Here is a 144,179-nt window from a genome sequence, read left to right as displayed (position 1 = left end):
GGGCAGAGTCAAACAGGAAGTACAGAGGTTCAGACAGGAGGAGAGAGAGCACGGGGAAAACACAGACATAACGGGCAGGGGAAACGTGGAATAAAACATAAGGAGAGACGAGGGCTCACAGATACACAGAGGGGCACACAGGGGGTAAAAGCCACGAAGGGAAAACACACAGGGAACAACATAACAGGGCAACTCAGGAAACAGAACCTAAACAGGGAACTAAATACAAAAATACAAGAGAACTAAGAATACTGGGCCAACACGGCCCAGGACCATGACATCAATAATGTTTTTAATGCTGGTTGTAAAGAAAAATGTTTTAAAAAGTAAGGTTTTCACTTTTTCCCAGTGTGATTACATTAAATTTAAAGGATAAAAAATTAAATCTAGCAAATGTTCATTCTATACTTCATATTATTTGATGCTAAATTTGTCGGTTAATGTTGTTGTAGAGTAAGACGGTTCAGTTAATGTGCTGTGAAATCCTGTCAAATCCAGAGGATAACCAGAATCTGGTTTTGGTGTCCTGTGAGAAAGATTTGCTGACAGATTATTGGCTGTAATTACGTGCATGTCAGCTTGGATGCAAAATGACATCGCTCTGTTTAAGAACAATTAAGAAGAAAGTAAACAACCAGCGAGGACGAGCACTCGAGTTCCAGAGAGGAGATCAGTGTGCTGTTTGAGGTCAGGACGTGTTTTTGTTGACTCTCCGTGCGGATAAACTACGAGCTCTGAGTGCGTTCTTTGGTATGAGAGGCCTTTGTGATGTGGGGGTTTGGTGAGTTTGGGTAAAACCGACAACAAAGCCTCTCGATTTGTGCCAAACCACGTTTTGGAGCATGCTATGATGAAAGACCGCTGGCAGTGGCCACAGTTTCTTTCCCCCCCTCAGAGAAACTGATATGGGATTAATCCGTAGAGCCCAAAGCATTTAAAACCGAGCGGGCTCCAGAAAGCTTCAGTAATGTGCATCGGCGCTTGAACACAGTCGCACACGCAGATATACTCTTACAGTTTCCATGGAGAAACATTTTACACACTACGGTCACGAGAGAATTAAGAGCACTAGATTTCCAACAAGTATTTAAGAGCAGTGATGACACTGAGAAACAATCTCTATAGTCAACAGGGACTTCATTAGTTTTCAAGAATGCGACGACTGTCGCAGCTCTGCTTTGTGAGCCGAGTCGGAAATGCCAAAAAGCTAACAAGCAAAGTGTGACATTATTCTTTTGTCATTTCATTTTAAGCTCTGCAGCAATTGTGATTTGTTCATCGTTCACTTCAGTGATTATTGTAACGTGACAAAGGTCTGAGTGACCAAATTAAAAAGAGAGCGAGACGCCATCGGGAGACTAATTACACTTTTCAGGAAAATACAGAAATTCAATCCTGTGACAGATACGGAAGACAGAAACTGCCAAAAAGAAATAAATACATAATGAAAATAACAATGTGTTCTGTATTTGTTTACCTTTGTTTATCTTTCCTCATTTCATTTTTCTTTTTTACTCATGATTAGACATGCACTAGCGGGTCACTTTGTTATGTTTAAGGCCACGTCCACACTAGTATGTTTTCGTTTGAAAACACATCTTTTTCTCTCTGTTCTTCCGTCTTCACTGAGACGGCGTTTTTGGACAGCGTAACCACAGGCTTTTTTGAAACGATGACACATTTTAAGGGGCGATCGTGGCTCAAGAGTTGGGAGTTCGCCTTGTAATCGGAAGGTTGCCAGTTCGAGCACCGGCTTGGTCGTTGTGTCCTTGGGCAACACACTTCACCCGTTGCCTACTGGTGGTGGTCAGAGGGCCCGGTGGCGTCAGTGTCCGGCAGCCTCGCCTCTGTCAGTGCGCCCCAGGGTGGCTGTGGCTACAATGTAGCTGCCATCACCAGTGTGTGAATGGGTGGATAACTAGATGCATAAAGCGCTATACAAATACAGGCCATATACCATGTGATGCAGTCATGACCAATTAACCTAAGCTAGCAGAGGGCATTATAGTTTTGTTTGCTCTCAGTTTTGACAGCCCTATCAAAGATTAATATCAGTCTGCACGTGCTCCAGAGAACTTTTCTTCCAATTCTTTAATTCTCACTCGCTTTTGCAACTTTGTACTTTTGCGTTACTTGCAGCAACAACTCCACCTCATTGTCAGTCCATTTAAAAAACTTTTCCTCAACATTTTGCGTCGATGTTTCAAAGAGCCGCGAAGTAAATAAATAGCAAACAGAAATAACGCGGGCCAAGTCGTCTTACGTTTCACGCACGCGCAACACAGGAATGTAAGCGTATCGGTCATTTCAGTGTGGATGAGCAACTGTTCTGAAACGACTGAAAACAATAGTGTGGACGTGGAGCGTTTTTAGACGAAACGCCGTTTTAGAATTTGTCCGGATTAGTGTAGACGTAGCCTAACTGCTTGTTAATGCACACATCTAAGCAGCCAGTCACGTGGTAGCAGCTCATTGCACTGAGGATTTAGAAACTCCAGATCTGCTGGGACTTCCCCGCACAACCAGGTCAGAGGAGAGTGGCAAGAAGATACGGTAACTTTAATAACCACTTGTAGCAACCAAGGTATGCAGAAGAGCATCTTTGAACTCACAGCCTGTGGACCTTTGAAGCAGATGGCCAACAGCAGCAGAAGACCACACCAGGTGTTACTGCTCCCTGCAAAGAACAGGAAACTGAGGCTACAGTCGACTCTGGAAATCTGTTTCCTGCTCTGATGAGTCACCTGCAACGTTCAGATGTTAGAGTCAGAATTTGGTGTAAATTACAAGAAAGCGTAATTTCGACCTGCTTTGCATAAGTGGTCCCGACTGTTGCTGTCGTGGTGTGGTTGATGGTTTTCATGGGACACTTTGTCCATTCTTAAAGCTCAAATCATCTCAAACCAGATTCTTGAACATGGCAATGAGTTCACTGCACACGAACAGCTTCCACGTGAATCCATGTGAATGGGGGATTCCCATCACGAATGCACAACTGGCACAATATGCAGCAGCTGTGTGATGCTGTGATGTCAGCATGGACCAGAATCTGAGGGGAATGCTTCCAGCATCTCTGCCACGAAGGATTAAATCATCTCCGGAGGAAAACACCAGTAACAAGGTGTACCTATTATTCCCTCTTTACTCTTTCTCGGTCTTTTTTATTTCTTTTTCTCAGTTCTTAATTATGCAAATAAACTGAAATTGTTTAATGGGCCAGGTTTCGCCTGTAGTTTGATCGATGACAGGCTCACAACAGAAGAGGCTGCTTCCAGTCAGGAGGTTGCTGGAGAACACTTGCTCATCTAATTGAAAATGATGCTGTCAGTCCAGATGGTTTAAGGTATAATTACATTTTTAGAATGTCTTTAAAAACATATTGGCTCTATTTGATTTCCACACAGTTTTATATTTCATATCTATAATCATGTGTGGACTGATGTTGCTGCTGGTGACCTTTGACCTTCTCCGTGCAGAAGCTTCTGGTCCGATCGAAGAGTCGTGCATTTACTTGAGAACAGATGCAGAGCTGCAGGAGTGTGTGCAAATATGCTGCTGTACATGCACGTTAACGAGGATTCTCAGACGCTGTCATAACAAACACTTGACGGGCATTTACCAAACTGCACAGACGGAGTCCAGAGAGCAGGAGAGGGCAGGGGAACGTAAACAGCCCTGACAGGTATGCTAACACCGACTCCTCCAGTTAAAACTGTCCTTTCCTTCCTTACACGTGTCCCTCCGCAGTCACTCTTTAAACACTTGAAATGTTTTATTGATAACAGCTCGTGAAATGCTTATTTTCCACTTTTGGCTGACTTGTGCAAACATTGTTGGTTTGCGGCTGAAAAATGGAAACATTCACAGTTGTTGGAATAAACACAGCAAACAGTGATTATGTGATGGAAAATACTGACGCTCTGAAAGGGGAAAGGCATTTTGATTGATAAAAGCCCCTCCAATCAATTTGCTGTAATTGCTGAATCACGCGTTGAGAGTTGGGAGGTGATACGTTTTTCTTTCTTTTTATTTCAAATTAATATATCTGTTAAACAAGCAAAATAATGGATTTTTGTGGATGGAGTAGAGAAATTTTGCTATTTCTAAGCAGGAAAAACCAAAAACTATCACTTTAAAGTAGAAGCCATGTAAAAGAAGCTTCTAACCACAGTTATTTATGCAAAAGTGTCACGAGTGGACGACTGAGCCAGCTCAAAACTCTCTCGCACTAACATTTGTGTCCAGTATGAAGGCCAGCCACACATGTAGCCTCTGTGTCCTCTTACAGAAGCTTCTCGTAGCCTTTTTTCAGCGGCTCTTCTCTGTGTTAAAACGCCACGCGTGCTCATATTTACATACAGGCCCAAAGTCACGCGTGGACTGATACACACAGAAGAATATGTGTTTGCTCACATCGAAATACCAAAGCGTGAGAAATGGTTTTCACCTGGTGTGGATAGGATTTCATCCGCTCTGCCATGAGAGTTTATTTGCTGCTTAAAACATAACACTGAGACTGAGGGAGTTTCCCCGTGCTCCGAAATACTGCATTCCTGCACACACACAGGAGAAACCGAACCTTTATTTTCCACTCTGTTTCTTTCACCGGGATCCACACCCCACCTTCTTATCTCTCCCCCACTCTCTCTTTTTTATCCTCTTTCCCTTCTTCGCTCTCTTAAACTTGCCGACACCCACACACTCCTGTAGGTGTAATGTTACGGCGCAGCCCGTTAACATTCCCGAGCCGGGCTGCTGAAGATTTCCAGATTGTTCTGTTTAGACAAACGGTGCCGCAGAGGAGCGGGGACGAGCCAGAGGAGTGGAAGGACGGAGCACCGGTGAGAAAGTAGTGCCTCCTGATCTGCACAGGGAGTCACATGTACAACTTTTCTGTACTCCGACACACACACACACACTTAGCCGTGGTTGGAGAACATCCTGCAGAAGGACCCTCAGCTCTCCGTGTCTCATTACACTGTTGAAATGTCAGACTCGTTAAAGTGCCCTATTTGACTTAATTGAGACGCAGAGTGTAAATAAATGCTTCAGTCCAGTTTGTTTTCACTGGTCTCTGCGGCACTCTGCTCTCATTCCAAACCAATTCATCAAAGAACCCTTCACTCGCTTTATTTCTTTCCTTTTTCTTCCTCTGCTTTTCCTTCCTCTCATTTTCACCTTTTCAGTCACTCCCAATTTGTCTTCTTTCTCCCTCGACTTTCTTAGAGGACGAAATCATTCAGAACGTCTCTTTAGACAAAAACGGTTAACTGCAGTAAGTTTTTGGAACGAGTCGGTGCACCAGCACAAATTTTAAAGGCTATTTTCCCCCAAAGTGCGAAGCTAAAAAACACTTGTAATAGCCAAAAAAGCACCCACTTATACCTCCTTATAGCAGGTTGAAGATTTGTCTCTGGCACTCACACTTTCTCATCATTTCACAGTGCTATTCAGAGCAGGAAAATGTTGCACAATCCCCACTTTGTGTCCCTCACAAAAACATTTTTCTAGTTATTTTGTAACTTCTTGTGCTCATAAACCACAAACATAAGCCACGACCACGCAGCCTCTTTCACAACACTCACTGAAGACATTTCCAGAGAGAAATAAATCAAGCAAAGAGATGTTCTGCTTCCCAGCGCCGTCCTCCTTTTGCCCCTTTCATCCACGCTTTCTACTTCTGCTCGGTTTATTGCTCCTGCTAGAGTCGCTCGCTGCGACACACGCTGAACCTTCTCGGTCTTGCAGTGAAGCAGAGAGACGAGTGAACGCTTGATCGCTGTATACAGACCGTCTCATTGACCCGTATGAGAAAATACGGCTTCAAGCGCACAGCCGTGCAGTCTCTTAAATGCAGGCGCAAATGTTCCCTCATTTCCTCTTTCCTGTAGCTGGTCAGTCAGGCGTGTGCGACACGACCAGGGTATTGGTAGCAGGGGCAGGTTTGGCTGACCCTGCACACACACACTCACACACAGACACTGAAGGCACACACTCCCAGCCTCACTTGCAAATATATGCACACACCTACACTCCTGTGAGCTCCAGAACTGTGGTTCAAATCTTATTCAGTAACCCTTAACGCCTGGTCCAAGTGTGTGTGTGTCTGTGTGTGTCTGTGTGTGTGTGTGTGTTGTTCCAGGATGGTCAGCGGTGCATTTCAGAGCCAGGTGATGATGAGGTCCTAGTTGACCGTGCTATCATGTCACTGCAGGGTTTTCTTTGCGTGTGCATGTTTGTCCAGACAGGTCATGGACTGTTGCTCTTTACCGAGCACGGTGCCAGACAGTCGCATCACCTGTGGAGGATCCGGCTCCCTCTCAGTTTGTTCTCACACAGCTTAGTGTGTCCATGACTGAAAGTGTGTTTGTTCTAGTTTACAGTGTCCTTAAAACTCAAGTTAATGCAAACTTTTATATTCCCATCTGCTTTCACCCGTGTGGATCTCCTCTATTTAGTACATCAGGGCTTAGTAGGGAAGCTCAAGTAAGTCAAAAAACAAATGTCCATTACAGAGTTCATAAATGAGCAGGCTGGGTCTCAGGAGGATATATATATTCTTAAAATTTGGCCAATTTCCTTTTTAAGGCGACCTTCTTGTGCGCCACTCTCAGGAGTCTCAGTCTCACCACGTAGACTCTTGAGGTGTCTCTCAAGTATGATGGATCACCTCCACTTGTTGAAGGGAACAAAGGACAAAGTTGCAGGTTGAGGTCAATTACAGGGCAGGTGATGAGTGATGATACTGTTAGCGTAGCCAAAATGCTGGTGCTTTACTCGCTGCTCTGTGCGCTGACACACAATAGCAAGTATCACAGGCTGTATGGTTTCCATTAAATGTCCTCTCAGCATGTTACAGGAGAACTCGGCACGCTCCTGACGGCGCTGGGATGTGATGCTGTGGACGATTAATAGTTTGTAGCAAGAGTCTCACCTCTGATCATCTCCACCTGTGTGACAAGGAAAGCTTGTTGGGGAGATTTGATGTCGACTGGGAAACTAAGGATCTGCATGTACTAGTGGTAAAAACAGGAGCACTGGAAGTGGGTCCAGAGGGGCATGAGGACATGACCTGTAAGGGAAGATCAGATCTAAAATCTAAAACATGCATACTGCACTATTCAATAGCACCAAATCCCAACTCTCCAATAATCATCACTGTTGTCCACAGATTCAAGCACTGATGGATACGTTTGCCTGTTATTTGCAAAACTGTATCTTAAAGTTTTGATTGAGTCTGTCCTCACTTCAACCTCTTTAAACAACCGACGTTTACTTTTCCCTCACACATTAATGTGCTCATCCAAACGGTGACAGTCGTCTGAGCGACTCCAACACCAGACTTTTTTACAACAGAACAAACTATTCTCATTCACGTCCCATTTTTTTACCTCCTACAAAGAAAATGCTCCCCAGACTTTAACCGAGCGGTTTCACTTTACTTATCCAGACTATATAAATCTGCACAAATCACAAAAACGTGTATGTAGGTCATTTTGAATGGTACTGACAGTCGGTGCAGGCCTGAAGATTCCCCTTTCCTATAAATAATCCAACAGTTCCACATCTATTTGATAAATAAACTAGACTTAAAAACGGGTAAATGTTAGCTATAACAGCAGAAAGTTTGCATACTGATTTGTCTTGGCCACAGTTTTAAAGACATAAAATCACAAGGCCACACGTGGCTGTATGCAAATACCGTAAAAGTGTGACCGACAACATGCAACAAGAGGAGACATCTGACTGCACATAAAAGCACATAAAAGACATAAAAGAGCCAGAATTAAACCACGAGGAGACTTTTTGACTATAAAGAAAGGAAATGCAAATGAACGACAGAGTATACATTTACACAGACACATCTTCCTGCATTCTTTTGTTCTTAGGGCGGCTTTATGCATGTAGGCGGAGAGGAAGCCTGGACCTATAAACTGAATGTTAACACGAGTGAGGGTACCAGGGGTTGCATGTTTGTGTTTGCATTGCTCAGTTAGGTTACTGATTTGTGTGATTTGTGTGTGTTTAGGGTCCTGCATGCACGCGTTTTTCTCTGTGTTGAATAAATGAGGAAGGGCAACAAAGGTTGAGCGCAGCGCTTGCTCCCCAGCTGGCTTGGTTGTATCATAGCAACTCCACATGAATAATAATCATGAACACACACACACACACACACACACACACACACACACACACACACACACACACACACACACACACACACACAGTAATGAACCATTCTTCTTCAGCTCCTCTGGTTAATCTCTCTCAGCTGTTTCTACTCCATACAGAGACCCAGTTTATAGAAAGCATTCATTTACTTTTGCTAAATCCAAATGATTTAGAATTTAAATGATTTTGCTATTTTGGCCTCAGTGCACTGAGTAAGAAAAACACAAAAACATGCACAAAACCAAGACACAAAAAGAAGAAGAGCCTAGTTTGTGTTGTTAATGAAGATTACATGACAATGAATTCATTCTGAGACGTCCAACCTCTGCGACCCCTGTAGAAAATATGAGTATTTATTTATGATTTATCCAAATTCACTCCTTAAATTTTGCACACTGATTTCACACACAAGTATCAGTTAGTTTACTTTTCCCAATGCTTTGAAAACTCACACACATGCTCAGTCATCCTGAAGATGTCACTGTGATGAGTGATGAAAACAATCAACTTCCTGGGATTCATCTAAAACCTGGAGTGGAGTTTTAAAATGCCTGATCTGCATTAACCCTTTAAGACCTACTATAGAACCAAGTCCGCCAGAGATTACTTTATATTTTTACATGTTGTAGTGCCATTTTTGGGAGCATTTCAAGTTGCTATACATCAATACAACTGTTATAGCCCATATTTTAATAATATGTATGCATTAAGTCCATAGTAATTACATTAATTGCAAAAAAGTGCAATAAATTACAAAAAAAATTGAAAATCTTTTTTTTTTTTTACATATATTTCTACTTGGAGAAATTTAAGAGGTTTATCCCTCAAAACTGTAAATACAAAAAAGTTGCAAAAAATTGTTTACAACAACAGGAAATTTATTTTGAGTGTCTTCATAGTTTTATTTTTGAAATACACCAATTTTTATATACTGCAGGAAAAACAAAAAACAATCCTATTAAGCAAATTTGCAAAAAAGCAGCATGTGCATCAAAATAAAATATTTCCAGCAGTGCAATTCGAGTCCTAAGCATCACAGAAACTATTCAGAAAAGTCAAACATGACTTATAAAAACACCAGTATAGGCTTTTAAGGCCTAAAAGTAAAAAACTACATTTTCCGCGAAAACGACGTCACTTCCGGTTTTGGGCATTTCCTGCCCGAAACCGGATAGTTCGCGATGACATCTTGCGTGTTTCTGGAATATTGTGTTTTTGTTCCTGCAAGCGCTTTTTATGCAATTTTTGCAAAGCTTTATGTGGAAGGAAACCGTGACCGAGGACAAGCTGATGGCATAAGATGTAAGTACATCTCCTCCGGTTTCATATGCAAAAAAATTATTGCGCTAGCTTACGTGGTTCCGGTTCTACAGGGATTTAAAAATAGTTAGCAAAACGGAGCGTGCTGCTCTGATCGGCTTTAAAGGGTTAAAGGGCTGATGCTCAGAATATTTGCCCTCTGCTGCTTTAATTTCGACTTTGCACAACTGCTGCTTAGAGTCAGTGTAGTACACATTTATAGCCAACGTCCTCCAAGATCCTGACAAACGAGCACAGTTCGTATCAAGCGACACGTCAAACAACAGAACAAGCAAAGGGAAGCATCTGCCTTCAGTTTCACTTCTTCACGTCTAATATTCATACCTACTAAATTTGTCATATTTTAACAAATACAGCTCCTGTTAATGGTTGCAACTGTGAACTGGTAGAAAAATGACAATTACCAGCAGAAACTACAATTAAGTGAACGGAGACAAACAAACACTTTCATGTGTGTGTTTGTTCTGTGGAGCTATCAGTTGGTACACAGTGTTCCTAAATTGGCCCTCGCCAATCAAACCTTTAACAAACCCCCTGCTTTAGTGGAAATGGAAATTCGTTTGATGCATGTTTTAACAGTTCTAGCAGCTTCTGACACGTGCAGCCCTTTTCCTCCAGCAGCAGGTATACACCGTTGTTGCGTTGTTTGTGCGTTATGTCCAAACAAACATTGTATTGCACTCAACAGCAATAAAAACTAGAACTCAGAGACTAATCCGATGGCTTCCTTACACCTGGACATCTTTTTGTATATATAACGAACAAATCCAGCTCAGATCTACCTGCAGTCTTACAGACACCTCGGGGCATCGTTACATGCTTTTCAATTCACCACAGATTTCAGCGGCTCGCCGATCGAACGTGATGTGTTTCGTCACTGCAGCACAGATCTACTACAGAACACTAATATGTGCCCAAGGCGTCCTTTAGTCTGTGTGAGGATACAGCAGCAGTACAGACGACAAAATGGACCCAGAAATGCGAGGTTTTCTTCCAAAGCAATAAAACGGAAGTCAATAAAAGTCATGTGGACAGTTCAGCGGTACTGACAAACGCGAGTGAAGCAGCACTCACGCTGTTTACAGTCTGTCAATTGGTCTAGTGCTGGAGAAAATAGCAATTTAACTGAGCTCTTAAGTCTGTGTGTATGTTGGAAGGAAAATAGTAGTTGAGTGAAAGTGTTCTTTTATTGACCCCACTCTCTATCTGTTTGGTTATCTGCCAACGTCTGTATACACTTTTTGAAAGAAGCCGAAACATGAAGAAAAAAGCTTCTTTTTCAGCCAGAACAAACAGGGCCTGGTATTAAAGTTGGTGCATGGACAAGTTTAATGTTTCAAATTTCTTATCTCTGGGTTATTTTTGCTTATAATTGCTTCTCTAAATACTGCTGCTCATTTACGCCGGCTTTACTCTACCTCTGTATCCTTTTATTTTCTGCCACATTTCTCACTGCCCTGCAACTCCAACCATCAATTTCAATTCACTTTCAAGTCAGACTCAACAGCGGGTTACTGTTTCATCTCGGCCGCAGGCTATTTTGTAACTAGCTGGTTGTTGAGGTGTTTTTCTGTGAACTTCTGTAACACATAAATCTGTAGATTAAAGTCAAATTGTAGACATAAAGATAAAACGTTGCTAAATTGTACGGTAAAAATGTAGATAAGCATGCAGGAAATAGCTGGAACGTGGCTGAAACTCTTTGTGTGCATACATCTGTCTTTGTCTCTCTTTCCAAGTCAAACAGAAAGGTTAGGGTCAGAGGGCTGGACGAGCAGGGGCCGTCCTACCAGTCATCACAGAGTCGAATCTGTTTCTTAGAGAAGTTGTGAAATAAAAAAGAGATGAAGGATTGTTTATCTGACACATTTCCTCCTCCTCTCAAACACTTGACCTTTACCCATCTCTCTTTTCATCCGCTGCTCTTCCTGCCTTCCTCTTCTCTTCTTCTTCCTCCCTTCTGTCACGCTGACACCCGAGAGACTTCTGTAGTTGTCCTCTCCATCACTCTCCGTGCTCCGTCTGTCTCCCTGCACGCTGTTTCATGAACACACACAAGGCTGACACTACAAACACACACAAAATGACCCTGTTCAATAAACAAGCAACGCAGTGTGTGAGAGTAAGGAAGCTTTTAGTGGCGCCTCTTATCTTGCTTCCTCTCAAAACACACGAAACTGAAAGAGCTGCCTGCGAGCCTGAATGTCTTCTTTGAGAGTCATTCACCTTCCTGACACACACACACACACACACACACACACACACACACACACACACACACACACACACACACACACACACACAGATTTATTCTTTCCCCCTCTGATACACACTCCATCCGCCAACATGGACCGGCTGTTGTGTGAAGTGGCTCGATGAAAGAGCCCTCACAGTAGCTTCAGTTCCTCAGACATGCATATGTGCATACTTTTATAAATATATATATCTGTGTGCACACAAAGCTGTTCATATATCTAAAAGGATTATAGAGAGAGAAATGCATTCATAAGTAAATGTGAAACTCTTCAACAACTGAATGACAGCATAAAATTAGATATAAGCTACAAGTGGGCTCTGTAACTGAGAGTGGATCTGGGAGTCGAACCGGGTCTCACCGGCCACTTCATCACTTATATTAATGACTCTTTGTTAGTTCTGGTCCATGTTGACATGACAGCATCACACAGCTGCTGCAGATTTGTCTTCTGCACATCCATGATGAGAATCTCCCCGTCCACCACATCACAAAGGTGCCGTGTTGGATTGAGAAACCAGGGAGAATTTGAATTTTGTTATCCTGCTGGAAGCAGCCATCAGAAGATGGTACAGTGTGGTCATAAAGGGATGGAGATGGTCAGCAACGGCGTTCAGGTAGGCTGAACTGATTAAACAATGCTCATTTGATAATAAGGGGGCTAAAACGCGCCAAGAAAATATCCCCCAGGTTGTTACAGCCCCGGCAGCAGCCTGAGCTGTTGATACGAGGCAGGATGGATCCATGCCTTCTTGTTTTTAACACCAAATTGTGACCCTACCAGCCCAACATCGCTGTGCACTCATCAGACCAGACAACGTGTGAATTGTAGCCTCAGTTTCCTGTTCTCAGCTGAGGAGTGCGGTCTTCTGCTGTTGTAGGCCATCTGTTAAAAGTTGACTTACTGTTGCTTCACATCAGCTCAAAAGCAGTCTGGCCGTTCTCCTTCGACCTCTGGCGTCTCTCTGAGAAAGCCGCTGCTCACTGGCACGCCACTTACAAAGTCACTTAGCTCACCTTTCCTCCCCGTGATGTTCATCTTCTAAATTCTGATCAAGTTAGGAGTAAAACACACGAGTAAGCTGTGATTCAGGGTGCAGCTTTCAGGTGACTGATACGTTGTTACCACATCATGTCCTTAGTTTCTCTGATTCATCCCTCATTTATGAGTTCTCGTTTGAAATTAATAAATAAAAATAAAGATGACGTTGATGTTATTGTGACTACATCCATTTTTAATATAGAGTCTGTGGCTAAGATGTAACATTTATGAGCCGCCATCATTAAATCACCACTAGAACTGCTTTGTAGTTTTTGGGGAAGAGAAAACAAAATCCATGTAAATGAGACTAATTAAACTGTGAATTTGGCTGAATGAAAGCACTGCAGAGGGGGAGCAGCGTATCGAGACTGCGTCTCTTCCACTCCTCACCAGATGTTGTTTGTGTTGCCCAATATTGTCGTTTGCCACCTGAAAAGAGGACGAAGGCTTAGATAAAAGGCAAACGGAGAGGAAGAGAGGTTTAGCCTTTATCCTGTTGTTCTGGTTTGTTTCTGAGAGACGGGGTCTCAAACTTCACACCAAAATAAAAATGATAAAAATGATACTGAGTCAGCCGTGAATATCTGTGTGTATGTTCGAGCAGATTGAGCTGAGCGCAGCTCCTACGTCCGCTTTGGTTTTTCACTGCGATGTGTTGTCATGGAAATGTTCTCTCCGTCTCCTGTGGATGCGTGCGTGTTCATTAGGCTGATTTCATTAGCTGAATTAGCTGCTTTTGAAGCAGACACGCAGACCGGGGAGAGAAAGGTTAAAGATTCAAACCGAACCAGAAATGAATGAAAAGGTGAGGAATTGAACCCAAAGAAGGGAGAAGTTGACTCTCTGCAGCTAAAATTCAGTTTCACTCTGCTGGGTATGAAAGTGAAAATGATGCTGATATCGTGTTTTGGCAAGTTTTCTGCAGGCTTAACGATGGCGCGGCAACAAAGTGGTTACTATCATCAGTGTGGTGAAGTTTAATAGTTAAACTACTTTGACAAAGGTAAATGGTAAATGGCCTGTATTTATATAGTGCTTTACTCGTCCCTAAGGACCCCAAAGCGCTTTACATATCCAGTCATCCACCCATTCACACACACATTCACACACTGGTGATGGCAGCTACATTGTAGCCACAGCCACCCTGGGGCGCACTGACAGAGGCGAGGCTGCCGGACACTGGCGCCACCGGGCCCTCTGACCACCACCAGTAGGCAACGGGTGAGGTGTCTTGCCCAAGGACACAACGACCGAGACTGTCCGAGCCGGGGCTCGAACCAGCAACCTTCCGATTACAAGGCGAACTCCCAGCTCTTGAGCCACGATCGCCCCGGTGGTCATGGTTCTCCAATGCACTCACAGCCCAGGGTGTCAAATACTGCCATTCTTGCAGTGCTGCTGGCTTCACAGAGTGGTGTCCTTTGGTGTCCTTCTGGAGCCAGTGCAGCAATAATGGATGGCAAGAGACAACGGTCCTCTTTCAGAGAGCTACAGTGTCAGCGTCAGGAGGCTGGACGAGTGAGGATGGCGAACGTTACAGTGCTGTCTGCCAGGAGAATGTGGTTTGTGTTGGCTCTTTTGTTCCTTTGGTTTTCGCTCCCCAGTGTGTTTGAATGTTGCTCACTGTTTTAACTTTTACTTCGTGAGCTGGTTCGGCACTACGACTGGGTTAGAAATGACCGAGGACACAATTCCCCTGTTACTGAATGCAATTTCAATGTGCTTTATTTTGTAGTTATATTTACCTACAAATACTTAAAGGTACAGTGTAAGTAAGTTTAAGTTTAGTTTGTTTAAGAAAACCAAACAACTGTAACCTGCAACTGTAAACAAACTGTAAGCACACTGCACTCTTTGAGCCACAGGTTTTATGGGGCGTGGCTTAGTGTTGCCTAACTTGTGGGTGCTTTACAGGAAAGACTCGATTACATCATAGGTGAGTAAATATTTATGGTATTCTTTTTTTTCTTGTTGTTTTTTTTAATCACATTTGTCTTGGTAAAATTAAAAAAAACCGTTGAGTCATAGAAAGCTGATAATGCACATCAACATGATAAATATTACAAAAAAAATAAAAAATAAAGATGCAAAAAGGTCAGATTAATCCACTCTATAATACAGTGCATGCACCCAAAAAGTATTTACGATGTGAGATGGAGAAAAACTGTTTATTTTTCTGTAAAATTACAAAGAAATTATGTAGTACTTCAAATTGCTTACAGTATAATTTGTCTCCTTTCTTGTAAAATCCTAGAATATATTACTTATATACTACTTAAATTTTCTTACAATGTAACTATTTCTTCGTTGATGTGAAAAACACAGAGTTATGCTGTATTTAAAATTACTTATGCATTATTTGCACAGTGTAATTATTTCTTTGTATCCTGTAAAAACCTGACTTGTTACCCTGCTATAGTGCACCTACCTTTAAGTAGTCATAATTACGTTGTAATTACACTTAATTACGAGAGAATTACATCTTTATCTGTGGGCTATTGTAAAGTGTTACAGGAAATTTATGGTTTGGATTAAAAATACTGTTTTTGCAACACTGTGTGTACCTGGTGTGTTTTAATGCTCAAATTGTTGTTTTTTTATAGGAGCTGGGAGTGTATCACGCGTTGCCTAAGACGGTGTATCATGGAAGTCATGCCTAAGGGTGCTTATTGTGTGTTTTTGCAACAACTGTGACTTTGATGAAACTGCAGTATTTCACGCCCTGGGAATGAGAACAGGCTGTTTTCATATCTCTGACTTTTCTCTGTGACCACTCCAGTACAGAGTAATCAGTCACACATTGGAAGTTTATTATTTGACCTACAGTTTTATTAGAAAGTTGTGTTCCTTGTTGAACTACAAAGGAGGAACAGTAACACAAACCTCTGAGAGCAACCTGCTTGATTTGACTGGGTCAGGCTGCTGATGCCTCATTTTATCAGCGACTAATATGTATATTTTTTCTTTGTGTGGGAGCTGTGAGAGTGAGGGGATGTGTTCCTGGAGGAGAAAGACTAGACTGAATACAGTCCATGAGCAAAGACCTCCGGTACTCATTTGTTTGTTTATATTCATTTAATGGGATATGAACTCCTGGTGAAGTCCAATCATCCCTTTCCTGCTTCCTCAGTCTCTGTGTGTATGCACATGAATATACGTGAACACAGTTTCTCTGAGGGAGAGAGCAATGAACGCTGAAACGTCATCTTTTTTCATCTTCTGTCTGCCTGACTGACTTTGCAATCTTTATTCTCAGCGCATGTACACTTGCTGTGCATTATCGCATGAAAACGACTCAACCTGGAGCTTTTCCAAAGCTCTTTTAGTGGCTGTCACTATTTACTGAGTCCTGTTGAGCTGATGCTTATCCATGAAATCTCCAGTGCTCATCTTCTTCTCAGTCTGAATGTTCCTAATTCAATGACCTCTCTAGAAAAAGTAGAGTAAATGAAACTATACTAATATTCAACCCACGGGCTCCTAAAGTGGAACTATTTGCTTTTTCTTGTTTTCTGTATTACTGTAGATACACTGACAGTAAAACTCAGGCTTCAGCCAGATCTAAATGCTCAGTTTATCTTTCTGGTGTTTTATTTTTCCTGCTTTTGTGTCCGTATGACGTCAGAGCATGCTTGCATGTTTGTCTTTGGCACACAGCGCCATTCAGCTCAGTTCAGGGATCAATCACAATAAGGCTTAGTGGGAACATTGTTGCAGACAGAGGAACACATTAGTGAACCGCAGCATAAAATATTAAGTATTATTCCGAGCTGTACAAAGATTTGGAACTAGCTCACCTTTTCATTGGCTGCTGTGAGACTGCATTAATCTTGTGAATGTATTTTTACATCTAACCAACAAAAAACCAAAAAAATCCAAGTAGAGATGTGAAGGAAGTGATTGTAGGTTGAGTGCAGTTGTTTTGTTCCTGTCATATTTGAGTTCCTGTAATTTCGAACCTTTGATAAGATGAGTTTAGCGTGGGTTTGTTTTCTCGTGTGTATTTCTCATTCGCAGGGCTGGACTGGTAATCTGGCATTTTCCCGGTGGGCTGAAGCACTTTTTGGCTGATGGGTCTATTGAAAGGCCGCTGTGCGCCGGCCCTACAAGCACTGACAGCAGCCCATTGGTTCATTTTCAATACTGACGCAGAATTTAGTGGCAAAAGTCTGGAGCCGAAAAGCCAAGACAGAAAAAGAAAGTAAAAATAAATGCAGAAAAAATGTGTCAAATAACAACACGTTAGCTGTCGGTGCTGCTGCTGATGCACCGTCAACAGCTGTACCAGCAACAACTCCTCACAGTCGCAGGAGGCTGTGACTCCGTATAGAAGAGCAGGAGGAGAGAGCGCAGTCTCAAGGAGACAGCGAGGAGGAGAAAGACGGAGGTGAAATTAAAAGGGGACGTAGGGACGTAATTAGAAAGGGACAGATTCAAGTAACTTCAAGCGACTTTGACCATGAGCCACGTCTAAAAGCTAAAGCTAAGCACTAATGCAACAACTGTACTAACCTGATTAAAAAGGAAAACTGTTCCAATATCGATAATAAAAACCAAACATGGCAGGACCGATTTGTCCCAGTCCAGCCACGGGCATTAGTATGTATTACTGGACTTGTTATTTGTTCCCCTTTACCTCATCCGCCCTCCCCTCTCTGTTAAGTTCATGTTTCATATTTCCTCAGTTCAGTCACTGTTCCTCATTTCCTGCTTTACTTTGGTAACTATGTATCTCTGCTGTCTTGTGTTTAATTTTGTCATTGACTGTCTTCACCTGCCTTACCCTGCTGTGTCCACTACCCTGATTATCCTTCCCTGTATATACAACATCAGCCCCTTTGGCCTTTGTTGTGTGTGTTTTTTGCCCGTTTGCCCCTCTGGTGTGTTTTCCTGCATCTCTCTGGATTTATTTTACTTGGTTATTTGATTCCTGGACTTCACTTCCAGCTAACAAAGGTGTGTTTTCTGCTTCATCCACACGTCTCCATGTGGGTCTTAAATTTAAAAAAATCTCTCCAACAAGCTTCTCCTCCAGCTTTTTGGTTGCTATGGTGATTGCACATTCAACAGCCATTTGCTTTATGACAGCAAGAAATCACCTGCATAAAGTGCGGTCATTTCTAACCCCACCTTTCAAAATCTATTTTTATTGTCGTTATTCTGATGAGGTGTGGCTGACCTTCACATATTTTACATTCATAACTAGACCTCAAGTATTTCTTAGTCTGAGTAATATTCACACCCATAAATTCATACAAAAAGCATACACACACCATCAGATTACTCACCTACAGCACACAGAGTATAAAATTGAAACTCTCCGCACTGCTGTAGTTGCCTGGCAATATACTGAGCTGTGTTCCAGAAATAAACACAAACACCACAGAATATATGTGGAGAAGTATTTGTTATAATCCCTCTGCATATGCTCAGAGGAAGCAGAATATTTTCAGGAAATGAAAAGTGAATAAGGGAAATGAAGAAAACCAAATATATAGGGAGAAATGCACAGATTTTTTTCTACCAAATATAGACTTTATCTCAGTTGCTTTCTCTGACTTTTCTCTGCTACTTTTTGATTTACAAGGCTGAATTTCAGCTTTTAATATCCTTACAGTTTATATGTAAAGCAAGTGCACACGCATGCTTTTCTGTATAAGGATCAAGTAAAGACATTGTTTTGAGGCAGTGAAATAGTCATTCAGGACATGTCATTAGAAAAGTTTTATGTTTTGTTATGCGTTATTTATGCTTTCCTGGCATTTAAGATCAAGATCAAAGTGTTTATTGTCATGTGTCACAAGAGAAAAGGCATTTCTTTGTGCAATGAAATTCTTTCTTTGCTGTCCACCCACAGATGCCGTTTAATATATACAATAGAAATAGAACATATAAATACAAAAGTACAAATAAATAGCTGAAGACAGAAAAGGCTCCAGCAACAAAAGCTAGAAATCCCTCAGAAACCAGCTACAAGCTCTGCCTGGAGGAAAAGTTTGGATTCTGCAGGTAGAGGCTGAATGATTTCTGGAGGTTTATTTGTGTAATATGAAACCGGGCACAAAAAACGGTGCTGCACTGAAAATCTTGCAGTTGCTTTGTTTGCCTGTTGTTTGCCAATTTTTCTGCAAACACTTGCAAACTTCTTGCCAAGCTGTAGTGAAACTGAAAAGTTGAACATAAACTGGGAACAGAGACGGATGAAACGCATCAAATCGGCTTCATCAAAAGCTTCGGCATATGTCACAGCTTTTACTTTACAGGTCAACATTGTCCTTTTGCTCTTTGACGAGCACTTCTTCAACATTGTTGAGTGTTTACAGGCAGGTTGGCATCTTGCCTGTAAACACTATCAAACCATGGCGATCACAACAATCTGCTAGTGACCAAAGCAGCTGCAAAAAGGTGCATGCCGTTCCTCGCGAGCAATTTCACCTGACAGCCAAAAACCTCCAGCAGCCACTGGTCTCTAGATCGGTGTGACCGAGACCTTAAATATAACCTTTGAAAACATTTTGCTGACTAAGGGCCAGATTTACTAACAGGTTGCATCAGTGTGGAAAAAAGTGCTGCCTGTATTTACAAACAACCCTTTTCCTCAGCTCGGTTTTCCATTAGGTGGTAGTACCTGGTACCAGGTACTTTATTAGTACCTACTCGGCCGGGGTTCCAAGTGATCTGATCCTAATTTTTGAAACGGGCCATATGCGTGCACAAAGAACAACACCGTGGTCTCCAAGTCTGACAAAATCCATGCTGAACAGCAGATATACCGTCAACTGGTTGTCCTCGTGTTGTTTCTGTCGCATACGAATGATGTCATGGGGCTTTCGGCTGCATTGAGAGCGCACTGACGACTGTGTAAGAGGCGGGAACAGAGATGGGCAGATAAGATAAGATAAAACTTTATTAATCCCTCGGGTGGGTTCCTCTGGGAAATTAACGAGTAAAGTAAGGGATTACTATTGCAAAAACGGTAATTAGATTACTGTTACTTTCCCGTAGGAACGCTGCGTTACTGCGTTACTAAAACCGTGATTTTTTGCGAGAATGTCTCATGACAGTGACATAAGCGAGTGCAACGTTCGTGACAGCAGCTGTGTGCAGATCAACAATGGATCACATATCGAGTGCAGGAGAGAGTATGAGCGTGCAGCGTTTAAAGCGTGGAAGTACTGACCTTACTTTGAGTTTGATTCCATAAAAAGTGACAAAAACATTAGTGTCCGCTGTGCGTGGGAAGAAAACTTCTTTTTACAGCGAAAAAACCCCTAAACATCTATAATTGACTGAGTCAGGACTCTTCCAGACACTAAACCAAGGCACAATGTACATTTCAATTCCTTTAATTTTAAATATGTTTATATTGTCTATCCTGTAAAATAGTCAGATGTCTATTCATATTAATGTACAGAATTCACCTGCTTGCTGCTACTGCTGCACATTCACCCAATGTATATACTATATATATATATACACATACATATATATATATATATATATATATATATATATATATATATATATATATATATATATATATATATATATATATATAAATAATGTTTTTTCCTCTACACCCCCCCTCCCCAATTTTTTTGCACATGTCGAGGAGCGTGTCAGGCTACATTTCACTGTGTGTTATACTTGTATAACTATGCATGTGACAAATAAAGAACCTTGAACCTTGAACCTTGAACATCCGAGCAAGCACCGAGTAGCTACGACGTAATGGGAAACTCACAGAGAAACTCGCGGATTCTTCCACTGACCGCGGCACACCTGCACCAGGGTAACCCTCCGCCTACCCCGCTCCTGCTTTACAGGTGAAAATAGAGCAACAGGACCGCTGAGTCTTTGACTTTATTTATTTTCTGCTGTGTTTTACTTGCATCTATTTGAAAGACTGAGTGTAAACACAAAAATATTTTATTTTATGTGCTGGAATGTGCAGAAAATAGGTTTAAATGTTAAACTAATTTCTTCCAGTCAGAGAATGTTGCATATAATTAAATTTTTGCTTGATGCATAAAGTTAAAAGATTAAAACTAATAAAACAAGTTTTAAAAAGAGACTTTTCCATCTGATTACATTTTGTATGATGGATTATGCAGAAAAAGTAGAATTGGGCTGAAAGATCTATCACTTTATCACCTCTTCAGGTTGTAAATCGTGTTTTTAAAAAGTAACTTGTCATGGTTGGCTGTGTGGCAGGCAGGCAAGCAGGAGTGGTGGATCCAAAATGCAGGACTCAGACACAGAAGTTCAACTTAAAGCGCAGCTTTATTGCTGGGAAAACCTCTTACTAAACTACACTGAAGCAGAAATACTGAACTGGAGCTAGAGCTGGAAACAAAACACTGGTAACACGGAGGCAAAACACACACAGCTTGTTGAGGGTACGACGCAACACTGACTCAGAGAAACACAGGGACTAAATACACTGGGAAGTAACGAGGAGAATGAGACACAGAAGGAGAGCACAGCTGGGGGAAATTAGAACTGATGAGACAAGCAAAGCAGGACGCATTCACATAAGACACGGACCTACAAAGTAAAACAGGAAGGATCACACAGAGACGCGAACTTGACACAGTGGAGACAGCAACTAGGAAACACAGAGACATAAACCATAAGGCAGAGGACTCTAAGAACCGAGAGGCACAGAGGGGAACTCAAACATGCAGACACAGACTTACACAGAACAGAGGGGACATAGAGAAACATGAAGGGCAAGGGATCGAAACTAGAAACTCACACCAAGTACAATAATACAAAAATCACAATGAACTAAAACGCTGGGTCAGGAGACCCAGGACCCTGACATAACTAAGTAATTAATTACTTTTGAAAATAAGTAATCAGTAAAGTAACAGGATTACTTTTTTGGGGGAGTAATCAGTAATTAGTTACTAATTACTTTTTTCAAGTAACTTGACCAACACTGGATGGGAACCCGTTGATTTTTTGTGACCGACCGTGCTGCATATGTATGTCTGGGAGTTCTTTTCTCAAAACACACACAAAAAATATGTTTTGCACTATATTTAAAAAAAAAAAACCCAGCAAAAATGAAAACTAACCACACCTGTGAGGATTGAGATCATTTAGTAAACGTAGTCCCAAGTTTAAGTGTAAAAAGTTTTAAAACGAAAGAAGAAAATTTGCATTTACAGACACAGATGTTTGCTTTCTGATTGGATCTTCCCAATCACAATAATTAAGCCAACACATGGTAGCTAGACTGACATGTATTATTTCCGTCTTTCTTGTGTGGGTCCTCCTCGCCACGGCTTCCTGCTGGCACTGCTCTTTTGTCATATTTGCTTTGCAGCAACTTCCAATCTGTTTTCCACCTCCATAGCCGCCTTACCCCATGTGCTACCTTCAGTTCCATCTCATCACTGGTCCTTGGAAGAATCCACCAGTCTCAGTTTTTACAGCCAGTCTTCTGTCTGCCTGCTGTTTAATGCAGCACTCACATGCCAGGTGTACACTGGATAAAGATCTGCACATAGATCGTTTTCAACTGAAATTTGGTTTTAAAATAAATATATATTAGTGTATATGTAACAGCGTTCATAAAATGTGACTGGGATCAATGCACTGGTTTACTTATGAGTTGTTTCATTAATTCATCTGTAATCTGTGTGTGTGTGTGTGTGTGTGTGTGTGTGTGTGTGTGTGTGTGTGTGTGTGATAGAGAAAGAAGCTCAAAATCTCACGCATCTAGAAATGTGTATGTGCGTGTGTGTGTGTTGTTTGTAAGTGGGTGTTAATTGATGCGTTCTCTCCTTTTGTCTGTTTAATGGAAAAGCACTTCTCATTAAACTGTCACTCAAAAATGTGTGCTGGTGTGTGCGTGGACCGAGAGAGAGAGGAAGACGGGAGCGGGTCATTATAATACAGTGTGAAAGGAGGAGAGAGAGGTTGCGGGAGAGGTGCAGAAGAACAGACCATTACAACAATTAGTGCGCCTTTTAAAAAGCTTTTCCTCACAGGCGTTTGATATTGAAATGAAACAATGTGTCTCTGCAGGAGGCTGTCGAGAAATTAGCCTAACAATACATTAAATGACACGCTCGCACGCTGCCTTTTCATCACCTGTGGAAGACTTATTTCCCTCCCCCTCCCATTTCGCTCATTTCATTTAAATTAAATTCACTTTTGTTCAGATCTATTGTGTTAAATACTTTTAAGTTTACCTCTATTAAGTGAGCTGTTAGTAAATTTTACTGAAGAAAATAATGTTTTAAAGGTTACTTAATTTGCTCTGGGGTTTTCTACAGAGGATTTTAACCTAATCTTAAATACTTACTTCCTGCTTTAATTCATGGGCTTACAGAATATTTCTTATGTACTTGTATAGCCTTGACTCAACCTGTCACTTCATCTTTGATCTAAAACAAGCAATTCTGATTTGCTGCCCTCACAAATAGAAAGCTTGAAGTGCCGGTGGGTGGGGTTTCTGAGCTCACAGTGGCTGAGATCATCATATAAAAGCGTCCACTCTCAATGACATCACAGAGACCTGAAAGTAAAAAAATACTGTCAGTCACCAGTACTACCCATCGGCCTTCTGCTTGATGCACTCGTGGTAAAAGTTTGAACATCCTCGGTGACTTCTTGAAGTATCACATTAACAAGATTTTCCAAGAACTTGACCTCTGACCTTGACTTTGAGGTCAAGGTCACTGAGATCTGAGATTTTGAGTAGAAAACATATCAACTTTAAAATCCTATGTCACCTCAATCTCGAATGATCACCTTCACAAAGTTGGATGTCCACACCGCCGGCACGCCCACTGGGATGATGACATCAGCCGACTGAGGGGTAAAACATGTTGGAAGGATTAGAAAGGTTTTGACTCACACGAGTACTTATAGCCTCGTGTGACCTCATCAGGGTCGTCTGCTCTTACTGACGTCACACACAGTACACATGTTTTATAGGCTTGATGGTCAGCACTGACACTGATTGGTTAGCTTATGTAACATAGATCTTTTTGAGAGATGAAACGCTTTATTAACCCGTTTGTTGGAGCCACACTTACAATTTTTAGTCAAGAAATCCCACAGGAGAGATATAGTTACGTATTTATCTTTTTTTCTCTAAAACACTGAATGTGATAAACTAATTATTACCTTTTGTTTATGTAGTAGCAGCTTGTGTAGTCCAGTGTAGGTCAAAGTTGGTCATGATGATGATCTGGTGTCCATTGTGCTGCTCCTGTATTCTGATTGGGAGCCTTTAAATCTTTAAATGTTTGTTTGGTATTACATGGCAACAGTTTTTATTTTTTTAACGACACTTTATGTCATATTTTTGTTTAATCTTTTATTTCGTTTTCTCTTGGAAAAGTCATCCAGAGTTTATTGCTCAATAAATCAGATTTTGTGGGCTTGTTACTCCAAGTGTTGAGTCGAGTGTGCGTTGGCAAATCTACTCCTCACCACAGGTGGCTAAAATAACTACATTTGGATCCGCCAAAGTGAAACTCTTTATGTCATTCAGACATTAACGCTTTGAAAAAGGAGCAACAGTGCACGTTATTTACCATCTAACTCACAAACTAGGCAGCACATGTTGTTGTGTATCACGGACGAACATTCTTGTGGTCCTGTTAAGCTGCCTGCTTATGTCATCCACAGAGAAACAATACCTCCACAAATTTAGTAAATTCTGGAATTAGCTGTCACGCTTGGCAGGCACAGCGTCCATAAAAACATCCTAAGCCAATACTTTGTAATCTTGTGCGTGCCTATCTGTCAGCTTGGCTGCACTTACTCAAGACTGACACGTTAAACTGTCATCAGATAAATGAAAACAGTTGCATGGTTGAAAGGGGGCACCAATCTCTACGTTTCTTGGAAGAAGAAGAGTGGAGATTATGTGAAACTTGCTATGGAGTACATTGTTACAAACCCACAATCCCCTCCCCACCGGGTCGTCCTAATTTAAAAAACTTACAGTCTAATTTGATGTTATTTCAATCATATATTCGTGTATCAATCACAATGCCTCTTTTTAAACACTGCTAGTTGGATTTCAGTACGGATGCATTCATAGATGTGTCTGCTCCACAAACAAAAAAACGAACCAAAAACAACAAAAAATGATTCAAACACAAAAAATCACAAAGAAAGAACAATACAGTATCCACATCTGAACCAAAGAGTAAAACAGTGAAATGTGGATTATTAAATATCAGGTCTCTCTCTTCCAAGTCTCTGTTAGTACATGACTTAATAATTGATCAACAAATCGATTTACTCTGCCTTACAGAAACCTGGTTGCAGCAGGATGATTATGTTAGTTTAAATGAATCAGCATCCCCGAGTCATTCTAACTACCAGAAACCTCGAAGCACTTTTTGACAGTGCTGTAAGTTTAAGAATATTTTTCATCCACTGTTATCATCTTAGCTACCTGAACGCTGCTCCAACAGAGGTCGATTATCTTGTTAATAATTTTATTGCAAATGACTCTGGATACTACAGCTCCTCTAAAAAAGAAAGCCTCAAATCAGAAGTATTTTCATGGCCTCTGACAGTGGACTCATCTCTGTGCTTGTCCTGCTAGACCTCAGTGCAGCGTTCGATACTGTCGACCATAATATCCTATTAGAGCGATTAGAACATGCTGTAGGTATTACAGGTACTGCACTGCAGTGGTTTGTATCATATCTATCTAATAGACTCCAGTTTGTGCATGTAAATGGAGAGTCCTCTTCACACACTGAGGTTAATTATGGAGTTCCACAGGGTTCAGTGCTAGGACCAATTCTGTTTACATTATACATGCTTCCCTTAGGCAGCATCATTAGAAGACATAGCATACATTTACACTGCTATGCTGATGACACCCAGCTCTATCTGTCCATGAAGCCAGATAACACACACCAATGAGTTAAACTGCAGGAATGTCTTAAAGACATAAAGACCTGGATGGCTGCTAACTTTCTGCTTCTTAATTCAGATCAAACTGAGGTTATTGTACTCGGCCCTGAAAAGCTTAGAAATATGGTATCTAACCAGATTCTTACTCTGGATGGCATTACCTTGGCCTCCAGTAACACTGTGAGGAACCTTGGAGTCATTTTTGACCAGGACATGTCCTTCAACGCACATATTAAACAAATATGTAAGACTGCTTTCTTCCATTTGCGCAACATCTCTAAAGTTAGAAATATCCTGTCTCAGAGTGACGCTGAAAAACTAGTTCATGCATTTATTACTTCCAGGCTGGACTACTGTAATTCATTATTATCAGGATGTCCAAAAAACTCCCTGAAAAACCTTCAGCTAATCCAAAATACTGCAGCAAGAGTCCTGACAGGGACTAGAAAGAGAGCAGATTTCTCCTGTTTTGGCTTCCTGTTAAATCCAGAATTCAAAATCCTGCTCCTCACATACAAGGTCTTAAATAATCAGGCCCCATCTCATCTTAATGACCTTGTAGTACCATATCACCCTGTTAGAGCACTTTGCTCTCGCTCTGCAGGCCTACTTGTTGTTCCTAGAGTATTTAAAAGTAGAATGGGAGGCAGAGCCTTCAGTTTTCAGGCCCCTCTTCTGTGGAACCAGCTTCCAGTTTGGATTCAGGAGACAGACACTATCTCTACTTTCAAGATTAGGCTTCAAACTTTCCTTTTTGCTAAAGCATATAGTTAGGGCTGGACCAGGTGACCCTGAATCCTCCCTTAGTTATGCTGCAATAGGTGTAAGCTGCTGGGGACTCCCATGATGGATTGAGTTTTTCTGCTTCAGTCACCTCCCTGAGCCTGGTTCTGCTAGAGGTTTCCTCCTGTTAAAAGGGAGTTTTTCCTTCTCACTGTCGCCAAAGCACTTACTCATATGGAGTTGTCTGATTGTTGGGGTTTTCTCTGTATTATTGTAGGGTCTTTACCTTACAATGCAAAGTGCCTTGAAGCCACTGTTGTTGTGATTTCATGCTATGTAAATAAAACTGAATTGAATTGAAACTAGTTTGGCATTCTTCTAAAGACTCAGTAACACAGGCCCAGTATTTCTTCTTCGGTCACCTTTCTCACTCACTATGTGTTAATAGACCTCTCTGCATTTAATTATTTGTTATTAATAATCTCTGGCTGTCTTCCCTAACACATGTTTGTCCCGTCTTCATCCACTCACCCCAACCAGTCACAGAAGATGGCCCCGCCCCTCCCTAAGCCCTCAAAGTGCGAGCTCTTTAAAGTTAACTAGAAGCATAAAAATAATATAACACTAAAATATGACTTAAAAGGAAATAATTAATGAGACAATCAATTTCCTAATTAGTAACATAATCGCAGATTTCAGTATTCTAAAACACAAGTTCCACCTTTAAACTAACTAAACTGACTAAAGTCATACTAACAGACTTCTGTGATTATATTTAACAACCTCTGCTAAACATAGCAACTCAACTTAATGCATAAAAAACAAATATTGAAAGCCACATTTTCAAAACATCTCTAAAACACAAACATCTCCATACCTGAAACACAGAAAAACACAAGCTGAGTGTGTTTGTGTGTCTGTCTTCTGATGAAAGAGCGGCAGAGATTTCTTTTACTCACTTCTAGTGACTAACTTAGCATGCTAGCGTTCGCCTAATAACATTGAGATAAAACTTGTTAGCAAACTTCAACCTGTGTGGGAGTTACACTGGTCGACTCATATATGAAATACAACAAGGTACAGTTGTTTGGTCATATTCAAATGACAGTTAACGGCTTTAATAATCTTTTATTGACAGAGAGCAAAACGACCGTTCCCTACCTCCGGCTACGTTGGAAACCACTGTAACCAGAGCGCACACGCAGGTAAGTATGCCATCACACAGTGCACGTCCAGCAGGAGGTGGCAGAAGATTCAAATCCAAATTAAAATATTTAATTAAAACCAGGTGTTTTGGTAAAATTAATCAGTGTTAAACACAACAACTGTGATCTACTCCCACATTTACTCCAGTGGCTGTTTTTATGATTTTCTGTCTTCTTTATCATTTTTCTTTTTAATTCGTTATTCATTTTCCATGATCCAACTTTCCAGCTGGGATATATTCAGTTTATTTCTTACTTTACGGCAGGAATGTCAAACTCATTTTTCATGGTGGGCCGCAGACAGCCACTTTGATCTTAAGTGGGCCAGACCACTGAAACCTGTCTGTGGGAAGAAGTTTAACTACACATTGAGTCCCCCAAATATGTTAATGTAAGAAAAAGAAGTGTAGTTTCAGCAGCATGTCTCAGTTTTTCTATATGATGAAGAAATGCTGCTACAGTAAATGAAAGAAATCTATCAGCACAACTCTTTAAGGTTAAATTGTAATAAATAATTCTGTAAAATTACAGAAAGAAAGTGTTTTAAATGTTTTTAACTGGTTTTAAAGATCAGCTTAAAAAACAAATATCTGTGGTAGACGGTGAAAAACAGGAACTTCTCTCTCAGTGAGTCGCTTATTTATTTAGTTTAGCATAGTATGAACATCCATGGGAGAGGTCTTTATCACTTCATCAGTAGGAAAAGCTGTAAAACTTAAATACAGTTAAAAGCCCAAAATCTAAGCCCTCCTTCCAAAAGCCGTCCTGTAGGCCTGATTGGAGTATTTGCCCGGCTGATGTTGGCCCCCGGGCCTTATGTTTGGCCTGTTTTAGAGTACAGCACTGTCACTAAAAAGTGGGATTGCAGAAACACGAGCAGATGGATATTTTTACACAGAACTTCTTTATTTTGGACTTCTGATAAAAACATTCAAGGCACAGTTGATGGCCTACATCTCCCAGCATGCCTGGATGGGTTCCACAGGATCCTCCATTTTTCAGCTGTAATTTAACTTTTGAATCTGAGTTCCACAGCTTCGACTTGGCATGTGTGTATCTGGAGGACTGTAAGGGTGATGGGGACACAGAGATTGCTGATGCAGATAGACAGACCTTGTGTTTTAGTGCTTTCTCACTGAGACTGGATGCTTGTTTGTTTTGTTTGTGTTTTAGCCCATTAGTCCCAGTCTTGACGGACAGGAGCAGCCGCAGGGGGTCACACTTAGAGGTTAACTGTGATTATGAGGACTTGAGTTTCACAGTGATTTAACCCTTGTTGAGCAGCCAAACTCTTCAAAAAAGCTCTTAAAACTGTGATTTTGTGGGAACTCTTCACTGCATTTAACAGAACATTTGAATTTCATTATATTTCTTATTTTATTTTGCTGCTAAGCAAAAAGGTAAGTTAAAATACAAATGTGGCCGCCTGGCCACCTGGTTTGGGCCCTGGCTGTCTGACTCTGTGCTAACCGACTTGCTAACTGACCAGCTGAGTGACCAAGTGAACGGTAAACGTCCCTCGCAGAAGCAATTCTTCACTGACCATTTGTCTTTCCTCTGTTTTATTACGCCACCGTAAAACTCTGCAGTGAGAGACGAACCCTAAAAAGATAGGGCTGTAAAAGGAGAAGCTGTCTGTGTGTGTCTGTGTGTGTGAGAGAGATGCTTCATTAAATCCTTTGTATTTCATCCTGTGCCTTATGCTAACACCATCCAGAGCCATAAATACGAGGAAGAGAGAAGCAAATGGAAAAGAAGAAAACATAAAAGACTGAGTTACAGTGGTCTTCTTCATCCCTCTATCTTCTCCTTTCCGTCTACACTCTTCCTCTATCAATAAATCTGCTAAATGTACTCTTATCTTGGAAAGGATGCATTGCTTGAAAGCGGTAGAGAGAATTTAGGAGGACAGGGAGAGAGCGTTTGCAGATAAGCATATCTGAAAAAGAGTGAGAACACGATGGTCAGGGAAAAACTGGTTTGGCAGTTTTTCTGTCGGATTAACTCCCCTGCCTTTAAAACAGGAGCAGCACGTGGCCACGTCCCACAGAAACAGGAGTCACAATACGACATCCGACATAAATTCAAGATGGTTTAGTGCACAAAGTTTTTGCAGTCTCACACAAAGAGTTCATGCACACACACAGTTTCCTTCTAGTAGTCTTTTAATGCTGACTGGGCTTTTCGTGATAGGTGAATTAGACAGTTGGGCAGCGTTTCTTTAGCATGAGGGAGAAAATCGAGGTGACGACACTGCACAGAGCACGAATGTACAGAGTGGAAACTGTTGAAACAACAAAAAAAGAGAGAAACAGAAAAATAATGAGAAAACTGGAGAGAAGAATTTTAATTAGTAACAGATTTCTGTGACATGAGAAATGTGCGTGTGGTAAATTACACTGCAGCTCATTTCTTACACAAATGCATCAGGACATCTTCTTTATGAATAAAAGCAACTTTGTGGCCAATTTATGCACATTTTTCAGATTCCACTTAATGTGTGACTGTTATTTCCAACGAGCTTAGACAGCTCATAAATCTTTGAAGTCGTGTGATTTTGAGACAATCGAGTTGTCGTTCACGTGCGACTTTTATTGTCTGGCCTGCTGCTGGTCAGCAGTTTAATGACCTCTGAGCTTCTGACCCAGAATTCAGCGTGACGGTTTAATGATCACACACGATCACTCCAGATCTCTGTTATCAATCTAAAGGTGACCTGACACAGCACATGTTACGCTCCCATGGTCGAGTGTGTGTGTGTGTGTGTGTGTGTGTGTGTGTGTGTGTGTGTGTGTGTGTGTGTGTGTGTGTGTGTGCGTGTGTGTGTGTTGCCTTTTGTGTCCACTCAGAAACAGCACACGTGCTCAGTCAAGCTTGTATGATAGCATTATAGGAGTGCGCGTGCGTATCTGTCTTCAATCTGTGTCATCAAGCCATTCAGTGTGTCATTGTGCGTGTTTGGTGTCTGTTAACACACTTTAGTAGGTCTGGGAAATGAAACAGCTGTTGACCCCCCCACCACCACCACCCATCTCCTGCACTGATCTCAGATGCTGTCCATCAGCCAAACTCCTCAATCAATTAGTGTCCACTAATATCTGTATGTGTGTGTGATGTGTGTGTGTGTGTGTGTGTGTGTGTGTGTGTGTGTGTGTGTGTGTGTGTGTGTGTGTGTGTGTGTGTGTTTGTTGCACGGGGGTAACAGAGGATGCAGTCAACCATGTCAGTGAAGTGGCCCCAAATGACATTTGTGGGCCAGTATAGCAACCCTTCATTTCCCCTTCTCATCTATTCTTGCTCAGTACACACACACACACACACACACACACACACACACACACACACACACACACACACACACACACACACACACACACATCCAGATCCACACAAACTGGTTTTTTTCTGCACAGCAGATTATTATTGTAATCTGACAATTCCAGGTGTTAAATCTACCAGCTGCAAGAAATAGGATTTTACAAGAAGCATCACATTCCATCCATCCGTCCGTTTTTTGTTTTGTTTTGTTTTTATCAGGTCTCATCAGCTGTCCCACCACCACAGTTTCATCCATCCACCCATGCGTCCAGCTAGTCAGCTAGCCAGCCATCTGTCTATCCTCTCCTCTAAAGCAGACAGAAAAAATGGGATTTTCTCCAGGAACCAACTTTGTATTCCTCCTTTTCCCCCAATCCTCCTTCCATTCACTGTCTATCTCTGCCAGATTGCGAAAATAGGATTTTCCCTGGAAGTAACTCCAATTATTATATCACCTCCTCCCCCTTCTAGTCCTCGCTGCTCTCCCTCCCTCTGTCCTATAAATAGATACCCAGCTACAAAACTGCATTTGTTCGCTGGTAACTCCCTCTCTAATTGACATCATCACAGTCTTGATATTTAAGTTATTTTATTTTTTACATTTTAATTTAGTGTTTCTGGAGGTGGAGTTATTTTAAATCTGTGATTGCGAGCATATGTCATCCTCCCACTTTTTTTCATGTTTGTTCCAAAGAAATAGCTGCTAACTTGCTGCCTGCCAGAGTGAATCATCGTGTTATTATACTGTAGTGCATTAAAGGCACCCTATTATGAAATAAAAAGTTTTGACCTTGTTAGCATGCTTGTGTTTGTCTGTTTTTTGATATGCTGGAGCAGAGCAAGCAGCCGTGACAGCACCATGGTGTGTATGCATTTCATTTGGACTCACAAGTGTCTGTTGCTGTTTTGCTGCCCTGCTGTCTGTCCTCTAAAGCAGAGACAGGTGAAGGTAAGACTGCATTGCTCAAGCTGACACCAGGTCATTCCATTGCTGTCGATGTTAAGAAGTGTTAATCTGAGTAAATGCTTTGTTCTCCATTGTACTGCAGGTATTGTGGGATTCTTAAAGCACCCTGTGACCTTTTCTCAGCACCCTCTCTGTATTTTCTCCTCCTGTTAAGGTGTAGCGCTACAGATGCGCTTTTTTTGGCAGGAATGAATTATTTTCATGCCAAATATATAGTTTTGATAAGGGGAGTTGAGGTTTTAGTTGTTTAAACAATGACTGGATAAGAACTGTAACCCAGGAGTACTTCACTGGATTAAAAAGCCTGACTTCTGCCTTTACATGAACGCTTGTTAAAGTGATTCCTTGAAAATTATGTAAATGAGAATCCTGTTTCTGGAATTGGCGTGCACCCCCCTGAAAAAACCACACTGAATAATCTTGTTTCCCCTCTATAACCTGATTACTTAAATTCATGCAAATGCGCCGTGACCACTGAATTTGGCACCGTGGAAATCTGGTGGCGCAAAATTCTAATCTGGCTCAGATTTTTCCTGCAATGCAACGTTTTGTGCACATTCCTCGAAGAAAACGGCGTAATTCGACCGACATCACTGCTGACTTGATGAAGGGTTTAATCGGCGCGACTGTTCAAACCTGAGCGTTATGTTTACCACAGTGTTTTGGGTTCTGTGCCGTGTTTTTGGCACTTTATGAACCATTAAGCTCACAGACGTATGACTAAAGAGAGTCCCTCGCATTTTTTAACACTGTTATTTTCAGTCTTAACACTGCTTTTGTCCAATATCCTTCTCCATCTCTCCTCGCCCTGCTCCGTCTGCTTTTAGCTTCTTATATTTCTGTATCAGATATGATAGTCGTGACATTTCTCTATCCCTCGGTTGTTCCAGCCTTCCCCATCATATTCCCCCAATCCTACAGGAGTGGCTGCATGAAGGTCAAAAAAGTATATATATATGTTTTTTAAATCACCTATAGGAGATGGAAATGTCACATGTACTGTATATGAGCTGGTTACAGCAGACTTAGTGCATGTTGTTCAAACATGCTCTTTCTAAGAACAAGTCCCCAGGTAAGAAAAAAGAGGCCCTATTGTGCTGTGAACCTTTTATCTGTTTGTGAGTGTGGACAACAGCTTGATGAGTTCAGGGTGTTAACAGTCAGGATTAGCACACAGAGGGTAGAGAGGACAGGAAGCACAGAGAGGTGCCACAAATACTGTAACGCACAAACAAACACACACTGATACAGTTTGTGTAATGAGCCTCTGAGGGGTTAGAGGCCACTTAATCAGCGTTAGGTTTCCTGACCCATCATTTATCATTATCAGGCTGCTCTCTCTCCACATTTGTGTGCGTGCATGTGTGCTTTTGTGAGTTCATGATTAAGCTATTAACCATAATCCTATCAGTGTGTGTCATCTAAGACAGACAAGAGTCACCCCACCAAGAAAACCACTGCTATTGTGCTTCACACAGCCAGAAGGCTCCACTCGTCAAACACAGACAGACTCACTAACAAATCCCCTAAGGCTGTTGTTACTGATGATGTCATTAGACAGAGAAGGATGCTGGGATCTCAGCATCCTGTCATGTGTGTGTTCGTTCTACATACTTGTGAGCAGTGACCCGTTCTTCTCTTTAATTCCAGGGTTACAGTTGAGCAGCTTGCCCATAAACAGGTCCGCCCTTTGTTTCCCTTTAACAATACCACCATACATATGAGTGCTCTGTCTGCAGATGGAAGGTGGTGGATCGTGCAAACGGTGCATGCGTGCATCTCTTCCCCATAAGTAAAAGTAGAGTTAGTTCTAATTACAGAAACTGTGTCGGCAGTGGCTTAAACAGAGAGGAATGGGGCGACCAATGAAGTGATCTAAAGTTAGAATAATAATAGAGTGAGGGGAACAATGGAGGGTGATGAAAAGGGGTGTAAAGAGCGTAAAGGGCTTTTTTCTTCCCCCCTCACTGTAAGCTGTCTCGTCAGACAGTGACTGATGCTGCTAAACACAGCGCCTCAGCTCTCACACGGAAACCACGTGACTGTAAAACTTCAGCTTCACAGGAAGGAGGCTGTGTTCAGACTGATGTCCCGAATTAGTGCCTTTATTTGGAAGTGCGGTATTTTTCTCTACCATCGGATAAAATTCGAATATTTAAGGCTGCAGCATGTTTATGAAAAAATTTTGGTTGTTTGCGACGGTTCTGTGATTACTTAGACATAATTCATCAAAGCAATCAAGAGGAAACAGACTTTAATGCCAAACGTATCATATCTGATATGAGTTTCTGTGAGTCATCAGTGTGATTTTTTTGCCCTGAAAAAAAGTAACAAAAATGCCTTCTGTAGCAAAAATGACACAAACTAAACTCATATGTGCCAATTTATATTGGATTTATTTTTTCACATTTGTCAGAATGTTCAATAAAAACCTTTTTTTTAACATTTTATTTTCTCTCAGTTCTTTGATGCTTCACCCTTTAAAGGGTTGAAATCTGCATGACAACCAAGAAAAAATAAAAATGTGTTTTCATTTTCAACAACTCAGCAGATAAAAGTCATTTAGAGACTCACCTGTAGAGTCGACGAGCGTAAAACAAGTTATTAAAATAAAAACTCTAAAGCTGTGAGCTAGGATTTCTTGCTTGCCGTACAATTTATTCTTCTTAAACAATATGAATATCAGTTTGATACCCACTCCACATGCCGACGAGTACTTACAGAGTCAGTTTGACATCTTAGCAGCACCTGCTTTTTCCCCACTGTGGAACGCTAAGCTACTAACTGCTGCTGCTGCCGTGCTACCAGCTGAGTCAAACATCCAGAGAGGACACTTATCTCCAAACCACACAGAGAGAAAGAGAGAAAAGAAATGGAGGGAGGGCAGTGGGTAAATAAATATATATATATAGCAAGAGAGAGGAGTAAATGAGAAAGTCAGGCAGAGTGGAAGAAAATGGTATAGGATGAAAGAGGCCTGCAGACAGAAAAAGTTCTACAAGGAAAGCAAAGAAATTGTAAAAGAGTGGAAATAAAGAAGAACGAGAGGGCAAAAGTTGCACGATGGAGAGAAAGAAGATAAAAGGGAGAAAGATGGAAGACATGAGACGCTTGTAAAGAAAGCCGGACAATACAATTTTTAGAAAGAGTGCAGGCATCATTCACAAACTCCCCGCAGCTCTGACGGCCGACTGTGATCAATGAATGTCTGTGTGTGGGGTTGTGCGTATATTAGTGTCTCTCTATCGTCTTTGTGTCCTTGCTAATAGCTGAGTGGACTCCCTGCAGTCTCCACAGGCTGTACTGTGATTATCGCTGCTTAGCTGCGCACCCACACAGAAACACACACGCATGCCGACACAGCTCTAAACGAGTATGTCAGTGTAGCGCGTGTTAACTGTTGACACACTAATTTACGGTGGCCTCCCATAAGATCTGCTCAGTAATATGGCTTATTGATGAGGCCGCGGGGAGTGTGTGTGTTTCCATTACTGAGAATTTTCAGCATGGGGCTAAATGGGTATTAGTGGCGTGTGTTACTGCAAATTTTGATATTAATCTGATACCAAATACATACTGAGCTAGTAACGCTGATAGCGTCATACTTTCAACAAAAGATAACTTTCAGCTTATAAGGGCAGCTTATGTAGGGGAGAGCAGCGTGCCACGATTGTGTCAGGGTTTATTACACCTGGATTCAGTTGCTGTGTGCGACCCCCAATCACAGCAGATGGCCCCGCCCCTCCCTGAGCCTGGTTCTGCTGGAGGTTTCTTCCTGTTAAAAGGGAGTTTTTCCTTCCCACTGTCGCCACAGTGCTTGCTCATAGGGGGTCGTATCATTGTTGGGGTTTTCTCTGTGTGTATTATTGTACAATATAAAGTGCCTTGAGGTGATGATTTGTATACATAAAACTGATTTGACTCTGTGTGTTTATGAGACTCGCTGACAGATGTGGGTGAGGTATCATCATTTCGTGTGTGCCACATTGTTGTTACAGAGTCCCTTTTTCCTGTTATTCAGTTTTTCTGGCTTTGTGCTTGGACCATATTTATGACTGTTGATTTTAGGAGAGAAAATAAAAGAAGAGATGAGAGGTAACCTGATTCACGATGTGGGAGAGATCTTAGACAGGAAATTTCATTTTGGACTGCGGTGAAAACCTGGACGAAGTGCAGCCCTGCAGAGTCCCCGGAGCCTTCAGACGTCAACAGGTTGACACTACACACACTTACTCAGAGATAAAAAATATCTAGCACTCTGACAGCTTCCAAATATGCACTCAGAAATCTTTAAAGTCGTTGACATACAGACACTTGCCCAAACATTTACTCCCTGGCACGCTCACAGGCACAAATGAGGAGAGGTTGATGGACACAGTGCTGCTGATCCCTCTTTGGTGGCTTTTAGAAAAGCAGTTTCAGAGCGTTAATCAGAGGGGATCAAAAAATCTGGGGAGAGCGCTGCCCTGGGCCCTTGCAGGCAGGACTAGCTGAGTGTGTGAACAGTTTGTGTGATTTTCATTTGTTCCCAGCAGACCTGGCAGAGCTGAACTTGATTCCTGGGATCTAATTTCTTTGGAGGAGGGCTTTGAAAAAACATGGATATTGCTGATATTAGAAAGAGGAAAAAGCCAAGGAGCTGATCTACATCATTCACCTCCCAGGAAAATATGCCTTCCACTCCAGGTCCTGGGAAAACAGATTGGGGAGATGTGCTGTTTTGATGAAAAACCAGGAGTGAAAATTAGAAATAAATATTGAAAGAATAATATTTATAAAGTACAACGAACAAGAAAGAGAAGGACACGATTAATGTGCGAAAGGAAAAAAGTACAGAGCAGACGTGAATGGAAAAGAAAAGCCTAAAAATAAAGAGGTGGCAAAATAAGAGACGTGACGCTGCAGAGCGATGGTGCTGACGAAAACACAAATTGAGAAAGCAATGGAGTGAAAGACATGAATTCATGAAATCATTCGTCAGAATAAGTGAACTAGAAAGAGAGAATAGCAGAGGTGCAGCGTGTTGGCGAGGTGTGGACATTGCTTGTCGACAAGACCGCCGACAAGTTCTTCCCTCGACGCAGAGCAGGGATCGCCTTACCCTCGGCTGGCTTCACAGCTCTGCAGAAACACTGTTTATAAGGATGCGGTGATGTTTTACCCAGCAGGTCGGGTAAAAAGATCAGGACTGTGGAACGTGTAACAGTTACTAAATAGCAGTAAATGATTCATCATGGCCACACTGTTGAAATGTAGCATCAGTGACTTCTTATACTTAAGACATCTGTGTTGTTACCTGCAGGACTAACTGACTCAGGAAACGTAGAGAGAGAAATGCAAACATGCTAACGTCATAGCTCAGTGTTGCGTTACAGTGTTTCCTCTGTTGTGATAAAAGTTACACAATTTATTTATTATAAATCAGAAGGAGGGAAACGTGTGCTCACTGTTCTGCTGCACTTTAATCATTTCATGTCTTTAAAAGATGTTTTCAAAGACAAACGTTCAGTCCACGCGATCTCTTTGCTGAACACACTGAGCACACACTTGGTTTCTTTCCCCACATTTACAATCAAACGCTGAAATCCTGTAAAGACACAGACTGTCTGTCACACTGATTTTCCGTCTCCATGAAGGATCAGGCTGAACAGTAAACTTCAGGTCTGGAAATCAAAGCTGATGTGGGGAAAACTGTGAGCTGGTGAAAATGTGTTAACTTTCAGTGCTGCTCTCTTCAAGGCGCAGGCCTTTGTTGTGGCTTTACACACTGAAGTAAACTTCTCATCTGCGTTTGAGGTGTTGGTGGCGTTTGGAGCCGCTGTAATATTTGCAGTTTACTGACAAATATTATGTCTTGCTGCGTTATTTGTAACAGCACACGATCAAAGAATCTGGACTATATTTTTCTGATGACATTTCTAGTTTACCGATCACTCAAACAATGTTCTGAACATGATTGCTATTCCCTCCAAAAATCCAAGATATCCGATCCAAAATGATATTTCTTTCCATCGAGTCTTTGGTGCAAACGGTCTGACCTATTCTAGCATCTTTGAACTTTTTCTTATTTCATTTTTATCTTAATTTATTTAACTGTTTTAAAGTTAAATAAGTTAAGATAAAACATTTTTAAAATCTTTTCTTCAAAACATTTTACAGTCTATTTAATTCATTCATTAAACACACAAACTAATGGCTGAACATCTGGATTTAGGAGCTCAGGAGTTCATACAGTCCAGACACTTTAACACCTGCTCCACAGCTGGCAGTTGTAAGGAAACAAATATTTATGGAAAATGCATCAATGAGAGAAATGCCAAAGCATCAGTGCATGGTAATGACTCTTTGTAAACTAAATAATAAACAATGGTAAGTGTCTTAGATATATTTGTACCCCCCAAATGTCACTTTATCGTGACTCCAAGTTGTGTTGTGCAATCAAATGTACCTTCATCACAGGCAGGTGGTTCTCTGAGGTGGAAACACTGGCACGGTTGGTGCTGTGAACAAACCAGCAACAAGTCTGTCAGTTTCCCCAAAACTGAGTCTCGATGATGTCATTGGTAACTTCTTGGAAACCCAGTCGACTGTTTGGCAGGCGGCAAAGGTGTCATGGATCAGCAGAGCCTAGTTTCACAACACTGTGTCAGTCATAAAGAAGAACGAGCGGAGGGGAAGTCCAGAAGGTCTGAGCTCGTGTGGCGCGGTGCTGTGGATAAGCTGAAGTTATTTTTCCCGCCAACTGAAGGATTCTCAGACTTCCAAAGATTTTCCTTTAGCATCCTCTGCTCCCGTCCTTTAAAAAAGAACTAAACTAAAATCCACTAAAAAAAAGACATTTTTCAGTCATATGCAAAAGCTGAAAAATGTTTAGGAATCAAGACTTAGAGTTAAAAACTGCTGCTGAACATCTTAGCTGCTGCCTGACTGCTCAGAGTAAATCATGTTTGCAAACCGTGACTCTGAGCGCTGGGACAGACGATACAGCGACATTACCACGTGACTGCAGTGCGCTTTCATCACCTGACAGATTCCAGGGGACCGGACCGGTTTCGGTTTCAGTGGAAAGACACAGCACGAAAAAGGCAAGACGGGTGAGAGTGGCAGGTTACAGAGGTCGTACACTAGAGGGACCCGAGCAATGAGAAGGGTGACAGTTACTCACTCTTTCCCTCACCCTCTCTCACACACACACTGAAATCTGTCATGGAAAAAGAACTCAATACCTTTAGGCCTCCGGAGATGTTAGAAAACATCTGAGTGACTGTATGCGTGTGGTGTGTCGCTGCTCTGAGCTGAGATCACTGATTTACCTTTATTTTGCTGATTGGAGGACAGGAAACATAAATATAGACTGAACATTTACCTGCTTCCCTACGCGACTTTGATTTGGGAAAACAAAATCCCCACATCCCCCTTTCAGGCTGCTTGTTCTCAGAAACTCTTGTGTCAGAAGAAATATAAATATTTGGCACATGATGTAAAACGCATCGGCAGCCGTGTGATTATCGTCTCTGTAATAAAGGAGTTTTGATGGGGTTTACTTCCCACATGAGTTTTTTCACTGAGTGGTCAGTGGTGAGCTCAGCTGCGTGGATCCGTGTGCGAATTTGTGTAGGGTGTGTCCTGGGAAGGCAATGCAAAGAGCTAAGATTGGATTGGTTTTTTAGACCACAGGCTTTGGTGTTGCTAAAACCAACACCTCCCACTGACATCTATTATACTGCAGGGAGTGAGCAAATGAGCGAGGGAGGGAGAGAGAGCGTGCACGTGGAAAGAGAGTGAAGTGGTTTTAAGTCTTAGTGCGTGTTCAGTAAGTAGACAGAAATCCAGTCACCTTTCCATTCAACTTCATTACCACTGCAAGTGTGTGTCAGCACATGTCCATGCTTGTGTGGTGAAAGCGTTTGTTTGCATGCGTCTGTATAGCTTTCCTGTCTGTCCTCCGCCCCTCGTTTAGATTCTGTTCAGCACTGACCCATGTGCCCTTGGTAAACAGCTTTTTGCCCTGGCTTGTAGACAAGGGCTTATGTGTTTGCATAAAGGTGTGTATGAATTTTTGCATCCCGGAATTCAGCCTTTAAACCACAACGGCCGCTCTGCATGACAAGTAAACCTCTCTCATAGTAATCCCGAGTCAAAGTTTACCGGAAGATTCCCCTTCGTTCTGATTGGTCTATACATGCAAACCATACATGGATCAATGTTTCCCCTGTAATGCTGTAAACCAGCACCAGGTACCTTAAATCTCCTGGTGCTATACTACAAAGCTCATAAAGCTGTGCTGTGGGCATCTTCTCTCCCAGTTTTCTGCCTCTCTTCTTTCAAACTCGATTCCCTTTAATACCAGGAGGACTGGAGGAAGACATGTGAGCAGAAAGGCGAAAGTATGAAGCCACAGAAAGAGAATGAAGTGGAACATTTTGGGGAGAAGGCAGAAAGAAATTTGGTAAAATGAAAGAAATGGTGAGAGTGGGAAAGATATGTTGGAGGTAAGAGATGGTCAGAGAGAGAGGAGATGAAATTGCTCTTTAATCAGTGAGGGGCTATATGGAGGCGGGCCGAGGTGCCTACTGTAATCCGATACACGCGCACGCGCACTGCGTGCACGCGCACCAAGGCAGGGGACTGAGTGAGCGGTCCTGCTCGCTGCCACAAACCCGGCGGAGAGTGGAGGGAAAGGAGCGCGTGCTACCGGGAGAGAGAGAGAGGGAACAGGGCAGAGCGTCTGAGCGCAGACACGCACAGTTGTGGGAGGACAGCGGAGAGGCACCACGTTTCTTTCTGCCTACCAGCTTTACGCACGCAGATCGAGCTGCTCGGAGATCCTGCGTTGTCTTTTGCGCATGAACGGACCATTACCGGGAAACTAGATCGGAACACATTTAATTTCCTTACCAAGAAAATGCGCCTGAAGATATTTGCATAAAACAATTGGAAATATTTTTAATCCAAGGAGGAAAGACGCGAGTTACTTTTCCCCGTTTCCGTCGCAGTTAGCGCTCTCTGATGATCTTTTTGGTTTCTAGTTAATTTAAAACGCACAATTTTCTTTATTTACTCTGCTGATCTGTTTCCCTGCGCTGCCGACTGTGCGCACAGCAATGGATTGTAAACCGTGTTTAGAGTTCAAATTGCGTTTCTAGACAAGTTGCTCTGGTTGAGGAGAAGTGGCGGCACGCACTCACACTGCATGAACTGTTTATTTTCTCCGGCGTGTTATTCTTAGAGAGTCGGGTGAACGCTGTCCGGCTTTTGGATTTTGGACACAACCGTGTTGCACGTTAGAAAAACAGATAACTGTGGAAACGGTCAGGGAAGTGCGACTTGGAGCCGTGTGTCAGATAAAGCAAATAAAACCACACAGGAGGAGAAGACGTGTTTTATTCTGAGGGAGAAAGATGGATTTATTCGTTTGGCTCTGTGGATGTATTTTGGCTCTTCTGTTACCTTCAGCGGTAAAAGCCGGGGAAGGAGGTAAGTTTGATGCTGTTGCTGTCCGCCTAAATCCAAGCGTCACACAAGGTGTAAAAAGAGAAAATAAGAGCAGTTACACATCACAAAACGAATAAAAGTTGTTTTCTTTCAGTGCAGTGAAAGTAAATTCAGGGAAAGCATCATTGCGCAATTGGTGACTACGGGCTCGAGCCAAATCTCCGCTCCGTTCCAAGTAATGCGCTGAAACGGCGCACTGCTGAGGGACGTTGATTACTTTCATCACATTTAGGAGACAGACCCGCGCTGCTGGACGGCCTGTGAGCCAGCTCTCTCGGTCCGGTGCAGGGACAAACGTTAGGAAGTACGAACGGGCAACAGAAATTATTTTGTCACGATGACTTTACAGATGAAGTACCTTCGTCACCAGCCGTGTTTTTTTTAAAAAAAAATTTAATCCAGGGCTGATTTCGAAGGGATGCTGGTTTAATCAGCGTTGATTTTATCGTCTTAAAAACATCAGTAACGACGTTCAGTAATAAAAAGATGACAGATCGAAATCTTCTGTAAATTCCTGTCGGGAGTAATTTTGTTGTCAGCAGTTCTTCTTCCAGCACGTTTCCATCTCTTGCGCTCTTCTAAAATTCCTCGAAACTGTTTTTACTAAAAGGAAAAAAGCTGAACGCATTTCTTTACGGTGACTTCCTGTCATTCCGGGAGCGCGGAGAGGTGGCGGCCGGTGTGACGGGACTGCTGCCTCCGTGTACCGGAGGTCAGGTCCGGCCCGGCGCTCCACGGAGGCTCGCGTTCGCTCCCGAGCCCGTGTGAGCGACGGGATTTGCGGCTGTGTAACCCGACCACGAGTTCACCTTCGAGTGCATAAGCGGGAATATGATGTGAGAAGGGAACACGCATTTGCTTTTGACTCTCTGTTAAATGTGGAGAGGCAGAATCTATCGCTGTGTGCGTTTTCGTCTCCAGACAACCTTTACGCACGAGGAGGATAGCCACAAAAATCTTTTTCCATATGTGAACTTGATGCACAGACGACGTTTTAAGTCTCTTTGGTTACAACGAACCTACTTGTCACCACATAAAACACTGGTTACCCAAAGTTTCTGTTACATCGTCACAGGCAGGGGTGTATGGGGAGTTCGACTCAGCTGATGGACACTCAGGACTCCGAGTGGTCTGACTCAGTTTACGTAAATTTAAGAGCTTAGCTACTGCGGCCTTTACCAGGAGACTGATGACTTTTGTTTTCGCTGCACACACTGGTTGTTAGCACTGGTTTCTCATTGCTGCCTGTGCAAAGACCTGAATACTTGGAGATATACTTCTAGTCTCTCCTCGAGTTTCACTTTCTGCTTTGTGGTGAATGCATATGTGTAAATCTAGAGAGAGAGAGAGAGAGAGAACCGAAAGGGGGTGGTTGCAGGGAGGTTGGTGGCATTCGAGGTTTTACTGCCTTATTCCGGAGGGCTTTTGCAGATCTCATGACTTGGATTGAGTGGCCCTGATTGCCAAATGTTGTTTTGGAGAACCACAGAAGTACAGAAGGCACAGGGAGGACATTCTTTACATACAATTCACTTCTGATGTGAGAAACTGTACGGTGGAGCATCCTGCTATCTGTGGGCATTTTTACATTAGGTTAAATCTGAACTAGTAATTTAAGGCCTGTGTGAGGTGATGTGAATGTTCAGATTATTAATACTATAAATAATTAAAAACTGCTGACTTTGTGCAAAGCATGCAACGGTTCTGAGGCTTTCCTGTCCAGAAGAAAGAACAGCGGGTCATTTGATCAGCAGTTGTTTGTCTTAAAATTAGTCACATTTATATTCAACACCAAAGCAGGAAGTATGTGCTGCAGTCCAGCACAGGAAACATTCAGATGGAAACTCTGTGGCATTCAAGGAAGATGAATGAGGTGTTTAACTTCAATGCCACTGACTGGAGTTTGTTCTTTTTCCAGCTAAATGACGCTGACAGTGGGGTTAAATATGAGAACATGTTGATATTCTGTTCTTTTTTGACCTCTTACTTTATGTTTGCTGACAGCAGGTGAAGCCTGATTTTCCTGGGGACCCCCTCGAGCTCCCCTCGAGGTTTCCCTGCAGGTACACTGAGCATCTCTGGAACAAACACACACATTTTGAGCAGTAGGATATGCAGAATGGAGCTTTCTCAGCAGTTAACTTTTATAGATGCCTCTACTTTGTTCTCTCTGGAGAGATGAGCAAGGAAAGCATAGTGAGACTAAGAAGTGTATATATAGAGAGACGCGGGAGGGATGGAAGTACAGAGGGAGGAAGTAACAGAGACAGCAGAGACAGAAACAGGCAGAGGGAAGCAGCAAAAAGCAGTGAACGAAACGGAAGAATGATTTTTAGCCTCGCTGTTTGATCCTGTTTCTTCATTCCGTTTGATCACAGCTGTGCCTGGAAGGGAGATAAACGGACATAATTGGCCACTCAAGACCAGCTGTCTGCCTCCATAGTGTCTCTGCTGAAATATGGTGGATGATGAAACAGGATCACCATGATACTAAGTGTAAGAAGTGTGCTAGCGGTGGTGGTGAATTGCCCACAGGTACGCATTAAGGTTTGGTTTATGTGATTGTTTTTGATGGCTCCAACCGGCCTGGTGTGATTTTAAAAGTCTGAGCAGTGGGAAGAATTTCTGGAGGTGAAGTTAACAGCTCCATTTACATGCAGGGGGATAAATAAGAACGTCTGGCAGACTTAAAGGCTTACCGTCTAGCAGGTGCTTCACCATCCACGTGAAGATGTTTTAGTTTGGTCGCTGAACATGAAACAGCTTCTCCTGTACGTGCACCGTGTGCTGTGAGTGTGAGTGGGTCTGTGTTTCCCGGTGGGGTCAGCTCGTAGTAATTAAATGTTACATCAATTTGGGTCATAATGCTTTGTAAGCGTCAGTTGGCCACCAATAAAACAAATCATCCATGTCATTCACATAATGGGGTTATAGCTCAGAACCTAATGAACTGACTCGCTGCCACAAACAGTCATTCCACGTAATTACAAATCCAGGTTTTAACCTGAAACACTGCAGATATTAGAGTACGCAAATATGAATTCAACAGTATTTTCTATAATTGCACAGGCCTTTATAGAGCTGTGTAAAAACTCAAACAGCCTGCTTATCATTAAGAGCAATTAACGATCCTTAAATCAGCTTCCTGGTGAATTTGTGTGCATTCTCCATAATCTGTTTGTTTTGAGTTATTCTTTTCTGTCATATTTGTCGACTGATCCACTGATTCTGAGGGAAGGAAAACAGAAGATTATGTGTAACGTGCGAGCTTTCCCCAACATGAATTGGAAACTTTTCTCCCCATAAAGTACACGCAATAAATGGAGCAATAAAAAAAATGAAAGAGATGCATTGAGCAAGAAATCAGGAGAGTTTGGACGTGTGCAAGAGAGAAAATGAAAGGGAGAAAGTATTACGGGGCATTAGTGAAATAAGAGGAAGGCAGCAGAGTGTGAAGCAGTAGTTGAGTGGAGCCACCTGCAGTAAACTAACCCAGATTTATTCTTCTCTGAAACGCACAAGAGAGTTTCTGGGCAACGTACTGCACATTTTATTAATAAATATGTACTCCTATTATGATACACTGAAGGTGAAGGATTTAATTTTCTTCATGTGATCTTGATAAGTATAAAATGACATTATAATAAAGGGATGTTTGACACTGAATATGAAATGTTGCTTTACAGATGTCAGGGAACAGAAGCGTTGCGTTGGCCTGTGATGGTCAGGTTTATTAAAACATTTTATCAGATAGCTGAGTTTGCCGAGCTGGTGCAGGTGACACCTTAGAGCTGATTTCATTTTAATCATCTTGCAGGCAGCAGGTGTTTTCCACCAGGCCTCAGGATTAAGCGTTACACGTATTCATCAGGGACTCAGATCACCACGGCGGCTTTTTTTCCAGTTTTTTAAAAGAAACAAACAAACAAAAACAAATGCATTACATGCCACTGAGCCGTGCAGCTAGAAGAGAAACAAAAATCACATGCATCAAGCACGATGACATTAGTCTCTCAGTCATTAGAATAATGATAGCCTAAAAACGGAGTGGTTTTTCCATCGACATCAACAACCTAGCTGCAATGAGCGAATAAACATTAACCCAATTAACCTTTGGCACAGTCGCCCCTTCTCTTTCTCTCCTCTCATCTGTAAAAGGGAAAGGACAATTAGTGGGTCCAGCAGGATGTTCTAATTACAGTTATCATGCCATTAGTAAACTGTTAGTATTCTAGTGTCTTCATTGGCCACTGGTAATGACTGGAGTAATTAGAGAGGATGCTGGGAGCGAGTGGGTGTTCTTGTGTTTGCAGCCTTGTGAAGAACATTTGTCCTCAGAGGGAAAGGGAGATCATGGAAATCTTTCAAATGAGGATATTTGCCTGTTCCCACTTCTTTTAAAATCCTCGCACACAAAGAAAAACCTGTGTGTGTGTGTGTGTGTGTTTGTGAGAGAGTAAGCCAGGCCTTCTGTGTCTGCAGCAGTCCCTCCGGAGCGCTGTGGAACGAAGCCACAGGTTGTTTTCCTTTTTCTCTCCTCGTCACACCGAATCATCCTGTTGTTTTCTACTTTTCATGGCACTCCAGCTCTTCTTTAATAGTGCGCTCTGTGTCTTTCTCCACACCTCCCTCTGTCAGTGTTTTCCCTCACCCCGATTAAGAAACCTCCCTCACCTTCTTTTAGCCCCACTTTGCCACGGTGGAAAATCTCTTTACTGTTTCAGCCGCTCACTTTCTGTCTGGTCCCTGGAACTCTGTCAGTCTGTGTTTTCTCGTACTTTGGAGATCCATTCACACGACTCGCTAGAGACGCTCATTCATACGCTGCTTAAAAGGAGCTCTTTTCAGTGACTTAAAGGAATACGTCACATTTACGGCCCACCGATCAGCAAAAACATTCCTTACATAATCAATTTTTTTATATACAAGATACAGGATGATTGATAGCAGCCTTCACTACAATCATAATATCAAAGTTAGCAATTTTATTCAGCCACACAGCAGGGCTTAGATGTAGCTAAAGAGATTAAAGAAGATATTGACTAAAAAATGTCTAAATATATGAAAAGTCTGTGTTAAATGTGCAATACGTCAGATCACTGGCTTGGAAACACTAAATTTCTGATAAAAATGTAAAGAATGACCAGTTATGTGACATGCATGCGATGTAATGCAGCGACAGCTCAAATCATTGCAGACTTCAGTCCAGCACACAAAAATGAAATGTGGTGCAGGCCAAAGACCAGTTTTGTATTTTCTAATCAGTCTTTAGTTTGACCTTTTGTTTTTTAATTCAGTGTAGTTTTTATTAATGCCGTCAGCGTTACTCTCGTTAACGTCAAATCTCTGTTAGCGAGTTAACGCGGATCCCCCCGTACGTGGGGCTGCACGGCGCTAACGCGTTGATGAGCTAACCACGCTAACGTGTTGATGCCGTGCAGCCCCACGCGTGGGGCAATCCGTGTTAACTCGCTAACGGAGATTTGGCGTGTTAATGCGGTTATGGCATTTTAAGGAGATTAACGCTGACAGCGCTCGTTTTTATTGCTTTCAGTGTTAGTTTTGGTCTTTTTTAGTTGTTATTGTATTAAAAGTATATGTCAGAGGTGAGATTTAGGGAAACGAGTGCACGTATTACAATAAAAACACAACTTTTTGAAAGCAGTGACTCCAGAGTCTCACTAATCACAGCCATCATCACCTCATCAGGCAAACGAATTATATTTTCTCCACATTTGAGTTTAATTCTTGTTCATTATTTTGTTTTAGTTACTAACAACAACCATTTTTCTTTTTGCACAGTCATCGTCAGGTCGGTAAACACATGGATGGATTTGCATTTGCAGCCATTAGAGAGCCAGGGTTTATTTTTCACCTTGTACCGCCTCACCTGCACTTAGAACGTCTCCCACAGCCATCCATCAGCATCAGCTGACACTCCCAGCTCCAAACTCAGATCTTTAGCTTCTTCAGTGATAGCTGGCACGCTCACACTGATGTTTGTTTGCTTAGAGAACTTAAGGACAGTCGGGTCAGACCAAAGCAGCACCAATAAAAACAACGACTCGAGGAATTCTACTGACTGCACCTTTAACGGTCTCCTTCCCTCACGCTGCTCTGCCTCTGAGAGTTTTTCCAATTAGCCGCTGCTGCTCTGGTATTGATCTGAAGTCTTTCTCTGTGTCTTATTTTGTCTATTGTTAGATTCTGTGTCTACTGTCTAAAGCCCCGTAGATCAGGGTGTGCCTTTGCTCCTGAGCAGAGAAACTTGATCTGATGTCGGTGCTTTTTCTGTATCACACGCTCAGCTTTTTTTATGAGTCACTTTCTCCCTTCTCCTCATTCTCCGATCGCGCTTTCCTTTCTTTCAGATCCTTTGTAGTCTTCCACTCATCCCTCCCTCTGCTTTACACAGATATAAACACACGCTCACTCTGTGGTTTTCCACTGAGTCTTAATGCAGGGCACCTGGAGAAAACAGCCCCACCTGTTTGTGTGTCTGTGTGAGTACAGTATGTGTGTGTAGGTTATAATTTTTTTGGTCCGGTGAGCTTTTTCTGAGCTGCTGACTTTCTCCTTTCAGCTGATGAGAGACAGATGTTCTTGCATTACTCTCCCTTTCTCACTTTCATCCAGCTCTGGCTTTTTCTCCTTTGTTCTCTTTTCTCTTTCTCCGTCCATTCCTGAGGTTTCCCAGGTTTGGGGGACTAAAAGCACCTGGGTATGATCCAAACAACACATTTCACTTTGTTATTTTCAGTGTCTGTCATATTCCCAGAGTCACACCAAAGGTTTTTAATTGTGTTTGTATCTCTAACGTTTAAGGATTCAGTGTCTGCAGCTTTTGTAGGCGTTTCACAATGTTTGTAAATAGTGAATGAAATGCAGAGAAAGATTGGAAAACTGCAGATGCAGATGGCCAGAACATACTGATAAATTTAAGGACCCGACTCTTTAAAGGTCACCGTAACGAGGTCGCAAGTCTCACGCTGCTGTTGGTGGATAACAGGTTGATAGTTTCTGAACAAGCTTTCTGGTTAGCTGACACATTTTCTTGCTTTCATAACAAACACTCACTAAACCACTAATGCTTTCATGACGGGGTCGGACCGGCATGAAGAAATGTGGACTCTGACAGATTGGCAAAGTTCTCGCAGACAAGCAAATCGATTGCTGCGAGCTGAAAAGTGTCTGTTTAGAGTCAAATCAGACTCCCTCAGAGGGAAAACGAATCAGTAAGAGCTTAAAAACAAGGTCAGAAAATTTGCATTTGGGGCCAACAAACAAGGATCTGGTTCAACTGTGTGAACCAGCTTCATGGAGAAGAGTGTGCACGAGTTTGGGTCTGTGGGAACTGTCATAGATTCCTCTGTGGGTACATCTGAGTGTATGTGTGTGCTGAGGTGGGAATGTGGGGAAAAGTTGCTGAATAGGTGTTATCAAGGATGCAATACTAAACGGCAGAGAGCCATAAATAATGCAATGACCTGTCTTATATCTGTGCTCGACTGCTTAGCACCATTTACTGCTGCTTATTGTGTGTGTGTGTGTGTGTGTGTGTGTGTGTGTGTGTGTGTGTGTGGTCTGTATTCAGAATGGGGATGTTCAGTGGTTGCATTTGTTGTGAATGTGTGGTGCAAATACAGCCTCTCCCTGAAGATCACACATGCTGATGCGGTTGAGAGAAAAGCTTTACTGTGTGAAAACGAGGGTCAAGAGGAGGAAAGTGTTTGGATAAGGCAAGGACACACTGCGCCAAAGAATACGCCGATGTTTTGATATGGCGCCTTGTGAAAGTACCCGCTCGGCGCTGTAGTATCGGCCAGAGCCTAGTTTGATGCTACGCTGTAGGATTAGACCAAATGATAAAAAACCAAGTCAGACAGGACTTAACGCTGATTCAGGTTTCCACGGTACTACAGTCACTGTAGCCTCTTTTCCACTAGCTAGCTTTTCCCTAGTTTTCCATTAGGTGGTAGCACTCCTTCACAGGAATCAAACGGCAACGACGCACATGGCCACACCCAAACCTGGAGTCCGACAGAAAGCTGCAGGCCGAGCAGCAGGCGCACCATCGCCTCGATGTCCTCCAATCTTGTGTTGTGTCGCATAGAAATGACATCACTGGACTTTCAATAAGTGCCTCTCAACTGTAATGGAAACCAACCATTACAGTTGAATCAAATCTAGTGGAAAATAAGCTTAAACCTATGAAGAGAACCTCTGCTGTTATAAACTCTACTCTCTGTGTTAGTGTAATAAAAGAAAAACGAGTAAAGCAAGCATTGCTGTCTCCCGTCTCCTGTCGCCGGCAGCTGCTGCACTCATCCTGTTTGCCCAGCCCCACTTCACCAGGATGGACCGTCACCTTTGCAGCTGCTCGCAGCAGGCTGCTCTGTGACGATTAAAGGATGATTCTGTCTTTAACCTATTTGGTAATTCTTGACGTGAAGTCAGGCATTTCCCCCACTCAGCATCTTCTCTGTTCTGACACACATTGCACTTTTTTCACAGCGTGCACGTCTGGGTGGGGAATACAAATTAGGATTATAGCAGGTTTGCTTTTGGAAGCTGTATTTATGCACCTCCCTGTTTTACAGACATAAACCCGGAGCCGTGTCCCTCCCTTTGCACGCTGGCCTGTCGCTGCAGGGGCCTGACGTTTCACCGGCTGTATATTTACATGTTTCGTGTGCAATATGAAATTCATCATGAATGGCACTTCATTCTAAAGGATCTGATGTCATCCGTGCCCTCATCGCCTCAATTTGTGTCACTCTCTGCTCTGTTTGGATGCAGTGTTTGTTGAATGACTTTGTGTATGTGTGCACGTCCGGAGATTAATAGACCCTTAAAGTAAAGCAGACACTATACTTCATGCACACACGGCACCTGCCTAAATATCACACCGGCCTTATTCATCAGACACTTGGAGGTGCTGTCTTTATCGGCCGTATGCCAGAGGTGAAACAGGGAGAGGAGAGGTAGCGAGACTCAGCCAGAATATATATATATGTATATTTAGCATTTAGCTTTAGCGGCTAACACCTGATACCAGAGCTAGCCTGTATCAGCTGACAGCTCAAAATCAGCTGATGCCTTTATGCACATCCTATTGGAAAACCTCATATAGAGAATGTTATGCTACAACTGCTGCTACCTCTGCAAGCCACTTTGCAACCCACCTCTACTCCAGTTTCTCCTTTTCATGCCATTTTTGTCAGTGTCTTATGTCTTTTAGATGCCTGCTCTGTACCAAGAGTTTAGCCCCCCCGCCCACCTTAAGATCCCACATGTGGAAAACAGAAAACTATGGATTTCAAATAGGAATAACCTTATTTTAATCAAAGTGGTCCAAAAGGATACTATTACAATGACGGAGCACAGCTCCTGAGGTAAATGCTGAAGTGTATAGTTGCACAGGTATTTGTTTAAAGCATCCAGCCAACTTTAACCACAAATGATTCATGTGTAGCTGAGTCAACGTCTGTGGAAAGAACAATTTGGTCAGCTATTAAAAACGAAAATTTAAAAAAACAACCTCTGGATGTGCCAGAGTCGATTTCCTTATCCTTCAGATAACATCCAAGCAGGAGTTCATTTATCAGTCAGATTTGAATCCGCAGTCATTGATTTTACACCCCTTGCATCACCTCTCCAAGAGTTTTCATTAGCTACGTTTAGCAAAGCAGCGTGTGCTAAAAGTGGTGTTTGGCTGATGTCGTTGTGAGATTCCAGAGTGGTTAAACACTAATCCAGGTGGTGCTGAGATGAAATCCATCTGGCTGGGTTACATCGCCCACGTAACCCTACTCCTGTACCACTGTATGTCAGGAGGACATAAACAGGACTCGTTGGTTCTCAGCGCCAGAGACCAAAGAGAGGCAGGCAGAAATGTTGAGATACGGAGCGGTTATCACTAATTGTTTGCAGACAGAGTGAGGTAGACACCAGATACAGATGCCAAAGTGTCACTCACGGTGTGCGCTGAGCGCTGAAGTCTTACCGGCTCTTTAATCCTCTCTTACTGACTGTCTGATACGCAGTCAGCCATGTGAGCGTGGCAACAAAGTGATATTTTCGACGTGCGTTTTTGTTTGACCTTTTCTTTTAATTAGTTTCGAAGATGGTGCCCGATAAAGTGTTTATGCGTGCGTGTATTAATGTTTGCATATGTTGACTCCACTCAGAGTAAGTTTACAGTAGCCACACTATTAATAGCTATGGCTTTAAAACATGCTGCATTCTGCCGAGCAGTTTGACTTGGCTATGTCATCCCTCTCAGCACAGTGGCGATAAATAAAACGTCACGGCCCAGCGGGTGAGATCGTAGCAAAGACAGCTCACCTAACCTCCTCCTGCTGCTCTTCCTCTGCTTTTTTTCTTTTGAGGCGAGTTTCTTGATGCATATTTAGTCACGGCTGAGAGAGCAATAAGCTGCTGACTATCAAGAGCTTGATTGTGAGTTTGTTTTTCCTTCTTTTGAAAACAGGAAATTATTTTTAGGGGCTGCTCACCGGCCAAATATTTCCCATCAAGCAGCCGGCGCTCACAGATGCTGTTTTCACTAGAATAACCTGGCCTATTGTAGCCATCTTTTCTTCCTCCAAAATATTTGCAGAAAATCCATCTGCTTTGTTGGAGATGCTCTGATTGATCACATTTTTGGTTGCTGAAATTCTTCCCTGGATATTTGAAATAATAGTCTCTTTTTTTTAAACAAAAAGCACTTACTATTAATTTTCTACCAGTGCAGAAGAACAAGTTACTCGTGTTATATACTTTAACCCTAACCTGGATCACTTGGGTGGATGTTATTTTGGAGCAGACTAAAAAACGTGGCGGTTGACTGTTCTCTGTCTGTCGCTGGCTCAGACTGCGCCATTATATCGGACTCAACAAAGCTCGCATTCAGCACGTACTCGCCACGATGGTTTAACTTGTGTTTTGCAGATCTTAAACAATGAAGAAGCTCGGCATATTTAGCCTGTGCAGTCCATCAAACAGGAGAGCCAGCATTGTGCACAATAAGTGCCAAAGATTTCATACAGTGGAGTTGTGTGTGTTGTGCCGCTGGGTGTCACAGATATGTATGAGTTACCCATCTATGTCAGGGTACATCTGCGGCAGTGAACGAGGAGTATTGTTTATGATGTGACACAGACGTATGAGTGCTGACAAGTGGGTCCGCTCTGTGACAGTAACTGCTGCATCTGGAAGTGTGTGTCTGCGTGTGTGTTTGTGTGTCTGTGTGCGTGCATGGCAGTCCTTCCAGGCCAGAATGAAGTCTTTGTGCTTCACGATGCTGTGTTGACCTTTAACACCGCACACACAGAGACACACTCATATCCTGTCTCTGCACACACTGCTCTTATCTGCATTTTATCTGTTTTGCTTCATTTATTGTGAGAATTCATGCACAATGAACAAATATGCTCTGAAATAACTGGAAGTTCACTCGTACTCCTGGTCAGTATCGATAAGCAGACAGAACTGTAGCCCCGCCTGCTGCTGTGAAGGTTATTACAGATAAAAATTAATATGGAAGTTTATCTCTCGTCATTGTTTTATTATTTGTCTTTCAGTTGTATTTTATTTTTTCACCTTTAGTCTTCTGGGTCACGTAGCCTCTGCCCTCTTGCTCCTGAATTTCCCTGAAAACGTTAATCGGTGAAATGTGTCTGTGAAGGTTCTCAGTCATCCAGGTCATCGCAGTTAAAGGAGCTTGCAAAGAAAAGCGTCTGGACTTCTTTAAGTTACTTGAAGACGTTTCACCTCTCATCCGAGAAGTTAATCGGTGAACTTAATCTAACTGTGAACTCGTGTATTGACCTGTGTTAACGTTTCAAACACGCAGGATGATATTATCCACTTGAGTTTCCAGACTTGTGTAAAACATGATTTCTCCTTATCTCTCTCTGTTTCCATCCAGCATCTGAACCATGCGGCGGCAATTTAGATGCAAGCGATGCGGGCTACATCACCACCCCCGGCTACCCTCTGGAGTATCCACCTCACCAGAACTGCCGCTGGGTCATCACGGCCCCTGAGTCTTCGCAGCGCATCGTCCTGAACTTTAACCCGCACTTTGAAATAGAGAAACTGGACTGCAGGTAAGCGAAAAACGCACAAAGGACTTGATATATCTTGCCAAAAAAAGGAGTAAAAACTAGCAGATTAAGAGATTTAAAGCTGCTCGCTAAGTCGCAGCTAAGGAAAGACGAGAAGTTTTGCAGACGGCTTTTTGTGTGAGCCAGCCTTTCTCTGTGTGAGAGTTGCAGAGTGTTTTCGGTGAACTTCAGCCCACTCTCCTCCTGTTTCTCTGGCTTTAGCTATCCCATAATAATCACTCTGGGACCTCTCTGGGTCCCCTGTCTCTAATTATCAGGGTCTAATTACAACACATTTACTGTTCCAGCATGGTTTTCACACTTTGGAAGAATTAACACAGATTAGAGGATTTGGTGTCCATCATTGTTTTTTGGCTGTTTGGCTTCGGTTGCACACCGAGGCTCACAGAACGAGGACATTTTGACAGTCTGAAATAAAAATACAGCAAGCAGTGATAAAGGCAGGCTGAGTAACAGGCTTCCACCAGGGTTTGAGTCTACTGTTACCTCCACTTTGGCTGCAAACAGCTGAGTACAGAGGGAATGATTTGCCAAAGTCATATAGAAAGTTCTCACTTCAAGTTATGAATGTATTAACTGTCCAACGCTTTGACTTAAAAGAAACTGCTTACTGTCACATCATGAGTGAATGCATCCTGCAAACAGCAGAGGAGACCCTTTGGGGCGTTACCGCCACTGTGAGCGCGCACGCACGTGCACGCTTTTCAGCCTACGCCTCCGTTCCCGTGCATTCCCATCCAGTTATTAACATTTCAGCCGTATCAATTATAGATAGGTGAATTTCCCCACTCAGATGTACCAAAATCATTCAGACATTCCTTTGTTGGAATTGAAGCATCAATATTTCAACCGGCTGCCTGTTTGTTGAGAGGCTGAAAGGTTGAAAAGCCCGCTGTGCTTTGCTCAGTTTTGCTTCTTTCGCGCTGTGCTGTGGAAATGAAAAGCATACTTCTCTCTCTTGTCTCCCTGCCCCCAGCATTTTTTTTCCACTTTTACTCTGCATTCACTTTGATACATTAGATGCTCTTTCTCTCTCAGTTTTGTCTCTCTGACATATCTATCCTCCCTTCTTTGCTACATCTGCACTTCCTTTCCCCTTCCTCTCTGAGTTTCTCGCATCCATTTAAACCCCGGCCGTTTCCCAGGAGGAGGAAATCTGCAAGAAACACCAGCAGCTGATTTATTTATTGTGGTGCATGCATTCTGATTGTGTACATGTGTGTTTGTACACTGCCTTTAAATAACTCCAGGTTGTTCCCAGTGATGACAAGCACCTTTTTTGCAAAGTCACCGTGCAGATTATGCCATTAAGAGGGAGACACTGTTGGTGGTAACATCTCAAGCTTACAAGTGCCCTACAACTCAGGGCTATTTAAGTCTGCAGGCACTGAGTACGTGCATGTGTGTGTGTGTGTGTGTGTGTGTGTGTTTGTGTAACGGTAGGCTGAAATTTAGCTGTTAGGTTCAGAGGGCAAAGAGGCCGAGGAGAAGAGGCTGCCGGTGTGCGTCTGTGTTTGTGGGGGGAGTGTACACACAAACACCAGCACAGCCCCCTGATGTCTCTGTCATTTAACACTGTTTGGTCATAAGGACGTTATAAATGTGTTTCTTTTCTTGGACGTGCAGATTTTCAGCTCTGAGCAAGTGAAAACTGCCATTAATCTTTAGTTTGTGGGGACGAAAACACACACATTCACATTATTGGGACAAAGGAGTCATCTGTGTTAACAGACAAAGAGTACATTATGAACAAGCATATGCTTCCTCCCATACTTTTTATCATTAAAACAACCCCCTCGCCGTACAGTAGCATCTGTCTCTCCACCAACACTGAGCTGCGACAACAGCACGGTTATGAATCTGCATGCCCGGCCAGGCAGGACTTCTTTTATTATGTCACTACGATGAAGCAATCTCATCTATTATGGGCCTGATTGCAATTTAAGATGGGAATCTGTAATCTATAATGCATCACATTTTGTCAAGCACTCGGGTGGCTCTGCAGAGAAAATCGATGGAGTGGAAGCCAGAACAAAGAGAGATGTTTTCATTAAGATTCATGTACAGCAGTAATTTAAGTGCAGGGAAACAGCTGAGGGGACTCGGGGAGATGAAAAGGAACGACAGGAACATCGGGAACTCCGTGAATCAACATGGCTTCCCTTTTTGCATCACGTGACCATCACCGTGGTAACATGTATGTCCATGTAAGTCTGCTGTATTTGTTATACCTGTGTGTATTTTTAAGTCAGTCTGAACTCGATAATCTGACTGAAACTGTAGCTATTTGTGTCTCTTTATGTAGCTTGTATAGATGATGAAAGATATTTCATATTCAATTATTTAAGAAAGTCATTTCCAGTTTGTTACATTTACTCATTTATAACAATTCGAGACTTTATTGTCAAGTCTAAGCATACAGGAGATACTGTTTCTCTCTTACCTTCGCATAAAAAAGCAATTAGGAATATTTGAAAAAGATAAAAGGATACTCGAGGGAACATATAAGACACTTTTAAACGTTTGTGGTATGTTTAACCAAAATCACAGCTTTTTACCGAACCGTAGTCTCCCAGGTGACAAACCCACGATTTGCTCCGTCACCAGCACTGATGACGGATGGCCTCAGAGGCATTTCAAACGACTGCGGTCTTCATCTGCGTTGCCATCGACCTCTCATAGAACAACAGCACTCGCTGCCCTGAGATGAAAATGTTCTGCTTTATTTCACCTTAGAGGCACGCATGCTTGGTGTCGCTGTTATTCAGCACACCCAACAGTGCAGTATGAAGCACTCAGGAAATCAAATAGGTTTATAATTGCTCAAAACTGAAATGCCAGCTGTCCCAGAGGGCGATGGGAAACAATGCTGCTTGGATATGTGTCTCTCCTGGAAGACATTCTGAGCGTTGTGCTTGGTCGGACACAAAAATAGTTTTGTAATGAATGGAAAATATCTAGGAGGGAGTTCAAACCCAGCCTCAGAATATGGCATGAAGATGAGCGTGACCATCAGAAATCACCACACTAGGTTTCTCCTTCAGCTGAATGTTAGAAAATTTAGAGGGAAGTTTTTTAAAGCCTAACAGATTTATGAAAAAGTGTTGAGCACCAGGCAAACGATGGTACAGAAGTCCAGCTCTCTCCCAGGTTTTTGGCTCTAGTTCTTCAACCTGATTGTAACCTAAATATATTCTGTGTGAGTGTTCACAGTATTTGTGAAATCCAGGTAAAGCGCTTCTCTGGATTGATGTGAAACTTCTGGGATTGTCAGGTAGAGTTTCAAAGAGATGCTTCCTGAAGTTTACCGTATGAGACAACAGCTGGTTCACTGCTTCAGAGCTTCCTGTAAGCTCACTGCACTGCTCTGTCGCTGAAAGCAAGATCTCTATTTTGGAATGAACACACACACAGACACACACACACATACTGAAAAGTGCAGCGTCAGGGTCCATTGGGGGCAAACTCAAATCATCCTGACAGCTCCCTCCTCTCCTCTTCCCGTCTGGCCCTTTTCCCGTTCCCTTCGCACTATTCATCTCACCCTTCCTTGCCCCTCCCACCCTCACACTGCCGTCCAGTAGACCCCATCTATCATCTTTTATCCACCTCCATTTACCTATCCTCTTCTCTCCTTTTGGGTTCATCTTCTCCAGTCTCCTCTCTCTGTTTCCAGCTAATTTCTCCTCTTTTTGTCCCTCCTAAACCAAATCATTATTGAGCATCGCATATCAGAAAACATACACTTCCTTTAAATGCTTTAAATGCATCTGCTCTCTCTTATTCATGATTCGTGCCTATACATCACTTCAATTCCTTTTCTAAGTCAGCCTCCTCTTATTCAGCGGGACCACACCCTGTTAAGATGCTATCTGCTAATATTGAAATGACATGCAGCATGAGGCTTCCATAAACCTGCATAAGGAGCAGAAGCAGATGCTGGGAGTGGATTCTGGCTCTAGAATAAACCCATATAGCGTGTAAAAGGCAGACAGTCACATCACCGTTTTCACGGCTGCATGGCTTAAACAATAAGCACGAAGTAAAGCAGTGAGTTAAAAAGTGATTTATATGACAGAGAAGCACCAGCCGACATTAATGCTTTCACTAATGATTTAGACCTTGTCTTTGTACTCTGCCTCAATCAATCATTTCACTTCACGCTAGCTCTTCTCTTCTCTTCTCTTCTCTTCTCTTCAATCTGAGGTGTATCAAATACAAACATTGCTAAATCAGTAGTATTGTGATACTGTTATTTTGTCACACACACACCTGTCTGGTGAGCAAAAGTCCCAGCGACGCGACCAAGAGACGAAGTAAAGGGAGAGTGATGTGATGTGACACTAGCCTGAGGGCAGGATGGCAGAAAGAGAAAGGTGGGAAGAGAGATGAAAAGCCTATATGACAGAGGGAGGAAGAACATATGGAGTGACAGTGGCTGTTCAATTACCAGCTGTGGGCATTTAGCAGCTGCCTGCAAGTTTGAATTAACATCACAGTCACTACAAGCAGGAGAGTCAACGTCCAGACAAGTATCCCAACACAGACGAGCTGACGGTTCTTCTCCGAGCCTGAATCTGTGCCACGACACATAGTTTGAGTTTATTTACCTGCTTTTGAGACGGGAAAACTACCTTCAGGCGGATGCCTTCCTCCCCTGCAGGTTGGATCACGGCCATGCTGCCAATTTATTTGTAGAGAGAGGGGTCTCGTTGTTGTTGCTGCATAGTAGTTTGTTCATCCCTCATCTGCCACTCAACCAAATAACAACAGCTTCTATATGCTGAAGCAATAAACAACATCTGCAGTTACTTACAGCTCCTGTATAGGGCCCTATTTGTGCTAAAATGACGTTCACGTGCTGACTCGATGCAGGGCAGCACATCTGGATGGTGAGCAACGCAGCCAGTTGACGAGACCTACATAAATGTTTTGTCACGAGCTCAGTCCACACAGAGTGTGTGCAGCGTGAAGCCTCACAGTCACAAACTAATGAGACTTCCTCTGTTTAGTTTTGTCTCTTCAAATGTTTCCATGTGATCTTTTCTCGATTCTCAAACCTCAGATACTATAAAAGTAAGAAACCAGAAACAACAACGATTTAAAGTGTCAAAGTGTTGCTTTCTCAGGTTATTCTTCTCCAAACTAGAGAAAATGCCTCGAGTACATAACCAGTGCAGAACTAATAAGCAGACACTTCAACCCCAGTGGAAGGTGGGATTAAGTTATCCTCCACTGCTTGAGTGACCTGATGTTACAGAAAGAGAAATTAGAAGATTTGTTGAGCTCCGAGGTAGTGATTTTAGGAAACGCACATGAACACATGCACACACAAGCACGCACACACACATACACACGCCTCAAGGTAGGGTAGGTAATAATGATAATATCAGTGCTCTGATTTACAGACACTCCCCGGTGCCCTGAAGGTGTCCCTGCTAATCGTGTGTGTGTGTGTGTGTGTGTGTGTGTGTGTGTGTGTGTGTGTGTGTGTGTGTGTGTGTGTGTGCGTGCAGTAGTGAAGGACTGAGCCTGATCAATGTGTGTTAAAGCCATAATGAGGAATCGATTGGTTGTCGTGGAGACTACTGGTGGACACATACACATCCGCACTTATATATATACACACAAACTCACACTGTCCAGCTGTCTGCAGTAACAGTACTATTACATGATATCAGTGAAGTCAGTCATCCTCCTTACTCTCTGGTAACGGCTTTGGTGACAAACTCACTGCTGCTTTACGTTTCCACAGGTATACACACAGGTATACACACAGGTATGCACACAGGTATGCACAGAGGTATACACACAGGTATACACACAGGTATGCACACAGCAGGGAGCCACAACAATCAGCTGTGAATATTTCGAATAAGAAATAAGTGGGAGCGCTACATGATCTTTTCCTTCGTTCTGTGAACGCTTTACAAATACTTCGTTTCGACATTTAGCCTCAGACTGTATAAAAAAGATGGGCGGAGCAGCTGCAGCACCACCTTTTGGTTTTTGCATTCACATTTTGAAGCCTTGACTTCGGGTGTGTAGGTGTAGGTGGTGAAAACCACAAGCGCGCACACACACAGCTACTGAGTGCAGACCTGTGTGAACAAACAGGGTTTGAGTTTGTTTTTGAATGTTGGCACAGATGTAACTGATCTCAGGTCAGCGGGCAGCTGGTTCCAACGAACCGGACCTTCCTCGGCACGCTGGGATCTGATCCTGGGCCCGTTCACTGTCCTTCAATCTCATCTTTTTATTCCGGAGTAAACATATTTATTGGAAATGGTGGAGCATTAACTTATTAGCATGCTTGGTTAAAAAGGAACATCCATACACTGTATGAGTGCGTTACACAGCTGCTAATTCCTGCTGAGTATCATGGAAATGAAAGCATGGCACAGGTTTTATTGAAAGTCCGTTAGTACAATGAAACACACAACAAACTGCATTATTTAAGATTTGTGTTGAAAATGCTTTAAAAAGATAATAAACCACAAACGTGGCTGGAAGGTGCAGGTCAGCGAGGGTAAAGCACAGCAGACAGCTACTGTGTCAGCATCCAGCAGCCAGCCAAAGCAGCCATGCTCTTAACTTTACACAATAAAGTTTATGATAAAAGTACAGCCCATGGAGAGCTATTATGAAGGGGTAAAGTGGCTATAGAGAGCAAAACACTCTAAGCGTACCAGGCTGTGGACATGCGCTGTTGCAAGAAGCACTTGTGATTCCCAGGGGCTTGCTAAAACCACCAAACCTATAATTATTTCTTGTCTTGACAGTGAGTCGATAGTTTTATTCACTTCCTTTTGAACCACTTTAAAATATCACCGATATGTTTAGCTTAGCTTAAAGTCCGTTGCAATGTTCACATGACTAAAGCTGCAAAGTGTGTCTGCATGCATGCACGTGTGAATTGCTTGAATATGAAGTTAATGTCATTTCCCTTAAAAACTTTCTCAGAAGCCTATCAAGCTAACATATCATCCCCCCAAAAAACATTTAATAGATTGAATTTGCACCAACGCTTTAACAGGCGTTTGTCCTCTCTGTTCCCTCTCCGCGAAAATCCTGTCACACTTAAACGCCCACCTGGCCCAGCTTCAGCTCTCTTTGTTGTCACCGGCCGTGTGTGCTGCACAGACGCTCCGTCTGCCTGTAAGGGCGCCCCTGATGTTTGAAAGAAACGTGCAGGTGTAAGAAGACAACTCCCAACCCAAAAAGAGGGAATGTGTGGAAGGCAATTAAAAGAATCAGGGGTGGAAGTTCATCTGTATCCAAATCTTTCGCTTGCTTCCCGGCAGGCAGGCTTTGGAAAAGCCTTGGCTTCTCTCGTTTCTGAAACATCCCCAAAACACAAACAAGCGCAGGCACACAAATCTCTCAGAATGTCAAATGTTAGAGGTGGTTTAAGGCCTTCTTTCACAGCTCAATTTGTGCTCACAATCCTCACTTGTCCTGGTTTCCAGTGTTCCCTCCCATGTTATGCAAACAGCTCGTTAACAAATACATTTTAGGGAGAAGTGTGGGAGAAGCACATTTGGGGTTCGTGTTATTCCCCGTGGCAAGTCTCAGTACATCACTGATTGGCCTGCAGTGAAATGTATTGGGGTGATGGGGTAAGATTAAACAGTTTGTTAGAAGCTGTGAACCTCCTACACACAGACAGATTGGGAACCCTTCTATAGATCAGTGTGCATGGCCACAGGCTCTGTGTGTGTACATGTGTTTACATGTGCATGGAAGCAGGTCTCATGCGAGCATGTAGTAGTCGTGTAAGTACAGAGCTGGAGGGAGGACGGCTGGCACGAAGCACACCTGTCTCTGTCTGTCTTAGGTGTGGAGCTGGCAGAGTGAATGCAGTGTCATGTTCCCTCCCAGACTACATCCACGCTGCACCGGCTAAATCTCAAATCTTCTCCTCTTCGTTTTGACCCTGCTTCTACACCTGAAAACTGAGCTTTTTCCAAAATGCTTTCCAAAAGTGGATAATGCCGGCTCGAGGACAGCTGGGCCTCGGAAAAATTATCATCTTGTTTTTTTTGTTTTGTTTTTTTGCCACCTGCCTATGTATCTCGCTCGTAATCTCATGTTTTTCCCCTATAAGTACAATTAATGAAGCGGAGTTAAACATTAAAACATGTAAAAGCTCTCCTAATCCTTCTTCACCATCTCTGCTTCTTCTCTCTTACCCACACACTGGCTCTTAGCCACTGGTTATGTGCCTGACAACATTAAAACAAGCCACGCAGAGGAAGAGAGGAAAGAATGACAGTAGAAAGAAAAGAATAGAAATCACTAGAAACAGCGCAGGCCAGAACAAAGAGAGAAAAGGAGATCTTGTGCTGGTGTGAGTAACTGTTAGACAAAGTTGTCAGTGCTAGAGAGGGGAGGAGGAAACTGTCACCACAATGAGGCGTTCTCTTGGGGAAATATGACAGGAACTCTGACACGTACACGTGCGCGCGCATCCACACACACAGATGCGCGCACACATGCTCGCAGTGCGCTGACAGCTCGCGTCATAACTGTGTTAGTTCCTCACAAAGCATGATGGGAGAGTGGGAGGTCTGTGACCCTCATTATGTTGGGAGGTGGCTCACCTGTCAGACTGCACGCTCACACACTGCTCTTCATCGCTATTGTTCGTGGGGTTTATTGTACAAGGCAAATGTTATGGCGAATGAACATGTTGGAAAATGCTCGCTGAGAGTATAACATGCTGAAAATGTTACTCTGTAAAAAAATGTACCACCTATTACTATGGCAGGATGTGTCAAGTAATGAGAAGGAGCACAAACTAGAAGGCGCTGACTAGAGTTAAAGGCATAAACTGTACTTAAAAGATGGACACCGCCACCTTGACTTCACCTGTAGGCTAGCAAACCCCTGTTTGGAAGCTTTTAGCATTTATTTTAGTATTTGTTTTAAATTTGGAACCAGAAGTAATCATATTCGGATGAGGGAAGTGCTTATTTATCAGGTTCATTTATCACATTTATACATTGTATGAGTGCTAGCCCTAATTAACATTGTAGTTGTTAATTAGGGCTAAGTAACATAGTATTAAATCACTGGAATTGCAGTTTAAGAGATGAGTGGAAGAAAATGGATGGATGGGATTGCAGAGACTGTTTGGACATGCTGTGAGTACACTTAACCTCAGACACAGTCATGTTTTTGTATCAGTCTGTAGGCCTTTCTCCTCTAAAGTGGAGTATTTTAACATGGGAGTGCATGGAGCCGGCCCCGAGTGCCCATTTGGCGAACTGGAGTTTTTGTCACGTTGTCACACATTTTTCGACCACAGAGGTCGTGTCTCTCTTAAATCCTGGCACCTCATTATGAGGTTTAGAGTCTGGGCTGAATAGTTTTTGTAGAGTTATCACTATCCTTCTAAATGACAAAAAACATCTATCTGTGAATGTGTTTTGGCCTCTTTGTCCACAAACAGCAGCATTCATGGCCAGCATCGGAGTTTTTCTTAATAAAGCTTATGGATTTTTATTCCTGGAAAAAGTACTCTGTTACATTACGTGACATTACTCCATACCATGGCCTGTAATGCACTATAGCATATGAAGTTAACAATATAAACCTTAGGCTACAGTCCGACACACCAACACGAATCCCTATCCTTCTGAGGACATGAATTTTCTTCCAGTGTTTTCTTTTAGGGTCGTTGCATTTCTATTGCAGAAGCATTTACAGGCTGTAATGGAGGCTTCAGCGCTGAGTGTGGCGGCTCAGCACTGCCGTCGTTACCTGTTTAATTACAGGCTCTGGCTGCTATGCTGGGGTCTGCATACACTCTGCTTTAACACCAGTCTGGGTTCTTTGGATGCAGTTTGCACTTTACCATCACACTCTTGTCCTTTCATACAATAAAAATAAAAATAATTCTCACGTCATGACCCCTTAAAAGTTGTAGACCACGCTGTAGTTTTCACTCCTCCCTGCACGGGAACTGAAATCAGCTGATCATAGCGCTAGTGCAGATGTGTGCGCATCCTGCAGAGCGCTGAGGAACGTTTGTAACAAAGTAACAACATGAGTGTAACTTTAATGCGCATTACTAATGCATGCTGACAAATACTGAAAAGACCAACTGGCCTTATATATGTTTTTAACTTTAATATGTCTGTACTGCATGTTTAATATGCAGTGGTAAATGATCCATTAATCCACTGGCTCACTGGGAGGTTTTCTGTTTCCACTGTAAAGTATTTAAATGTATAAACCTTTTAGACTCCAGGGTAAATGGAATCGTGTCCATTTGATTACTTTAGAAAAATGTTGAAAGCTCAGTGTTGAAGCAATTCATGTGACTCATGTGGTCAGAAGTAGGCGATGTGATGGACAAACATCTACAGGGGGAGGTCAGCCAGAGTTTTGTTTTGCTGTAAGAAAATTAGCTGCTGGAGGAAATTCTATTGAGGAAGCTATTTTAGAGCCAGGCAGGTGTGTCTCTGGTATTCAGACACAGAGGCAACGCTCCTGCTGCCGCTCCGGAGATGGGCCGTAACATTTGTGCTCAGAAAACATGAAAGAAAAAAGAATAAAAATAGATGTGCAGTCAGTACTAGCGTTTTACAGAGGAAAAAACATTTGCTCGCACCCATCTGCTGATTTGTAGCAAATAAATGTGTAATATTGAAAATAACCGTGAAATTCGGAGACAGCGCTATTAAAAAGTACCAGATATGAAAAAACAAGGAAACTTTCATTTAGTTGTTGATCATCTTGATTATTTGTAGTTAATTGTGTATCGCAGTGCTTCCTGTCTTATTTAAACATAAGGATTTAACACAGCCGGAGGGAACAGCACAGACATGACCTAAATCCTTTTGAAAATGTGGATTTGTCTTTGAAAACAAGCCGAGCAACAAACACGATCCACTCACATTTCTGCGAGACGTAAACCAGAGTCATTCGGTCCACATTAGTCAATTTGTACCATCAAAGGGCCTCGTGTCCGTTCGCGGTTCAAACAGTTTGGCTTTTGTGTACGTTTGTGACTTTGACCCTTTAACCAGAAATCTTGTGATTTATGGGAAACAGATCGATCGCTGTTTAAGTGCTGCGTTGTTTTGTGCTTTGAAAGCCATCAAACTTGTAAATATATTGTGTGAAAGTGGGAATCTGTTTGTGGGGATTTCTAAACTGCATTGTGTGTGACATCATGCAGAATAAAAGAGTGCTCGCCATATTACTCACACGTTCCTTTTGTTTGTACTTATATTCTGCAAACCACGAAGCTCAGCTGTTGGAGTCTGTGATCAGTCGGTTACAGAATCTTAAAAAGGTTTCTTTTTCTATTTTGCTTCACGCAGGTGGTGCTTTTCATCTCGCACCATATGTGAACTGCCAGCTTCTTCTGCTGTATTTATTTGAATCGCGATGACACCCATGCCGCCGCTGATAGTAACTGTGCTTTCAGAAGTCCCTCTAGCCCCTTATAGATGCAAACAATCTGCTCTTTGCTTCCTTTTTACAGTCAAATCCAATGTGATGCCTGCCAAATAAAAAAGAAAGGAGAAGAAACTAATAAGATCAGAGTAAAAGCAGCTTGTGGGGAATTTAACAGTTTTCTCTTCCTGTAATTGAACCATCATTTCCTTTCCTCCTCTAAACACCTCATCAGTCTACTAATGTAATGCTTTCAGATGTTCTCGAATATACTCGTGTATTTTAGGCTGAACGTGATTGGTGAATGTGTGTTTCTGCCTGCGACCGAGCTCTGAATCGCCACTGGAAATTCTGCCCAGGTGTTTAGTGAGGTGTGTTTGTGTGTCGCAGGTATGACTATGTAGAGATCCATGACGGGAACTCAGAGTCAGCTGACCTACTGGGGAAGCACTGCAGCAACATCGCCCCCCCGCCGATCATATCCTCAGGGCCTGCGCTCCACATCAAGTTTGTGTCAGACTACGCCCACCAGGGGGCGGGGTTCTCGCTCCGCTATGAAATCTTCAAAACTGGTAAGTTTTCACTTACGCTGCTCTTTTTTTAAATATATATATATATATATAAAGAGAATAAAGATCCTTTGATACTGAACAGTTTGTATTCAGTGGTTGAATCATGGGCGGATGTGGTTAGCACATTTGTGCTTCTGTGTGGAGTTTGCATGCTCTACCTAAGCCAGGCTGCTCCAGTTTCGTCCAGCAGCCCAAAGACATGATGACACGGACTGGTACTGATGGAGTCCCTGCAAGTACACCCCATCCCACAATGCATCGGGGCAACGTGGGGTTCAGTATTTTAACCAGCAGAGTGGAGGAGACAGGGGGCCACTGACCTTCTGATTGGTGGGTGACCCGCTCTATCACCTGAGCCACAGTCACTCAACATACTTTTTTCTGACTTGTGTGGATGCCTGCCTTTGTCATCCTCCAGCCTCTCCCCCTGTGTTGGCTGCGATAGGCTCCAGCCCAGGTGACACGGATTGCAGACTCAAGCTTAATAACCTGTAATGACATTTATTAAATTAGAATTTAAACTGCCAGGACAACCCCAGTACGACACTGTTGTACGGCTGACAAAGCCCTCTTCATCGGCACCCATAAAGTCTATCCAGCACTCCCAAAAAGGACATTATCACTGTAAATGACCCGCACACGCGGGCAGCCTTAACAGTGAGTTAACAGGATTTTATAAGAACTGCACCCATGAATAGGCTATTAGTAACTGTATTACAAGCTAGCAGAGGATTGAACATGCTTCATTAGGCGACCAAGACTCGTTTATCTCCCTGGTGTCAATGGAGACAGAGCGAAAACCACAAGAGACGCAGCCGAGGACCCTCGAGAGCTCTTTAGTCTGTCCAGGCAAGACATCTCTTCCCTTCATGGCACTTTGTGTGTGTGTAGAAGTGTGTGTATCCGACACGGCTCCCCTTCACGCTGCTACGGGTCAGCCAAAGCGAGACCAATTGAGATCAAGGGCATGCGAGACAGAGAGGCGCGTAGCGTCGGCCCCATGGCCATCTTGTCCCGTTCCCCCTGAAAGCATTCCACACATGCCTGCTTAATTGAGTCCTGAGCCCTGCTCCCCTGAGACACACAAACACACACATGCACACACACAGAGGGCTGAGGTTACTAACACAACACGTGTGCTTGTTGGTGTTTCTCACTTGCTGGCACCAGCGTTTTGGGATTTCTTGTCTTTCCCTCCGTGCGTGCGTGCATATGTGTGTGTGTGTGTGTGTGTGTGTGTGACTGTTACACAAGACAGAGTCCACCTGATGAACATGAGTGTCAGCGTTCACACTCAAGCACCCGAGGGAGAAATAGAGAGCGACAAAAAAAAAGAGAAAGGCAGATTTGTGAATCAGTTACTTTGTTTTGAATTTATCATCAAGTCATTTCTCTTTTTCTTTGCGTGTAAACATTCGTTTGTGTCTCTTTTTAATCTTAACTCCATAATTCCAACACATTACTGTAGTTCATTCAGTAAAATGTATGTAATGTGCAGCTTAATGAGCAAGAAAAGCATTTTTTGTTCATCGCATTTCTCAGTTTCTGCCATTTGTTGTTTGGAAATGCTGATGATGTGTGCAGTTAGGCTGACATTAAAACATTACAAATACCTTGTTTGGGTATTTAGCCATAACTACAATCACACATTTATTGTGTTTAAATGGTCAAACGTTTTATTTGAGATATGAGAAATACTTTTAACTCATTCTACTTATCAAATTTTAATATGTAACCACTTAAATCCAACTCCTATGAATCCTCTGCAGGACTTTTCTTAGTTTGTGTGTGTGTGTGTGTGTGTGTCCAGCCTTTTCTGGCAGTAATGATGGAGCCATTTGGAAAATTCAAGCTGTTGTCATACGGCTAACAAGATCTTGTTATCCTGGAAGGTGCAACTGAGCGTCTGGTTGTGTGGATGACTCGATTTTGTGTGTGAGTGTATGCTAGACAATCTGTATACCCTCATGGAGAACCATCTAAATTTATATCTGTTTTTGGCACCTGCACATTCAGTTCTGTTCAATGAAAAAGAAAGATGAAAAAGCTTCTCTTCTCCTCTTTTCCTGCATTTTCACGGCCTCCACTTACGGGTAAATATAGTCTCACTGCTTGGCACAAAAATATGTGGAACAAAACAAGACAGAAACTTCTTGAGAAGAGCTTTAAGTTTATGCATTGTCCTCTTTTTAAAAAAAAATATTCACCACAGCTCTTCTTCTTTTAAATTGTTCCAAAATTTGAATTTATGACTATTTTTTGCTTTGATGTAATTCATCCCTTCACTTCGTTGACCTTTCTCTCATTTTATTTGATTTCTTCTGTCCTGTTTTTCCTCCAGTAGCAGTAAACATCGTTGCACCGAGACACTGTTTACTGGGGTGAGAGCCCTGCTGTTTCTTGGAAGAGGAAGGCTTGATTTCTCAGGAGCATAAAGTTTAAAATTAAATTAAACTGAATCTTTCCAATTCAAAAAAAAAATTCTTTGTGAATCTGAAGCTCACACTGAAGTCTTTGTTATAAGAAAGTTCAGTGATTCGCTCAGTTTCAGTGCCCTGTGTTGTTGGATTGTTAGCATTTCAATGCCTTAACTCGCTTGGCTGAACATTTAGAGGACGCCTTGGCTGCAAACCCTTCCTGTTACTGGGGTGTGTTATGGAGTGAGGAGTAGGTTTGCATGGAGAACACAGGCACATGTAATGCATTCACACATACATGTACACGAACATGGAAGGCTCACGCGTGCACGCCAGTAGCCGCCATTAAAGTCGAAGCACATAAACAGACATAAAATATAAACAACGGAAATGTCAAAACAAAATGATGTGCTACTGTTGTTATTGTTTACAGCCCTGTTGCTATGGAGATTGTAGTAAAATTCCAGCCAATGGAAACACAGCCGACCAATCAAATTTCACTGTCTAGGCAGTGTGCCCCCAGCTGTTATTGTGACCCAGAACTCACCACACACACACGAATTCAGTGATGCAGGCTGAAGGGTTACTCACAAATGCAGGGCAGCTTGCGTGTTTGCATGGAGATGTTAATACACACACACACACAGACACACACACACACACACACTGCTTATCTTTGCATTAGTGGACATTTCACTAATTAATAGTGTAGACGCACCCTGGCCTGAACTTCAGCCGAGCCTAACCTTAAACCTTTAACACTAACCCAAAACCGAACGCTCACACTGAGTTAAAAACGCGACCTCGTGGGCAACAGTTTCTGACCTAAATGTGAAGTGAATGAAACTGAGCAAAACAATTTCCGTGAGTAATACAAGCACACCCACGCACACCTTCCCACACATGCGCACACTCAGCCACCTCTCTCTATACATGCACTAGGCATGTAATGTGGAAGCTGTCGTGACGATCCTTCCGATTACCGCTGTTGTTTCCTTTCTGCCTAATGGCTTCAGGCACTTCCTCTCTGCCTCTGTCCAGCTACCCATCGAGTCAGTTCATTAGACTGTTAAACCAATCACGTTGCTCCCTCCTGCCGTCGCTGAATTTTATTGAAGAAAGTGGATCCAGATCTGACCTAGCAACAAGCAAAAGGTGCCCCGAGCTTAAAGGAGTGCAACAAAGAGCAGAATTGTCTTTAAAATATTCAATAAATTTACAGTTAATTAGGAATCTTTCACTTATCTGCAGAGTTTCAGCTCCAAAACAGATGCAAATTTCAAATTTCCAATGTTTCACTCCGTTACACATCACTGAAGAATCACAGTGTTTTGAACTTTTAGTAAACTGGAGTGGGAGGACTACAGGGATGGCAGTTAGTTTTCATGTCAGAGTGAGTTTATAAAGAGAAATCCTCAGTGATGCAGTGACAGAGGCTCAAATGTAATGTCAGAGTTTCAGCGCCACCAGCCTCCAACTTAAACAACGCTGCAGTGGAATCCAAACACATATGGAAAGCAAGGCTGCGGGTGCGCTGGAGCTGTTAAACTGTGTGTGGTCGCCTTTCAGTGTGTGTATGTTACAGTAAATCTGCTCTGCATGTGGACGTGTGTGTGTTTGTTAGAGATTGATGAAAGGAGAGCCCGAGAGCCTGGTGAAGGCTTGGAAAGGAGCTTGAATAAAAGTAGAGCTTCACATAAACAAACGTGCAGATTTTTATGGGAATTATATTTTATGTTCACATTTTAGATAAAAGTGTTTACATGCACTCACAAGCTTATAATTTTAAAACACACACTGAGAAAGTTGGTCCTATCTCTCAGTGCCTTGCGAGCCTTAAGCACCATCAACAAATCTACCCAGCAACACACACACACCCTCATGCAGACACACACACGGCACGCTAACCGCAGTTCCCCAACCCTTACAAGTTAAACACGTGTTTCTTTCACACCTACCCGCTTCAAACAGATGGGAAGGAAGGTGAACACAAAAGGAAATCGGAGAAGGTGGAGGTAGAGAGCGAGACGGGACAGACTGGAGGAAGATGGGAGAAAGGAGGGCACAAGTGTTTTTGCAGAGTCCACTAACGTGAAGTAATGAAAGGGGAAAAAATCACTGCGGGCAGAAAACTGGTCAGGCGTTTACTCTACACATGCGCGGGCACTCGCACTAATAGTCACACGGGCTCGCGCTATTCAGTGATGGACTCTGCAGGGGGGCCAGACGCAACGAGCGACAGTGTTTGTCTCTGGGTGAGCGTGTGTTTGCTCGCATCTGAGGTCACCGCACGAGGGAAAAGGTCACAATAACAAGAAAAATAGACCAGGGAGGAAGAGGAAGAACTGGGATATATGCATGCAGGCCATCTTTATCAAACTAAAGATAGATGACGTTGTGGAAAATTAATGATGCCAGAAATAAAGGAGACATTCGGTAAACAAAGCAGAATGTGAGAAAAGTCCACAGACGATGCTTTGGTTTATCGGAGCTGGCATAAATCAGTCACATGTCCCGGCAGATTTATGCATTTGCTGAGTGAAATTCCACAGACTGAAAAAAAGCAGGGAGGAGACAGAGACATGTGTTGTATTTTGTTCATTCGCAAATATAGAAAGCTACGATGAGCGATCGTTGTGACCATGTGGACGATGCTGTAAGAACAACTAAGCATCTGTGGTGTCTGAAGTGTTCGTGTGCGTGTCATCAGGGCCGAGTGTCGACTATGATCAGCAGAAACATTTGGTTAAAATGTCTACTCGTCTTTAGTCATTCAAATTTCCTTTACACGCTGACTTACGCTCACTATTAGCTGCAGTGATCCATTACAGCGGGTCTGTTTATCCACAGTACTTTGATACATTTAGAAACATTTTTGCAGCTTCCATGTAATTTTGTAACACAAGTACAAAGTAAAATGTCACCTTTAATGTCATTTGATCAGATAAAATATACATTCAGTTTATACCAAACACATTTTCCTTAAAGATTAAGCATTTAATCACATAAACCTTTGATTTTATATATTTCTATATTTTGGATTTTACTCAAAAATGTTGCTTCATGTTTATTTAGGGTGAATTTTTTTTGAGTGCACGCCATCTGTTTAGTTATGCATGTAAGTCAGAATGAAACACACTTAAAGCTCCAAAAACCCGTTGGGTTGCTGTGAAAAGCATAAAACACAAGCTGTTAGCACTAAAGAATTCAGCTGAAACGTGTCTATTGTACAGGTTGTTGCAAACACACGTAGTTTAGGTTCATTTTTACAGTGCCACAGAGCTCACAGTGTTTTAGTGTCTGCTAACTTCTCTTCATTAACTCATGAGAGACATGAGTTACCCTAAGAGGCTTAGACAGTGTTTGGTCTTATGGCTGGGTGGCCTGGAATAATGGTCCAGTTGGTGCAAGCACACTGTGTGCGTGCATTAATAGAGAGGGTAACACCGCCCTGTCACAGCATGTTTATGTGTGCGTGACTGTGTGCATGTATTATGATGTCTAAAGCTCCTCTTAACTGCTGGACCACCCGTCCATGACACCGTCAGCAGACCGTCTGTCTCTCTCACTCCTCTTATTCTGTTTGTCTCGTAACATCTCCAGTGTTGCTAATTTTTCTTAAAGATTGCAGCGGGTTTGAAACTCTCTGTGCTTTTTCCCAGGAATTGTCAGCAATAGAAAGTCTGGCTTAAGTGCACTTAAAACGTGGGCCGATCCTTTTCTTTCTGCATACTGAAACTTGGCATTCGGTGCAGAATATTAGTGCTTTTTTTGTGGTCTCGCACAACGTGGAAAAGTTGGGGATTTACCACCTTAGAAAGGCAATATTTAATATGAGTTGACTTTTTGTGTTTGTTTTTTTGAGCTGGAAAAACAAACAAAGAAATTAGCCGTCTGTTATCTTACAGCTTTGTCCTCTGTGAAACCATCAACCTGTGTCTGTCCATGAGATCGGCCTTTATGTGAACTCGAGCTACTTAAGCACACTCATTGACACTCTGTAGCCCCAATCATAGACATATATTATGTGAAGTGGATGTTTTAGTATCTAAATAAAACTGAGATAGCAGAGCTGGGAGTTATGAAACAGAGAAACTGATTTGAGTTTAAAGTGCTCGCCTCTAAAAACAGCACCTCTGGGTGCCTGCCCGGAGTAATGTCATTAGTTTGAAGTGTAATGAGCGTTGACATTCTTCTCTAAACAAATCTTGTTCCAAGATTTTTCCAGTTAATGATTTAAATCAACATTTAACCGCTATTAACATGAACTTTTGATTAATGTACACAACGTTTTGTTTCTCTGTCTTCATCCCAGGTTCAGACTGTTCCCGTAACTTTACCAGTCCCTCGGGCCTCGTCGAGTCCCCGGGATTTCCCGACAAATACCCCCACAACCTCGAGTGCGCCTTCATCATCATTGTCCCGCCCAGAATGGATGTCACCCTCACCTTCCTCACCTTTGACCTGGAGAACGATCCCCTGCCAGGTGGAGATGGAGACTGCAAGTACGACTGGCTGGAAGTTTGGGACGGGCTCCCGGGAGGTACGACATTTATGCTTCGGATCTGTCGGATCGTGTGATCACTGCGTTATTGTCACGGCTGCTGCGATGATGCTGATGGAGATGTCAAACTATTTCTCAGCCTTGTCATGAGTCAGTGCAGAGAGCAAAGTGAGTAATATATGTGCTCTGCCCTGCCTACATCATTATTGACCGAGGTGGAGTAGCAGCTATTTTAGAAGCTATGCGTTGGTAGATGAAAGCTAAGCTTACAGGCAGGATGCTGGCACCCACTGTGGAGAAACAATGCAACTTTTCAAGGGAAAAAAATAGCAACTGTTGAGCAAAGGGAGAAAAGAAAGGGAGTGAGAGGAGGAACAGTGGAGGGTGGGATATTTCTGGTCTAACTGCTACAAGAACTGGAAGTTTAGAAGGACTCCAACTCTGAGGCGCGCAACCCTTGGACTGAGTTTCAAGCAATGGAAGTGGTAGAAAGAAACAGAAGGAGAAAGAGAAGTCATCGACTGCTGGGAACGCTGGAGCAAAGGAATGACCTCTGGTCTACCTTCGACAGGAGGAGTGGGAGAACAAAGCTGGGCTGGAAAGACGTCCAGAAAGAAGCATTTAAATATTTGGAAAACTTTGCCAATTTTATTTTAACTTTTAAAACTTTGCTTTAAAAACTGTCAGAGTATAGACACAGAGGATATTAAACAAGTATTATAAAACCATTAAAAACATCAAGCAAAGACTGACTGGAATAACACAGCGCTTTCCTTTCTGTAAACATGAATTTCGCCTTAGGCACAATGGAAAAACAGAGACACGATGCACATTACGGAGGAAGCAGCTTGAAGGGATACTAAAAAAATCCCTTTCTTCAGGGGTCAGAGAGAAGAGAAGACTTCTGCTTTGAGTGATGGAGGGAGGCAACGGGAAATACAGTGAGATGAAGAGGGTTGGAAAGGGAAGGAAATTTACTGGGTGAGAGTCAGAGGTGAAGGACTTTTAGTGTCAGGAATAAAAAAATCCTCGACAGGAAGAGTGAAAAGGCAAGCGGAAAGAGTCTGTTTTTTTTAACAGCAAAAGGTGAAAGGAGGGAGGAGACGCTGCGAGACAGCCAGCTGACCTAAAAATCGATTTATTCAAAATGTAAAGGGAACGAGAGCCTGATACTAAAACAGCGCTCACTCGATTAGCGGCAGAGACACCAAACGGTTGTTTTCAGTTTTTCCTCTGTGTACACATATGCACGAGTCATTTCTGTTGAGTTCGTTTTTATCTCCTAAAATCTAAACCCATCCATCCAAAATGGGAAGCCAAAAATGGAACGGCAAATATGTATAATCTTTAAAAATATTCAGTGTTTGCCTCCTCTCGTCTTCTCGTCTTCTTTTCCTGCTTTCCTTTTCTCTCTATTTCAAATATCCACCCATTCCAAAAGGGAAGGGGAGAAAATCAATAGCACTGATCGATCGCCGGCTATTTTCTCTCCTCCTCCACAAACCTTCTCATGTGTATATGTGTGTGTGTAAAAGAAGAAGGAGTAGCAGGATGAGTCAACTATTTGTGTAACACTCACACACACACACACACACACACACACAGACCCTTGGGCTTTAAATCACACTCATCTGTTTATGTTGACATATACAAGTTGTGGTATTAGAGAAGAAGACAGTAGAGGAATCACTTAGATCTGCACACACACACACACACACACACACACACACACACACACACACACACACACACACACACACACACACACACAGATGTACAGTATGTGTGTATTTGTATATATTAGTGCACTTTCTCAAACCGTGTCCAGATGGATGAAAGGAGGGAGGTGAGGACATGAGGGGGTGGAGTGATGAGCAGATGCAGGAAAATCAGTGCAAGTCATGAAGGATACAAATAAACAAGCGTGAGGTTAAAAGATGAAAAACATAAGATTATAATCTCGACCGCTGGACGAGTGCGAGGTTCAGTAACACACAAACAAATAAATGATGACTAACTGCTGTTTGATTGACAGTGGGCCCTCTGATCGGTCGATACTGTGGGACCAGGGTGCCTCCCGAGATCCAGTCATCCACTGGGATCCTCTCTCTGTCCTTCCACACGGACATGGCCGTGGCTAAAGATGGCTTCTCGGCTCGCTATAACATGACGCACAAGGAAGTCAGCGAGAGTAAGCCGGAGTTTGTAGCGTGTTTTCTCTCAAAATAACGCAAACGAAACACGGATATTTGTCAAGATCTGCTCCCCCCTCCTCTTACAGCCTTCCACTGCAGTAACGCGTTCGGCATGGAGTCAGGAAAGATCACCGACGACCAGATCGCGGCGTCGTCGACCTTCGCCGACGAACGCTGGCTGCCGCGACAGGCCCGACTCAATTACAACGATAACGCGTGGACGCCCTCGGACGACAGCAACAAGGAGTACATACAGGTATGAGTGTGTCCATCCAGAAACCTCTCACGGTTCAAAACGCCGCTCCTCGAACACCTCGACCTCTGGAAAGATTATTTCACGGACGTTTCATTGTTTTATTTCCAGACCCTAATCCTTAAATGCAGAAGTTTACTCTGCCTAAACTAAAAACAGACTGCGCTCCCATCTTAACACCATATTTTTCCTCGTGTTGACATATCACACATAATAACTCTACCGCAGATATATTTGTCAGCGTATGTGGGAGAGCAAGTGAGAGAGAGAGAGCGAGTGGGAGGTGTGGCGCTATCAAGGTTTAGCAGCTCGATGCCCGGGTAAGGCATTGTTTCCTGTGTTCCAGCTCTGTGCCAACTTTGTGCCATCCCTGAGCTTGAGTTATGAGGCTGTCTGGGTGAGATGGGAAGGGAAGGCGAGGCCGACTCACCCCCTAAGACGGGGAAGACTCAGGCGGGTCAGAGGGCTGCTTTTCAGCCAGACACCTCTTGTAAACAACAGATTACCTTTTTGGTTGTCACGTAGGGATAGCCTCACAAAGCCAGCACGCAGATTTAGCGTTGCGCTTTGCAAAGGGACAAATACCTTTAGGGGGGATTGGTTTTGCTACAGGTGTGTTTTGTAGAAGAGGCTTTAACCTTTAATGTAACTAAGTAGTAAACATGGGATTTTTACTGGGGTTTCTTCCAGTTCTTTAAAAGGAGAAAGCATTTATAACTCACCAGTATGTTTAAAACGACTCTGTTTTTAAAGCCATTTACTGGACTCATTTACACATGTTTCCACATACATATCCTCATAGAAGTCCTGAAAGCTTCCTTATCCCCCCATAAGGAAGCTTTCAGGACTTCTATCGATCAAAGAGCAGGCCGAACAGTGAGCCTCGACCCTGATATGGCTGTTTCAGCAGACGAGTGACTTTCGAGATTGATTATCACTTAAACCTGTTTGACCTACGACCCCTAAAGCATTGCCTATTGAACGTTCTTTACAGGTTGCATTTGTTAACTAGTTAGGATCAGCTCAAGCATGGATTGACTAACCGCTGCATACCTTCTGTGTTAATTTTAGTCCTTTAAGGGATACAACTTCCTGTTTCAGACGTATGACATTCACACTTTCCTTATTTATTTTATCTTTATCTTGGAACCTTTTTTGCAAGATGCTGCACGCCAGATTGCAAACTGCTGACCTTAACTTCTCCTACAGTTTTCTGACTTGCCAGGCTGCCAGCTGCAAGGCTCAGTTTATTCCCAGGTTTCCTAAATTTACTACACAGTCAGAGTGCAATACGAGCATGGCTTGCTATGAGAGCCTAGCATCCATTTGTTTGTTAGCAGTGTCAGTAACTCAGATATTTATGCATTAAATGTTTTTAGAGGAAAAAATTTATGTATCTTTAGTGGCGGGCTGCAGAGATTAAACATTATTAAGCACATATTGTCTATGACAGACAAACGTCTCCTTTATGTTAGCTGGACCAGTGTCACAAACACAGTAGTCACAGACGTGGATTAGAAGCAGCACTTCAGACCTCATAAAAACACAGGAAGAGATTGTGGCCAAGAGGAAGTGCACAACGCCTCTCACAGCTGAAACCTCACACCCTCAGGGCCACTCTCAAAAGTAGCTGACAGAAAACAACTTGTATAAAACACATTATTTCATTTCCATGTTTTTCCTGTTTTTCCTCGGACGCTCAGACAGACGATGTGATCTCTCCCGGTTTGCGTTGGGTTTGTGTCTCTGTGGTCGGGGCATCGTGTTCCACAGAGGCTCTCAGCTGTTCCTCTGCATTAACACCTAGCACAGAGCAATGCCTCTGCATGCATGCATGCATGCGTGTGTGTGTGTGTGTCTGCCTTGATGAGCAGCTGTCATAAATGCCAACGTGCCTCTCCTTCTTGTATCTTGCACCCTGTGGAGTCTTACAGCTTAGTGCTTGTGAGTGCAGGGCTGAGTTTTCAGATCAGGCGTGCTTTAATAAATTTAGGATAGCTCCTCTATTCTATTCTATTCTATTCTATTCTATTCTGGCCTGGCTCACTGAGGTGTGGTGCAGATTGATGATGCGAGTGCTGGTGGCTCTGTTATTCTAACAGCTCTGTGATTGATGAGGGACCTTCCTTCCTTCTTTGGGAAGTCTCACTTAGCCCTCAACCCCCCTGGATTTCATTCTCTTTTCTCCCTCTTCCTCCCATACTCACCCCGCCTTCTCCTCTCATCTGTTCCTCTCCTCGATTTCGTGTTATCGATTAGTTGTCTTGGTGGATCTCTGTCTGGCCCTGCCGGTGCACGCCTGTGTGTGTGTTTGGTGGAAGTAATCTGGAACACCTGTCTCTCTGACAGATAACAAACGCAGCATTTTACCTCCCCTGGTGTTTTGTACGATACCTCAGTGGGACATACAGCACACACTCGCACAGTAAACACACACAACAAGTTCTGATTAATCTGCAGGTTTCTGCAGCTCCAGTCGAGGAGAGCAAATGTTGTAATCTACACTCGAACTTTTCTCATCTGCTCCTCTGTGTGTGTGTCTTTAAAAATATGAAATACTCGGGTTAAAGAATCACAGGTGTGCTCTGATCCTGGCAGGTAACTCCACTAAAGCTTCAGTGATTTATATTAATACATTTTACTTCAGGTATTTTCAGACCAGCAGTGTTTGTTATAAATATGCAGCCGTTCATTAGCAGTGTTCAGTGTCTTCCCAAACACCATCACTTATTGTTTCGTTAGACTCCTTCCATATTGAGAGAATTTATAACAACGTCTTGTTATTTTCCATTGTTATTTAAATACCTTCATCGCTCTGCTGTGTTTACTTGTTTTGGGCACTATGGAGCAAATAAATTCGAGTCTACTTCAGGGACCTTGAAATCCCGGAGTTTGAAGCTTCGCATCCTACACAGTGCTCCCCATGTATAATGCAACGCAGCGAGCAGCATGCCAGCCACGTAGCGTAGCATCCACAATCAGGACGGGGAGGTGATTATAGCTATTGTATGGGAGGAAATTAAAATGAGCCCCGGGTCATTACTATCGATCTGCCAGGAGAGAGCCGCAGAGTGGAAAGAAACCGAGAGGAGTAGATGAGGAGGGGAGGAGAGAGTGCCGAACGGGGGAGATGGATGCAGATAACTCCAGGTGTATATTTGTGGGATTATTTTTGTGTGTCTTCAACTGCTGTTGCACTTAAAAGGTCTTCAGACATTTCTTTGATCAACGATAGCTTTAGAATGAAATCTTACATCTTCAGTACATTTGAGTCTGAGGATTTCTGTGTTTTCTTTTACTTTGTCATCATTTTCTTATTAAGTAAAAGTTTAAAACCTTTCTCTCCCCAAACAGGTGGACCTCCATACTCTGAAGGTGCTTACCGGCATTGCCACACAGGGCGCCATTTCAAAGGAAACGCAGAAGAATTACTTTGTTACCTCCTTCAAGCTAGAGGTCAGCACGAACGGAGAAGACTGGATGATCTACAGACACGGCAAAAACCATAAGGTAGGTTCAAACACACGAGGCGGGAGCTGCTAACCGGCGTCGGGCTCCGCTGGCATCTTGATGGGAGAGGTGGACGGAAATATGAGATGGATTATATGCAGCAAGAGTTGACCTCAAGCCCAAAATTTAACTGGTGTCTGCAATTACAGCCTTTCCACTGCTATTCAGTTGGCCTCATTTAAGGCTTTATGACTGAGCCAGAACCAGCACGAGTCTCCAGGCTCTCGGTGATATCTGACATCATTGTATGCAACTGCATTTACACTGCACATTCTGCTTTCCCATCCCATCTGGTTTCTTTTAGTTTCTGGTCTGAGCTCTGCCTAACGTTGACCTGATTGGGGCCGGGTTCCAAGCTGTTTTTCTCTGAGGTGTTAAGGCATGATGTGTCATCAGTGTGCACGCTGCAGTCTGGCCAGCCAGGTAGAAATAAAGCAGACGGCATTAAGAGTCTTAATGGTTGAGACTGCAATTAAAGTAAAAGAACATTCCAGTGGTTTTGGCTGGTTTTTCCATCAGAGGCGTTCTCCCCCTGCCCGTGGTCACACATGTTTGTCCTGCGGTCTAACGCCACGTCTGACTTTGTGCTGTAAACCTTTATTTCTTCATGAATGCTAATGCATGCACGCAGTCACATATGCATGCGCTTTGCTATGAGAGGGAAACAGGAGCTCCAGTCTAACCATGTGGAATTCCTTAGTGGAGATCCCACAAGACTTACAGCAAATGTTAACTCCCACAGAAGTGATGGTGGGATAAAACAGCACACAATAAAAGATGGGGATGATGGATGATTGAGGAAATGAGGGAATTTCTTCAGTTATATTTACAACATATTAAGCTTAGTTAACTTTTATTTTTAAGGAAAAAAGCTAATATCTTTGGTCATTTGTGTTATGTGGTAATAAACGGCATCTGTTTTACAGTAAATGGAAGGAATAATCTTTTACATTTCCTGTGGAAATTTGGACTACAATAATAGGAGCTCAAACATGATGTCAAAGTCGATGGTCTCATTAACTGTCCACAAAAATCTAGGCAAAAATAAAAGTTTATAGCTTTTAGAAAACTTCTTTATATATATATTTTATTTTTCCCAGGCATGTGTAAGTGTAACCGATCATATTTTAGATTAATATCTCCATCATAAGTTACAGGCACTGGCCTAAATGCTCACAGCACACAGCAGTTTATCTAGGAACTTGGATAAATCAAGAGATGACAGGTTTGTGATATTCCTGGGAAGGGTGAGGCTGAAGCTGTGGGAGCGAGAGGGTTAATAGTGTTCTGCAATCATTGGTGAACATATGCATGGGTTTTTTGAGGACCTGCAACATGGCTTACCAAAAATGCAGTTCACTCTTTCTCCTACCAAAGCTGGAAAATAGTGTCATTTTCAGCAGTGAATGTCTCCCTGGGACTGCAGAAGCAAGCATGCTAGTGCAAAGAGCTGGGAGACACAGGGACGCCGCACAACTGTGCACTTTTTAGCTATTCTAATTTTTAATATAATGCTTCATTATTTCAAGTTTGGATTGGAGCGCATTTCTAATGCTTTTGCATGTTTTATGCATGCATCATTCTCAACTACAAAGGTATAACTCAACTGCAGATCTTCATTTTTAGTGGCGCTAAAGTAAATCCACCGAATAATGAGCCATGATACTGTCCATGCAGACACGCAGCAGCTACAGCCCAGTTTCACAGTGACATCGGGCAACGAGACAATAAAAACATCCAATATGCAAAACAGATTAATGTGTCGAGGCTAGTTGCTGGTGTCACCGCGCATAATCCTGCTTGTTTCAGCCACAACCCTGGAAAGCTGTTTGGAGCTGAATACCAAGGGAGACATTGAGTTGCACGTGTGTGTGTGTGTGTGTGTGTGTGTGTGTATGTGACGAGGAGGGGATTGCCATAAATCAGCAGCACACAGAGAAACTCACACACACACACACACACACACACACACACACACACACACACACACACACACACAGGCAGGGTCTTTCTAGCTGTTTGGCTCCCTGGTGTGCCAGTCTGTGCCGTAATCTGAGGCTTCGGCTCAGTGTTGTCCAGCACCCCTTTTAATCCACATCTACACACCACTGTCTCAGTGCCATAATAAGGATATTATGCAGATACGTACAAATATTGTGAATGTGTTGTGGCAGCATTATGTTAGATCAGAACAAAACGGCCGAGTGGATGATGGTCATTTATCTGACGATGAAACGATGATGTCAACATCTTGTCCTTTCTCGGTTGACACGCCTCAGACGGCCACTCAGCACTGGCCTTGCCCTGCTGACTTTCTCTATCGTCTTTCAGGGGTTGTTGTCGTGAGTTTGTGTGTGTCTGTGTTTTAAGCTAGAAAGATATAAATCACTCCACAGCAGTGGCCAAGACCTTTTTGGCAGTGTGTTTTATTCTGCAGTTTGTAAAACGCTGCGTCTGCATTAACAGGATAATTCAAGGAAATTGTATTTCATAATTGAAAGCAGATCCTGGATCAGTTTATGCGATAGATCACAGTTTTCCTTTTGTCTCGCGGAAGCCTTAAATCAACACGGCTAAGTTATTAATTTTGAGAAGTCGTAGCTGTTTTAGCCATCCAGGAAATAAACAGAAGTGCCCCGACTGTACACCTATCCATCCATCTCCCCTTCTTGACATTTTCATTCACTTGCCTCTTCACTAGTTCTCTCAGAAGCTCTTCATCCATCAATTGCTCCCTCCACGTCTCCTCGTTCACTCACTTCACATCTTCCTTCGGCCTCTCCTTACACTCTCTCCGCTCTCACAGCTCTCCATCATTCGCTCTCCCTCCTCCTCCTGTCTCTGAGAAAGTCATCAGGAAATACGCCGGCACGTTTGCGCCGCTTAAACAAATGCCTTTTGTGCTTGGCAGCAGCGATGCTTCGGTTTGTGTGCGTTAATTTGGAAGAATTATTGAGTTAGTGTTTTATGGGCAAGAGGCATTAAAGCAGGACAAAAAAATAATGGAAGCCACATGGATAGTTTGTTCTTGCAAAACCACCATGCATGAAATAATTAAACATATATAGTGGAGCACAAACACGCCAAACAGCACACGCAGACATGTGACTAGATGCATTTACATCCTCTATCTTTTTGCATATTAACTAATCAGACACTTCTTGTGCACACATACACACACAGGTATGCGCACACACTGTGGCTTTAAACATCTGGGAGCCTGCCTGCAAGGGCGGTGCTGCTGTCACACAGCATCGTGATGATTTGTGTGATCTGTAATGTATTTGATAATGTCATTAAAGGCCTGTCGTGAACCAGATGGGGCATATGGAATACATGTTAACTTGGAGAAACTTTTCAGGCGCAAGCATGGAGTAATATCCAGACTTAATTTGTTCCTATTTGTACTTACAGACACTACCAGAGGAAAAGGGGAATGACAGACAGATGGGAAAATGTATTTGTTATTCTTATTGTGAAGCAGCGATTTGCCAAGGTTTAATCGAGAGGTCGTTGAATTTGCATTAGCCACAAAGAGATTTGTACCTGTAACTTTCTGTGTGGCGCGTTGTGCGCACGACAAGTAAGGCAGCAGTTTTCTGCAGCACGAGGCCTCGGCGTGAGAAATTATGTCGTCTCAGTTGCAGTTTTTATCTTTAGGAGCTTGAGAACTTCTCTATATAGCTAGATTTGAGCTTGACGTGGGACAAGTGTCATTACGTAGCCCCACAGAATTGCTGCAGGCAGACCTGTCTGTGGCCATTACAGAACTGGACCTCGGCCAAGACCAAAACCTCCTATTCCCACTTTAATCTGTGGGAGGGAGGATGGATGGAGAGAGAGGGATGGAGGATGGAGACGTGGGTGGAATGAGCAGGAGAGAGAGGGATCGTGATGGGAGGAAAGTGTAGAAAAGTTGAAAAAAAAATCAGGAAAAAAGTAATGGAAAAAAGCAAAAGGTTAGGCTGATAGAGAGAGGAGAGACCGAGCAGGAGGAGGAAGAGAGGTGGGAGCAATGCAGGTTCATAGGGGAACAAGTGAGTGAAGGAAAGAGGCAGGCGGGGGGAAAGAAGTGTTCATAGGGGAATCATGGAGCAAAAGAAACAGGGATAGATGGATGAAGCAGGAGAGGGGGAATAATGAGAATAGCAGACAGGGGTGTTGACCACAAATCCCTCTGGATAGTTCAGAGGTCTCAGCAACACAGCCTGGAAAGATGTCAGGAGAGAGAAGGAAAATAAAGCGACAGAGTAGAGGGAGGTGAGGGAAAAGCAGAAGGGAGGGCCGGGTCAGCGCAGAGCAGGAGAAAAGAGTTTGTGACAAATGAAGAAAGAAAAGCTCGGAGAAAAAGCGAGAAAAGGGACAACAGGGGATATTACGAAGGTGCCGTGTGTCGTTTGGTCTGTGAGATTTGTGCATTGTTCTGCCACACACACACAGACACACACAGACACACACACACACGCGCTCAGATTCAGCTGTCAAAGACAGGTTACCTCCCCGAAGTCTCCGTGTGCGCCAGCATGTGCCTGTGTTTGGCCTTCTTTGATGGAACGAGAGGAGATGGGGGGTGTTTTATTATTTTATAACTCAACGCATGCACATGCACACGACGCACACTCGGCACAGACATTTGAATAATTCAGCGCGTCTGTGCCGGCCCTCTCTGGCTGACTGACTGTGGCCTTGCGTGTTCTTTACTTTCCCGTGAGGTGAGCGCACTCGTTTGTCAGTCGCCTTTCCTGTAGTTACTCGCTAGATCTGATTCGCTGCCTTTTGCCTGCAAACCAGAATCTGCTACCCAGAACTCTATTGTTATTCAGCGGAGCAGGTGTGTGTAAATGAAGGAAAAATGGTATTCACTTCATGTCGGCCACCTTTGAGCTTCACTGAGAAATAAAAGTACTATTTGAAGTTTCTCTTTATGTTATTTTGTTAAGAGTATTTCTGTTTGCTTTTGTGTGTGTGTGTGTGTGTGTGTGTGTGTGTGTGTGTGTGTGTGTGTGTGTGTGTGTGTGTATGTGTGTGTGTGTGTGTGTGTGTGTGTGTGTTGGAGACAGACAAAGGGGGGAGGAGCATCTGTTCACCCTACTCTTTGCCAGTATCAGCTTCCCTTGTCTTCTTACCTTGGTGGAAACATCAGCCCATTTACAAATGCAGACAGACTCTCTCACACACACAAACACAGGCTTAATAACCTGAGCTGGGCTGCAGGTGTAGTCCATTAGCTGATTGTTATTGAAGCCTTTTAGACTGAGACTGTTAACAGTGTATTTAGTTTGGTTTAAGACCTCAGGGACGCTGCGTATCCCCTTACACCTCTCTGTGGAGTCTCGCTGCGGAGCCACGACCTGGGAGCCGTTACGGGAATGCGATATTTTTGTTTGCATGTGTGCGCAAACTCACGTGTGTGTGTCATCTTTGAGATGTTTCATTCTGAAGTGTCCCTGCTCTTAAATTCACTTTATTATGAGACTGATGTGCGGGCAGACACCCGTCCACACAATCAAAAGTTCACATACTTTGACTTTTAACAAACGTGGCAGCATAAAATATGGCCTACGTGTAGAAAAACATATTAAATTTTTAACAAGCCGGTCAGGTTATAAATATTTATGGGGCTATTTCTTACCAGGAGAGGCGCCTGACAGCTAGAATGGCTGGCCTCTAAGGTCTCCCTGTGTCCGAGCAGGTTAAATCCAGGTGTTCTGGCTTTCTCCTGAATCATCTCCCGCATGATTCTGAACTGATTCTGCAGTGTGCATGGTTTGTGTCTTAACCCTGTGAAGGACGGGCAGCTGTATCCCATATTTTTCCCAATATCAGCCAGGATAGCCTCCAGCTGCCCCGTGACCCTGCAAGTGATGACCCTGAACGAAGCTGGTAACTGAAACAGTAACAGAACCAAGTTCGTGTCAAAGTTCTTGCTCACAGCTCCGCGGAGCCAAACACTGTTTGTGCAAACGTTAAGCTGCAAAAAAAGCTGCAGATTAGACTTTCACGCAAACATACACGTGTGCAGAAGTATCCACACACACGTAAAAGTGTGTGTGATTGTATATGTGCCCACTGAAAATGTTTCAGTGGGCACCCTGGGAAATCAGAAAGCACCCGCCAGCCCCCAACTCCTCAGAGTGAGACTTCATAATTACACTTTTACACAGTGACACACACACCCTGACACACACACACACACACACACTTGTAATTACAGTCTGCTACCACAATCCCATTAAGTCTTTGGGGCCTGTAGGCATTTTTCCATCATTTAACAGGTCACAGTTTCTAGTATGAATGCTTTTGTAAGGGCGTGAGTTCACAGAGGCCGACTTTGTGCTGTACACCCACTGGGTCACGGGTTCAATTCCCAGCTGGCCTGGTGGCCTGCTTCTGTTCTGTTCCAAGTCACAAACTCCTTTCATCCATATTTTGTCACCCCTGACGAGTCCTGCTGTTCAATGGATTGTAGACAGGAAGAAAAAAGTGATTTTTATCTTTCACACACACACACACACACACACACACAGACGCTCACACGCACACACACACACCTAAAACAAGGCAAACATCTATAAATGCGTAGCCAAGCAAGTAATTGCAATGCCTTTGGCTCTGTTGAACAAGGCTCACCGCTCTGTGTAATAAACACGCTATGATGTTTTCAGCATTAATGTAACATAATAGAAAGAGTGTTAAGGAAAAAGAGGCTTATTTGCTCCTGTAATGAAACAACAGCATGGATTATCTTCCTTGAATTTACAGCCGTTTATCATCAGCGAGAGACGAGATAGAGACATCGGAGAAAAAGACAGAAACGAAGGGAGAAAAGGAAATGAGAGAGCAGAACCCCAGTTGTTCTGTCCTGCTGGGAGACCAGCGGAGATGGCTGTTGGCGAGAGAGACTGTCAGATAGACAGAGATATAAAGCCTTGATGTCAAAGACAAAAAGGGTCCTTCTAGCTTGCATTCAGTTTCCTTTTATCTGAACTTGTGTGCTCAGAGCTCAGAGGGCACCATGTGAGAGCAGAGACACATTACATGCATGTGGGGGGACAGTGGTGTCTGCACGCAGTGTGTTAGCGCATGCCGTGTGTGTGTTTGTGCATCGGGGGGTTACGATGTGTTTTTCTTCATGCTGTTTTCCTGCATGTGTGTGTGTGTGGTTGAGTCGAGAGGACGTGAGAAGAGGATGCTCTCCCACATACTTACGCCCGTGATTTATTGCACACTGCATGCCCTCAGAGTGTGTGTGAGTGTGTGAGTGAACCTTTGCACCCCTTCCCTCCTCGGTGAACAGTCACTTTATTAATTTTGTGGCTTTATGTAATCACGTAGAGGAGAAACATTAATCTGCTGCCTTTTCACCTCACATTAAGTTTCATTAAGTGTTGTCTTGAATCACAGCTGTGGACAGAGGCGTAAACTTAACTACAAAGCAAAAGATTATTGTTTTTCATCATGCCACGGTTTAAAGAAACTAGATGGTTGTATCATATGTGTCATCTTTCTACCACTTACAGTCAGGGGAAAAGAAAGTGCTCACACTTTCACTTCTTTTTTTTTTTTTCCGCCTGTCCCATTTGGTTCTTTAGCCATCAGAATTGTTGTCTGAAGACCAACAAGGATACCCAATGGATTTACTTTGCCAAATGGATCATCGTGGCATTGCCGTATTGGTCCATTTGGTCGATCTTTGTTTTTATTATTTATTATTTATTTATTTTCAGATGTTACAGACGGGACAGACATGAGTGAGGGATAGGAAAGGGAGAAAGAAAGAGGAAGGAAAGGAAAAACAGAAGGGGAGAGGGACAGTGAGAAAGGGGGGGAGAAAAAAAATCTCCTGGATCACCTGTTGAGAGAAGAATAGAAAACAAGCAGAAAAAAAACAAAGCAACATACTAAACACAACACCATCACATTAATCTAGCTAAGTGTAAACAGCAGTAAATACTAAATATTCAATGTTGTTGTGCAGCACGCAGGACAGATGTGCTTCGAAGTAGCAGCCAAGAAGGGTGTAATTTGGGTCTACGAGCAGTGAACACCCGTGTGCATACCTGTGTGGATCAGCGCGCTTGTATTCCAAAGGTTTCTCCATGTAACGATCTGCTAGGGAGTGTGGGGGGGCCACAGCCCCGTCCTCCGGGGTGTGAAGCGGGTATGGAGGAGATCAAAACTCCAGACATCCAGAGGCCCCTCTGTTGGTCTTCCATGGTCTCACACTTTCACTTCTAAGAGTTTACATATCAGGACACAAATGATCACGTGGTCCTCAGCAGGTCAAGTGCATACAGCATCGGATTAATATCAACAATATTAGATTGTGTCATTATTTATTTAACAGAAATTAACCAAAGAAGAGAAAAAACTCAACTCAAATATCTGTGAGCTGATAAAAGGACAATAATTTCAGTTTATTTGGCCAATGTGTAAAATTAAATTAACAGTTTAAAACATTTGAAGGTTAATCCTGCTGTACAGAATAGCTGGGATTTAAGATAAGATAAGATAAGATAACCTTTATTATTATTATCATGTGTATGCAGTACTGTGCACGAATATTAAGCCGCCCTCATTTTCTGTATATTTTGCAAACATACATGGAAATACAGCAACAACTGAGTTTGTGCAATTCTAAATAGTCTTCAGGAGTCGTTCTCCAGGCTTCTCGGAGGTCATTCAGAGCTCTTCTTTGGTTGTTTCTGCCTTTTGTACCTTTCTCTGATTCAACACTGCTTCAATGATGTTGATGTCCGAGCTCTGCAGAGACCAGTCCATGACTGATCATGTTCCACTGTGTTTGTTTTCACAGCACTGCCAGAGTATTGGGATCATTGTTGTGCTAAAAAAGGAAGCTGTTGGCATTCAGACACTCTTTACATGGTTTTGCATGTTGGATCAAAATCAGTTTTATCAAGATCTCCAACACCGGTGGCTAAAATGCAGCAGCAAATCACAAAAGAGCCTCCACCGCGCTCGAGAGATGGCTCTCGTAGCGTGCCGAAAGATACGACTTAAAACTAGTTCTTTGCTACATTGCCTCTTCTTGTTCATTCCCTGAAATAGACGACTTTTTCATGTGTCAATGATTCATAGGTCAGGATTAAGCAGCTTAAAAAACAAGCAAAAAAGCATTTCTCTGAAATTGGATCAGGCAAAAGGACGAGACTGAAAATGAGTGAAAAGCAGCCAATGTCCTTCAGGAAGCCGGAGAACTTTGGCTCAAGAGCATTTAAAAAAAAAGACAAAGTCTGGCTCATTGGAAGGAAATAAAAGAGAGATGACTTTTGCACATCGCTGTATGCAGCTCATAGAAGTGTGACTCAGCAATATTGGGCTGTCTCCCATTATCCTTACTGAGCTCCAGTTCTGCAGACGGACTCCAAACGTCGCACTTCTAAATGTTCCTTTCTGTCTGCAGGTTTTCCATGCCAACGCTGACGCCACGGAGGTGGTCCTCAATCGAATCCCACAGCCGGTCCTGGCCCGCTTCGTGCGGATTAAACCTCAGACGTGGAAGAACGGCATTGCGCTGCGGTTCGAGCTCTACGGCTGTCAGATCACGGGTAAGACAGATGGTGCTTTTTTTTCCTGCGGAGTTTCTCAGACTTTCTCGGGACAGGGGTCAACCTCCTCCTGGGATTCCAGCGAAAACACAGAAGTCAGTTTGTCAAGTGCAGGAATATGTGGAAGGTTTTTCTTTATTTGTATAATCTAATAATAAACAGGTTTGTAATTTGTCCATCCATTAACTCCTATTCATAATTCTGTTCATGCCGCCTTCTTGTCTTTTTCTCCTTTTCACATGTGTGCAACACACCCACCCTCGTGTGCACTCTTGCCCTTTCATATACATACACCCCTTCTCTGTCTCCCCCCCACACACACACACACACACACACACACACTCAGCCCTAATAGAATAATACTAGAGTGTGATGTGTGGGTGATAACATCAGAGAGTAACAGGCTCTCAGCTTTCATCTGCAGCCCTGGCAAACAAACACGATTTCAACCAGCATAATCAGCTCAATACTATAAATAGATAAAACTTAATTAGACTGTCTGTGTTTGTGTGTGCGTCTGTGCGTATATGGTAAAAGACAGAGAGTTTCAATCCATTTGAGCATATCTGTGTGCATGTGTGTCCCGCTCCACTGTATCATTATTAGGTTAGGGCCTCTCTCTGCTGCCATCGTAGCGGCCATTGAGAGGGACAGATATGCTCTTATCCAGGAGGGCTATTTCAGCACCCACACAAATCACAATCACACCGAAACAATATGATACTGAGTGTGTGTGTGTGATAGATAGACAGGGATGTGGAATATATCAGGTATCTTGCCTGTGTTTTTATTTTTTTACTCTATTTTAACACCTGAAATTGCATTATATATCACTCTGCCTTTTTCACTGCTTTCAGGAGTGAGAGCATATATAACCCCCGTTTTTTGGGGCATCGCCCTGCCTTTTGCTCATCCCTGCCACCTTGCGATTCCTGTCATCCATCATGAGAAAAACATTGAGTTTATATGCAAAGTCTTGACACTTTCAAGGCTGGTTTTTGTAACGAGGGATGTCAGAGTTTGATATTTCCGAGGCTCGTGGCGAGAAGCAGAAACTGTTCTGCTGCAGTTTCAGGGAAAATGTCCATAACCTGCTGAAAAAGCCCAAACATACCTGCTAATGGCCATGCAGTATCTTTTCTGAGCACACAGACATGCAGGCAAACACACAGTCAAACACACTGCCAGGGGGAATGTGATAATGCCCTACACAAGCCTATAAAGGCAGACATAAAGCAGTCAGTCACTGACATGTCATTAACTTAAATCACACTTTTATGTCTTCTGCTCTACTTTTTCCTCCGTCTCCCTCTCGTCAGTATGTTTTTCTTCCTCTGTCCTTCTTTTACCTTTGCTGACAGCCACCATTCCTTCTTCCAGCATCCCTTCTTTAAATCTTCCCGTCCCTGCTCTTCCTCCCTCCATCGCTTCTCCCTTAATCTCATTTTATTTTAGCACCGCAGCACTTATCAATCATTTATTTTTAGCACCTTTTACTATTTTTCCCAGCAGGGCTTGTGTAGCGTGTGTATTTGTAGAAACTACACACGTGTGCGTCCAGCTGTGCGTATGCATCAGCTAAGTAGCGCCTCGGCGCCGTACTTGTGAGACCCCGTTAGCAGAAACGGCACAGTGGGAGTTTGTGTTCACCTGTGTGTGGGCGAAACATCAGAGCATACGTGAGAGGAAGTGGGCTTCTGAGAGACCTTTACTGTCCGACTGCTGTGTGCATGTGCGTGCATGTGCGTGCATTTGAGAGCTGAAACTATTTCTGCTATGCTATCTGTAGAGGTGATATGCTGCACTCCTACGTTAAAGGAGCTGCTAAAATACACTGATGCAGGAAATAAGAAACACAAAATAAATGACACGGGAACAGCGTTTCCTTCTAGCTAATCGGTTTTCATGTCTGCTGTAGAGCTCGAAGGAGCCATCCAGCCTGGCTGGAGCTGTTGTTGTTTATTGTTGATTCATTATTTACCATTCTGAGGCACAAACGTCACGGCATTAAACATTCATCTCCGTGAAGACCTGAAGAATGTCACCATCAATCACCGTCAACCTTCACTGTCAGCCGGCTCTCTCTCTTTCCCACTTGCATCTCCCTCGCTCCCTCTTTCTCACCCTTTCCTATTCACTTGCTGCCTTTTCAGTCCATCTCCCCGTTTGACCTTTTGTCTATCTCTTTATCGTCCCTTTGTCCTCTAACTCCTCCTCCTCACCTTTGTCTTCCTTTCCTCCATCGCTCTTGTCTTCGTCCCAGATCAGAACTGGTCACTTTGGTTTTTTTGGTTCCTTTTGTGTTTCGTCATTATTCATGGCAGTACCATATTTTGATGCTTGTCGGACTAAAAACCATTTGTCAGTGTAATAAACAGTATCCCTTTGATCTCCAACATGCTTTCATTAAGTGCTTTCATTTGAGAGTTCTCTGGCTCAATTCCCCATGAAGAATCCCCCTTTGGTAGGCAGGTTAAAATTATGCATCAACTTTGCAGCAGCAGGAAGGCAAAATAATGAAATGGGCTGATGGAAAGCAGCTCAAAGGCACCGCGCCGCGTAACACACAAGTTGTTGTTTGTGTCACAAACACAACATTTTGCTCCCAGATTAGATCAAACAGTGTCGCCAAAATATTCCAGACCTGAAAGCGACGTTCATTTATGAAGGATTGTTAAAAGACAGATGCTTTGGTGTAGCAGGAGCCTGCAGACGGAGAACAGTTTGGACAGTCCAGCATCGTTTGAAGAATCATGAAAATATCAGATTATGGCCCGTTATGTCCAAATTACTTACCAGATACAGTCCTGTGCAAATGTGTCTTTGTATTTTCTGTCTTTGTTACTTTGTTACTAGCAGCCTGTCCCAAAATTCAACTAAAGAAATGTCTTTAGTTGGCTCAATAAAAAATAACAAAGTTTGACAGACATGAAATTGGATTTTTGCACCAACAAGGTGATTCCCAAAGTGCGATTAGCTGGAAACTTGGCATATCTCAGCCTGGTGTGCAGTGTGTCCTTAAAAATTTAAGAAAACTGGACCAAAGTGGCGGACTGAAGAAGAAGTGGTGTGTCCTGGACTGGACTGACTGTGGCTACAGGTCTGATGGAGCGTTGAATGCAAATTGGACATTTCCAGTTCAAGTCGTTGTCAGTATGTACGCAGGAGGTCAGGAGAGCGGTCCAACAGTGAGTGCCAGTGCAGTGAAGGCATATCCTAGCTGAAAAAACACACAGTGGAGCTTCAGTCATGGATGGGTCTCCCCAGGACTCGGACCTCAGCATTACTGAAGCAGTGTAGGATCATCCTGACAGAGGACACAAAGACAGAAACATCCAAAAAGAGCTTTAAATGTCCTTCAGGAAGCCTGGAGAACCGTTCCTGAAGATCCTCAGGGAAATTAGAAGAAAGCCTTTTTAACGAGGAAGGTGGTCGACATGTGCTGTACCTTTATCCCCAACAATACTGCTCCAGATGGCTCAGTAACCCGAGCTCTGGAGGGCCGGAAAATTTGTCTAAAACGATGCATGAGCACTCAGGTATCGGAAACCCAGTGGAGTCCTGGGTGGCATCCGTGTTTGGACGGGTGGATTCAATCTACCTGAGGAACTTGGATGCCATAGAGTGGGCCGAGGAGTGATACAACACGAGGTGTGGTGTCCTTTTGGAATGTCAAAAGAGGGATGTGGAGATACAGAAATTCTTTTATTGCTGCCATATAATCTGCATCATTATAACTGCATTAATAACATTCTTTACAGCATCATTCCATTTAATAATATTTCTTACAGATACTGCATTACAGTTGTTTATTGAAGATGTCCATTTGAGGATCCTTCCATTATGTTAACTTTTATTACAAGTACGGTTAGAAGTATTTTATGCACATTGCATATCTGTGCCTATTTTGAGTTGATGTTCGGTTCATTAAGGGTCTTAAGCTTCACTGCCGTGACTGTCCAGGTGATCCATGCTGAGGGAAACTAGAACATAGAAGGATAACTGCATGCTTACAGTACATATAATACATATAATCTAGGAATAGGCCTGAGCAGAGGCCCAAATGTTTCCAGCTTCTTGTTGCAAACCTGTTGCATTTTATTCTACTTGGTAACAGATGAGCAGAGTCAAGAATTAGCCTCAGAGACCCTGAGGGCTTAAGATTTTCACCTTGTATGGAAGGTGTTATCAAAATGAGAAGTTCTATGTCTGTTTATAGCTATTAAAGATGTACAAGATGTACGATTAACTGTGACTAATGTCAGGAACCTATTTTAATCTGTCATTGACGCCATGGGGGGGGGGGGGGGGGGGGCGTGTACCCCACTGCTTTATAAGTGTCCACAACATGTATTTTGGTCAGAAGACATATGTTGATGTTTTCTCCGGGCTGTTAATAAACTCAACGTTTGATTGCACTTTTCTGGGGCCTCCGTGGTTTGTGACACTGCTCTGCATTGATCGATTTTGCGACATACCAAATATTGATTTTCAAGCGTTGTGCAAACTCCGTTGTTGCCCTATAGACTCTATTTCCATGTATGTTTGCATATCGTTCAATAAGTTGCTGCAGTTGTTTCTTACGAGCGACATATAAAGAACCGATTGCTGTATATTACTCCAGAGGATTTCAGATTTTTAGCTTCCGGGCAGCCTCTAATATTACATAACTAGTTTCATATGCAGCATGAAATTCCCAGCGGTAAACATACAGTGAGCTGTAACAGCAGAGGACAGGAGAGCACATCACTGCATCAAACTTTAAATTCATAAAATCAACCATTTAGCACCAGTGTTGTTGCTGCTTTAATGGTTTTAGCTGCTGACTGATGTTTGAGGCACTGAGTCAGAGGACGGGAATGTTTTCCAAAACGTTCCCAAACTGCTTTTCTTTTATTAACAAAACGAAAAGAAATGAGGGGTATCAATGTTTGTTTTGTGCACTGATTGTAATAAGCTGGCAGAATAAATAGAAATCATCTTTCCTGCCTTAAACTTGATAAAAAATCCTCAGCGGTAGCATTAAGCACTCCTTCCTCTCTGTGTTCTGATCTATCAGATGCCCCCTGCTCAGAGCTGCAGGGCATGTTGTCTGGGTTGCTTCCTGACTCGCAAATCACTGCGTCCTCCATGAGGGACATCCACGGCTCCATGGGGGCCGCCAGGCTGGTGGCCAGTCGATCAGGCTGGTTTCCCAACCCAACGCAACCCATAGTTGGAGAAGAGTGGCTGCAGGTATGTCGCTATAGCCTAGCATCATTCATCTGCTCTGTCTTTTGATTTTTTTAAACTGTGTGTGAGCGGCGAGGGGTGAGCTGTCAATCACAAGGAAGCCACGACGTTGACCAAAACCTGCTTTGTCATAAATTTTACTCTTAATGGCAGCACAGTATAGGAACGCACTTCAGTTTATAACGGAGAACACTTGAAACCAGACACTGAGACCATAAACGTCAGAACATCAGAAAAGGTCGTCTGAAGTGATAAATCAAGCGGGGGTGGGGTCAGTTTCCCAGAGACTTGTTTTTGCAACTAAAGGAGCCATAAAAAAGCATCCACATCTGTCTTTTATAATGTAATCTACGGTTTGGTCAATCAAATACTGCAGGCCGGGCTTTTTCCACACCTGCACTGGCGATCACAACATCCACCGAACCCACAAAATTACTGTAAAATGACACACGTGACAACAGCAGGGTCTCTAAACACTGATGGAGTTTTCAGCCATCGTTTAGATTGCATTTGTGAACTGACCTTGGTCATGAACTGCTATTGAATAGAAAGAAGAACCCATTTCCAAAGGCTGAATCTTATTAAAAGTTCCCCAATGGAAAACCAACGTTTGATTGATTATATGCTCGGGAAAGTCACAGTTGCCACAATGGGCAGGGGATCTGGAAATTGATCGGTTCCATGGCGCAGAGGGCGAGCGAGCAATAATAACTTTGTTTAACTTTGTTTTGTGTGCTGCAGGTGGACCTCGGTGTGCCCAAGATGGTGCGTGGCATTATTACCCAAGGTGCACGAGGCCTGGAGGGCAGTGCGGAGAACAGAGCATTTGTCAGGAAGTACAAACTGGCTCACAGCTCGAATGGCAAAGACTGGACCTACATCACTGACAGCAAGACTGGGTTTGCTAAGGTAGAGGAGAACACACACTCTCTCCTTGTTTTTGACACAAACGGGGGCCCCCTCTGTCCTCTGGTCCGCCGTCACTTCTCACTCATTTGCAGTTATTTATAGCCGTCTCTCAGCCGAGCCTTTCCCCCCGTCTCCCTCTCTTTCTCCTCGTCTTTGTCTTTTTCATTCTTGTCATTTTTCGCGAAAACGCCGCTTTATTACAGCCTCGGCTCCGATAATAATTCAATTTAATCACCTCGCTCGTCATTCTTCGTGCTTCTGTGTCTTCCTCTCCCCGAGTCCTGCGCTCTCCCTCTCTTCGTCTCTCATCCTCTATTTGTCTCTCATGGGTGTTAATTAAAAATGTCTTTCCTGCATCACCACTCAGCACTGCTGGCGTCTAACGCACTGCGAGACGGGCACTTTAAACTTTGTTCTGCTTTCTGAGTCTATGTCTTAAAACGCTTTAATAGTACTACTGAGTGCCTGGATTTTCTCCTGATGCTAAAATCCTGTTTTCTCTCATCTGCCTGTCTTTTTAAATGAGCGTCCTGGGAAATTCATCTTACGGTTTTTAAAATTTCAGAAATGGGGAACACAGAGGATACAGTTCAATTAATGAAACCAATAGTACAACTTTCACGGCCCACGTTTTTTGAAAGGATCGCTGTAGTCTTGTCTGTATGAAGCTTGTAATAAATCTTGTGCTTTTGCCAGAGGCTTCTTCTGCCTCAAAGACGATTTGGAAATCAAAGGAAACATCTTCTGTCTGTTGTTTTTTTGACACATGTCGCTCTGGGCGGGGAAACAATGCTAGTTAGTGTCTTATTTATCAAGACTTCCATTTTTTTATTGGTTTCTCATCAGGCGGGATAGTGAAATACCAACACTTGACTGCCTCCACTGGATTTTCTGTTGTTTTAGGAATTTTTTAAAATGGTCAAACAGATTTGGGCACCAGGCAAAAATGTATTGCTGACTGCCTTTGAAACGATGTCAAAGAATTTAGCATCAAATGCAGTGAAACTGTTTCGTGCTCACCTTTCACATTCTTCCTCAGATCTTTGAGGGCAACGGCCACTACGATACTCCCGAGGTGCGGAGGTTTGACGAGATAGTGACTCAGCACATCCGAGTCTTTCCAGAGAGATGGTCGCCCGCTGGGATCGGCATGAGGATGGAGGTTCTCGGCTGTGACCTGCCCGGTAGGAGCGCACACACGTGGATGATAGGACAAACTACACACAGATGAAATAAAGTTGCATGCGTGGATAATGCAGGAATGAAAGTGGAATACATCTGCACATATACGATAAATTAAACGATCATATTTCAAAACCAAACACGTGCTCTTTAAATCAGAGATTTTTGTCTTTGTCCTCGTCGTCTTTTTATCTGCCCTGTGTGTGGCTTTGTGCTCTGATATGTACGCACGCTACAGCGACACAGTTTTCCTGGTGCTGGACTTGGATTTTTTCACTACAATGCCAGAATCTCAGCTTTAATTCAAGGATTCAAGCGTGTCATATGAAACCAGATGTTACATTTTAAATACTTGATGGCACATTCTTTGTCCAGAACCTGTGGACCTGCAAAAATGTGTCAGTTGCTTTCACTGTATTTGTGGGTTATCATCCATCTGTACTGCCTGTCCAGGCAACTTTGCTGTATTTGGTGGAATATGAGCAGGAAGTTTGTCCCTACACTTGAGAATTCATCCCAGTGGTTCTTTCTTCTTATGCATCATCAGTAAAGACTGGTGGCCCATCATTATGAAGGGTGCTTCCAGATGGGGTTTGTCTTGCTTTTGATACTGAACACTGGTTTGCACCTTGTGCTGAACCTTCTGCATTTCCCTCTTCAAGTCCTCTCTGCATGATGCACTTGGATAATAACACGCTGACCTCCAGGAGAGTACTCTTTACCCGGCAGTGTTTCTTTATCTATCCTGAGATCATTTGCTGAGCTTTACATGTAGCTGAAATGACTATTGAACCCTTTATGTTTCCCAAAGCAGCTCTTAGGCTCTGAAACTCTTAAACTTAATAATAGCTGCACTGTGATCTTTGGTTCTTCCCTCTGTTTGCTTGTGAAGAGCTCTGTGATTTTCAGAGCAACTAAGATAACAAACCTGTGTGTGTGTCCAAACAAACGTACATATATATGAATAACTGTAGTATTTGTGCTTCTGTCATGGATTCTCCAACATATCGGTTAAAGTTAATCATCTTGCTCTGCGGGAGGGTTTTCCACATGTCTGGACAGGGATTAACATGTCTAGGTCATGGGACTTTTACTAATAGTGGCCAGCTGTGGACTATATTGTGTTCCCAGCCCATTATGTTAGCAGCATGTTGCTAGTGTGTCGTGAAGGATTAGGTGAACTTTGGTGTTTTCCTTTTCCTGTTGTGTTTTTTAATATTTTAGCGGAAGCCGTTGTTTATCAGGAGTGCTTCTTAGTGTGCAGTGTGTGTAAAGTGATGAATGTGGACCATTACTCTGTGTGCCACTTTACTGAGCTGTGTAACTACAATTTATTATAATATGCTAGCGTTGCATGGACCTTGTTAGCTGTGGCAAGCATTTTTTTTTCAGCTCGACAATAATTTAAGCATTAAAGCAATCCATTGTACAAACCTGACACTTTTTTTCTTCTGCTTAACTTGAGCAGTAATAATGAGCTGTTTAAATTTCCACTAGATGAAGCAGAGACAATGGATCCAATGTTATTAAAGCTGGGATGTTTGAATGCATGATAATATGATCGTGTCCTTTAGATAGCCAGTTATTACACAGTAATACACAGTAACAGCAGTTGAGTTGTGTTTTCATAACCAGACCTCTATACCTGCTGCTGTTACGACCAGTCCTCTCCTTCCCCGTGCTCTCTGCTTCCAGCGTTTTCAGATTTTACTGCTTCAGTCAGGTTGTGACAGGTGAAGACGAGAACAGGAAATGACACGTACCTGTTCCCAGTGGACACGAAGGGGGTTGTTGCTGCGACCGATGGCTCCAACTCTGTGTCTCTGAGCACGTGTGTGTCCATTTGGGTTTCCAACAGAGAGAGAGGGGGGAACCCGAGGGGAACGTTATATCCCAGATGTGTCAGGCCTAACCAGGAGGCCGGTGATGATGGGGACAGAAGGGCAGCCTCTTCTGTTCTTAATACAGCTTCTAACAAGTGACCGTGGACGGAGAATAATGCAGATTATACAGGAAAATCACGGCGTTTCAGGAGGTGTTGAGTCCTGACATGACACCATCGATGTGCTGTAGCATGTGGTGATTTACGTCTTTGCACTCGATATTTTCAAACTCTTCATGAAGCCTCTTTAAACTTTTAGTCTCTCCTTCAATGAAACAAGAACAGAGATGTCACTGGACATCGTGGGCCACATAAGTGTAAAAAGTTTAACGACACAGTTAATCTCTGACATAATACAACAAAGTGCAAGTTCAACAGTCTCAGTTATTCTACATGATAAAGAAACGCTGCTGTAGGAAATGAAAGAAACCAGTCAGCACGACTGTTTCAGCTGAAGTGTGAAACTACAGAAAAAGTTCTGGGAGCTCGTTACCCAGACAGTCCTGTGATTATAAAGCACAAAGTTTTTTAAATGCACAGAAAATGTTTTTTCTCTGTGTAAAAAACAACAAAACAAGTGCATTTCTATAGTAGATGGTGAAAACTAGGATTTTTTCTGGCGTTTATTGGTTATCTGTTAGTTAATTACCTTTGTGTAGTATGAAAGGCCATGGGGGACTTTACTGACTCTTTATCAGCAGGGAAAGCTGTGACAATACAATTAAAAGTCTAAAATTTATGGCCTTGGTGGGCCGATTTTGGCTCCCGGGCCTTATGTTTGACTCACCTATACTACATTAAATATGCAGTCAAAGCCATTAAACTCCATCTGCTTATATTTAACAGTTTTTCCAGTTAAACCTTTTGGTTCAAGCGTAACACAAACCTAACAACGAGGACCCGGGGAGGACCCGGGGAGAGCTGCTTTTTCTGGCCATAAGAAAAAGTAAAATATGCATAAACAGAAGTAACGTCTGACACGAGCGCACTGGTTATGCTGTTCATAAACTACGTGTGTGATAATCGTGCACTCCATATCTGCACCACCATCTCCATGACTGTAGTGCAGATGCACATCACTGCGGTTGTGCTTGCCCTGGTTGTCTGCTGGTCTGGCTTTCGATGTGTGCGCGCCAGATGTTTGCCTTCTGGTTGTAATCCGTGCATTACACACGATAACAGTTCACTTCCACTTCACGTGTGCAGCACAGTAACCATCCAAACTACAACACACAACCACACACTAAGATAATTGTACGTCTTTAGTGGCTTAGAGAAAGTGAGCATTATTAAATTTCACTTTGTGCGCGTCTTAAACGGCCTCCATCCTAACTGATGTGAGGATAACGATCCAAAAACGATCCAGTCATTCCGACCTGTTTCCTCCTTGCTCCTGTGTGTTTTTGTTCTACCGGTTGTTGTAAAAGAAGATTAAATATTAAATATTCAACGGTGCATCAGTTTCAGTCCAGTGAACACAGCTGTTTACACCTAAGTCAGAGAGTCGCAGACATTCACGTTCGTCCTTCTCACCGAGCTGACGTGCACACAGTTACACGTTTTAAAAAAGGATCCTTAATCTTCTTTTGTTTAGCGAAACACAGAGATGCACACTGACATCCTCACACTCCAAAGCTTTGCATTGTTGTGACCTTTTCAGGAACATTTCCACATCAGCAAAACTCTAGATTCAGCAAATATAAACAGAGACAGCTGCACCTATAATTAGGATTCCCCCTTTTTTCTTCACACTTTAGCACAAATAGTCGAATCGCATCCCGCCTGTCTCGCCGCTCAGGAAATAGTGGGCTTGCATTAATGAATTCATTAATAAATAAGCAGCGTATCGCCGTCATACGCTCTCCAACACAGTCGCAAACATTTACACTTATTCCCGGGAACGCATCGATCCAAGCAGCCAGTTTAACATGCAGCTAACACTGTTCTCTTTTTCTGGGGACTGAACTTCGTCTATACTGAGCCTGTTCAAGCTCAGCTCACAGTTTTTTATTGAGTGAATCGAGTTTGCTTCCTGGTAGTTTTTGATATAAATAGAAACTTTTCAGCCTTCGTCCTCACTGAGATGCTTCACAACAGTGCATACAGTGTACTCACAATTACTATAAGACAAAGACAGTGTAACACACTGTCAGTCATAGCAGCAGCTTTAACGAATTTAAAAGGAAACTGCTTTTCCATTACTGCCCCTGCGTTGTTTTCCTTTTACAGTGAAGCACGCTGACCTGGCCACAGGGCTGTAAAACAATTTCCTCACATGAGAGAGACAATCTCAGCGCACAATTGCAATGAAGAAATCCAAAATTACACATCCGAGGCTCTTAGGGGGAACGCAATCATGTCGTTTACCATCTCATTATTGTGCCAAACTTTCGGTGCAAAAACGGAAACAAAAGCCAGAATATTATTGCGGGACTCGTTCTAATCATTCACGCTAGCTACGGAGGCAACGTGTAATTTAGGTCTCGTAACCCCGACTGTTGGATCTGAACTCTGAGCTCGCACGCTGCCAGTTTTGTTCATGTTTTAAATGAGTGAGCTATCAGAACATCTGCTACACTCTCATCTCTTTCACTCCACACCTAGCTGTTGGCAGGCACGTATGTACACACACACACACACACACACACACACACACACACACACACACACACACACACACACACACACACACACCACCTGTTTGGCACAAAGATGTGAGTTTGGTTTTAGTTGTGTAAATACATGCTTAGTTTCTCATCACATTTGATAACTACATTGTTATGGGCGGGGTGCTTGAGGAAAATAATGGAGACAATGACAAACACAGACACAGAGTGAAAGCGGCCTTTGTCCGGAGCCTCCGAGTGCTTAATAACAGCGTTATTTTTATTCAGCTGCTGCTGCTGCTCTCGGGATCACGGAAGTCTTAAAATACCGCCAACCAGATTGCGACACAAATTATGCTTCCTTATTATTATGTTCCAACAAAACGGCAATGATTAGCACGATAGGAGCCTCACTCGTGGCTGATGAATGCTGCTTTTCACCGCAGACTGTAAATGAAGGATAAGCATGGCTTGCAGCTCTGCAAGAAGAGCCACAAACATGCACTCTTTCTCATGGTCAGCAGGGGGCGACTCATCAGAAGTCAATGGGCTCAGATCTCGATGAGTGTCTGCACAGTGTTCATTTTGCAAATTATGATCCCCATTCGATTAAAAAAGGAGGAAAGAGCAGCGTGTGGCTGATTTGCTGTGACCGTGAACTTCTCCTGCAGTTTCTTGGCCTGATCGCCACCGCCTGCCTATCATGTCACCAAGACGACGACGGCATAAATGGCTCTGCTCGCGGCTTCACAGAATAATGTTACATTGGCCTCATGTATCTTTTATGTACGGTTTATGTCTTTTTATTAAAAATATGGACTCTAAAAGAGTGCTGTGTGAAATTCTGCAGGATGTGGGGAAGTACGTCGAGCAGGGAGGGTTTGACGGACTGTCCAAAGAACAGAGCACGTCGTCCTGAGTGAGAAATCCCGGTGCAAATGTGGATTGAATGTTGGCAAAGCGTACAGCATTAAATTTCCATGTAGGAAGCTTTAACTGTGGCTGTGACTTTATGACGAGTGTTGCAATATGCACAGGCGACTAATGGCCAAGAACTTTTCCTTTGTCAGTCACTGACACGCGGAGAAGTTGGACCAGGAAAACACACGTCAGTCGTTACAGTGGCACCCTGGAGGGGAACGCTGCTGATCGTCCTTGTTAAAGACATTCTGGAGGTGTTTTCCAGCAAGTCATTCAGATTTAGCCAAGTCTGTGTGTGTGTGTGTGTGTGTGTGTGTGTGTGTGTGTGTGTGTGTGTGTGTGTGTGTGTGTGTGTGTGTGTGTGTGTGTGTGTGTGCTAGGTCCAGCTTTGCTGATTGCATTCACATGTGGGCCATGGCCTGAGTCCAGACACTTTCATGTGATCTGCAGGATGTGTCCTCAGTTACACCCACTGTTCTCTCTCCCTGCTCCTCTTGCCTTTTCTCATTTCACTGAAGAAATGAAAGTGGTTATGAATGCAATGCCGCTTCCAGTAACAATAACTAGTATGCAGATTGGGTAATTTTATGTTTTAATAGTATTCAGATACTGGGAAAGAGCTGCACACGTCACTGTGATTTTTGTTTTTCTAACCGGGTTGTCCAAAGTCTTTTTTTTTTTTATGGAAAAGCAGAAATGGGAAAAAGGTTTGCGAGAGGTTTTGTTCATGTTTGTGGCTTCTGCAGGTTTCACTGTGTCCTGCCAAGGCTCCTGCAACAAGACACAGACACACTCCATCTCTCCAGAGTCCCCACCTTCTCTTTTCTGTTTTTATACTTGTGATTTCTTCCTCTCTCATCTTTAAAAACTCAAACTTGTGTCCATCTAATCAGTGCACAACAGACTCAGGTAGTGCACAACGTCTACAGAAGAACCGGGATGTAAAAATAAACAGCAATCAGTTTTAAGATCCTGCAGGGATAGCTGTTCTAAATGTTTGCACCACACCATGTTCCAGAGTGTCTGATAACACAATGCACCAGGCTGAGCGACAAAAAATCAATTGTCCACCACGGCGGAGAAGCCGAATGCCCTGCAGCTGTGCTCTCGGTTCGGGGTTATGCTTTAGCAGAGACAAAAGGCCAAGTTTGCAGCTCACAGTGATGTTCTACTGTTAAGTGTTGAGCAATCTAAACTATTTTAACCACACAACAGGGATTTGTTTACTTCAGGACAGCTCAGTTTATCTGTTCCTTCCCTTCTCTCTGAGATATCACACATGGAAACACTTAGGATGCGGTCCAGGTTGGTTGCGGATGCCTGTGTGTATATGCAGGTAGGGCTCAGTGTGCAATGAAAGCTCGTCTTTTTCCAATATAAATATTTAAGTTTGGCTCAGCATGCCTTTCAGTGTTCCTCAAATATGCCTTTCTCTTTTTCCCCTCTGTTTCCTCATCCTTCCATCCATCAAACTATGCAAAAGCCCAACTGGAGGGCTACACGAATACTGCCCTCGCTCTCAATCGCTATGTTTAAAAATGATTTCATTTCTTTTTAGCCATAAACCTCTGTGCTCACGTAAGACAACATGTTGCCCTTGTCCCAAACCGTACGTCCAGCCTATCATGTGCCTCACCTGAGGCTTAATCCGACCACGCCTGAGTCTTGGAAGGAGACAACAGCTTATTAGTGCTTGGTGAGCGAGAAAGCTGTCCTTCTCTTCTCCATAGATCCTAATGGCCTACTTAGCTTAATGTTTCTTTCCACACTTAAATTCATTTTCTCTGTAGCTCACCATGTTTCACTGATGTAGTTACACATTCACTGCCAGCAGCTTCTTTTTATCATCTCAGTTGTTGTCGTACTTGTCTTGACACTTAAGGCAACAATTACAGTCGTATACCTTGTGGTGCTTTGTTGCACAATGGGCTAATGAGCAATTTACTGTCTGTAGTTTCCTGACATGAAGAGTGCTTTTGCTTCTCAGCTGCACAGCTCATGGCTCTGCCTTTTAACCAGAAGTTTGATTGTTGGCAGCTCTTTAACCACAGTCATGTGCTCAGTTTTTGCAGAAACTCCCCTTCCCTGTCTACTAATGTGAAACCTTGTGGTCCACTGTAGCACTTATCATTAAAAAATAATTTAAAAATATTATATAATTGGTAGCTTTCTGTACAATTTAATCTGGAAATCATACGCTGCTGTAAAGACCTCATTTTCCAAACCACTCATTTACAGATGGAGTCATAATGAGCTTAAGTCACATACAGTACAAACAAGCCACAGCTCTGGGTTTAAGAACAGTTGTCTGATTTGGCCTTCAGATGTTTTCCAACATCACCTGAGATGTGATGTCATATTTTAGCATTTAACAGCCCCCTGCTTTAGACTCATTGCACAGCACTAGGATCAGATTTTCTACTTTTATCTGCTTCCAAGTATAATGCTGTCATCACCAAGTGCTTTGAGAAACTGGTTCTGGAGCGCATCAGAACTAGAGATGGACCGATCCGATATTACGTATGGGTATCGGTCCGATACTGACCCAAATTACTGGATCGGATATCGGTGAGAAATAAAAAATGTAATCCGATCCATTAAATATCAATAAAGCACCTCACAAAACTTGCTACACGGCGTAACTCGGCTCATAACCGTAGCACGTCGCAGCAGTATGCATCACGTGATAGAGCGGCTGTGTGTATTTGTAGCCTCCCAGCATTTCATCTCCGAGGAAGTTATCCCAGAGAGAAGTAAAGCAAGTGTGTAAGTTCATCTCTGAATGTTTGTAAAGCATTCCCACATTAAGCTTAACAACAGATATATGGAGCGACTGCCTCTCTCTCTCCCTCCTGCTGCTACTTCAATCATGAAACTGATCAATGATCAGCTGATCGGCTCTCTTCTTTGTTTTTGGCCCACTTTGCACCAGAAAGAGGAAACCAGCGGCTGAACAACAGCAGCACGTTTAAGCTTGATCAGCTGTTGTTAGAATTTATTTAATATTACTTTCTACTCGAGGATCTTTTTCTACGCAGCTGACGGCTGTAACTGTGCAGGGGCGGATCTAGCAAAGTTTAGCCAGGGGGGCCGATAGGGCATGAACAGGGAAAAGGGGGCACAAAGACATACTTTTCTTTCTTATTCTCATTTAAAATGTCGAGCTTTTAATAAATAATTATCTGACTCTTACACCCAAAGTTTTAATCTGATGTAAAATATATAGAAGGCCATTACTGTATATATAACTGTTAAGTCTAATATACCCTACTAAGCTATAGTACTTTTTCCTTTGGGAAGGTACCATCTGTGAATTCTGCAGTTCTGTTGAAGAAAGATGTTGAATCTATTTAATTATTCTTGAAAAATAGTTTATTTCTGTGCATTTTCCCCCCTGCATCAAATTAAATTTGATTACATCGATTAAGCATCATGAGGTGGGGGGTGGTTCCTTATTTTCTTTTGCTGGGAGTTTGCAACCCTATTAGTTAGGTTGCTTAATATTTCTGCTAACTACTCTTTAAAATACCAGAATAGGGAGGATGGTGCAGGTTTAAGTTTATTAGATTGACCAGTGTTGCTGAACTATGAAATATTTTGGGCGCAGTGTATTTTTTACATACAGGTATAACAGAATAGCTTTAGTGTTGTTATTTATTTAAACTTGAGTATAAACTTATACAAAATGCAGCAAGATATTAAAAAAACGTTTTATTGATTAAAAAACACACTATATCGGATTCATATCGGTATCAGCAGCTATCCAAATTCATGATATCGGTATCGGTATCGGACATAAAAAAGTGGTATCGTGCCATCTCTAATCAGAACCTGTTTCCCCCCGGCTCTGGACCCACACCAATTTGCATATCGGACTAACAGCATAGGGCGGTCGTGGCTCAAAGAGTTGGCAGTTTGTCGTGTAACCGGAAGGTTGCCGGTTCGAGCCCCGGCTCGGACAGTCTCGGTCGTTGCAAGACACTTCACTTGCCACCTACTTCTGTCAGTCGGCCCCAGGGCAGCTGTGGCTACAACTGTAGCTGCCTCCACCAGTGTATGAATGTGAGAGTGAATGAATAGTGGTATTGTAAAGTGCTTTGAGGGCCCCGAAAAGCACTATATAAATGCAATCCATTATTATTATTATTATTAACAGATCCATCGAAGACGCCATTGCTCTCCACACAGCTTCTTCCCCAAAGCGATCACCATACTCATAAGTGGCTGATGGGCCCCACAAGTATAGTAGCACGCCAATTTTCTGTCCTCACAAACATGCACACACACACACACACAAACACACACACACACAGGTTAGCAAGTTCCGTCTGTAAGGAAGGCATGCCTTTCAGTCTTTCAGTCATTAAGTGGAGGAAATCCCCTCCATACTTACACACGTGCACCATGTCACCAATAATTGAGTAGCAACAGCTTTCTCTGTCTCTTAGACACACACACACACACACACACACACACACACACACACACAGTGTCAGTAGTCATTATTTAGGCTGACAGAGGTAGATTTATACCCAGAGCTCTTTCCATAATTGAACAGTTTTCGTCTCTGTGTTTCCGCTTTGCCTTGCTCAGTCAGCAGCTTTACAATGAGCCCTTGGGCCTGTGACACCTTCTGTTCTTCAGTTTAGAAAGTGTGCGTCTGTGTGTGGAAAAGATCGAGTCGGAGGGTCTCTGCAGGTTTCTGTAAGTCAGCTCTGGTGGACCCATCTGCAGAATATGTACGTCGGGATTGGTTTTTCTCATGCACGTCAGTTTCAATCTTCCCACGAGTGACTGAACTCTGCCACCTTGTATTTGTCCTGCCATTTATTTCCATTCAGCAAGTAAGAGTTCAAGTTCCTGCAACAACATTTTTAAAAATATTATTAAATTAAGTTGTTTAAATTATTTCTGATCTTTACAGCTGATCCAGAGAGGAACCTGGTGGATTGAAAAAGAGGATGAGGAGTAGGAGGAGTTAAGAAGAGGGGAGGAAAGGAGAGCCAAATTGAATTAGGCAGGTGGAGAGGAGATGGAGATCGAAATAGGAGGCTGACTGGAGCTGTGTGTGGTCACTAATTAGGAAATTGGTGGTGCGAGGTGGAAAGGGTTATGTTCCCTTTTCGGTGTCTCCCTCTCATCTCCTATTCCTCCCTCTCTCCCCTCAACATGGGGGGCTAATTACAGTGGTAAAGGGCACCAAATTAAAACAGCTTAATGTCAGCAGCTGGGAGCTGCTTATTAAATGTTAATATCTAATTTTGAGCGTGCGCGTGTGTCTGTGCTGAAAGAGCAATATGAGTGTTTGGGCTTACATAATAATCGTGCATACTTTGACTGTGAGTGGACTGTGTAAACAACTCAAAGTAACGCACACACACACACATTAGAGTGGATGAACCCCAACACTGCAGTGCACTCAAAGCTATTAGCAGAGGCTTGCAAAGGTTACCAGTTAACACTAAACAAGACACACACACAGAGAAAGATCACCGCGTGAGTCATGGAAATATCTACAACAATTACACTCTAAGCAAATCTGCAGCAGTCTGAGATTCAACTGAATGATTAGAATCTACATCAAATAACAGTGGACAGAGTTACAGCACAGAGAAAAGTGCTGAAAGGTGGAGGAGAGTGAGAAAGAGCAACAGGAAGAGACGAAGAAAGAGCTGCAAAGAGAAATCGAAATATACCTCAGGGAGAGACGACAGAGAGAGAGAGCGAGGGAAAGAGTTATGGAGACGAAAATTGCGGTTGTGGTAAAACAGAAACAAGACTGGGTACGATTTCACTTCTGTGCAGGAGAGTCGAGAGAGAGAGGGAGCATGTGTGTTTATGTGTGTTTAGAGCTTTTTGTGGTGGCAATAGTGGTTTTGCGAAGCAGAGCCGATTCTGGTCCGATTTATTGTGACAAACGAGAGACAGAAGATGGAAAGAAGGAAAGAAATATGAAGGGAGGAAAGAAAGAAAAGCCACGAAACGAACAGAAGAAAAAAGTAGCTTCTGAGAATAATTTGGTGAGAGGTTTGTGGTGTCTGGCTTGTGCCACGCAAGCCAATCTTCTGTTCCCTTACGTCAACACGCAGACACACACTTACTTTCACCAGTGTGTGTGTGTGTGTGCGTGTGAGGGAGAGAGATGGGAAAGCATTCATTGCCATTTAAGGAATCTTAACCAGCAGTAGAAAAACTGCTTATTAAGACCAGAAGGTTTCGGGGTTACACTGTCATACCCGAATGCTGACGTCTTTGCTCTGCAGGTCTGTGAGTGTGTGTGTGTTTGATCTATCATACACTCGATGCACGCTGCTGTGCTCCAAGGTCAGTGTGAGTGCAGCATCTATCATCATAGCATTGTGTGAGCGTGCATGCCAGCTTGCAGTGGATAAACAGGGCGGTGTGGCACAGTCCTGAGCTGAGTGCCAGCTCACTGCATCAGCTCGCTCTGTCTCTGCCTGGATCCCGACAAACGTCAACCCCCGAAAACGGCGAAGAGAATTTAAAGCATCGTCAGTTAGCACCGTGTCTAAAGCCTGGCTTTGCTCAAACATCACAGCTGCACTGTTAAAATATTACTCTTTTCCACTGTGCAGCGAAGCAGTCGCAGAGCAAACTGTGAATATTTAACAAGACGAGCTCAGATTTAGTTATTCCAAGCCCAGCGTTGTCTCTGCTTATTATGGCCTGTATTTGTATAGCGCTTTACTACTCCCTAAGGACCCCAAAGCGTTTGACTGTCTTGGAGAGAAAACAATAAAACAAATTATCTATTGCCTATTCTATTCTATTCTATTCTATTCTATTCTATTCTAACCTTTTGTGTTTATTTTTTTGTGTTGATAGAAACCACCACTGTACCTGACACTGTGACCCCCACCACACCTAGAGTGGAACAGACAACCTCTGTGATGAGATCTGGTAAACACACGCACACACACACACACACACACACACACACACACACACACACACACACACACACACACACACACACACACACACACACACACAGTTTGTGAAACCGTCACAACCTGATCTATTGGTTTGTGTTTCTAGACACAAATTTTCACCTTTTTCGCCTCCTCGACGTGAATTTCTCACCTCTTATTTTCTTAAAAGCGTGTTTTCATCTGTCCGGTGTCACGTCCACTCATTTGTGCCAGGCACACAAAACTGATGTTTTTCACATATAAAGTATGAAAAATCTGTTATGAAACGGCTGTGTGCAGGCAGGAAAAGGACCCAAAGTGCAGACTCCGGACACAAACGTGAACTTAAACAGCTTTAATGCTGAACTCAAATGGGTAACAAAACTGAGAACACAAAATACGCTTACACAGCAAGATAAGGGTAGATGAGGGTAGATCGCGACACAGAGAAACACAGGGCTTAAATACACAGAGGGGGCAATCAGGGAATGGTAACAGGAGGGAAACACAGTTGGGGCAAATCAGGCGTAAAGAAACAGGGGAAGCAAAACCAGATACATTAACATAAGACATGGACCTTCAAAGTAAAACAGACTGAACTTAAAGACACAGACTCACAGGCAGGCACTGCAACAGAGGGAACAGTAAACCATAAGGCAGAACTCTAACCAAGAAACCAAAGACTAGAAATGATAAATAATATAATAAACTCAAAACTCAACGACCCAGGCATCCTAACAAAATCCACGTTGGAGGCATTGGTGGTGTGACCGAGTTCACATCATATCGGCACAGGTTCAGGGTCGCAGGGTAGGTGGAGTCTATCCCTGCTGTCATAGGGCAAGATGTAGAGCAGGGGTGGGCAATTCCAGGCCTCGAGGGCCGGTGTCCTCCAGGTTTTAAATCTCACCTTGGATCAACACACCTGAATCACATGATTAGTTCGTTACCAGGCCTCTGGAGAACTTCAGGACATGTTGAGGAGCTAATTTAGCCATTTAAATCAGCTGTGTTGGTTCAAGGACACATCTAAAACCTGCAGGGACACCGGCCCTCGAGGCCTGGAGTTGCCCACCCCTGATGTAGAGGGTCTATTTTAAAACACATTCATAATGTATCATTAAAGGCAAATTAAGAAGATGTACCCACACAAAACAGCTCGGTTTATAAAAAGACCATGCTGTGACTTAAAATGCAGCGGTCGCCACTTCTTTTCAGCTCTGTTTTCTTGGTTGCCGGGGTGAAGTGTCCTCACTCTGGACAGAATATGCGCCACACGTGCTAACTAAAGTTCCTGCTGAAATACGTCAGTTTCAAAGTTCTGCTGACTGTCAGGAAAAAAGTTTTAAATCAACATATGCAAACAAACCGGTTATTTTTCATGACTATTTCACATTTTGCTGTAACACACACACACGCTCAAGCTTTCTTCATTCAAGTGCATGCTATCTGCGCTCTCACATATGCAGATTTCTTGCATGCACGCATGCATTTATTTCTGCTCATCTCTCATCCGCACACACACACACTTGTGCACACACTCGAGCTCTTAAGGTCAAACTCATGATGTCAGTGTGCACCGTGGGGCCTCTGGGCTTTGAAGTCTGTTAGATTCAATAGTCCCACAGGAAGCTCTGTTTGAGTGAAAATAAGCTCGCACAGCCAGAGGATCTTCATACAAACACAGGCTCACATATTGGGAATATGATTTCACAGCTATAGGTCACCGACTGCCTCACTGGAGTTTATGCAGAGCATATTGTGATGTAGTTTAAGGAAGCGCCTTTGCTTTTTTGTTTCAGCACAACTGAAGGTAGCAGCTTATTGCAGTCTAATTACAGCATCATTTTTGCTTCTCATTTGTGCTCATCTTATTACTTTCATGTCACCCCTTGAGTTTTGTATCATTCACCTTTTGCTCCGCTGTTTTCTTTCTGTCCATTTTCTGTCTGTGTTTGCTTTCTGTTATCTCTGCTGCAATTACTCTTTCTTTCAGTCTGGCTTTTATTCTCCGTTACTCTAATATTTGTATTCAGTATGATTTTCAAGATGTCATATTGCATTGAGCGCTATTGCAAAACGTCTCAACACAATGCGAATGTCGCTCACGGCACTATCAAAATAAAGACCCTGCCATTACAGGACTGAGTCTCACAAAAGAAAACTGAGAAAAAAAGAATTTGTTTAAATCCAACACAATACTAAAAGCACTCAGAAGAAGCTGTCGGGTGGTAATCAGTAGTATTTTAGCCCAAACAGACACTTTTAAAACCTTTATTTGTAATCTGTTTTTCTTTCTCGATTCACAGCCACCACTCCGCCCCTGTCGGCCGTGTGTGGCTTTGAGCAGAGCCTGTGCGGGTGGTCGGCTGATCCCCAGTCAGGTGTGAGCTGGACCCTGCACACAGCCAGCAGCAGCTCCACTGTGCATGGCGCTCATGGAACAAGGCAGGACCTGGCACTGGGATCAGAAAGTGAGTACGCACGTACTTTGGAGACTGGAGGGGATAAAATGTGTGATTTTTGGAATGTGTTGCTTTAATTCTAACATGAGCCCGTCTCTTAAAGTTTCTCACCACGATGTCCTCTCACTGTATTTCTTGGCTGCTTGACAAAGATTTTGTCTTTTGCCACAAAAAAAAAATTCTGACATTTCCTCAGTGAGACAAAGCAAATTTCACATCATGTGAGAATAACCTCGCTAGCCCATTTAGCTACAAACAACCCATAATGCCTTCCTCTAAACTAAGAGGCACAATCTGTAGAGGACATTTGGTTCTGCAGACACACAAATGTCTAAATCAAAGAACAAATGCTCATTTTTAGACAGAATTTTGAATAAATCTTGAATCTGGTCGGGTTAACCTGAGCATTATGTAAGCTGCTTTAAACCCCAGTCACACAGGTGTGGAGACCGGCGGGAGCCACCGGTTGATAAGGGAAAAACCGAGATTCCTCATCCAGTTGGAAGGTGATGGCAGGAAGTTGCTTTGGTTGGTACGAGACTGTCGTGGTCGATCATAGTTTGCATAGGAGACGCCAACTACTCGCTAGGCGCTAGCAAAATCCAAATTCAAACCTAGTAAAATAAGATATACCCCATGTACACACATGCCCTTCTCTCAGAAGTGCTCCTTCTGAGTTTCCCTTTAGAAACATGCAAGGTTAGCATGGAGCTTACACGTCTTCCATGAAAGCTACAGGCAACCACAGCAGTCTCCTGGCAACCAAACAAGTCGCAATCAGTTTTTTGGTGGAGCGCCTTCTTTACGACTAATTTCACCCAGAAACCCCTCACCAACCGATCGAGGAATACACGTTCAGGCCTGTGTGACTGAGGCCTACATGCTCCTCTGCAAGCCACTTTGCAACCCACCTGTGTGTTGTCACTGATGCCTTCTGTGTTCTGTACTCTTATTGTGATAATGTCATATATCCGTAATCACTTAACAATCTTCACGCGAAAAAATCTGATCTTAAGATTTTCAAAATAAAACTGCTTACAAGTGGAGAATAATAATTAATAGCTACAGCTCTGCTGGCTTTCTCAAGCACACACTGTAGAAATTCACCAAGCAGACCTTCCATCTTCTGAAATCTCCACAGGGTTAGAACCCATTAAAAGGATTTATGGGTGGGCCTCCTCCTCTAATTAAACACTCAAACTTTCTGAAAACTCCACAGGCCCAGCAGAAAAACATTACTTATTATCTGGGCATTTCTCATTTCACAATATCTCTGTTTTTTTAAAGACATAAAAGAAAGCATCGTCACGCTGAAATGTCTGACCTTCCTCAGCACAAAGACTTCTTGAGCTAATTAAGAGCAAAGCGGTCGTCCTGTGGTGGAATATGATGCATCCCAGTGCTGGGAGGAACCACTGACAGCAACCATGATGCAAGGATTTCACTCTTATCTGTAAAAAGTGTGCACAACGTCTTAATTGGAGTTTTAAAAAAACCGTTAGGTTTAACAGTTTCACTTTCCTTACCCTAGTTTGTTACTTTCTCATCCTGTTTGTCGGGTCTTTTCTATTTTTTCTCGTTTTCAGATCTAATCCACGACAGTTCTTCTTCGCTTATCTCTTTTATTTTGTGCTTGAAGCGTCTTTGAATGCTGTAATTATCTGACTTCGGGCTTCGTGTTTCTTCTTTTTCTAATTTCTTTTCCTTTAATCTTTCTTTACAAATGTCTTTTTGTTCTCAATCCTTATTATCTCGTGTTTTCGTCTTCAACATACAGCTGAATTATTCTTTTATTAAAAGTCATTCATTTCCTTTTGAGGTTGATTCATACTGATATATCATATATTCTCGCTGGCTTCACCTCCGTTTCCCTCAGTGGTACTTGCAATTTTCCGTCCATTTTTAACAAGAGAGCAGGAGGACTGTTTTATCAATCGCACACACACTTACTGTACCTACACACCCATAAGGTGCACACACACGGCCCAGAGCGGTCAGATAAGTCAGATGATGGCTTTGACAGAAGTGCTGCCTTAGCTCTTCAGCTCTCCCCGGGGCTCCACACACACACTTACACCCACAACTCAAGGTGGAACTGTCTGTATATTAAACACCCAAGGCATAAGCCCCCCCCAACACACACATACACACACACATACACACACACATATATATATGACCTTGCCATCCACCAACGCTTTCTTTGTATCTGCTGAAACCATCCAGTTCATGGTTGAACGAGCAGCAGCTTTATAAACAGACAGGGCCGTGACATAAGGCAAAACTCTACAGCTCACTAGGATCTCGTGAATGTGCGCACGTATATGTATGCACCCTTATGGGTGTGCGCCTGTGAGTGTATGTAATTGACTTAGCAGCGTCCCTGTCTCCATGTTTGACAGCAACATGACATTAAGTCTTGTTCTACAGCAACATTAGCGTGGCACCCTGTCTGGAAGCTGTCTCGATATGCAAATCAAATCCCCAGCCCTTGTCATTAAGAGCCCTTTTAGGTTTTTTTAAGAGAGGAAAATCCAACCAGAACAGAGCTCATAAGTTATTCTTTTGATCTCAGATATGACACGACTGAAATTCTTCACCCTGGAGATTTTCATCGAAAGAGTTGTTGTTGGAGATGGAACAGTTATTGATAAGGAAGGGCTGAATGGAGACAAAAAGAGATAACTGACAAGCGCTGTCTCGCTTTCGTTCTCTTCATAGCGCTGCATCCAATTATCTTGGTGTTTAAATGTGATGGGAAATATATTGATCAGCTGTCTGTGTCCCGTGAAACCTAATCACACACATACAGGCCTATTGTACAAGTGTGAGGATGGCACATGAAGAAACACCACCACAAGAACTCATGCACACACGAGCACAAAGACTCAACACACAGATATAAACAAAGATACCTAAAAGTGAACAAACACTCTTGTAAACAGACTGCAACACACACACACACACACACACACACACGCACACACACACACACGCACACACACACGCACACACACGCACACACACACACACACGCACACACACACGCACACACACGCACACACACACACACACACACACGCACGCACGCACGCACGCACGCACACACACACACACACTTCCCTCCCTCCCTCAGAGCCAATTCTACATCCCTGTCTATCCCTCCCATGGAGAGTTGTTAATTAATTCCCTCCCCTTGTACGTTCGCCAAGATCAAACGCAGAACGACAGAAAAACACTTCAACTTTTCTCTAACTGTACTTAATGAGCAACGGTAATTTAGCTCTTTTTTTGCATTGCCTCCAAGTGAGGAACTGAGTTACAAATCCATTATTCATTACGATGAACGGCAAAAGCTGTCAAATGTTTTTCTTCCTGTCTTAGCCAACGATGGATGGACGGATGGACGGATGGATGGACGGACGGACGGATGGATGGATGGATGGATGGATGGATGGATGGATGGACGGACGGATGGATGGATGGATGGATGGATGGATGGATGGACGGATGGATGGATGGATGGATAGATGGACAGATGGATAGATGGACAGATGGATGGATGGATAGATGGATAGATGGACAGATGGACGGATAGATGGATGGACAGATGGACGGCTAGATGGATGGATAGATGGACAGATAGATGGATGATGGATGGATGGATGGACAGATGGATAGATAGATGGATGGACAGATGGACGGCTAGATGGACAGATAGATGGATGATGGATGGATAGATGGACAGATGGACGGATAGATGGATGGATAGATGGACAGATAGATGGATAGATGGATGGATAGATGGACAGATGGACGGATAGATGGATGGATAGATGGACAGATAGATGGATGATGGATGGATGGATGGATGGACAGATGGACAGATAGATGGATGGACAGATGGACGGCTAGATGGATGGATAGATGGACAGATAGATGGATGATGGATGGATAGATGGACAGATGGACGGCTAGATGGATGGATAGATGGACAGATAGATGGATGATGGATGGATGGATGGATGGATGGATGGATGGATGGACAGATGGACAGATGGATGGACAGATGGATAGATGGATAGATAGATGGATGGACAGATAGATGGATAGATGGGCAGATAGATGGACAGATGGATGGACAGATAGATAGATGGATGGACAGATAGATGGATAGATGGACAGATAGATGGATGATGGATGGATGGATGGACAGATGGATAGATAGATGGATGGACAGATAGATGGACAGATGGATGGACAGATGGATAGATAGATGGATGGACAGATAGATGGATAGATGGGCAGATAGATAGATATATAGATAGATAGATATTATTTTAGGGGTTTTACCCTTTTTTCTTCTCCGTCTCTCCTCGAGAAGTGTCACACACAGTGTCGGGCTGTCGATAAAAAGGCTATTTGCAGCTCCACCGAAGCTTTTACTCTCCAGCCATAGTAGACAAACAGCCAAACACAGCAGCAAGCTAATGATTATGCTTGTGTTCAGAATGGGAGGAAAACACTGTAGTGCAGCCTTTTTTCTCTCACTCTTTGTTATTTTCTTATTCTCTCTTCCCTTCAGCCTCTTTGCTTTCTCCTCGTCTTTCTATCCCGTCTTTGGGTCGAGTGCAGAGAAAGAAGGTGAATTTGAAAAAAAACAAACCCTGAGTGAGTGATTGTGTGTAGAGGAAGCAGTCACACGCAGATACACACCGCACGTGCACAGGCATCGTGACGGCGTCGGTACGATGGCTGTGCTGACTAAGTGTAGCAAAAACATGGAGAGCAGCAGAATGAGGTGTCAGCATTCAGAATGATTAGGGCTGTTTAGTCTAGAGCTGTGTGCATGTGTGTGTGTGTTCATTTGTATCTATAGCCATTAGCAGCCATGATGAAATGGCAGTCTCATTTGCAGTTAAGCCCCATACCACAGAATGATGGCAGTAATGCCTTAAACTGTAAACAACCACATCCTGCTGCATTACTACACAGCACTGTCACAAATCATAAAATACATTAAACTGGGATCCAGTTAATGAATAAAATGCAAATAGCACGCAGAAAGCCATACATGTGGTGTCATGTTGTGGTAAGAAGAGTAATGATGTGTCAGTTTAAAGGCTGCTAATTTATCTTTTATTACAACCCATTAGTGTGAAATGAATCACCGAGTTTACATCGGTATCATAACCAGCACAACTTTTTGGCCTCTTTCAGATTTTTCAGGGAACTACCTTCATCTCGATGCCGGAAGCCACACCCTGCGCAAGAAAGCCCGGCTGCTGAGCCCCGAAGTGGGGCCAGAGCAAGGCCCGCTCTGCCTCCAGTTCTACTACCAGCTCCAGGGAGAGGCACAGGGCAGCCTGAGGGTCCTGCTGAGGGACAGCGACCAGGGAGAGACCCTGTTATGGGCATTAAAAGGTGACCAAGGCAGTCACTGGAAAGAGGGGCGCACCATCCTTCCTCGAAGCCCCAGAGAATATCAGGTAGATAACCGCTGAGTGTTAGCGTGTTTATGAATCCCTGAATTAAGAAGCTAACACATAAGCTGAGCTGTAATCACCTGTATGTCACTTTCTCTGGTGTAGGTGGTGTTTGAGGGGTTTTTTGAACACCCGACAAGAGGACATATCAGAATAGACAACATCCACATGAGCAGCAGCGCTGACCTGGAGCAGTGTGCACGTAAGTCCCATTCACCTGTTGGCACCTTCATTAATATGCTGGTCAGTGTTTCCGTCTGTCAGCTATCACTCTCTCCCTGCTTCACACCGGAACATTTATTCTGTGTTTTTGCCAGAGAGCGAGAGTGATGGGGGAGAAAAAAAAAATCATAATATTTCTCATTTACACACACACACATCAAAAAAGTGAAGCGCAAAAAAAAGAAAGTAGGTCACAACTGCCCTTTGGGCATGGATCCTTCACTATCTTTTATTATATCTCCCACTATCTCCTAGTCTTTCCCTGTACCACCCCATCCTGCTGTTTCCTTATTTGCTCTCGTTTATCCATCTCCAGCATTATCTTCCATTCAGTCTCTGCAGTCGAGCACTGAAAATAACGTGCGTGCTTGTGCTTGATTACTGGAGAGACTCTCTACTCTGGAGCAGAGAGACAGTAGTTAACCAATGAGGCTGCTATCAGCGACTGCTGTCGGCTCACTTGTAACAATTTGCTTTGCAGAGAAAAAAGGGCAAATTTCCATGCACTCCACACGCTGGGTTAAGTTTTGAAGTCCTTCATATTTCCTGATTTCACAAAAATGTATGTGAGTCTTGGTTCAGAAACAACTTTGTTTTTATTGTAAAAAGATTTAAAGGCAGAAATGAGTCGTATTATGGACTTTAGGACCAGTCAGAATATATTTGCCTTTAGTGCTGTAGTGCATTAGTACACCTTTAAGTCAAATGTTTCTGTGAGTCAAAGACGCTAGTTTTCTCACTACCGCTTCTTTATCTGTGCTGTAACTAGTTTTCCCTTCTTTTTTCTGTTCTGTCACTCTTTCTCACTTCCATAAAAGATGCCACGTCCTCCAGCAAATAATAAACAGCAGTAAAATTCAGTCCGTCTTCCCACGACCCCTTAACTTACCTCCACCCTTCCTCTTCATTCCTCAATTTCCCTTCTCGTCACTCTGCCCCTCACCCTTTTCACCCTGTTTTCCGTCTGTCTTTTTCTTCTGCCGTTAAAATCCCAAAGGAAAAAAAGAGGATGAAAACGCTGTAGAAAAAAACTTTTAAAAAAAGCGCAATCGGGGAGAGAGGGAGAATGACAAAGCAAAGAGAAGGTGAGAAATGACAGACATAACAAGAGCCACTACCTCTTCCCTCCCTCTTGTCTGGCTCTCTTTATTTTCTTTCCATTTTGTAAAAATAACTGTCATCCTGGAGGATATATGGGCCTTTGGAGTCTTAAACTACCTCTGAACTCGACAAAGCTTTATTGAGTTACAAACGCCTTAACCAGGACTGCGGTGCAATTTTGCAACTCTATTAAAAAACATTTGTGTTGACATTCATTAAAACTATCAGCACCATATAAATGTAATCATCTATAATATAAGCTGAGGACATCTGTTGTTATTTTATTGCATTTCATATTGTGAAGGAAGCTTCCAACGCCATGGGCGACACATATCCTTTCACATTTACTCTTGCTCCTCGTCTAACTTAGCTTCACTAACATTTGTTTTTCCTTTCTTTTCCAGAGCCTTTGCATGCTTTACTTCCTGGCCTGAAAAGTAAGTTCTACTTCACGTGCATTTGTACTTCCTGTGCCAACATGTCTGTGCTTCCTGCTTTGTTGCTTAGCTCAGCTTGCAGCACTGCAAACCCTGTTAGTGCCTTATTACCATACAGGCTTCCACAACACACACTGTTAACTAGATAGGGGGTAAAGGTATTACTGTGCATCACTGCACATGTGCAGTACTTCTTGTAGTAGCACATGTACAAAACCAGAGTGGAGTGGGCTTTGTGAGGGGACAGGTTTGCAGGATGGATCCACTGCATTTTTCTGGCACGACTCCTTGCATGCTGGGCTGAAACACTTGATTTTGTAGTTTTTTTGAGTAAAAATAGATTTTTTTGCCTTCACACAAACAAACACGCACATGAATACATACTGCAACAGTAACACTTGACTAGCAACAATGTGCAGCTGTAACAGAGGGTGTTTCAAATATGAGCAGTGCACTGAACCATATTTGTTACAGTTTTTAATTCTTACTCAGGTTGTGTTTCATTTTATACCATAAACAATTGCTCAGATGATGTAGGGATGAAGGTTAAATCACAGGCTCAGGGTTAAATTGCTGCTTCTGGTCTGTTTCTTTGGTGTCAGTGAAATTGCAGAGCTTTTTATCAGTCCATCCATATTTGTCTTTATAATCAGTCTTTCCCATCATAGTTTCCTTTATCCTGATTCAATTTCAACAGCTTAGCATCCTCTTTCCCTGCACATCCAGCTGCTCCTGGTCCACACTCATTTACGCCTCATTTTGTCTTTCCTTCTCCTTTCCCTGCCGTCCCCTCTCCTCTGGTCCCTGATCCCCCTTACATGAAATGCAGAGCACATCACACCCAACTTTCCTTTTTTCTCTCTCATTCATCCAGAAATAGGCTAGTCTGAAAAACGATAAAAAGTCTTAGAGCGATTGTGCTACTGGATCTCTTGTTTTCGAAGTCTGGGTTGGGACCTAAACCACGAGCTGTTTGTGCTTTTGTTTAGACGCCCACAAAATACACATACTGGTCTCTTTGAAGACTTGCATATAGAAACTGGACTTCAGATTCTACCTCATGCTAACAAAACTTTTGACCACTTGGAGAATATAAAGGCTTTTTGGTGATTTGGTTCATGGAAGGCTGAGGCTTAAACCAGAGGACTCTGCTTTTATTTTGCTAGTTTCCTCAAATATTTCTGTTTGTGTGTGCGTGCGTGTGCGTGTGTGAAAACTATGAACACATAGTGTGAACTCTCAGAAGCACTTCTTATTGTCCGGCACATTAAGCTGAATGAAAACACAAAGCCATCCAAGCACCAGTGAAACCCAGGAGACAAGTTCAGAAAACTCACATCACCTGACTCATACCCCGAGTATTTGACCTAATCCTCGCTTTATCTTAAACTGTCATGTGACTCCCAGCACGACAACGCTGCTGGTTCTGACAAACACCATATTTCTTGATCCTGACCCCCAGAAAGAAGGATTAAATTTCTCCTTTTAAGAAGTGATCTCAGCCCCTTTAGGGTTTCTCTCTGGGTGAGCAGATAAAGTTACACCTCAGGTGTTGTTTATTCTTCTTAGTGTCTCGATGTGAGACAAACAAAGCGTAGTTGTTTTTGACAGTTTTAAAGTTGACCGTGAGAAATATTCATGCTGTCACAGAAAGCTTCTGTTAAAAGGAGGCAGTGACGAAGGCTTAATCTGAATTTCTAAATTGATTTTAAGGAAAACAGGAAACCCCGGCACAACCAAAATGATTGCACTATATGAACTTACAGTCTTGTTACCTTCGAAACTGTTGCAGCTCTGAGACCACCAGCAGTCAGATGCCATCTTCAAAGAAACTTTGGTGCATGGAGATGGTGAAAAAACGATAATAAGACTGAGTCGGCAATTACATTAAAGCTGTTTGTGATAATACAGATGATCACAGTGATTACCTGTGACGACATAAGCTGTTGTTGTTTACATATACAGCATCCAGACAGAAACTCAAAAACAGAAATTCCTCCATGCGCAGTGGCGTAGTTGCTGCAGGGCGGCATCGGCAACCTTTTAAAAAGATATACAAGTAGAATAAAACCAGATGGCAGCCAGTGGAGTCGAGTCCCTAATGCAAAGACACAAACTGCAGACAACTTGTGCTCATCAGTGGAGGCTGACCTGGATTGCAATGTGTTGGCAATATGTCTGCACTCATAAATAAGACAGCAAATATCAGCAAACATTTACCAGTCATTCGCAGAGTGACTGCAGTCGCTACAAGTCAGTGATTGTTTGATTGGTTGCCCCCTGCCAGGTGACCTGTGGGTACTGCTGCAAGCAGTCGCCAGATGCAAAAACACTCAGTGCACTCATAAGCAACCAGCCATTTTCCTAAGCGCCTCAGTCGGCTCCGTGAAGGCGACGCCGCGGTGTCAGGCGCTGTCAGGCGCTGTCAGGTTGTCCATCTGTGCCAGTCCGGTGATTTGATACCTCAAATTTGTGTCTTGAACTCAAAGGTTAACTGATTATATGTTGGTGGTCAAAGGTCAAGATCACCTTACAAACCAAGCTTTCGGCCATGACTTCAGAGGTCACACGCTAATTATTACAAAATGTCACACAAAGGTCTAATGGGATAAAATGACAAAGTGACGATACTTTATATCCAAAAGGACAAAGGTCAGCTTCACTGCGACATCATAATGTTGTGCAAAAACACTTTTGTGGTCATTACATGGCAACCATAACTCAGGAACAGAAGGGGAGATGGTGACAAATCGCATTTGGTCAGACGCTGATTTGGCAGCACTCATATTTAATTCGTAGAGCGTTCACTACACATTATAGTCCAGACAGACGGCAAGTTTTTTACTATAAAATCTTCCCGGTGGATTAAAATGTACAGTAAAAATATACATACATATATTTAGAAAAAGTTTGATGTTAAGAAGACGCTCGCAGAAACATTTGAAAGTGTCTGTTGGAAGCTATCGGTTGATTATTGCACACACACTCGTGCGTCTACACAGAGAAAAGGGGCTTACTCTGGTTTTCTGTTTTGTTTGTGAAGTGAGAGGCCGGCTTTGATGCTAATTAAGTGATTCAGAAGCTGTAGTTACCAAGCATCCCTTGAAAGCTACACGTTTTAGCTTTAGCAGCCGTTCCCCCTCAAAAAGCAAAGTAACGGTCAACTTTTTCAGCCCTGGAAATTATTTGTCAGTTAATCCACCGGTGGGAAGACTCTCCGTGCAGCGCAGCTTTACAATCACAGCCAATTTTAAACCCTTAAAGAGTGCGTCTGAACTTCAAAAAAAGACTAAATTAAGCTTACTGGTTCCGTGAGGTTTTGTATCCTGCTTTGCAACTCTCCTCCATCTCTTATTTCAGCTCTTTTTTTCCCCTTCTCTCTCATCCCATCTAGTCCTCGCTCGCCTCAGTTCTATTTCCTCTTTTTTCCTTCCTGTCTTTCTTGCTCATGCACCGTCTTTCCTTTATTCTCCCCCTTTCCTTTCTCTCTCTCTCTCTTCTATAACCTCTCTCTCAGCGGGTTTCTTTCACTGCGAGTTGACAGAGTATTGAACTTTCAGACAAACCCTTTAATGCAGGATTAAAGATATCATGGCAGGATTAGCGCCCTGCCTTCTCTTCCCCACCCTTGCACCCTCTCTCCTTTCACTTTCTACCACCCCTCTCTATTTCACTCCATTCTTTCCTCCAATAATGCCTTCTTTCTTATCCTTTCTCTGCCCCTGTAATTTCCCCCTCTCCCTCTCCATCTCTTTCTCTCCGCACTCAACTTCGGTCTGATCTTGCCCCGATAAAAATGCCGCATCCCAGCAAATACACCCACTTAACACTCCCCGCCCTTTGTTCAAGTCGCCCAAGCACTGCATAATCAAGGCTTTGCATTCTCTGATCCAATCTGAACGCATGGCATGGGCCTTTGCGTGTCAATGTGCAGCTAATGCTTGTGATGTTTGCATAAATCAAAAAAAGAGAGAGAAGAGTTACAGTAAGTTAAATATTTTATAAGAAATGAAGCCTTTAATTGGTTGTTTAAATATTAACACACAGCAAAATGTTAAAGCTAAAGTGGTTTTTGCCTGATTTATTTTCTTACCTTTAAATAGCGGCGAGCACGAGAGTTTCGGCACACTGCCCTGTAGAGTAAATGACCCCTGCTTCTGTTGTTAGGTCTGTCAAGCTCTTTGTTCTCTCCAAGTTTACAATGATTTTAGGCAAACGCTATAATAAATTAGCTCTAATTAAAGCTGAATAAGCAAAAATGTTCTGCTTCTGTCCTCAGAAGACTTTGAACGCTCCTAGTTTTCGTAATGAATTCTTTTAAAGTGCTGCAAAACACATTTTAAATATGGATATAATAAGCTAAATTTCCCCTTACAAACAGTCTGGATTCTCACACCTTAATTATAGATGTGAAAGATGTGCAAATAAAGAAGATATCAAATGCTGCCATCTTTTTTAAGAAGGTATTTCGGCCACATTCAGAAGCCTTTTCAGGCTCCAGGTGGAAAATTCTGTCCAAGTAGAATTAGGAACGAAACCACAAATTAGAGTCCAACTAAACAGTCATTCTAGTTTTAATATTGTTAATTATGATAAGGAGGCTTTTCTAACATAAACGACTATTAGCATACGTGAGCTGATAGCCAAACTAATATATTTAGTTTATTACCAGAACAAAGTGTGTTTGCCTTAAATAAAACTCATTATTATTAATAGGAAAGTTAGCCAAGCATGTTAGTGTTGCAGTTTGAAGTTATAATGTTTGAAAAAGTGTCACTTTTACTGCAGCAGCATGCTTCAGTGTGTGGAGATGCTCAGAGTTTGACAGACCTGCCATGCTCACTCACACTCTGACAGGGGTGAAGTGAACATAGATCTCTAAATCTGAACTCTTTAATGCAGTCTGCATGCCTGCCTTGCTCATCTACTGAGCCAACCAGTAATGTGTCCTCCTGCCCTCCAGGGGGTGCCATATCTGGAATGGAGCCCACAGTAGACACAGTGGTGGTGCAGCCAGTCCCTGCCTTCTGGTACTATGTGTTGGCGGGAGGCGGTGCCCTCTTGGTGCTGGTCAGTATAACCGTGCTGGTGATACTGTGCTGCCACCGGTACCACTGGGCGACCAAGAAGACCAGCAGTAGTCATCATCATTCGGTGACGTACCGCAACAACCAACTGCCATATCAGCAAGGTCGCCAAAACTGGTACCAGAGCCAAAACCCAGGCTGTAATCTGATCCATAGCCCTAACCAAAACAACCTGAACCCAAGCACCGGGCCGAGTCTGGAACCCATGCTCACCATATCACTGGAGAAAGAGGACAGCTACGATTCCCAGTGTTGAAAAGGCCCATCTGATTTAATAGTATGTTTTTTAAATGAAGCGATCAAGGGGTGTGAAAAGAAGCCGTATTCAGCATAATCACTGCTCTTCACTGATGAGGATCTGCACAGAGGCACTCCAGTGCACGTTGCTGACGGCTGATCTAATTAACTGATCGGCGTACACTAAACTGGTAGAAAGAAGTCCTGACATTAAACTGTACCCCTGAAGAGCAGATGACAGAGCTTCGGTTGTATTTCTGATGGCTGAAGAGGGCCTGATAACGACACTGTGGGGCAATTTTTTTTATGTCGAGCGTAGACTGGCTTCTATACCTGAACCCTGAAAGCGAGCTGGATTATGACCACAGTAAATCACAGTAAAGGTAGTATGAATAACAGGCTGTGGATGACACACACTGGATTTACATGCAGCGTACAATGTCAGGGTTGTAACAGCATATCCCCCACCTTCAGTAAATGTCAGAGCAGGATCTGTCTGTCTGCCCCGCTCTGATCTGCAGCTTGGACATTGCCTGTCTCCAGATACCCGTCAGACAGAGGAAGGATTTACACACAGGTAGAAAAGACACGCTGTGTTTGTGTGCAGCATTAAGAGTGATGGCTGCTTCTCCGGGACTGAATGAAGCCCAATTTTATTTGCCCACGTGTGTTTGCGAGACTGAGATAGTGACAGAGACAGATTAATAACAAAAAAACAGGAAGAATTAGTGTTGCCGGTCCAGCTGTGACAGATAGACAGCTGCACATGCACCCTGCAGCTCTGAGACGGCTCACGTCGCATCACATCAGCTGAAACACGCGCACCAATATATGCACGGACACTTCTGAGATTTTCAAGTCTCACATGTTACTTTGAGTGTGTTTTTCATTACATTCTGGATATGCCTTTTTAAAAAACGTGCTTTAAACCTATAACCTCCGATATGAGGTAGTGCCTCTGTGTCCAGTAAGAGTCTGAATGGATGCAGTTTGACTCTACAGTTTGTTGCCTGGATCTCGTGGATAATCTGATGCCTGTGTCTGTCAATGTTCAAACTAAACACCCGTGTATGTCTTGCACACATTAGGTTGGGTGAATGAAACAAAAAGAAAAGAAGTACTATCGTGCATCATTTGAATGTGGAATATTGTTTTTCTTAAATCTCTGCAAATACAACAATCTACAAACAGTCTTTACTTTCTGCACATAATTGCCAAGGCCTTTTTTGTTTCTAACACATCCAACACTGGTATCCAGTCCGATAAATGAGACCAAACTTGCTTTGATAAAGAGCATTTTACAACTGAAGCCTTTTGGAAAATCATTTATCTGCTTAAAGACTGCCGACTGATTCTAGAGCAGCAACAATGTAACTTTTTCTTTATGTATTTTCTGTTAGGGGTGTAACGATTCTCCAGATCCACGGTACAGTTCATGTTTCTTTTGAATTAACGAGAAAAAGCAGCAAACAGGTTTTTGACACGATTACCTACCTTCACAGGACATCACTGGACGGGAGGATTAGGGCCACTGAGGAAAATATTTTTGAGTCGTCACTTTTTCATCTTCAGTGGCCCTAATCCTCTCCTGTAGGCAACAGCTGCTTTTAATCAGCTCCACATGACCAGCTATCATAAGCAATACAAAGTCATGTCTATTTAGCACATCATTACAGGACGCAACATCTGTCTGTCAGCTGCTAATATTCATCCCATATTTGCAAACGCATGCTGTTTATACTAACACAAAAATGCTCCAGTAAACAGACGCTCATTTAAACTGGATTTTACAGCAAAGCTTGGCTAATGTACCAGACGTGACCCTGCAGTTAGTCTGCCATGGCTGTCACGTATGGTCTGTCTGTATTTACAGTCTTGCACTGAGTTGATGCACTTAACTTTTACATCATCTCCATATCGTATCAATAACAAGATGAGAGCGCAGCGGCGGTGAGGTCTAACAAACGAGGCCGTGGATGTATCGCAAATTTAGTGTCTGCTTCTGAACTGTTACACCCCTAATCGGCATCTGTCACTCACTGCAATGATGGTCTGTGTAGTGGATAGAAAAAGTCGACACACCTGTTAAAATGTCAGGTTTTATTGAGACCGAGATAAATCATTTCCAACATTTTCCATCTTTAATGTGACCGACAGTTTATCCTGTACAGTTCACATGGAAAACAAACTAAAATCCTTAAAAGGAGGGAAATCTCACATTTAAAGTAAGCTGGTTGCATTACACAGCATTTTGGAGGTAGTACTCTGTCAGCATGGCACATCGTAAATTAACATTAGTGACCCTCTCCAAACTGGTTGTGAGGGTGTCGCCTGTGCACAGCCCTCCTCAGGTCACCCCACAGGTTTTCTTTTGGGTTCAGCTTTTCTGGTGATGATATTTTTGATGACTTGGTGAAATTCATATCGATCTAGAACTTTCTAGCAGACACCTGAAGGTTTTGCACCAACGTTGGTTGGTATTTGAGACTTGTTCCCTGCACCTTGACTACTATTTATTTAAGTTCCCCAGTGCCAGCTGAAGAAAAACAGCTCCAAACCATGATGCTGCCATCACCGTGCTTCACAGTGGGTCTGGTGGTGTTTTGGTGATGGGCACTTTCTGGACTGTGGCCACAGAATTCAGACCGTAGAACATTTTCCTACATGCTTATGAAAGAAGTGAAGGATGCAGAAATTGTTGTCACGTGTGGTTAACGTCGCGGTCAGCCTCTTGGCAACCTCCCTGACCACTTTGGAGGGGCACCCGGTCTCTTTTAGTCAGTAACAAAGTGTTAACTAAGCAAGTGTCAGAAAAGTCGTGTTAGACCAGCTGAACTTTATTTGATTGTAGTCAGAATCTCTTTAACCGATGGCAGGTGTGTGCTGACTACTGTTTGGCATGATTTTGAATGTCATTGGTTAATTTTCTATGCAAACCAGTTATAAAAGGACGTGCAACCACATTATTTCATTATTTATTTATTTATTTATTCCCTCCGAAACGTTAACAGTTTGTTTTTAAATTGAACTATACAAGTTACAAGTCATATTAAAGAAAGCTCTCACCCCCCAACCGGTCACGGCAGATGGCCCCGCCCCTCCCCGAGCCTGGTTCTGCCGGAGGTAACTTCCTGTTAAAAGGGAGTTTTTCCTTCCCATTGTCGCCAGGTGCTTGGTTATAAGGGGTGTCTGATTGTTGGGGTTTTCTCTGTAGGTCTTTATTTTTGACTATAAAGACCTTGATGTGACTATTGTTTGAATACTAACAACATTGAAATGAATTGAATGTTTCGTCTTGGTCTTACTTGGCATTTTAACAGGACTGCTTTCATAAGTTTGATTGTGTATTTAATCAGCAAGTGTAACATGATGCATTTCTGATTAGCGGGTTCATATTTTTGCAGTGTAGAGAACATGAGCACTTTTCTTCTTAATTTACTTACATCTACTGTGAATCTTTTCATAAATTGATTAATGTTCTTTCTGTCCTTCTGTGTTGCTGGTGCACACTAGTCACACTATAGTTGTTTTTATACTTGCTGACTAAAAATTATATTGATTCTGCACACTGGGATGAAAAAAACTATTCGGTGTCATTTAGTGTTTTGAAAGCTTTGAAAGCTCTTTTAAAGCTTCTAGTTTGAATAAGATAGGAGCTCATAATAAAGCAAATCTAAAGTGTTAACGTGTTTTATGAAGAATGCTCACATGATGTCAGAAAAAATCTATCTAGATTGTGAAGCTGACGGTGTATCAGAGTGGACTTCACAGCATCTCTACCCCCTACATCATTCTGTTCATGCCCAAATCCCTGAGCCTTTTTATCAAAACCCACTTGTTCCTGTTCTTCTCCTTCCCTTCATTGCAAATCCTCCCAGTGAAAAACACAGGAGAGAAAATGAGAGGCAGAAATGGAGGGGAGCAAAATCTCTCAGAGGAGAAGGGCCCATTAAGCGAGCCCCCTTTTTCTCCAAAGAATGTGCCCAGAGATGGAGGGAGATGAAAGAAGTAAAAGGAAAAAAATGCTCTCTATACTTTCTAAAGATAGATCTTTCTTTTACTCTAAGAGGGAGGCTAACAGGGAGGCAGGTTGTGGTTTGGATTGAAGGAAAGAGAGAATAGATGGAGGAGGGCAGGTTGTTTCAAACACAAAAGCAGATGAAAGAAGTCTTTTGGCAGAATAGACAGCGTGATGAAGCCTCACTGCACTGCACACACACACAGACGAGCAAACGCCATCTAACCACCGCAGACCTCTATTAGCCAAGAACCCAGATTTGCAGCAAGCTCTCAAAACACCGTTATCAAAATCATTGTTTCAGGCATTTTTTCCACACTGCAGATATTCCCCATATTGGCTTATTTCATCATGCTGCATCTTATAAAATGCTGTTTTGTGCCTTAGTCAACAAGTATTTTAGTTATTTTGTGCTTGCATATCCATTTCCAGTGTGCCGAGCCCCTCTCCCTTCCATATCAATCGACTCGCGTATGATTTACACATTATATGACTCATTCTAGCAGCCTTGTGCCATAACCCAATCAATGTGGGGCTGGATTCAAATAGAGGAGTGATATACGGGTGTATTTATGTTGTGCTACCCGTGCACTTTTCCCCTGCACTCTCTCTCACTCTCTATCGAACTTTTGCAAGTTTCTGGCGTCTTTTCACGCGGCCCTTATAAATCAGCCTCCCTCCCTCCCTCTCCCTTCTCCATCACAGACTACTTTGAAGCCTTTTAATAATTCTAATTAGATAATGGAGCTGATTGCATTCATAAAGCCCTGCGGTAAGCATTTCTAGCCCTGAGGCCATCTCTATTTTTTCTCTCTTTCCTCCTCCTCCTGTGGAAATATTATCGTACAAGCACTCTAACAGGTCCTCGGGCCCCTCTGGAACAGCGAATGGTGCCAAAGAGCCATCCCTGTCTCTTCCTGAATAAAAAAGATCCTTTTTTATTTTTCTCTTTACTAATTGGAGAAGGGAGATAAAATGGGGCTACGGGGAGTTTTAATCTCCTTTCAGATCCATGCGATGATTCTTCTCAGGATCCTCGCCCGAGGGCTTTCAGCCAGGATCATTAGAAAGCGTTCAGCAGTCATCCAAAGAGCGTCCAAACCTCTGGTTTTTATCCTGATTTTTTCTTCTTATCTTTCTTTAAGTGATTTAATGTTTTGTCAATGCTTGCAGTGAAAAAGGAGAATTTAGAGCGTGGAGGGTCTGTAGTCAGGCAGCAGATTTACAGACGTGTCGTCTTTTGCATTTCAGTAGGAACCTTTAAAACATAATTACAGCACGGCTACCAGGTTCATTAACTTCTGAATAACTGCACTGTTTTTACATCTAATTACACGAGAGTATTAATTCATTAAAGTCTGCTGCTGACGCTCTCTTTAATCACTTTTTAGTTTTGCAACCTTTCATGCTTTCAGCTTGATTGTAAATTTAGATACAACCACGCGTTGAGATTTTATCTTACTTTAGTGTATAGCTTTGTTTTTTATTTCTTAATGAATTAAATGTTTCTTCTGTAAATCTGTTGGAAGCAGAGAGGCTTGATGATTTTGAAACACGGCCTCAGATGAAGCTGAGTTTAGTTCACTCGCTCCGCCTGAGTAAAATCAGCCTTGAGGCTGTAAACTTCTTCATCCCCGGCCTAAGCCACATTGCTGTTATATTGCTTTTGTGCACTTTCTCTGCCTCTGTCAAGATTTGATGGTTGTCTTTCAATGTCATGCACTTTGAGGACATTAAATATTGATGTCAGTCAAATAACTACATTTAGAAACGCTCCACTGTTTGCTTAATTGAATGCACTCAATTAGCATAGGATTTGTTTGTCGTTTTAATATTTGAAATGAAATTAAAATTTGGTTAATTCCTTTAGTTTGTTCTCTAATTGGGTTTGAAAATCAATTTTTAGAAAACAGTCTTTCATTTAAACTCAGTTCTACGACATTCATGAGCGAATAGTGCAGCAGGTGTCATTTAAAGGAATTCATCTGTAAGCTTTGAAGAAAATATGCAAAGTTTGTAAATGCAGTTTATTGAAGGTGTAATCGCAAGATGCCAAAACTGTCTCACAGACGAGGAAATGAAGCTTTTTTCATATGTTCTAAATGAGTTTTTCACCTTTTATCTTCTGAATATCTATTACAGTTTCACTTCATAATGTGTTTTTGATTCCTCTGCTCTGGCAGTAAATGATTATCAGCTGCTCAGATATTGCTCCATTTATTTCTGGGGACTGTAACGTCAATTTCCTTGAATAAAACTGAAGAAGAATCGAGCCCTCAAAACCTCCAAAGCCTTGCACTCTGGCCTGCCTCGAACATTTAAAGTGGTATTTTAGCTTGTTGAATTTCACGGTCTTGGAATAAAAAGAAAATAAACTGTGGTGAATGTGAAGGTAATAAAGGTAATATTTTTCTATGAAACTGTTTTGTGTGCTTTCATTTTTTTAAATTCAGCCTCCACTCGCGTCTTTCTTTTCATTTCTAAGCAAATAAAAAAAGAGCACTGATGCTTATCACATAATGGAAGTTGCTGGCTTTACGCAGGTAGTCTGGGAGAAGAGTTCAGTAAGACTGGATGTTGTTTTTCGCCGATAGACTGAGCGCGGAACAAAACAGTTTGGAGGAGCTTTCTTCCCTGATCTCTTCAGAAAGTTTAAACTCTTTGAGCTGTTTGATACCCATCTACAAATGCAGCGTAGACACGGAGCGACGTTATCGCGGCGGGACTCTCGAGTAGCTCCAGACGGTTTCGATTAATACTGTTATTCTTTCTGTCTCTTTAACAGATCCCAGGCCAATAGATTTTGAAAAAGATCCTGTTTTCAACCACAAGCCCCCCATCAACGAAGGTGAGGTTATCCTCCTCTCTCCTCGCAGCCTCGGGCTATACTGGCTGTTTTACAAGTCTCACCCAAAGACAAGTGAAATTGCTCTTTAAGGACAGGCGTGCCTATGGCTCCTCCAGAAAAGAGCCCGTGGCAACGGTGACAGACAATCTCTGCTTTGTGCAAAGAAAGGAGACGAGTGTGAGCGAGCTGGCAAAAGCGCATGTCTGCGTGTGCATACGGTGTGCGTTCTTCCTCGTCCTCCTCCTCTTTCATGTTCCACGGCAGACAAAGTGAGACAGACAGCTTCCTTCTGGACACCGAGAAAAACATCTGTCTGTAACAATCACAGATTACATGTGTGTGTGTGCCCACTGCTCCTTGTTTCTTTCAGCCCCTTGACAGAAACAAGACGAGAGTACTCAGCTTTTAGCTCGCTAAACAAGTCTGTTTACTGTCTGTTTACAGCTTTCCTGCTTGTCTGCAGTGTGTGCTTCCATAAAACACTGCAAATGCAGCACTTAATTGTGGATTGGCTTGTTCGTGTGTACACATTCATTATTCGGATTAGCCCGATTGCCTTACTAAGTAGGAGTGCACACTTCAGCCCTCACCACATGCACCAGATCGTACCTTTAGAGTAATTAATTGCATTACGTTTTCCAAAGTTGCTAATCAATAACAACTGTGGTCTTGAATACATCAGCTTGCTAAGATTTCCTATTTTCTCTCCAGACTATGTGTTCCCAGGGTGGCCATCCTCCTTCTCCACCCCCTCCTCCAACATGGACCCCCCCTCCGTCACCTTGGTGTCAGAGAAGGACAAGGACAACGCCTGGCTGTACACGCTCGACCCGATCCTCCTCACCATCATCGTGATGAGCTCGTTAGGCGTCCTGCTGGGAGCGGTGTGCGCGGGATTCCTCCTCTACTGCACGTGCTCCTACAGCGGGCTCTCCTCGCGCTCCTCCACGACACTGGAGAACTACAACTTTGAGCTGTACGACGGGATCAAGCATAAAGTTAAGATGAACCAGCAGAGGTGCTGCTCAGAGGCATGAGAACTCAGAGGGGAACTCTGGAGAGTGATGGTGGGGGAAGATGCGAGCCCCCGCAAGTCATCTTGTTCTCAGACAATTTGAAAACGAAGCACTATCTGTAATCTCGACCCCCGTGTCCCCTACCTAATGCCCCGCTAACCCCTTGCTCTGATGTCTAACGGGGTGAACCCGGAGTTTCCCCGATTGTCTATGTGCCAGTGGGAACTTGTGATCTTTATCTCCCCTACATGCTACGAGGCCTAAACTAGGGGAACATGTGACCCCCGTCTCCCCCCGCCTATAGTCCATTTTCTCCTCTGCCTGCAGGAGACAGCCTGCTCGATTCTAAAAGCCTGTGATTGAATGAAGGAATGAAAAAAAAAGAGTATTAATGATTGATCTACCATTGAATATTACCCACGAGCCACTGGGATGACATCGAGAAGAATGGACTACAGCACCTGTGACAGTCTGGACATTTGGACTACAAATGGCAGCACAGTCTGGGCTAAAATGTTGGGATTCTTGATGAAGAAAGGAATTTGATGATCCGCCCTCGTGACTGACGCAGACGTGAAACTTCAGCGCGAACAGCAGAAGCATGTTCCACAGGGCATCAGTGGGTGGGTTCAGTGGGTCATTTTTGACTGAAATCAACACATATCAAGTGAATGCCTAACCCCCCCCTCCAAAAAAAGTTAAAAAAGATATTGAACCACACAACTCAAATGATCTAGATTTCTAATGGCAAAGAAGGAAAGGAGTATGAAAAAGGACATTTTCTTTTTTTTGGTTTGTTTCTGAAAGTGTTGGATATGAGTTCTGTGAGTTTTTAACGTCCATTAGCCTGCCATGTCGCGCTCGCTCGCTCCTTTGTCTGCCCCGGTCTGCGCTTCGTGAAACCAGTGGCATAGAAGAGTAATGGTGACTGTTTTTGTTCTGTTTTAGACTTGTGTCTCTTTGGGAAAAAAAGGTAAAGAAAAGCCAGCTTCAGTTCGTAGCCGCCCTGTAGAGCTCTTATGCCATTTTTTTAGCCTTTTATTTTAGCATTGTGTTGGACTCCACGGTCTTACGTGTTCTTTCAGTCCTTTACTAGCTATTTTGGCCTATTTTCCATTACAGATTATGAGTCTTTACAAAGAGTAGAGGAAGGATAAAGTAAGGCAGAAAATCAGAGGTTTATCAAAATCTAACATGCTGTTATGGAGTCGTGCTTTAGATTCAGTATTCTAGAGTTTGTTTTTGGTATATATCTCTATTTTTTTGCTTTCCAAACTGTACGATGCCCAAATGATGGACAGACACTGTGTGAAGAAAATGTCAGTGATTGTTTTATTGCAACCTATGGATTGCCAAAGAGCCTTGTATGTGCACGGTAGGGCTGCGGGGATTAAGAGCGATGAGTCGTCACGCCGCTTATCCACCACTTTACCCTTCTAAACAAAGGCCGCTCAAAGATGTAAGGTGAAAGAAAGACTACAGGAGGAGAACGGAAATCGCACTGTCGACTTTTTTGGACACACAATCGAGCCTTAAGCTAACTACAGTATACGCTGTATCGGAGGACAGCCATCGAGGAGGGCCAGTGCTGCTGGAGAGACTGATAAACAGGAGGAGGCACACACACACACACACACACACACAGGTAGAGAGGAAGACAGAGGCAAAGACAAATAAATGGTTGTGTTTACATGCAAGGGTTAGGGTTAGGGTTAGGGTGTTATTCAAAAAAAATACCAAGCAATCGATCATTTAGCCTAAACTGAGCCTTTCTTACCTTTTCTTAAAGGTATCTTCGACAGCTGATAGCATCCCAGGTGTGTTTCTGCTGTTGTGTTTCTATTTTGTTTGTATTTCATGCACGCAATTGAGTCACAAAATAAAGAAATGTTATTGGTGGCAAAACATTTAGTGAGACTGCAAAAGAAAAAGCAGGTAAACGTGCAAATTTGACAAAAAACACAGGTTTTACTTTGTGATGCAACACGTGAAAAGCAGGATAAAGATGCAGCTTCTATCACAGGTTTAATCATTTATGAAAGTGCTGCAAATGAATATCTAACCGAATCAACGCCCAGTAATTTGTTTGACATTTCTAAAAAGAAACCATGTTTGGTTGGAGTCCTGCCGACTCGAGGTCGGCTTTAATATTCCCCGAAGTGCTCTAACAAAAAAACACTGATGTTAAAAATATCTGCAAACCTTGTGTTCTGACAGAGAAAAGTTTGGGGAAATATAGATTTTTCTAATGCAAACTTCACTTGTGTTATTTAAGAAATTACTGAGCATAATTAATATTTTTTAATAGAAGAAAATCCATCCAAAAAGTTTCAACTGGGAACATTAAATCAACTTTAATTAAATTAATATCCAATCCAGTTATTCTGTGCATGTGAGCGTATCCAAAGACTGCGAAAGTAAAGAGCAAACAAAATAAAAGATAGAAGATGAGCGTGAGGAGGACAGGTGGACGATGAGAGACACACACGACTTCAGACTGGAGGACTAAACGTTGAACTCCGCCTCTTTCTTTTACAGATGAAACCTTAATCCTAGGAAGTAGGTTTTGATTTTATTTTGAACCTGTGAAATATCACGTTGTTATCTTCTACGGTGTAAACTCAAAGAGCAGAGGAAATGGGGGGGATGTAGGAGGAGAACGTGTCGCGCTCGGTGCATCTTTGCCTGCAGCCCCCGTTCTTTCTCTCTGTCTTCCTCTCTCCTCTTTCAAGGGCACGCATCGATATAGCCAGGAGGCCTATTAAGGAAACAAAGAAGATGAAGGGAATAGTAAAAGGTGTTGAAAGAGAGATGAAGGAAGGGAACAATGGAGGGAGACGGAGAGTTTTCTGTCCATCTAACTGTGTTTTCATTGGACTGTTTTCCAAGTGCCTTGGAGCTCTCTCATTATGTCTCTCTTGCTTGCTCTCTCTCACTCTTTCTCTCTCCCAACTGATATCTTACTCTCTCTGTCTCACACACACACACACACACACACACACACACACACACACACACACACACACACACTGTAAACATGACTAGAGAATATATTGCAACAGTTCTATAGAAACAATGAGACACACACACTCATGAAGTTGTCTCTCCTCCTGCGTGACTTTACTCACTCATTCCTTCTGGAAGTCCACATAGTATTACCTCTTCTGTCTCGATGGACACACACACACACTAATGACAGACACACATATGTACACTACATCAACACAAACCTACGGCACTGGCCAGATTATTCAAACTGTTGTTTGTAGACTTTGTACAGAAAAATTTCTTTTTTTAATGTTATTATTATTATTATGATTATTATTATTATTATTATTTAATAAAGGCTAAACAACATGTAGTCTGGTGTTTTGTGTTTATTTATATTCATATGTATACATTCATATATACATACATACATAAAAGAAATTTCCATCACATGTGCAAAAGTCTTGAGCCAGCGTCTCTATATTCTCTGTATTTTGCTTTTTCCAAGGATGCAGACTCATTTAAACTGGTCTTGATGGTCCAGGCTCTCTGGAGGGCTGTTAAAGTTTTTCTGTGGGCACTGGCTTTCCCCCCACTCATGTTTAGTCTAGTCCTCCAGCCTGAGCATTTTCAAAAGAATGTCTACTTGCTTGTTAAGACAATTAACTCTGGACTATGAATCATTCAGGGATTTAAAAAACACACCTACGAGATGGGATGAACTGGTGTTTTGTCTACACATAAAACCCAGAAATCTTAGCAAAGAACAAATTTGAAATCATATTTTCAGGCACCTAAAAACCTAAAAGTCACGTCCTTAAGAAGCAGGAAAAAACCAGCAAGGACCTGAGATCTGCATTTGGACCTTCAGCTGATCCATCTGCTGTTCACTGAAGCCTCATCAGAAATCATCTGAGCGGAAAGGCAGCTGTCAAGAAGCCAAGTTACACAAAAACTGAACTCAACTAGTTTGTCATGATTTGCTGGGCAGCTAGTTTTATATTACAAGATCATTCAGAGATTATTAGCATTGCAGCTGACGGCCTGGCTCTCCATCCTTCTCTCCAAATGTAGTTACTCCTGGTGTAAAAACAATAATAATAATGTCTCTATTTTGACATTATTAAAGCTTAATTTTGCATATTATGCTAACATTTGTTCATTGTTATTAGGCCCAGCTGCAGCTGATAGGACGTTCACTAGCTCACATGCATTTTATTATTGGGTATTACATCACTGAGGGGTCTCCATGAACAGATCAGAGCTATGCTGGCTGTATGAACACCTCCACTTGTTGGACATGTGCTGCAGCAGGATGAGTGGAACAAAAGCAGGGCTGAGCTTCACCAAATGTAACTGAGCTGCTGAGAAGTGAAGAGGACGCAGAGGTCAGAAGGTGTTATGAACCACAGACGTCTGTGAGCACGTGAACGAGCCAGCAGACAGAGAAACCAGCGCTGCCTCTCCTGGTTCCTACGCTCCCTCTCTCCTTCACCTCCACTCGCTCCTCCACCCTCACACTTTGTGTCCTAAGGCTGTTTTGGAGTTTGTACCCGTGAGAGGGCAAAGAAGGAACGATCAAAGATTCTCTTCATTTAATCGAGTCGTGAAAGCTTGCTCCTAATTAACACGCACCCATGAAAACACACCAAAGCACACACGCCTGATGGAGACTAGCTGGAAGATCACAGCAGGAAATTTGTCACCCACTCAAATAATTTATCTTAACAGTGAGAGTACTGATGGGCCCAAAGTGACAACAGTTTTGGATAACTGCCTTACAGTTGGGCACGGCATGCATTGTGTGCAATTACAAGAGTGTGTGTGTGTGTGTGCATCATAAAGCACCAGATTTAAGACGGAGGCAGCACACCAGCAGTTTATATGAAACCACAGTGAGAGAAGGTCCAATATAGGAAAACCATTTCTCCTGCACTGCCCAGCATCCCTGACCATCTGCTCCCCTTTATACTGTTTTTAATTGGCTGTAACTCTGTGCAGTACGACTGAAGTTTGCTCTTAGCCTCGTGTAATTAGCTCAGAGAGCCGTTACCACTGACCTGTCGGCATCAGCATTTCTTTCTCTTCTTTCTTCTCATCGCTCCTGCCCTCATTTATTCATCACTCCATCGTTTCACTGTTTTTCTTCTTCTCGGGAGACCGACCTGGTTCTCACGCTTTCTGCTGACATAAAAACACACAACAGCACACGCATGAACACAAGTCAAAGTTTCTGCACGAGCACTGAGCCAACACTCTTGAACAGAGGCTCATGCAAACTCAAGTGTACCAGTGTGAACGTCTGCAAGCCTGTAGATTCACACACACACACTTTGTACTCACACTTCAGGCGTGTCTCTTGTGGTTGGCATTTGCTGAGAGTGTAACCTACTAACACAGATTTTAACTCTGCTCAGAAGCACGAATCACTGATCACACACACAGGACATATTCCATGTTTCATCGTTTTGTTTCTCTTGATCAAAACCAAAAGTTTCTGGATGGAACTGGAGCTGTTCTGGTGATTGATAGCAAGGCAATAAATCAGACAAAGAAATGGGGAACAAAGAATGTTTTAAATAGTAATAATATGTTCATATGATATTGTTTGATAGTGCTGAAATTGTTTTCTAAAAAATAAAGAAAAAGCCAATTTGTCTTGGACTAATTGGACCTTTACAATAGATGCTTTTTTAAAGTTTGGTGCTATTACCGAGTAAAGCTCAGTCTGGATGTCCTTCTCTGGCTTTGATAAGTTTGCATTTAGATATCATGGAGGCAGATGCCCCACAACTGGTACCTAACTTCTACTTTTTTCTCCTCTGTGCTGATTAGCGTGCATCAGCAACTGGCAGCCCTGTGCATACAGTAAGTCTGTGTTTTTACTAGAAGACAGTAAAACCGAGCTGCTAGGTGAACCGACTCTGCATTGCATAAAACTGTTCCAGCTGTTGGCTCGGGTTGCTTACGTGCATAAATCCATACTCAAGGATCAAATGGACGAGCAGAAATCCAGCGGCTTTGGGAACATTTTTCTTTAACCCAACACGGCAGCAACAACCCCAATAAACAAAATCATATCAGTAAAAGGAAGGTGCATTAAATAGTTCAATTTTTGGCCGTATTACGACCTCACACATCACCCCGTGAGCTTGCATTCTTATGTGTGTGCAGAGCAGCGATGTGCACTGTGCAGAAGGACATTTATCCTTTTCAGCTTTGTTGGAAGTGTAGATAAAAACATGTATTATAACTGTTCCCTTAATAGCCTACAATAACTTCTCATTTATAGACATAATCATTTCCATTGCACTTTATATGATTATCATATTGACTGAATAAAGCTGCAATGATATTTTAGAGGAGTGGACAGAACAGAAAAGGATATTTAAAACAATGCAGTAGAAATCTGATTTGCATGCTTTAGTCTCTCTTGCTAAATCAGATTTTGGCATTTTGTAGTGGACAGAAAGGAAGTTAAGTGCAAAATATTTTCTTTACCATATAAAATCAATTCCTCCCCACCTGGGTGGGCGCCTGGTGAGACGGTCTTGGCAGCTTCCAGCACCCTGCTCTGCTAATGTCCCAAACTCACTGGCTGCACGCTGCTAAATCAAATTATGTTTCATCAGACAAAAGCTTTTCTTTTTTTTCCTCGCTACACATGTCCAAATAAGATTGCTGTAAATCTAATCACAGCATAAGGTTTATTGCTTTCTGATTTCTGGCTTTTTATTTGTTTGGCCTCCTGCCAGGTGCTGGCAAGTGTGCCTGAAAAAGTAGCCAAATTAAAAAGTTGCAGTAAACTGAGGGACTCACCTGAGTGAATTGGTTGTGTGAAATAAAATGGTTTTTGTCTTTATGTCTCTTTGATAACAAAAACTAAGCCAAATTGCAGAAGCAGCGAGTCAAAAACAAAGTACACCTGGACTGCAACCAGGTGATGCTATTCACATGCACTAATTAATCATCATCAGTAAGTGTGGGCACCTGGATGAAAGCAGATGTTTTGGCAGTTTGGAAAGACATCTGAGAGAAGCAACTGTTGCTGTTCATCAAGCTTATCAGGGTTATAAGGTCATTTATAAACCGTTAAAGTCCATCGTTGTGCAGTAAGAAAGATTATTGCCAAGTGGAAACCATTCAAAACAGCTGCTAATCCGGTCTTTAAGTGATGACGTGTGAACTCTGCTTTCTGGTCCAAACTACAAGGCTGTTGTGTTTTTAACATGTTTTAATGTTTTGTGTTTAATCTGAACAAGCCCCTAAAAACAGTCAGTGATCACTGTCGGCCTCTCTCAGTTTTTATTACCACTGTTCATTTTAAAGCTCAGTTTTTAAACCCTTACAATGAAACTACAGCCCAGCCCATGCAGCAGTATATTAATGACTAACCTTGTATTGTGGATGGATTATCTCAGTGTTCTCCTGACTGAAGTTTGGTACGTTTACAGCAGCGGTCCCCAACCTTTTTTGCGCCATATGTCCGACAATATTTTCACAGACCGGCCTTTAAGGTGTCGCGGATGAATACAAAAAAATAAATCCACTCACAAAATGACTCACGGACCTGCCCGGGTGTTGGTGACTGCTGGTTTACAGCATCCTGCCATGCAACTGCATTTGTCCCTAACCATTGGGAACCCTCACGTTAACTTTTATCAAGTGGAAAAAAGTTAGCATTCGTCCTCCAGCTTCACTGTGTTTATGCTATGCTAACATAGCTGTGTAGCTAGCCACCACGTAGCACATAATTATATACCAGCTAGCCCAACTTCAGTAACCCTACAAACGTCACTGCTGTTTAGTTTTCTGTCTTCATCTATGTTGGAAGTGATAGCAGAGCTGTACGTTTGAATTTTTCAGAAATCTCTCAGTCAAAACATGCTATATCATGTTTAGGTGGAAGCTAGCGAGCTAACTTCCTGCTAACTTCTAACTCTGTTAAACTTCATAAATTCTGTTTTCATGGATGTTAAACTTAATAGTTAAACCTAGTAAAGCAGCAACGCTGATCATTTTATTAAAGATGAAAGAATTTAGACAGTTTTTAACTCTCAGTGATGCTGCAGTGTTTGTTTGACTTTGGGACCTGAAGCGGAGTTTGGTCCCGGAAACAGCTAATGACGTCAGACTTAAAGATCCCAGGATTGGACGTCCCATCCAATTCAGCCAGAAGTCACACCGTGCACTGCTCAGAGAAACTGAGAAAAAACCCCAGAGCTCCATCTCAGACTCTACAGACCTCAGTTAGCATGTTAAAGGTCAAAGACAGCACAAGTAAAAAAAAGACTGAACTTGTTTAGAAGGGCTTCCAGTTGACCAATAAACTGTTTCATCAAAACAAGATGATAACTAAACAAAAACTAACGCACGAGGACAGAAAACTATGATGAAATGTGCACACACTTTCATTAACAAATGAAAATGAGATGAAAATACTCTGGAGCAATAAGTCCAATCAGAAGTAGCCTCCTTGTGCAGAAAAGTCAGATGCGCACATTCGATGAATTAGATCCCCGTTTCTCACGACAGCATGACAGAGCGTCAGTGCTTGGGAGGAAGAAAGAGCAGACACATTGACACATTTCATAAATGCTCTCAAGAAAACTTTGCAGACTGTGTGGAGCGCCACACTGGTAAAAACACGACAGTCTGAGTTTATATTTAGTCTACTATGATCTCATGATATTTAGTCAACTAAAACTAAAATACTTAGAAGCCCAAATCATGACTAACACCATGATTCGCTGTTAAAATGAAGCCTCTGCTCTTTGTGTAATTTCTTGTCTCCGTGACTGCAGATCGCATCATTCATTGCATCATTCTTCTTCTTCCTTTACCACCTGTGCTTTTTCCCCAACATGTCTTCTCTCTTACTGTAAATCATCTCAAACATGCCTCCCTCGTTCCTGCATCGCTTCTCTTATGAAACATTTTATCACAAGTGTCTTCTTCACCTGCTGCTTCCATATTTCATTTTTTACCCCTCTTGATTAATTCGTGAACGTGCCATCAGTCACCATTACAGCAAGCACATTCTGCTGCGATGATATCAGTCTTTCCGTTCAGTAGCCTTCGGCTTATCTTAAACTGCTGCTCAGCCACAAACACTTGTGCTTTTAGAGGCAGTTGTTGACATTAAGACTCTTCAGCAATCCGAGGCTGTGGTTTCTCCCCTCGGAGGACTGTGTGTGTGTCTGTGTGTGTGTTTACTTAATAATGAAGCTCAAGCCTCAGTATGATTGCAGCAGGAGTCACTCGCACACATTCTCTTCAGATATGGAACATACTCCAATGCCTGCGAAATAACATGCTGTACAATGCACACAGGCCTGCCTGCTGACTCCTTATCCCAGAAATAGCAGCAGTAACCCTCAAGAGGGCCGCGCAGTGGTCTGCCACAGAGCCAACTCTTTCATCTGGGTAGGTGGCACAAGTGTGAGCGCACACGTGTGTGTGTCTGTGTTTCTGTGTGTGCGTTTCAGGGGGTGTTGTTGGCACCAGCAGCCTGTGTTTTGTACTTCCTCTCCTAACCCACACAACCAACTTTACCTCACTGCAAAGGCTCGTACCCACACATACCTGTCAATATGTGTTGGATCAAACTCGATCTGCCTACTGAGCAGCCTCGCACTGCGTGTTCGCTTCAATGTTGCACAAAATTAGACTCCGGTTTAGCTCTGGCTCTCAGTATCGTGGGGAAAGGTGCCCCCACTGGACGCTCACCTGTTTGTCTCTGATTATGTTTGTTAAAATAAACACTTGGAGGAAGTCTGCACAGCTCTATGTATGGAAAACTGCATAGAAACAGTATATAATTTCACTGATGTGAGGCAAAAAGCTCTCGAGGTTATGCTTAAGTAATGTGCAGAGACGGATGTTTAAGTATGTCATCCATTAAATCTGTTATTGAGCTTTCATGCTCAGATTTAAAATGATGTACAGAAAAAACACAAACCATTCTCTGCCTTTAGACATAACTTATCCTACAAAGCTTTAATTCTAGAGTATCGACATATAAACCGGAGACAGAGTTTGCAGGAAATGTAGCGACCTGTTTTCAAGGCACCAAATGTAATTGGACAGTGATCAAAAGCTGCTTCATGGACAGGTGTGGGCTATTTATTCATCAATAAAGCAGCTAAACTGTCTCGAAACCATTCCAAGTTTGGCATCTGCATTTGGAAGCTGTTGCTGTCACAACGTGTGGTCAAATAAGATCCCAGCACACAAAAAACACCAAAAAACAGGAAAGGCAGGCCATCCTTAGGCTGCAGAAACAAAACAATAATTTGGTGAGATAACAGGGAACATTAAGGGTGGCCAAAAATATTCAAACAATTACTGCACCGGGGAGTTCTGCAGCACAAACACAAACGTGTCTGAAACACGATGATATGTGATCACAGCATCATAAAGAAGACCACTTCACAACATCCAGTCACATGAAGAGCACTCTCCATGAGGCAGACATATAATTCATTACAACAAGGTCCAGCCAATCATCAGTGTCAATAACAGACTGAATGTATGAGGAGCTTAGATACAAAAACCTCAGTCCAGCATTTTTTTTATCAGGTTCCTAATATTCAGGTTCAGTAAGTTCACTTTAACTGCAATAAAAACGTTTTACACTGAATGACGTGTTTGGATTTTAAAATGTAACTTATTGTTTATTCAAAATTAAACACTCGACAAACTGATCTGCAGTTAACACCACAAAGATGCAAAATTACACCAAATTTTATCGCTAAATAATAATTCAATTCAATTTTATTTATATAGCGCCAAATCACAACAACAGTTTCCTCAAGGTGCTTTATATTGTAAGGTAGACCCTACAATAATACATACAGAGACCAACCCAACAATCACATGAAAAACTCCCTTTTAACAGGAAGAAACCTCCAGCAGAACCAGGGAGGGGCGGGGCCATCTGCTGCGACCGGTTGGGGTGAGAGAAGGAAGATGCGATAAAGACATGCTGTGGAAGAGAGACAGAGGTTAATAATAATTAATGGTTAAGTGCAGAGAGGTCTATTAACACACAGTGACTGAAGAAGAAAGACTCAGTGCATCATGGGAGTCCCCCAGCAGCTTACACCTATTGCAGCATAACTAAGGGAGGATTCAGGGTCACCTGGTCCAGCCCTAACTATATGCTTTAGCAAAAAGGAAAGTTTGAAGCCTAATCTTGAAAGTAGAGATAGTGTCTGTCTCCTGAATCCAAACTGGAAGCTGGTTCCACAGAAGAGGGGCCTGAAAACTGAAGGCTCTGCCTCCCATTCTACTTTTAAATACTCTAGGAACAACAAGTAGGCCTGCAGAGCGAGAGCCAAGTGCTCTAATAGGGTGATATGGTACTACAAGGTCATTAAGATGAGATGGGGCCTGATTATTTAAGACCTTGTATGTGAGGAGCAGGATTTTAAATTCAATAACACCATTAAGAAAATACACAGAGATTATGTGTGAGCTTTCACTCATTCTTTCATTTTCTGTCAGATTTAGAGCTCTTCATTCAGTTTCCAGTACAGATGGAGAATAACCCAAAGAGACACAGTGAGAGGGGAAACCTGGGCATTTGTCAAATATTTTGCAACTGTTCACAGAAATTTCACTTCCTAAAGAGAAAGCTACTGTATTTTTCGGACCATAAGGTGCACCAGATTATAAGGCACATTAAGCGAAACAAAACAGTTAGATAGGTCAAACTTTACTCAACTCGTTCTTCTTGCTTCCTCCACTTCCGTACCATTGATTCATTACTGTTGAATTCTCTCACAGCTGCTCTATTCCCATGTTGTTGCAGTATATTAATGACTAGCTTCGTATTGTGGATGGATTATCTCAGTTGTTCTTCTGACTGAAGTTTGGTCTGTTTACAGCATCCTGCCATGCGATTGCATTTGTCCCTGACCATCAGGAACCCTCAAGTTAACTTTTATTAAGTGGAAAAAAGTTAGCGTTCATCCTCCAGCTTCACTATGTTTATGTTATGCTAACAAGCTGTGTTGCTGGCGATCACTCTTTGGTATATAATGATGATCATATCATCATCATATACCAGCTAGTCCAACTTCAGTAACCCTACAAACGTCACTTCTGTCTAGTTTTCTGTCTTCATTTATGGTGGAAGTGATAGCAGAGCTGTACGTTTGAATTTTTAACAAATCTCTCAGTCAGAACATGCTATATCATGTTTAGGTGGAAACTAGCGAGCTAATTTCCTGCTAACTTCCTGCTAACTTCAAACTCCGTTAAATGTAATAAATTCTGTTTTCATGGATGCCTGGATGTTAAACTTAATTGTTACACCTGGTAAAGCAGCAACACTGATCATTTTATTAAAGATGAAAGACTTTAGACAGTTTTTAACTCTCAGTGATGCCGCAGTGTTTGTTTGACTTTGGGACCTGAATCAGACGGAGTTTAGGACCCAGATTACTCCGCCAGGCCCCTTGACTACAGTTGCCGTAGTCAAGGGGCCTGACAACTCTCTGACAATCCATCAAGCGGTGCAGCTTCGTAGCTTACCAAAGTCGGACTAAAGCATTTTTGACAGGGTCGTGTACCACATAAAATCGGTTCGAGGTCAGTAAGCACAACCAGAATTCATACATAAGACGCACTGTCGATTTTTGAGAAAATTAAAGGATTTTAAGTGCGCCTTATAGTGCGGAAAATACGGTATGTTTACATGGGATTCATTGTTACTGCTTTAGTTTGTATAAGAGAAATAAATCTTCAGTCATAATGCAAGTGGAAGATATTTCTTCCTCCTCCTTTTTTCACATTGTTTGTTGGAAATTACCCTACCTATTTGTTGTTTATTTGAAACAACCGAGAGCTCCCGATGTGGCTGGAAATGAGAAGTACTGAAGGCCATAAAGGCACAAGCATGTTGCACAGATGGTAATGGTACAGCTCCTTTCTAGCACTCAGCCACAGCCCTCATTCACTCAATCATACAGCACTGTTTTCTATCCCTTAAAGCACTTTTCTAATCAGCACACACTCACACTCTGACGGATGCACTTGGGGCAGTTTGGGATTCAGTACCTTCCCCGAGGACTCTTCAACATGTGGACACTGGAGTATCCAGAACCTTGGTGCACAATTCACTCTACCTCCTGAGTCAAAGTCACCCTGCACGAGTACATAAAAAAATTGTGAAATGCCATTAGAAAGAAATCAAACACAGCAGAGTAGAGGCAGTAATCTGGGTAGCTCCTAATACATTTACAGTATTGATCCTTGCACAGGTTGTTCTCCACATAAGACCAGTTTGAGCCATTTATCAACTTGCTAAAGTGAAGAAAGAGAGCAAGAATGGAGGAGGTTCTTCTGCTTCCTGCTGAGTTAAGAGAAGGTTACCAGACCCAGAACAACCCCTGCACAGCATGGTGCATGAGTGCATGTGTGACAAATAATGCAATTTGTGTGCTTTCACTTGTGTGCCTTTGTGTGTCCTTCCCTGGTCTCCTCTCAGCGTGTTGTGAGTGACAGCTGGTGATTTTGAGCAACAACCGCTCAGACCCGAGAAACCCCGGCGTGAAGCTGTAAATAAGTGCTCGTTCCTGATTTAAGCAGCGGCTTCCTAATACCTTGTGTCATGCTCTGCAGGCATATGTTTTTAGTGAGGAAGCTT

The 144,179-nt window shown here is 42.8% G+C and overlaps 1 protein-coding gene and 1 long non-coding RNA gene across 5 annotated transcripts; one reads left to right on the top strand and one right to left on the bottom strand.

Annotated features, from left to right (window-relative positions):
- The first annotated feature begins 40,548 nt into the window (after positions 1-40,548).
- On the top strand, positions 40,549-133,485 carry LOC113008322 (neuropilin-2-like). 3 transcript variants are annotated; one of them, XM_026145668.1, is made up of 18 exons: positions 40,549-41,378; positions 53,329-53,509; positions 65,327-65,508; positions 72,241-72,468; positions 74,465-74,620; positions 74,711-74,880; positions 78,232-78,387; positions 87,812-87,956; positions 93,016-93,191; positions 93,930-94,097; positions 95,137-95,281; positions 107,535-107,609; positions 109,930-110,094; positions 115,306-115,574; positions 115,677-115,773; positions 117,299-117,331; positions 129,459-129,521; positions 130,233-133,485. In XM_026145668.1, the coding sequence occupies exons 1-18, from the start codon at positions 41,303-41,305 to the stop codon at positions 130,556-130,558; spliced, it is 2,811 nt and encodes a 936-aa protein (XP_026001453.1). In that variant the 5' UTR covers positions 40,549-41,302; the 3' UTR covers positions 130,559-133,485. The 3 variants fall into 3 exon arrangements, with proteins under 3 accessions (XP_026001453.1, XP_026001455.1, XP_026001454.1); XM_026145670.1 differs by lacking the exon at positions 117,299-117,331; XM_026145669.1 differs by lacking the exons at positions 129,459-129,521; positions 130,233-133,485 and adding an exon at positions 122,295-129,093.
- A 1,877-nt stretch (positions 133,486-135,362) lies between these two features.
- On the bottom strand, positions 135,363-137,438 carry LOC113008323 (uncharacterized). Of its 2 annotated transcripts, none has more exons than XR_003270009.1 (3): positions 137,345-137,438; positions 137,027-137,133; positions 135,363-135,709 (listed from the first exon to the last, which is right to left on the bottom strand). It is a non-coding gene; the product is annotated as an uncharacterized LOC113008323 (long non-coding RNA). The 2 variants fall into 2 exon arrangements; XR_003270010.1 differs by having other exon boundaries at positions 137,027-137,130.
- Positions 137,439-144,179: the final 6,741 nt, after the last annotated feature.

This window comes from Astatotilapia calliptera, chromosome 16 (genome assembly GCF_900246225.1).
Source record: "Astatotilapia calliptera chromosome 16, fAstCal1.2, whole genome shotgun sequence".
NCBI lineage: Eukaryota > Metazoa > Chordata > Actinopteri > Cichliformes > Cichlidae > Astatotilapia > Astatotilapia calliptera.
Note: the sequence above shows the minus strand (reverse complement) of the source record. Positions and strands in the feature narration are given on the sequence as shown.

Excerpts from the sequence above, each read along its gene's own strand:
- LOC113008322 (XM_026145668.1), top strand. The coding sequence starts at position 41,303 with ATGGATTTATTCGTTTGGCTCTGTGGATGTATTTTGGCTCTTCTGTTA. Across the intron at positions 78,388-87,811 it reads GACACGGCAAAAACCATAAG|GTTTTCCATGCCAACGCTGA; the intron begins GTAGGTTCAAAC and ends TTCTGTCTGCAG. Across the intron at positions 129,522-130,232 it reads CAAGCCCCCCATCAACGAAG|ACTATGTGTTCCCAGGGTGG; the intron begins GTGAGGTTATCC and ends TTTTCTCTCCAG.